At 43.8% G+C, this 122,470-nt stretch overlaps 2 protein-coding genes across 4 annotated transcripts; one reads left to right on the forward strand and one right to left on the reverse strand.

The window, feature by feature from the left end:
• Positions 1-31,609: 31,609 nt before the first annotated feature.
• On the forward strand, positions 31,610-91,134 carry LOC138764512 (KH homology domain-containing protein 4-like). Of its 2 annotated transcripts, none has more exons than XM_069940571.1 (14): positions 31,610-31,839; positions 44,713-44,935; positions 45,340-45,462; positions 60,067-60,146; positions 60,709-60,761; positions 61,564-61,718; positions 64,588-64,799; positions 66,824-66,884; positions 68,207-68,267; positions 76,901-77,088; positions 77,538-77,684; positions 79,239-79,348; positions 82,440-82,531; positions 83,250-88,375. In XM_069940571.1, the coding sequence occupies exons 1-14, from the start codon at positions 31,823-31,825 to the stop codon at positions 83,291-83,293; spliced, it is 1,566 nt and encodes a 521-aa protein (XP_069796672.1). In that variant the 5' UTR covers positions 31,610-31,822; the 3' UTR covers positions 83,294-88,375. The 2 variants fall into 2 exon arrangements, with proteins under 2 accessions (XP_069796672.1, XP_069796671.1); XM_069940570.1 differs by having other exon boundaries at positions 31,615-31,839; positions 88,285-91,134.
• Positions 89,593-121,492, reverse strand: pmf1 (polyamine modulated factor 1). Of its 2 annotated transcripts, XM_069940578.1 has the most exons (6): positions 121,216-121,492; positions 107,508-107,613; positions 105,651-105,751; positions 105,168-105,363; positions 96,920-97,029; positions 89,593-90,076 (listed from the first exon to the last, which is right to left on the reverse strand). In XM_069940578.1, exons 1-6 carry the CDS (start codon positions 121,395-121,397, stop codon positions 89,851-89,853), a joined length of 921 nt encoding a protein of 306 aa, XP_069796679.1. In that variant the 5' UTR covers positions 121,398-121,492; the 3' UTR covers positions 89,593-89,850. The 2 variants fall into 2 exon arrangements, with proteins under 2 accessions (XP_069796679.1, XP_069796680.1); XM_069940579.1 differs by lacking the exon at positions 96,920-97,029 and having other exon boundaries at positions 89,946-90,076; positions 121,216-121,477.
• Between the last annotated feature and the right edge of the window lie 978 nt (positions 121,493-122,470).

Below are 122,470 nucleotides of genomic sequence, written 5' to 3' on the forward strand. Positions count from 1 at the left end.
GAAAAGGAATATTCATATTATTCGGTAGACATAAAACATACTCAAGAATAGACCTATTCCTGTTATCAGTTCGCATGCAAGACAGAGTAAGAAAAACAGAATATAAAGCTAGAATATTATCGGACCACTCATTGACAATAGAGTTAGAGGACATCCCTCCAAGATGGAGATTAAACTCCATGCTACTTAAAAGGCAGGATTTTAGAGAATTCATTGAAAGACAAATTAAAATGTACTTTGAAATAAATACGGAATCAGTGAAAGATAAGTTTATACTATGGGACGCAATGAAAGCGTTCATCAGAGGGCAAATAATAAGCTATGTAACCAAGATGAAGAAGGATTACAACCAGGAAACAGAGCAGTTGGAAAGGGAAATAGTAAATATAGAAAAAGAATTAGCAATGAAGGAAGACACAACTAAAAGAAGAGAATTGGCAGATAAAAAAATAAAATATGAAACACTACAAACATATAAGGTGGAGAAGAACATAATGAAGACAAAACAGAAATATTCTGAACTAGGGGAAAAAACGCACAAAATTCTAGCATGGCAGCTTAAGACAGAACAAACTAAGAGAATGGTATTGGCATCAAAGAAAAAAGACAAGCAAATCACATATAATTCAACTGAGATTAATGAAAACTTTAGAGAATTCTACGAACAATTATACCAAACTGAAAACGAAGGGAAAGAAGACAAAATAGATAAATTTTTAACTAAAATTGAACTACCAAAATTACAAATAGAGGAACAAAATAAATTAACAGAACCATTTGAAATAGTAGAAATACAAGAGATAATAAAAAAACCTACCAAATAATAAAACACCAGGAGAGGATGGATTCCCAATAGAATTCTATAAAACATTTAAAGATTTATTAATTCCTCCCCTCCTGGAAGTAATCAACCAGACTGACAAAACACAAAGCTTACCAGATTCATGCAAAACAGCAATAATTATAGTAATACCAAAGACAGGGAAAGATCCACTTGCACCAGCGTCATATAGACCAATATCATTACTTAACACAGATTATAAGATAATAGCTAAACTATTAGCAAACAGATTAGCAGATTATGTACCTAAAATGGTAAATCTAGACCAAACTGGATTTATTAAAAAAAGACGCACAACAGACAATATTTGTAAATTTATTAACATAATTCATGCAGTAGAAGGGAGTAAAGTGCCAACAGTAGCAGTTGCTTTAGATGCAGAAAAGTCCTTTGACAGAGTAGAATGAAATTATTTATTCAAAGTATTGCAAAAATTAAGTTTACCAGAGAAGTATATTAATTGGATTAAAGCATTATATAAGGGGCCATTGGCGAAAGTGACAGTAAATGGATATATATCAAAGCAATTTAATTTAAGCAGATCAACAAGGCAGGGATGCCCACTATCACCCTTATTGTTCGTGTTAGCTATAGAACCACTAGCAGAATTGATAAGAACAGAAAATAAAATAAAAGGGCTAAAAATAAAAGACAAGGAATATAAAATCAGTTTATTTGCAGATGATGTTATAGTATAGTTAACAGAACCAGAATTATCAATAAAAGAATTACATAACAAATTGAAGGAATATGGAGAAGTGTCAGGTTACAAGATTAATGCAAATAAAAGTGAAGCAATGCCAATGAATAATGCGGATTTCTCAAAATTTAAGAAGGAATCACCATTCAGATGGCAAATGCAAGCAATAAGATACCTAGGTATACAAATAAATAAAAACCTCGGCCATCTATAAAAACTCAATTATTATCCACTATGAAAAAATTACAGGACGATTTAGAGCATTGGAAAGATTTACCATTAACACTAATAGGAAGGATAAACTGTATTAAAATGAACATTTTCCCAAGGATACAATACCTATTTCAGGCATTGCCAATACACTTGACAGAGAAATTCTTCAAGGAGTTAAAGAAAATAATAAGGAAATTTTTATGGAAAGGGGGGAAACCGAGGAGAGCACTAGATAAATTAACAGAATGGTATAAACAAGGAGGCTTACAACTGCCAAACTTTAAAAATTATTATAGAGCCTCACAATTAAGATTACAGAAAAGCCAGATTGGACTAGACTAGAACTAGATAAAATAGGGGAAAAGATACCTGAACACATATTATGCAAATTGGATGAAAAATTGGTACAACGTAGGAATTCTCCAGTATTACATCATTTGCTCAATATTTGGAAGAAGATTCATGTAGAAAGGAATAAAAAAAATTACCAATTACCAAAACTAATACTGACGCAAAATCAGCTAATCCCTTTTACAATAGATAACCTTTCCTTTAGAGAATGGGAGAAAAAAGGGATCAAAAGAATAGAAAATTGTTTTTCAGGAAATAAATTATTATCCTTTGAATAAATGAAGGATAAATATAATATAACTCAAGATACAGTGTTGGCATACTACCAATTGAGATCCTACTTGAAGGACAAATTGGGAAGCAGTCTGAGGTTACCAGAGGGAAGTAATTTTGAATATGTGATTACAGATACAATGATAATCAAAAAATTTATCACAAATATGTATATTAAACTGCAAGAAAAGGAGAATGAGGAAACAAATGGTAAAACTAAACAAAAATGGGAACAAGATTTAAACATAAAGATAAAGAAGAAAACATGGGAGAAGTTATGCTCTGGAACTATGAGAAATACAATAAACACGAGGTTACGTATGATACAATATAACTGGATACACAGGCTATATATTACACCTCAAAAGTTAAATAAATGGGATCCAACAGTATCTGACAGATATTTTCTTTGTTAAAAAGAAATGGGAACAACAATTCATGCAATCTGGACATGTGAGAAAGTGAAAAAATTTTGGGAAGATCTAAACCAGGTATTAAATAAAATTACAGAAAACAATATACCAAAAAACCCAGAGATCTTCCTCCTAAGTAACATAAAAAACAAAGAATTTGGACTTGATTTGGATGGTGCACAAAAAAGATTTGTTAGGATAGCTCTAGCTGTAGCAAAAAAATGTATTATGTCAACTTGGAAATTAGAAGATAACTTGAGAATACAACAATGGTATATAGAAATGAATAAATGTATTCCATTAGAAAAAATAACATATAATTTAAGAAATCATATTGAAATATTTGAACAAATATGGGAGCCATACATGAAACACAATAGGGAAAACCTACCGGGTACATCTACCACCTAAAATAACGAAATGAGAAGGAAATGAAAAGAATTGACTCAGTGGAATTTTTTGTTTATTTTTATTGAATGACAACATTGTTTGACTGCTTTAATATATCTTAGATTTTGTACTTTAAATGAATGGGGGGGGAGGTAGGGAGGGTGGGATGGGAGGAGGGAGGGTGGGAGAAAATGACACTGTATATATTTGAAAAGGAAAATTTGTATGGTGTGAAAAATATAAAATTTGGCCTCACCAATGCCTTGTACAATTTCATCATAACCTCCCTACTCTTGAATTAAATACTCCGATTTAGGAAGGCTAACATTCCAAATGCCTTCTTCACCACACCATCTACATGAGTATCAGCCTTGAGGGTAGTATTTACCATAACTACTAAATCCCTTTGTTGCTCTGCACTCCTCAATTGTCTACCATTCAATGTATATGACCTATTTAAATTTCCCTTTCCAAAATGTACCACCTCACATTTATCTGTATTAAATTCCATCAGCCATTTCTCAGCCCACACCTCTAGCCTTCCTAAATCACCTTTTAATCTACGGCAATCTTCCTCACTGTCTCCAACACCACCAATCTTTGTGTCATCCGCAAACTTGCTTATCCAATTCTCCACCCCAACTTCCAGATCGTTAATATATATAACAAACAATAGTGGACTGAGGACCGATCCCTGAGGAACTCCACTAGTCATCAGCCTTCAATTGGAAAAACAATTTTCTACCACTACTCTCTGACACCTCCCATCCAACCATTGCTGAATCCATTTCACTACCTCCTCATTTATATCTAATGCCTCCACCTTTTCTCCTAACCTCTTGTGGGGAACTTTGTCAAAAGCATTACTAAAGTCTAAATAGACAACATCCACAGCTTTCCCTTCATCAACCTTTTTTGTAACCCCCTATAAAAACTCAATCAGATTTGTCAAGCATGATCTACCCCTGACAAAACCATGCTGATTACTCCCTAGCAATCCCAGTACCTCCAAATATTTGTAAATACCATCCTTCAGAACACTTTCCATCAACTTGCCCACCACAGACGTCAGACTCACGGGCCTATAATTCCCAGGTTTATATTTAGACCCTTTCTTAAACAGCGGAACCACATGCGCCACACTCCAATGTTTGGCACTACCCCCGTGGCCAGTGACATCCTAAATATCTCTGTTAATGGCCCCACTATCTGTCCACTAGCCTCCCTGAGTGTCCTTGGGAATATTTTGTCCGGTCCCAGAGATTTATCCACCTTTATCTTTTTCAACACAGCCATCACTACCTCCTCAGCTTATATCCTTATATGCTTCATTACCTCCCCACTATTTTTCTTTACCTCAACTGGTTCAATATTTTTTTCCCTAGTGAATACCGAGGCAAAGAAATCATTCAAAATTTCCCCCATTTCCTCTTACTTCTCACTCAGCCTACCCTCGCTATCTACAAGGGGTCCAATTTTATCCCTCACTAATCTTTTACTTTTAATGTACTTATAGAAACCCTTTGGATTTATTTCTACTCTGTCTGCCAAAGCCGCTTCATGCCTTTTTTTGGCCTTTCTAATTTATTTCTTAAGATTCCTTTTACATTCCATGTAGTCCTCCTTCAAATTGTCAGCTCCCTGTACTTTTTTAAAAATTTTTTATTTTTCACACTATAAACCACATTGATCAAGATACAAGCATTTTTCTTTTCAAATATATACAGTGTCATTTTCTCCCCCCCCTTCCCATCCCACCCTCCCTACCTCCCCTCCCATTCATTTAAAGTTCAGAATATAAGATACATTAAAACCGTCAAACAATGTAGTCACTCAATAAAAATAAACAAGAAATTCCACTGAGTCAATTCTTTTCATTTCCTTCTCCTTCTGTCATTTTAGGTGGTAGATGTCCCCGGTAGGTTTTCTCTATTGTGTTTCATGTATGGCACCCATATTTGTTCAAATATTGTAATATTATTTCTTAAATTATATGTTATTTTTTCTAATGGAATACATTTATTCATTTCTATATACCATTGTTGTATTCTCAAGTTATCTTCTAATTTCCAGGCTGACATAATACATTTTTTTGCTACAGCTAGGGCTATCCTAACAAATCATTTTTGTGCACCATCCAAATCAAGTCCAAATTCTTTGTTTTTATGTTACTTAGGAGGAAGATCTCTGGGTTTTTTGGTATATTGCTTTTTGTGATTTTATTCAATATCTGGTTTAGATCTTCCCAAAATTTTTTCACTTTCTCACATGTCCAGATTGCATGAATTGTTGTTCCCATTTCCTTTTTACAGTGAAAACATCTGTCAGATACTTTTGGGTCCCATTTATTTAACTTTTGAGGTGTAATGTATAGCCTGTGTATCCAGTTATATTGTATCATACGTAACCTCGTGTTTATTGTATTTCTCATAGTTCCAGAGCATAACTTCTCCCATGTTTCCTTCTTTATCTTTATGTTTAAAACTTGTTTCCATTTTTGTTTAGTTTTACCATTTGTTTCCTCATTCTCCTTTTCTTGCAGTTTAATATACATATTTGTTACAAATTTTGTGATTATCATTGTGTCTGTAATCACATATTCAAAATTACTTCCCTCTGGTAACCTCAGACTGCTTCCCAATTTGTCCTTCAAGTAGGATCTCAATTGGTAGTATGCCAACACTGTATCTTGAGTTATATTATATTTATCCTTCATTTGTTCAAAGGATAATAATTTATTTCCCAAAAAGCAATTTTCTATTCTTTTGATCCCTTTTTTCTCCCATTCTCTAAAGGAAAGGTTATCTATTGTAAAAGGGATTAGCTGATTTTGCATCAGTATTAGTTTTGGTAATTGGTAATTTTTTTTATTCCTTTCTACATGAATCTTCTTCCAAATATTGAGCAAATGATGTAATACTGGAGAATTCCTACGTTGTACCAATTTTTCATCCAATTTGCATAATATGTGTTCAGGTATCTTTTCCCCTATTTTATTTAGTTCTAGTCTAGTCCAATCTGGCTTTTCCCTTGTTTGATAAAAATCTGATAGGTATCATAATTGTACGGCTCTATAATAATTTTCAAAGTTTGGCAGTTGTAAACCTCCTTGGTTATACCATTCTGTTAATTTATCTAGTGCTATCCTTGGTTTCCCCCCTTTCCATAAAAATTTCCTTATTATTTTCTTTAACTCCTTGAAGAATTTCTCTGTCAAGTGTGTTTGCAATGCCTGAAATAGATATTTTATCCTTGGGAAAATGTTCATTTTAATACAGTTTATCCTTCCTATTAGAGTTAGTGATAAGTCTTTCCAATGCTCTAAGTCGTCCTGTAATTTTTTCATAGTGGATAATAATTGAGTTTATATAGATGCCCGAAGTTTTTATTTATTTGTATACCTAGGTATCGTATTGCTTGCATTTGCCATCTGAATGGTGATTCTCTCTTAAATTTTGAGAAATCCACATTATTCATTGGCATTGCTTCACTTTTATTTGCGTTAATCTTGTATCACGACACTTCTCCATATTACCTCAATTTGTTATGTAATCCTTTTATTGATATTTCTGGTTCTGTTAAGTATACTATAACGTCATCTGCAAATAAACTGATTTTATATTCCTTGTCTTTTATTTTTATCCCTGCTATTTTTTTTCTGTTCTTATAAATTCTGCTAGTGGTTCTATAGCTAACGCGAACTATAAGGGCGATAGTGGGCATCCCTGCCTTGTTGATCTGCTTAAGTTAAATTGCTTTGATATATATCCATTTACTGTCACTTTCGCCAATGGCCCCTTATATAATGCTTTAATCCAATTAATATATTTCTCTGGTAAACTTAATTTTTTTAGTACTTTGAATAAATAATTCCATTCCACTCTGTCAAAGGCCTTCTCTGCGTCTAAAGCAACCGCTACTGTTGGAGCTTTATTTCCTTCTACTGCATTAATTAAGTTAATAAATTTACAAATATTGTCTGTTGTTTGTCTTTTTTTAATAAATCCAGTTTGGTCTAGATTTACTATTTTTGGTACATAGTCGACTAATCTGTTTGCTAATAGTTTAGCTATTATCTTATAATCTGTGTTAAGTAATGATATTGGTCTATATGACGCTGGTGCAAGTGGATCTTTCCCTGTCTTTGGTATTACTGTAATTATTGCTGTTTTGCATGAATCTGGTAAGCTTTGTGTTTTGTCAGTCTGGTTGATTACTTCCAGGAGGGGAGGAATTAATAAATCTTTAAATGTTTTATAGAATTCTATTGGGAATCCATCCTCTCCTGGTGTTTTATTATTTGGGATTTTTTTATTATCTCTTGTATTTCTACTATTTCAAATGGTTCTGTTAATTTATTTTGTTCCTCTATTTGTAATTTTGGTAGTTCAATTTTAGTTAAAAATTCATCTATTTTGTCTTCTTTCCCTTCGTTTTCAGTTTGGTATAATTGTTCGTAGAATTCTCTAAAGTTTTCATTAATCTCAGTTGGATTATATGTGATTTGTTTGTCTTTTTTCCTTGATGCCAATACCATTCTCTTAGTTTGTTCTGTCTTAAGCTGCCATGCTAGAATTTTGTGCGTTTTTTCCCCTAGTTCATAATATTTCTGTTTTGTCTTCATTATGTTCTTCTCCACCTGATATGTTTGTAGTGTTTCATATTTTATTTTTTTATCTGCCAATTCTCTTCTTTTAGTTGTATCTTCCTTCATTGCTAATTCTTTTTCTATATTTGCTATTTCCCTTTCCAACTGCTCTGTTTCCTGATTGTAGTTCTTCTTCATCTTGGTTACATAACTTATTATTTGCCCTCTGATGAACGCTTTCATTACGTCCCATAGTATTAACTTATCTTTCACTGATTCCGTATTTATTTCAAAGTACATTTTAATTTGTCTTTCAATGAATTCTCTAAAATCCTGCCTTTTAAGTAGCATGGAGTTTAATCTCCATCTTGGAGGGATGTCCTATAACTCTATTGTCAATGAGTGGTCCGATAATATTCTTGCTTTATATTCTGTTTTTCTTACTCTATCTTGCATACGAGCTGATAACAGGAATAGGTCTATTGTTGAGTATGTTTTATGTCTACCCGAATAATATGAATATTCCTTTTCCTTTGGGTGTTGTTTCCTCCATATATCCAAAAGTTGCATTTCTTGCATTAATTTAATTATAAATTTGGTTACTTTGTTCTTTCTGTTAATTTTTTTCCCAGTTTTATCCATGTTTCAATCCAAATTCAGGTTGAAATCCCCTCCTATTAGTATGTTTCCTTGCGTGTCAAAAAAATATCTTGCATAAATTTTTGATCTTCTTCGTTAGGTGAATATACATTGAGTAAATTCCAAAACTCCGAATATATCTGACATTTTATCGTTACATATCTCCCTGCTGGATCTATTATTTCCTCTTCTATTTTAATTGGTACATTTTTACTGATTAATATAGCTACTCCTCTAGCTTTTGAATTATATGACGCTGCTGTTACATGTCCTACCCAATCTCTCTTTAATTTCTTGTGCTCCGTTTCAGTTAAATGTGTTTCTTGCACAATGCTATATCAATTTTTTCTTTTTTCAGTAAATTTAGCAGTTTCTTCCTTTTGATTTGGTTATGTATTCTGTTAATATTTAAAGTCATATAGTTCAACGTAGCCATTTCATACTTTGTTTATCTTCCCTTTCCGTTTCTCCATCATCACGTTTCCTTCTTATCCATTTCTGTTTTCTTGTTTTGAACACTTTATAAGACAACATTTCTAAAACATCAAACATTTCCCTTATTCTCCTATCTAAAATTTCTTTAACCCCACTATCCCCTCCCCTTCCTGAGTTGCCCTTTATCCCTTGTCGGGCAACCACATCTCCCCTCTCCATTTTGATTTGCAAATTCACTCGCAAGCGTCAACTGATTTCACAGTGACCGTAACTCCTCCCCACCCAGCCCCCCCAGAAAAGATTTTAATTTTCATATATAACAAAGGTCACTCTCTTAATTCCCTCCTTACTTCCTCTCTTCCCTTTCTTTCCCTTATTAATTCTGATCTATACTCTATACATTTTCCTTTAAATATGGATACACTCATGTACACACATATATACATACACACACACATATATATATATATACACACATACATATAATTCGTGGTCATTTTTACTCTCGTTACATGTCTTCATCTCTCTGCCTGTTTTGTAGTTGTTCAGCAAATTTTCGTGCTTTCTTCGGATCTGAGAATAGTCTGTTTTGCTGCCCTGGAATAACTATTTTAAGTACCGCTGGGTACTTTTGCATAAATTTATGTCCTTTTTTCCATAGGATCGCTTTTGCTGTATTAAACTCCTTTCTCTTCTTCAGGAGTTCAAAACTTATATCTGGGTAGAAAAAATTTTTTTGACCTTTGTATTCCAGTGGCTTTTTGTCTTCTCTTATTTTCTTCATTGCTTTCTCCAATATATTTTCTCTTGTTGTATTTCTTAGGAATTTTACTAAAATATATCTTGGTTTTGTTGTGGCTGTGGTTTCGGGGCTAATGTTCTATGTGCCCTTTCTATTTCCATTTCTTCCTGTAATTCTGGTCTTCCTAGGACCCTGGGGATCCAATCTTTTATAAATTCTCTCATATTCTTGCCTTCTTCATCTTCCTTAAGGCCCACTATCTTAATATTGTTTCTTCTATTATAATTTTCCATTATATCTATCTTCTGAGCTAACAGCTCTTGTGTCTCTAACTTTTTTATTAGATTCTTCTAATTTCTCTTTTAAGTCCTCTACTTCCATTTCTATGGCTGTTTCTCGTTCTTCCACCTTGTCCACTCTTTTTCCTATATCTGACATGACCATCTCTAATCTATTTATTTTTTCTTCTGTACTTTTAATTTTTCTTTTTATTTTACTAAATTCTTGTGATTGCCATTCTGTTACTGATTCCATATATTCTTTAAAAAAAAATATATCCATTGTCTTGCCTTTCCCTTCTTTTTCCATTTCTCTATGTTCTTCTTCTTCTTCCTCTGGGTTAGTCATCTGTTGTTTCCTTGTTTTCTTTTTACTCTCTTCTTTCTTGTTCTCATTATTTTCTATGTTCTCTTCCTGTTGTTGTGCTGTGGCTGTCATTCTCAGCTGTGGAGATCGACTCCTCAGCTGGTCCCCCCTCCCGTCAGTGTTATTTTTGTCTTGTGCACTTTTGCTTGGCTCCGCGAGCCATTTTTGTAGTCCCGAGCTCGGGACTTCAACTGACCTTAGGGAGCGGGCTTCTCTCTCCGCGGCGGGCCTCCTCGGACAGGTAAGGCGTTCACCTTCTTCTTCCGCATTCCTTTCTTCTTCTCTTCCCGTTGCTTTCGACTTTTCTTTCTTCGCTGCCATTTTCTTCCCACCTTTATTTTCACTTTATTTTTATTTTTGTGTTTGTGCCTTTGCGTTTTCTGTGTTTTTTTAAAACTTTTCCGGAGAGGGCTGGAGTTCCCCGACCGGCCACTACTCCATCACGTGACTCCTCAGCTCCCTGTTCTTTATACCTCTTGTACACCTCCCTTTTTCTCCTAACCAAATTTCCAATATTCTTCGAAAACCAAGCCTCCCTATGACTTCCAGCCTTTCCTTTGATCCTCACTGGGACATAACTACTCTGTACCCTCAAAATTTCTTTTTTGAATATCCTCCATTTTTCATTTACACCCTCTCCTGAAAATATCCTGTCCCACTCAATACTCCTCAAATCACTTCTTATTCCTTTGAAATTTGCTCTTCTCGAATCCAGAACCTCAACTTTAGGCCCCTCCTTGCTCCTCCCTAAAACTACCTTAAAGCTAACAGAATTATGATCACTAGACCCAATTGGATCTCCAACATTAATGTCTGATACCTGACCTAGCTCGTTCTCAAACAGGAGATCCAGTCTCATACCTGACCTAGCTCGTTCCCTAACAGGAGATCCAGTATTACACTGTCCCGAGTTGGTTCTTCTACTAATTGATTCAGAAAACAATCTTGAACACATTTAACGAACTCTAGCCCATCCAGCCCTCTAACTGTATGGGTATCCCAATCAATGTGAGGGAAGTTAAAATTTCCCATGATCATTACCTTATGATTCTCACACATATACGTTATCTCTCTACACATTTGTTCCTCTAGTTTTCTTGACCCATTTGGTGGTCTGTAATACACCTCTATTAGCACCCTCATGTCTCTTTCACCCCTCAATTCCACCCAAACAGCCTCACTGGACGATCCCTCCAAACAATCTTTCCACCTCACGTCAGTAATGTCCTCCTTAACAAGCAGAGCACCTTTCCAACCCTCAGGGCTTACTAATTCTATATGCAGAATTTGCTAATTCTGTCTAAGGGTCTAAGGCTTACTAATTACATATGTGGAACTTGCTGACACTCTCTAAGGCTAGAAGACCCTTATCTTATTCAGACTAACTTATTTCCTACATTTCCTATTCATACTGGCTTTATTCATTACACATTTTCATATTAGTTTTACTCATCTCTCACAATCCTCACTTTTCTTTTAGCTACGCTTCGTGAATTCTCAATTGGAATGTATTACTTGTAAACTTGGTCTTGTGAGAGATGAATAAAACTAATATGAAAATATGAGAGATGAAGGAGATGAAGAAAGCTAGTATGGATATGTGTGTAATGAATAAAGCCAGTATGAATAGGATAAGGGTAGATAATAGAATGTAGGAAGTAAAGTTAGTCTGAATAAAAGAAGGGTCTTCTAGCGAGAGAGTCAGCAAAGTTCTGCATATGTAATTAATAAGCCTTAGACAGAATTATCAAGTTCTGCATATTAGAGTTAGTAAGCCCTGAGGGTTGGGAAGGTGCGAATAAGGACAATGACATAATGGGACACAGAGAGCCACAGATACCCCCTGGTCCTCCAAGTTCACAGAAACAGCACGTAGGCAGACAGAATTGCCTAATGCCAAACTTATCCAGGAGGCAGAAGGGGGGGGGGGGGGGGTTACCTCTACACTGAAATGAACTGTATAAAAGTTGGGTAAACTTTTGAAAATCTAGTGATTTTTGGATTACCTATGATAGATTTGACTTATTTATCTCTTCCTGCTTTTCTTACACTAATGGCTAGAAGATCTATACTATTAAATTGGAAAGAGGTAAATCCTCCCACTGTTTTCCAATGGTTTACCCAAACTATACTATGTTTAAATTTAGAGAAAATTAGAAACTCTGTCTATGAATCCCCTTCTAAGTTTGAGTTAACCTGGCGACCATTTATTCAATATTTTCATTTGTGGTGAGTTGATCTGGCTCTGTTTTCTTTCTATGATTATGTATGATAATTGGGCTGTAAGATGAGATCGGAGTGATCGGCGTGGTTTAGCTATATCTGTAGGTTTTTTTTTAAGTTTTTTTTAAAGTTTTTTTTAATTCAGATTTGTTTTTTCTTCTTTTTTGGGGTTTTATTTTTTCTCTTTTTTCATATATTGTTATTAATTATATCTTTTTTTTTAGAGATAGTTCACACCCTAAACTGATCAAAATTTTTTTTATGATATATTTTTATTCTGTAATATTATTGTTTAATATCTCTGTATTAATTCATTACTTACTATGTATTTTTTTATATCTCTTTGAACTGTATGTGTTTATAAATTAATAATAATAAAAAGATTGAAAAAGAAAGAAAAGTTGGGTGAGCCCCAGTATGTGTGTGTATTCCCAGGGTAAGGGGAAGCACCCAACTTTGCATTGTTGTATAATAAATGTTCTTTGTTCTCAATTTTTGTCTCGAGCAAATTCTGTGAAGGTACTTCTGTTTCTCACAGTCTTTTTCCCAACAAGCCAGTAAACGAACTGCAGTCTCAGCATCATCAGACAGAATTTTGGAAACATACATCCTTTGGGTTATAGTGATCTGACGAGGGGTCCGTTGAATTAAATACTGCACACAAGTCTTTAGGCAGGGGAGTACCAAAATGGCCAGAATAGCGAGTCCAGCTGCTATAAGGGCTGTGGGTATCAGACTCCAGTTACCAATAAAAAGTCTAGTCCATCCCACACCGGACCAAGGTTGCCCTGTCTGAACCTGGGCATGGGAAGATTTTCGAACTCCTGAAGAAGTGTCTTTAACCGCCTGACCGTTGTAAGCATTGTCATTAACTAGTCTTTCACAAATGCTGCCTTCAGCAGCCAACGAGTAATCGAGAGCCAGGCGGTTTTGTTGATCTGTGGCTCGTATCTGTCGTCTTTCTTCAACCCATAAATTCAGGGCCATCGCTGTCTGTTTGGTAATGATCTCCAAGGCTGCCTGGAGTCTGATTAAACGATTTAAATGCCAAGCAGCTGTGGTGTTCTGGAGCAGCTTACGTCGTTTACAACTGGAACTCCCCTTACAGTGGTGGTTCTTAACATTCCAAATGTCTGTGTGACCCAAAGGATGATTTACAGGAGACCAAGTTGGGGAGGGGTGTTTCTTGTCACTTAACCTGTGAGTTGCAGCTTGTCTGCGAACATTAGCATAAGTATCACTAAACTTGTGAGTTGCAGCCTGTCTGTGAACATTAGTATATGTATTCACTCTATCTCTGCTACATGTACAATCCTGACTAACATTCTGTCTGTCATTGTCCCACCATCTTCTTTGTGCTATCTCTTTAAAACTCCTCTTTTTAATACCTGTAGAGGCTGAAATACAAATCAAATCTACTCCCCTAGGGCCGTTCTGTTCCCCTGGTCCATGTTGGTGTGAGAGATGAAGTAAAACTAATATGAAAATATGTGTAATGAATAAAGCCAGTATGAATAGGATAAGGGTAGATAATAGAATGTAGGAAGTAAAGTTAGTTTGAATAAGATAAGGGTCTTCTAGCCTTAGAGAGAGTCAGCAAGTTCCGCATATGTAATTAGTAAGCCTTAGACAGAATTGGCAAGTTCAGCATTTAAGAACCCTGAGAGTTGGGAAGGTGTGAATAAGGACAAAGGCAGGTGAATAAGGACAATGACATGATGGGACACTAACAGGATACCCCCTGGTCCTCCAAGTTCACAGAAACAGCACGTAGGCAGACAGGATTGCCTAATGCCAAACTCATCCAGGAGGCAGAAGACTGTTAGGGGGGGAGGGTACCTCTACACTGAAATGAACTGTATAAGTTGGATGAGCCCCAGTCTGTGTGTGTATTCCCAGGGTAAGGGGAAAGCACCCAACTTTGCATTGTTGTATAATAAATGTTCTTTGTTCTCAATTTTTGTCTCGAGCAATTTCTGTGAAGGTACTTCTGTTTCTCACAAATGGGGGATCGTCCGGGATCCCATTCCCTCCACTGACAGAGTGCCCGATGACGAGGGTAGGTGCACCCTGGCTGATTCAGCTGGACTCAAGGACGATGGGTGACTGGTCAGTGGATGAAGCGAGTGATATCCGAGAAGAGGCATTGAGAACAAACGACGGGAGGACGTTAAGGAAGCGCGCTAGGAATAGCTACTGGATCCCGATAAGAGGAATTTTACTTACCTGTTAGTATGGGAGGTGTGAGTAGCAAGGGAAATAGTCCTAAGTAAGGACGGGACGATCAGTTGGTAATTTGTTTTATTCCTTTCTACATGAATCTTCCTCCAAATGTTGAGCAGATGACACAATACCGGTGAATTCCTACGTTGCACCAATTTTTCATCCCATTTATATAATATATGTTCAGGTATCTTCTCCCCTATTTTATCTAGTTCTAATCTGGTCCAATCTGGTTTTTCCCTTGTTTGATAAAAATCTGAAAGGTATCTTAATTTTGCGGCTCTATAATAATTCTTAAAGTTTGGTAGTTGTAAGCCTCCTTGTTTGTACCATTCTGTTAATTTATCTAGTGCTGTCCTTGGTTTCCCCCCTTTCCATAAGAATTTCCTTATTATTTTCTTTAACTCCTTGAAGAATTTCTCTGTTAGATGTATTGGTAATGACTGAAATAGGTATTGTATCCTTGGGAAAATGTTCATTTTAATACAGTTTATCCTTCCTATCAGTGTTAGTGGTAAATCTTTCCAATGCTCTAAGTCATCTTGTAATTTTTTCATTAATGGATGGTAATTGAGTTTATATAGATGGCCGAGGTTTTTATTTATTTGTATACCTAGGTATCGCATTGCTTGTGTTTGCCACCTAAATGGCGATTCTTTCTTAAATTTTGTGAAATCCGCATTATTCATTGGCATTGCTTCACTTTTATTTGCGTTGATCTTGTACCCAATACTTCTCCATATTCCTTGAATTTCCTATGTAATTCTTTTATTGATATTTCTGGTTCTGTTAAGTATATTATAACATCATCTGCAAATAGACTGATTTTGTATTCCTTCTCTTTTATTTTTATCCCTCTTATTTTATTTTCTGTTCTTATCAGTTCTGCTAGTGGTTCTATGGCTAACGCGAACAGTGAGGGAGATAGTGGACATCCCTGCCTTGTTGATCTGCTTAAGTAAATTGTTTTGATATATATCCATTTACTGTCACTTTCGCCAATGGCCCCTTATATAATGCTTTAATCCAATTAGTATGGAGGAGTCACGTGATGGAGTAGTGACCGGTCAGGGAATTCCAGCCCTCTCCGGAAAAGTTAAAAAAAACGCACAAAACACAAAGATACAAGAGTAAAAATTAAAACAAAATAAAAATAAAGGAGAGAAGAAAATGGCAGCGAAGAGAGAAAAGTCTAAAACAACAGAAAGAAGAGAAGAAGAAAGAACATCGGAAGAAGAAGGTGAAGGCCTTACCTGTCCAAGGAGGCCCGCCGCGGAGAGAGAAGCCCGCTCCCTCAGGTCAGTGGAAGTCCCGGGCTCAGGACTACAAAAATGGCTCGCAGAGCCGAGTAAAAGTGCGCAACCGTGCATGATAAAAAACACACTGACGGCAGGGGGGAACAGCTGCGGAGTCAATCTCCACAGCTGAGGTAGACACCTGCAACACAGCAGCAGGTGCAGAACATGGAAAATAACGACAACAAGAAAGAAGAGGGTAAAAAGAAAACAAGGAAACAACAGATGGTCAACCCAGAGGAAGAAGAAGAAGAAGAACAGAAAGAAATGGAAGAAGAAGAGAAAGGCAAGACAATGGATATATCTTTTTTTAAAGAATATATGGAATCAGTGAATGAATGGCAATTACAAGAATTTAATGAGATAAACAGAAGAATTAAGAATGCAGAAGAAAAAATGAATAAAATAGAAATGGTCATGTCAGAGATAGGAAAAAGAGTGGAAAATATGGAAGAATGAAAAATAATCGTAGAAATGGAAGTAGAGGACTTAAAAGAGAAATTAGAAGGATCTAATAAAAAAGTTAAAGAGGCACATGAGCTGTTAGCTCAGAAGATAGATATAATGGAAAACTATAATAGAAGAAATAATATAAAGATAGTGGGCCTTAAGGAAGATGAAGAAGGCAAGAATATGAGAGAATTTATAAAAGATTGGATCCCCAGGGTCCTAGGAAGACCAGAATTACAGGAAGAAATGGAAATAGAGAGGGCACATAGAACTTTAGCCACGAAACCACAACCGCAGAAAAAACTAAGATCCATTTTAGTAAAATTTTTAAGATATACAACAAGAGAAAATATATTGGAGAAAGCAATGAAGAAAATAAGAGAAGACAAAAAGCCACTGGAATACAAAGGTCAAAATTTTTTTTTCTATCCAGACGTAAGTTTTGAACTCTTGAAGAAGAGGAAGGAGTTCAATACAGCAAAAACGATCTTATGGAAAAAAGAATATAAATTTATGTTAAAGTACCCAGCGGTATTTAAAATAGTTATTCCAGGGCAACAAAACAGACTATTCTCGGATCCAGAGGAGGCAGGAAAATTTGCAGAACTACAAAACAAGCAGAGAGATGAAGACATGTAATGAGAGTAAAAATGACTACGAACTATATGCATGTGTGTTTATGGGTATGTGTGTGTGTATATATATATATATATATATGTATAGATGTATATGTATGTGTGTGTATACATGAATGTATCTGCATTTAGAGGAAAATATATAGAGTATAGATAAGAATTAATAGGGGAATGAAAGGGAATAGAGGGAATAAGGAGGGAATTAAAAGAGTGACCTTTGTTATATATGAAAATTGAAATCTTTTCCGGGGGTGGGGCTGGGTGGGGAGGAGTTACGGTCACTGATAAATCAGTTGACGCTTGCGAGTGAATTCACAAATCCAAATGGAGAGGGGAGATGTGATTGCCCGACAAGGGATAAAGGGCAACTCAGGAGGGGAAGGGGAGAATGGGGTTAAAGAAGTTTTAAATAGGAGAATAAGGAAAATGTTTGATGTTTTAGAAATGTTGTCTTATAAAGTGTTCAAAACAAGAAAGCAGAAATGGATAAGAAGGAAAGGTGATGATAGAGAAACGGAAAGGGAAGATAAACAAAGTATGAAATGGCTACGTTGAACTATATGACTTTAAATATTAACGGAATACAACCAAATCAAAAGGAAGAAACTGCTAAATTTACTGAAAAAAGAAAAAATTGATATAGCATTTGTGTAAGAATCACATTTAACTGAAATGGAGCACAAGAAATTAAAGAGAGATTGGGTAGGACATGTAACAGCAGCATTGTATAATTCAAAACCAAGAGGAGGAGTTATATTAATCAGTAAAAATGTACCAATTAAAATAGAAGAGAAAATAATAGATCCAGCAGGGAGATATGTAATGATAAAATGTCAGATATATTCGGAGTTTTGGAATCTACTCAATGTATATTCACCTAACGAAGAAGATCAAAAGTTTATGCAAGATATTTTTTTGAAGACAGTAGATACGCAAGGGAACATATTGATAGGAGGGGATTTCAACCTTAATTTGGATTCAAATATGGATAAAACTGGGAAAAAAATTAACAGAAAGAACAAAGTAACCAAATTTATAATTAAATCGATGCAAGAAATGCAACTTTTGGATATATGGAGGAAACAACACCCAAAGGAAAAGGAATATTCATATTATTCGGGTAGACATAAAACATACTCAAGAATAGACCTATTCCTGTTATCAGCTCGTATGCAAGATAGAGTAAGAAAAACAGAATATAAAGCTAGAATATTATCGGACCACTCACCCTTGATATTGACTAATAGAGTTAGAGGACATCCCTCCAATAATGTATAGATGGAGATTAAACTCCATGCTACTTAAAAGGCAGGATTTTAGAGAATTAATTGAAAGACAAATTAAAATGTACTTTGAAATAAATACGGAATCAGTGAAAGATAAGTTTATACTATGGGATGCAATGAAAGCGTTCATTAGAGGGCAAATAATAAATTATGTAACCAAGATGAAGAAGGACTACAATCAGGAAACAGAGCAGTTGGAAAGGGAAATAGTAAATATAGAAAAAGAATTAGCAATGATGGAAGACACAACTAAAAGAAGAGAATTGGCAGATAAAAAAATAAAATATGAAACACTACAAACATATAAGGTGGAGAAGAACATAATGAAGACAAAACAGAAATATTATGAACTAGGTGAAAAAACGCACAAAATCCTAGCATGGCAGCTTAAGACAGAACAAGCTAAGAAAATGGTATTGGCATCAAGGAAAAAAGACAAACAAATCACATATAATCCAACAGAGATCAATGAAAACTTTAGAGAATTCTATGAACAATTATACCAAACTGAAAACGAAGGAAAAGAAGGCAAAATAGACGAATTTTTAACTAAAACTAAAACTACCAAAATTACAAATAGAGGAACAAAATAAATTAACAGAACCATTTGAAATAGTAGAAATACAAGAGATAATAAAAAAATCCCAAATAATAAAACACCAGGAGAGGATGGATTCCCAATAGAATTCTATAAAACATTTAAAGATTTACTAATTCCTCCCCTCCTGGAAGTAATCAACCAGAATGACAAAACACAAAGCTTACCAGATTCATGCAAAACAGCAATAATTACAGTAATACCAAAGCAAGGGAAAGATCTACTCACATCATCGTCTTATATACTAATATCATTAGTATATTAGTATAATAGCTAAACTATTAGCAAACAGATTAGCAGATTATGTACCTAAAATGGTAAATCTAGACCAAACTGGATTTATTAAAAAAAGACGCACAACAGACAATATTTGTAAATTTATTAACTTAATTCAAGCAGTAGAAGGGAGTAAAGTGCCAACAGTAGCAGTTGCTTTAGACGCAGAAAAGGCCTTTGACAGAGTAGAATGGAATTATTTATTCAAAGTATTGCAAAAATTAAGTTTACCAGAGAAGTATATTAATTGGATTAAAGCATTATATAAGGGGCCATTGGCGAAAGTGACAGTAAATGGATATATATCAAAGCAATTTAATTTAAGCAGATCAACAAGGCAGGGATGCCCACTATCACCCTTATTGTTTGCGTTAGCTATAGAACCACTAGCAGAATTGATAAGAACAGAAAATAAAATAAAAGGGCTAAAAATAAAAGACAAGGAATATAAAATCAGTTTATTTGCAGATGATGTTATAGTATAGTTAACAGAACCAGAATTATCAATAAAAGAATTACATAAGAAATTGAAGGAATATGGAGAAGTGTCGGGTTACAAGATTAATGTAAATAAAAGTGAAGCAATGCCAATGAATAATGCGGATTTCTCAAAATTTAAGAAGGAATCACCATTCAGATGGCAAATGCAAGCAATAAGATACCTAGGTATACAAATAAATAAAAACCTCGGCCATCTATATAAACTCAATTATTATCCACTATGAAAAAAATTACAGGACGATTTAGAGCATTGGAAAGATTTACCATTAACACTAATAGGAAGGATAAACTGTATTAAAATGAACATTTTCCCAAGGATACAATACCTATTTCAAGCATTGCCAATACACTTGACAGAGAAATTCTTCAAGGAGTTAAAGAAAATAATAAGGAAATTTTTATGGAAAGGGGGGAAACCGAGGATAGCACTAGATAAATTAACAGAATGGTATAAACAAGGAGGCTTACAACTGCCAAACTTTAAAAATTATTATAGAGCCGCACAATTAAGATACCTATCAGATTTTTATCAAACAAGGGAAAAGCCAGATTGGACTAGATTAGAACTAGATAAAATAGGGGAGAAGATACCTGAACATATATTATATAAATGGGATAAAAAATTGGTATAACATAGGAGTTCTCCAGTATTACATCATCTGCTCAATATTTGGAAGAAGATTCATGTAGAAAGGAATAAAACAAATTACTAATTACCAAAACTAATACTGATGCAAAATCAGTTAATCCCTTTTACAATAGATAACCTTTCCTTTAGAGAATGGGAGAAAAAAGGGATCAAAAGAATAGAAAATTGTTTTTCAGGAAATAAATTACTATCCTTTGAACAAATGAAGGATAAATATAATATAACTCAAGATACAGTGTTGGCATACTACCAATTGAGATCCTACTTGAAGGACAAATTGGGAAGCAGTCTGAGGTTACCGGTGGGAAGTAATTTTGAATATGTGATTACAGATACAATGATAATCAAAAAATTTATAACAAATATGTATATTAAACTGCAAGAAAAGGAGAATGAGGAAACAAATGGTAAAACTAAACAAAAATGGGAACAAGATTTAAACATAAAGATAAAGAAGAAAACATGGGAGAAGTTATGCTCTGGAACTATGAGAAATACAATAAACACGAGGTTACGTATGATACAATATAACTGGATACACAGGCTATATATTACACCTCAAAAGTTAAATAAATGGGACCCAACAGTATCTGACAGATGTTTTCGTTGTAAAAATGAAATGGGAACAACAATTCATGCAATCTGGACATGTGAGAAAGTGGAAAAATTTTGGGAAGATCTAAACCAGATATTAAATAAAATTACAGAAAACAATATACCAAAAAACCCAGAGATCTTCCTCCTAAGTAACATAAAAAACAAAGAATTTGGACTTGGTTTGGATGGTGCACAAAAAAGATTTTTTATGATAGCTCTAGCCGTAGCAAAAAAATGTATTATGTCAACTTGGAAATTAGAAGATAACTTGAGAATACAACAATGGTATATAGAAATGAATAAATGTATGCCATTAAAAAAATAACATATAATTTAAGAAATAATATTGAAATATTTGAACAAATATGGGAGCCATAGATGAAACACAATAGAGAAAACCTACTGGGGACATCTACCACCTAAAAGAACGAAAGGAGAAGGAAATTAAAAGAATTGACTCAGTGGAATTTCTTGTTTATTTTTATTGAATGACAACATTGTTTGACTGGTTTAATATATCTTAGATTTTGTACTTTAAATGAATGGTGGGGGAGGTAGGGAGGGTGGGATGGGAGGAGGGAGGGTGGGAGAAAATGACACTGTATATATTTGAAAAGGAAAATGTATGTATCTTGGTCAATGTGGTTTATGGTGTGAAAAATAAAAAAATAAAAAAAAAAATCCAATTAATATATTTCTCTGGTAGGCTGAATTTTTGTAGTACTTTTAATAAATAATTCCATTCTACTCTGTCAAAGGCCTTCTCTGCGTCTAAAGCAACCGCTACTATTGGAGTTTTATTTCCTTCTACTGCATGAATTAAGTTAATAAATTTACAGATATTGTCTGTTCTTTGTCTTTTTTTAATAAATCCAGTTTGGTCTAGATTTACTATTTTTGGTACATAGTCGGCTAATCTGTTTGCTAATAGTTTAGCTATTATCTTATAATCTATGTTAAGTTGAGATATTGATCTATATGACGCTGGTGCAAGTGGATCTTTCCCTGTCTTTGGTATTACTGTAATTATTGCTGTTTTGCATGAATCTGGTATGCTTTGTGTTTTATCAATCTGATTGATTACTTCCAGGAGGGGAGGAATTAATAAGTCTTTAAATGTTTTATAGAATTCTACTGGGAATCCATCCTCTCCTGGTGTTTTATTGTTCGGTAGTTTTTTTAATATCTCCTGTAATTCTTCTCTTTCAAATGGTTTTATTAATTTATTTTGCTCCTCTGTTTGTAATTTTGGTAGTTCAATTTTAGTTAAAAATTCATCTATTTTGTCTTCTTTCCCTTCGTTTTCAGTTTGATATAGTTGCTCGTAGAATTCCCTGAAGTTTTCATTGATCTCCGTTGGATTATATGTAATTTGTTTGTCCTTTTTCCTTAATGCCAATACCATTCTTTTAGTTTGTTCTGTCTTAAGCTGCCATGCTAGAATTTTGTGCGTTTTTTCTCCTAGCTCATAATATTTCTGTTTTGTCTTCATTATGTTCTTCTCCACCTTATATGTTTGTAGTGTTTCATATTTTATTTTTTATCTGCCAATTCTCTTTTAGTTGTATCTTCCTTCATTGCCAATTGTTTTTGTATATTTGGTATTTCCCTTTCCAACTGTTCTGTTTCCCGATTTTAGTCCTTCTTCATCTTAGTTACGTAACTTACTATTTGCCCTCTGATGAACGCTTTATTTGCATCCCATAGTATAAACTTATCTTTCACTGATTCTGTATTTATTTCAAAGTACATTTTAATTTGTCTTTCAATGAATTCTCTAAAATCCTGCCTTTTAAGTAGCATGGAGTTTAATTTCCATCTATACATTCTTGGTGGGATGTCCTCTAACTCTATTGTCAATAACTGGGGTGAGTGATCCGATAATAGTCTAGCTTTATATTCTGTTTTCCTAACTCTCTCTTGCATGCGAGCTGATAACAGGAATAGGTCTATTCTTGAGTATGTTTTATGTCTACCCAAATAATATGAATATTCCTTTTCCTTTGGGTGTTGTTTCCTCCATATATCCAAAAGTTGCATTTCTTGCATCGATTTAATTATAAATTTGGTTACTTTGTTCTTTCTGTTAATTTTTTTCCCAGTTTTATCCATGTTTGAATCCAAATTAAGGTTGAAATCCCCTCCTATTAGTATGTTCCCTTGCGTGTCTGCTATCTTCAAAAAGATATCTTGCATAAAGTTTTGATCTTCTTCATTAGGTGAATATACATTGAGTAAATTCCAAAACTCCGAATATATCTGACATTTTATCATTACATATCTCCCTGCTGGATCTATTATTTCCTCTTCTATTTTGATTGGTACATTTTTATTGATTAATATAGCTACTCCTCTGGCTTTTGAATTATATGATGCTGCTGTTACATGTCCTATTCAATCTCTCTTTAATTTCTTGTGTTCCACTTCAGTTAGATGTGTTTTTTGTACGAATGCTATATCAATTTTTTTCTTTTTTTCAGTAAATTTAACAGTTTTTTCCTTTTGATTTGGTTATTTATTCCATTAATATTTAAAGTCATATAGTTCAACATAGTCATTTCATACTTTGTTTATCTTTCCTTTCTGTTTCCTCATCACCACCTTCCCTTCTTATCCATTTCTGCTTTCTTTTTTTGAACATATTTCTAAAACATCTAAAACATTTGACAACATTTCTAAAACATAAAATATTTCCACGATTCTCATATCTAAAATTCCTTTAACTCCAATAGTCCCTCCCCTTTCTGAGTTGCCCTTTGTCCCTTGTCGGGCAACCACATCTCCCCTCTCCATTTGGATTTGCGAATCCGCTCACAAGCATCAATTGATTGCGCAGTGACTTTTATTCTTCCCCACCCAGCACCCCCCAGAAAAGATTTTAATCTTCATATATAACAAAGGTCACTCTCTTAATTCCCTCCTTACTTCCTTTCTTCCCTTTCTTTCCCTTCTTATTTCTTACTTATACTCTATAATATATATATATATATATATAGTGTGTTGTCTTTTTTGTTCTTGTTACATTCAGTCTGTTTTGTAGCTGTTCTGCAAATTTTTGTGCTTCTTCCGGATCCGAGAATAGTTTGCTTTGCTGCCCCGGAATAACTATTTTAAGTACCGCTGTGTATTTTAACATAAATTTATAACCTTTTTTCCATAGGGTCGTTTTTGCTGCATTGAACTCCTTCCTCTTTTTCAGGAGTTCAAAACTTATATCTGGATAGAAAAAAATTTTTTGACCCTTGTATTCCAGTGGTTTTTTTGTCTTCTCTTATTTTTTTCATTGCCTTCTCCAATATATTTTCTCTTGTTGAATATCTTAGGAATTTTACTAGAATGGATCTTGATTTTTGTTGTGGTTTTGGTTTAGGGGCTAATGTTCTGTTTGCCCTTTCTATTTCCATTTTTTCCTGTAATTCTGGTCTTCCTAGGACCCTGGGGATCCATTCTTTTATAAATTCTCTCATATTCTTGCCTTCTTCATCTTCCTTAAGGCCCACTATCTTTATATTGTTTCTTCTATTATAATTTTCCATTATATCTATCTTCTGAGCTAACAGCTCTTGTGTCTCTTTAACTTTTTTATCAGATTCTTCTAATTTCTTTTTTAAGTCCTCTACTTCCATTTCTATGGATGTTTCTCGTTCTTCCACCCTGTCCACTCTTTTTCCTATATTTGTCATGATCATCTCTAATCTATTCACTTTTTCTTCTGTACTTTTTATTCTTCTTTTTATTTCACTGAATTCTTGTGACTGCCATTCTTTTACTGTTTCCATATATTCTTTAAAAAAAATCCATGTACTTGCCCTTCCCTTCATCTTCCATTTCTCTGTGTTCTTCCTCCTCTTCTTCTGAGTCCACTCCAGGATCTATATCCTTTACCTCTGTCTCTTCTGGTTTTCTTGTTGGGTTGTTTGTTTTATTTTGTTGGTTATTTTTGGTCTTCTTATTTTTGTTAAACGTGTCTTGATGTTGATCTTCTTCCTCTGGGTTGGTCATCTTTTGTTTCTTTGATTTCTTATTTTTATTCTCTTCCTTCTTGTTCTCGTTATTTTCTATGTTTTCCTGTTGAGAGCCTTGCTGTCGTGTTGTAGTTGTCTGTTTCAGCTGTGGAGATTTACTCCACAGCTGGTCCCCCCTCCCATCGGTGATGTTTTTGTCTTGCGCATCCGCGCACTTTTGTTTGGTTCCATGAGCCATTTTTGTAGTCCTGAGTTCTGAGTTCGGGGTTTCCACTGACCTCAGGGAGCGGGCTTCCCTCTCCATGGCGGGCCTCCTCGTACCGGTAAGGCCTTCACCTTCCTCTCCGACATCCTTTCTTCTTCTTTTCTTCCCGTTGTTTTTGGGTTTTTTTCTTCGCTGCCATTTTCTCCACACTTTCACTTTCACTTTGTTTTGGTTTTTATGTTTGTGCCTTTGTTTTTTCTCTATGTTTTTTTTACTTTTCTGGAGAGGGCTGGAGTTCCCCTACCGGCCACTACTCCATCATGTGACTCCTTCCACGACGTAAGCTGCTCCAGAACACCACAGTTTAATCAGACTCCAGGCAGCTTTGGAGATCATCACCGAACAGACAGCGATGGCCCTGAATTTATGGGCTGAAGAAAGACGACAGATACGAGCCACAGTTCAACAAAACCACCTGGCTCTCAATTACTCGTTGGCTGCTGAAGGCAGCGTTTGTGAAAGACTTGTTAATGACAATGCTCACAACGGTCAGGCGGTTAAAGACACTTCTTCAGGAGTTCGAAAATCTTCCCATGCCCAGCTTCAGACTTGGCAACCTTGGTCCGGTGTGGGATGGACTAGACTTTTTATTGGTAACTGGAGTCTGATATCCACAGCCCTTATAGCAGCTGGACTCGCTATTCTGGCCATTATGGTGCTCCCCTGCCTAAAGACTTGTGTGCAGTATTTAATTCAACGGACCCCTTGTCAGATCACTATAACCCAAAGGATGTATGTTTCCCAAATTCTGTCTGATGATGCTGAGACTGCAGTTCGTTTACTGACTCGCTGGGAAAAAGACCAAGTTTACAAGTAATACATTCCAGTTGAGAATTCACAAAGCGTAGCTAAAAGAAAAGTGAGGATTGTGAGAGATAAGTAAAACTAATATGAAAATATGAAAGATGAATAAAGCCAATATGAAAGGATAGATAATAGATAATAGAATGTAGGAAGTTAGTCTGAATAAGATAAGGGTCTTCTAGCCTTTTAGACAGAATTAGCAAGTTCTGCATACAAGAAGGTTGTAGCCCTAAGGGTCGGGAAGGTGTGAATAAGGACAAAGGCAGGTTTGTGAATAAGGACAATGACATGATGGGACACCGACAGGATTCCCCCTGGTCCTCCACCAAGTTCACAGAAACAGCACGTAATCAGACAGGATTGCCTAATGCCAAACTCATCCAGGAGGCAGAAGAATGTAAGGGGGAGGGTACTTCTATACTGAAATAAACTGTATAAAAGTTGGGTGAGCCCCAGTGTGTGTGTGTATTCCCAGGGTAAGGGGAAGCACCCAACTTTGCATTGTTGTATAATAAATGTTCTTTGTTCTCAATTTTTATCTCGAGCAAATTCTGTGAAGGTACTTCTGTTTCTCATATGCTCAAGGGAAAGGCTGTGGAAGTGAAAAATCCGGAGTTGGAATCCCAAAGTCAGCTGATTGCTGGACCCAGCACCAGCACGGCAACTCCAGCGGTGCTGCTGGCACCAGACTATATCGACTTTCATCATTCCTTTGGACCTGTCATTAGCATGGAGAGAGGGGCCGTACTTCATGGGCAACAGTCGGATCCCCATATCAACTCTGCCCTGGCTTGCACCTTGGAGAGGCTGCTCCAGCTTCGGTTTAGGCTCAGTACCCATGGTTGACCAGACCGTCGGAGGCCACTACTAGTATACTTAACGGAACCAGAAGGAGTTTATGAACAAGTAGACAATAAATATCCACGGATATCGTCCTGCTAGAAGGGTGAAGTAATCAAGCAGAATCAGAACATGGCACAAAATTCATTATGTTCTGGTGGCAAAAATTATTGGTGGCACTGTCGGGGCGGCTGTACAGCAGAGCTGCCACTATTGAGGTCCTGGGGAGAGCTCTCCATGGGGTCCAACCAGCCAGTCAGACAGCTGTCACCTCTGTCTGAAAATGGCCTGTTAAAGGTGGGTTATTTTAAAATCCTGTGATCGTGGGTTCGGTCCAAGATAGCAGCGCCTACGATCGGCAGCAGCCACAAGGGGTTGCAGACTCTGGGGAAGTGGTAAGGCAGGGGGTGGGGGGGGGGTGGGTCTGAGGCTGAAGAGACACACAGGCTGTGGACTGCTGGAGAAAGGCTCAAGGCTGCCTGAAGGAGGACCAGGTATCGGAACTGCGTTGCGAGGGGGCGCTGGAGACTTCCTAATTGTGTCAGAGGTGTGCATTTGGAGCTTGGTTTGTTGATGATTTGGACTGAAGGCCGCGGGAGCGCTGGAGGCAAATCCACAAACACTCAGTGACTCTGCGGGGACTTTCCTCTTTCTCTGACTGCAAGGGGCGCCGGGCAATTTCTGTTGATGGAGAATCTGTCTGCTTTACAATAGGAAATTTTGTGTAACATCACATTTTCTATTTTATTAAAAGAAACAAAAAATTGCTAAAAAATAAAATTTAAAAAATTAATTGGTACAAAATAAGAGAAAGTGAGGTCATGTCTGTGGTTCAGTGTCCGTTCAGGAATCTGATGGCGGAGGGGAAGAAGCCATTCTTGTGCCGCTGGGTGCTCATCTTCAGGCTCCTGCACCTCCTTCCTGATGAAAGCAGAGTGAAGAGGGCATGGACTGGGTGGTGGGGGTCCTTGAGGATAGAGGCTATTTTCTTGAGAATGTCCTCGATGGAGTGCTTTCCTGTCCGTACCAGACAGTGATGCAACCTGTCAGAGATATAGATAAAGTCAGTGGGCAAGGGTCAGGCAGATGTTGGTAAATGTGAGGTTATCCACTTTGTATAAGATCAGACTATTATTTAAATGGCAGGTGATTGCAGTGTCCTGCCGTACAGAAGGACTTGGGCATAAATTGCAAAAGGTTAGTTTGCAGGTGCAGCAGGTTGTCAGGAAGGCCAATGGAATGTTGGCTGTCATTGCTGGAGGGATTAAATTTAAGGTATGCTGCAAATGTACAAGGTCCTGGTGAGGCCCCATCTGGAGAACTGTGTGCAGTTCTGGCCTCCTGATTTGAGGAAGGATGGACTGACTTTGGAGGTGGTGTAGAGGAGGTTTACCAGGTTGATTCCAGAGATGAGGGGGGTTGTCCTATGAGGAAAGATTGAGTCATCTGGGACTGCACTCGCTGGAATTTAAATGATCTTATAGAAATGTATAAAATTATGAAAGGCATAGATAAGATTGAGGTAGGTAAGTTGTTTCCATTGGTGGGGGAGACCAGAACCAGGGGACATAGCCTCCAGATTCAGGGCAGTAGTGTTAGGACAGAGATAAGGAGGAACTGCTTTTCCCAGAGGGTGGGGAATCTGTGGAATTCGCTGCCCATTGAAGCAGTGGAGGCATCCTCAGTAAATATAGTTAAGGCAAGGTTGTATAGATTTTTACATAGTAGGGGAATTAAGGAATATGGGGAAAAGGCAGGTGGCTGGGGATGAGCCCATCATCAGATCAGCCAATGAATGGTGGAGCAGGATCAATGGGCCGAATGGCTGTCTACTGCTCTTATTTCTCATATTCTTGTGTAGAATGTGCTCCACAATCTGGCTGCCTTTGCAGCAGACATAAGCAAATCTTGTGCCATATTGGAGTTTTTAAAAATTACATGACAATAAAGGAATCTTGAATTAAATATCTATCTACTTGCTATAAGACCCCTATTCTATTATACTTGCTTAACTCTTCCTCACACTCCATTCTTACTCCACCCTTATTCAACCCATCATAATTCATTCCTATTTAGCACTTGCTTTACTTCCCTTATTCCATTATCCCTTCACCCCATCCTAATTCATTCCTATTTAGCAATTGATTAACTTCCCATATTCCCATATTAAAAAAAGTCTTCAGTGACATACCAAATCTCACCAAACTCCTCACTGCTGGTGAGCCTTCTTCGTTATTGCATCAACATGGGGGACCCAGGATGTTGAACCCCCCCCCCCAGGAATTTATGTTGTCTTTGGTGTAACAAGGGGAGGTTCAAGAGCCTGATAGCTTTCGAAAGACACTGTTCTTGAACCTAGATGAGCTGGTCTTCAGGCCAGTTGGTACTTTCTGCCTGAAGGTAGCAGTGGGAAGAGGCTGTGACCAGGGTGGTGGGGGTCCTTTGTAAAAACACAATGCTGGAGAAGTAGCAACAGCAATGATTTGTTACTAACATTTTGGGCTTTAGCCCTTCATCGAGGTATGGAAAAATGACTGCCCCAAAAGGTAAGTGGGGGGGGAGGTGAATAGGTGGATAAGGGAGGGAGGGCACAGCAGCAAGCAGAAGGAGGGGGTGGAGAACTGAGGGAAAGAAGATAAGGGGGAAGGGAAGGGAAGGAGAACAGAGAGCAGAAACCGGAGAAGTTGATGTTAATGCCATCTGGCTGGTGAGTGCCCAGATGGAAAATCTAGTATTGTTTATAGGTGGCTTTGATGGAACAGCACGAGGCCTTGGACAGACATATGAGCGTGAGGGTGGATAGCAGACACTGGGTGATCCCTATCACTGGTGCGGACGGAGCAAAGGTGCTCAACAAAGTGATCTCCCAGTCTGCGTCCAGTCTCTCCGATGTAGAAGGCAGTAGATCACTCCTGCTTATGCAGATGCCAAGTGTTGCTTCACTTGGAAGGGCTGTTTGGGTCCCCAGACTCTGGTGAGGGAATTGGTGTGGGCACTTGTGGCATTGCCTGTGGCCACAGGGGAAGGTGCTGGGGAGGGATGAGAGAGTCACGGAGGGAGTGGTACTGTGAGAAGCAGTGGTACCTTCACAGATTTCACTCGAGACAAAAATTGAGAACAAAGAACATTTATTTTATAACAGTGCAAAGTTGGGTGCTTCCCCTTACCCTGGGAATACTGGGGCTCACCCAACTTTTTGTACATTCTATTTCAGTACAGAGGTACCTCCCCCCTTAACATTCTTCTACCTCCTGGATTGATTTGGCATTAGGTAATTCTGCCTACGTGCAGTTTGTGTGCCTTTCTGTGTGTATACTTGTTTACCAGGAAGTGTCATGTCTTTGTTCTTATTCATAAATCTCAACTCCCAGGACTTGCTAAATCTATCTACTTGCTATAAGACCCCTATTCTATTATACTTGCTTAACCCTTCCTCACACTCCATTCTTACTCCACCCTTATTCAACCCATCATCTTCGCAGACGAAGATTTATGGAGGGGGTAAAAGTCCACGTCAGCTGCAGGCTCGTTTGTGGCTGACAAGTCCGATGCGGGACAGGCAGACACGGTTGCAGCGGCTGCAGGGGAAAATTGGTTGGTTGGGGTTGGGTGTTGGGTTTTTCCTCCTTTGCCTTTTGTCAGTGAGGTGGGCTCTGCGGTCTTCTTCAAAGGAGGTTGCTGCCCGCCAAACTGTGAGGCGCCAAGATGCACGGTTTGAGGCGATATCAGCCCACTGGCGGTGGTCAATGTGGCAGGCACCAAGAGATTTCTTTAGGCAGTCCTTGTACCTTTTCTTTGGTGTACCTCTGTCACGGTGGCCAGTGGAGAGCTCGCCATATAACACGATCTTGGGAAGGCGATGGTCCTCCATTCTGGAGACGTGACCCATCCAGCGCAGCTGGATCTTCAGCAGTGTGGACTCGATGCTGTCGACCTCTGCCATCTCAAGTACTTCGACGTTAGGGATGAAAGCGCTCCAATGGATGTTGAGGATGGAGCGGAGACAACGCTGGTGGAAGCGTTCTAGGAGCCGTAGGTGATGCCGGTAGAGGACCCATGATTCGGAGCCGAACAGGAGTGTGGATATGACAACGGCTCTGTATACGCTTATCTTTGTGAGGTTTTTCAGTTGGTTGTTTTTTCATACTCTTTTGTGTAGTCTTCCAAAGGCACTATTTGCCTTGGCGAGTCTGTTGTCTATCTCATTGTCGATCCTTGCATCTGATGAAATGGTGCAGCCGAGATAGGTAAACTGGTTGACCGTTTTGAGTTTTGTGTGCCCGATGGAGATGTGGGGGGGCAGCACTTGCTTGACTTCCCTTATTCCATTATCCCTTCACCCCATCCTAATTCATTCCTATTTAGCAATTGATTAACTTCCCATATTCCATCATCTCTCACAGTACCAATACCAATTCATAGGTGGAGAGGGGAAGATGTGTCTGGTGGCGGGACCCTGTTGTAAGTAGCAGAAATTCCGGAGGATAATGTGTTGGATACGGAGGTTGCTGGGGTGGTAGGTTAGGTCAGGGGAATCCGGTGTTTGTTGTGTCTGGGGGTAGAGGGGGTCAGGGCAGATGAACAGGAGATGAAGGAGATGCGGATGAGGCCTGAGTCCTTTATAATGGTGCCTCCCTTCCTGAGCCGTAGAGCACGTGTTTGACTGGCGGGTGGACGTGGGGGAGAGTCCAGGCTCCGCCTTTGGACGTCCGTGGACGGAGGGTGGGGGGGGGAAAGAGACCGGGCCCCACCCGAGGCCAGGGGGGAAAGAGTCCAGGCCCTGGCGTGGGCCACCCGGGGACGGCAGAGCCGGGCCAGTGGAGCGCGGGCAGCAGGGAGGCGCCGGTTCCTTGCGGAAGCGCCACTGTGCCGGTTCGGCCGAGATGCTGGCAGCGAAGGGGCGGACATGACGTCACGCACCACACGGAAGTGACGCGTTAGGGGAACCGCAGCGACGGGCGGATTGTTCTGGAAGAGGACGGAAAATGGCGGAGGCGGGAGGGTGAGATGGGGATGGGGTGGGTTATAGATGAACGGAGAGCGAGTGGGGAAGGGGAGATGGCAGTGGGTGGGGGATGGCGAGGGATCGGGGTGTGGGGGAGGGGCGGCGGAAGGGGACGAAGGGGAGGGGAAGAGAGAATGAGGTGTGGGGGAGGGGATGAGGGGAGGGGGAATGAGGGATGCGCAGATGAGGTGGGTGTGGGGGTGACTAGGTGGGGAGTTGGGGTGAGGGGGTGATTGGGTGGGTGTTGGGGGTAGGGATGACTGGGTGGGGGGTTGGGGTGTGGGGATGTCTGGGTGGGAGTTGGGGGTAGGGATGACTGGGTGGGGAGTTGGGGTGTGGGGGTGACTGGGTGGGAGTTTGGGGTAGGGATGACTGGGTTGGGGTGTGGGGATGTCTGGGTGGGAGTTGGGGGTAGGGATGACTGGGTGGGGAGTTGGGGTGTGGGGGTGATTGGGTGGGTGTTGGGGGTAGGGATGACTGGGTGGGGGGTTGGGGTGTGGGGATGTCTGGGTGGGAGTTGGGGGTAGGGATGACTGGGTGGGGAGTTGGGGTGTGGGGGTGACTGGGTGGGAGTTTGGGGTAGGGATGACTGGGTGGGGGGTTGGGGTGTGGGGATGTCTGGGTGGGAGTTGGGGGTAGGGATGACTGGGTGGGGAGTTGGGGTGTGGGGGTGACTGGGTGGGAGTTTGGGGTAGGGATGACTGGGTGGGGAGTTGGGGTGTGGGTGACTGGGTGGGAGTTGGGGGTAGGGATGACTGGGTGGGGGATTGGGGTGTGGGGATGTCTGGGTGGGAGTTGGGGGTAGGGATGACTGGGTGGGGAGTTGGGGTGTGGGGGTGACTGGGTGGGAGTTGGGGGTAGGGATGACTGGGTGGGGGGTTGGGGTGTGGGGATGTCTGGGTGGGAGTTGGGGGTAGAGATGACTGGGTGGGGAATTGGGGTGTGGGGGTGACTGGGTGGGAGTTGGGGGTAGGGATGACTGGGTGGGAGTTGGGGGTAGGGATGACTGGGTGGGAGTTGGGGGTAGGGATGACTGGGTGGGAGTTGGGGGTAGGGATGACTGGGTGGGAGTTGGGGTGTGGGGGTGACTGGGTGGGAGTTTGGGGTAGGGATGACTGGGTGGGGAGTTGGGGTGTGGGGGTGACTGGGTGGGAGTTGGGGGTAGGGATGACTGGGTGGGGGGTTGGGGTGTGGGGATGTCTGGGTGGGAGTTGGGGGTAGAGATGACTGGGTGGGGAGTTGGGGGTAGGGATGACTGGGTGGGAGTTGGGGGTAGGGATGACTGGGTGGGAGTTGGGGGTAGGGGTGACTGGGTGGGGTGTGGGGGTGACTGGGTGGGTTGTGGGGGTGACTGGGTGGGGTGTGGGGATGACTGGGTGGGGTGTGGGGATGACTGGGTGGGGAGTTGGGGTGTGGGGGTGACTGGGTGGGAGTTGGAGGTAGGGATGACTGGGTGGGGAGTTGGGGTGTGGGGGTGACTGGGTGGGAGTTGGGGGTAGGGATGACTGGGTGGGAGTTGGGGGTAGGGATGACTGGGTGGGAGTTGGGGGTAGGGATGACTGGGTGGGGAGTTGGGGTGTGGGGGTGACTGGGTGGGAGTTGGGGGTAGGGATGACTGGGTGGGAGTTGGGGGTAGGGATGACTGGGTGGGGAGTTGGGGTGTGGGGGTGACTGGGTGGGAGTTGGGGGTAGGGATGACTGGGTGGGGAGTTGGGGTGTGGGGGTGACTGGGTGAGAGTAGGGGTAGGGATGACTGGGTGGGAGATGGGGGTGGGAATGACTGGGTGGGAGTTGGGGGGAGGGATGACTGGGTGGGAGTTGGGGGTAGAGATGACTGGGTGGGAGTTGGGGGGTAGGGATGACTGGGTGGGAGTAGGGGTAGGGATGACTGGGTGGGAGATGGGGGTGGGGATGACTGGGTGGGAGTTGGGAGTAGGGATGACTGGATGGGAGTTGGGGGTAGAGATGACTGGGTGGGAGTTGGGGGGTAGGGATGACTGGGTGGGAGTTGGGGTGACTGGGTGGAAAGTTGGTTTCTGGAGGTGACTGGGTGGGGTGTGGGGGTGACTGGGTGGGGAGTTGGGTTGTGGGGGTGACTGGTTGGGGAGTTGGGTTGTGGAGGTGACTGGGTGGGGAGGGGGGATAAGGGTGACCTGATGGGGAGTTGGGGTGTGGGGGTGACTGGGTGGGGAGTTGGAAGTAGGGGTGACTGGGTGGGATGTGGGGGTGACTGGTTGGGGAGTTGGGGTGTGGGGGTGTCTGGGTGGGGAGGGGGGATAAGGGTGACCTGATGGGGAGTTGGGGTGTGGGGGTGACTGGGTGGGGAGTTGGAAGTAGGGGTGACTGGGTGGGGTGTGGGGGTGACTGGGTGGGGAGTTGGGGTGTGGGAGTTACTGGGTGGGGAATTGGGGTGTGGGGGTGACTGGGTGGGGAATTGGGGTGTGGGGGTGACTGGGTGGGGAATTGGGGTGTGGGGGTGACTGGGTGGGGAATTGGGGTGTGGGTGTAATGGTAGGGATGGAGTTGAGTGGTGGGGGTGACAGTGGTGAGGGTGAGGAGGTCCTGCAGGAAAATGTTTTGGAGGTTAGGTGCAAAAATTGAAGGACAGGACCTGCAGGGTTGCAATCTCAGGAGAGCTACCCCACACCACATGTTCAAGAGGATAGAAATAGGAAGTTAATACAGTTAAATATGCAGCTGAAGGGATGGTACAGGTGGGGGGGCTTCATGTTTCTGGACAATTGGGCTCTGTTCCAAGGAAGGTGGGACCTGTTCCAATGAGATGGTTTGCACCTGAACTGGAGGGGGACTAATATCCTTGCGGGTGGGTTTGCTAGTGCTGCTCTTGGGGGGGGGGGGGTAAATTCATTTGGCAGAGGGATGGGAAACCAGAGAATTAGAGGAGATAGTGAGGTGGCGGAGGATAGAAGTCATGTGAGAACTGTACTTATAGACAGAAATCAAAGTTTGTACATGATAGAAATGTTCTCAGATGTATTTATTTCAATGCAAGTATTGTCAGAAAGGCAGATGAGCTTAGGGTGTGGATTGGCATGTGGCATTACGACGTTATTGCTATTAGCGAGACTTGGTTGCAGGAGTGGCAGGACTGGCAACTCAATGTTCTGGTGTTCCATTATTTCAGACTTGCTAAAGGGGGAGGAATGGTATTGCTAGTCAGGGAAAATATCACAGCTCTGCTTGTACAGGACAGCCCAGAGGGCTTGTCTACATAGACCGTGTGGGTGGAGTTGAGGAACGGCAAATGTGTGACCACTGATAGGGTTGCATTATAGACCACCCAATAGTCTGAGGGAATTGGAGGAGCAAATCTGTAGAGAGAGAGCAGAACCATGTAAAAAAAACCCCAGTAAGTGGTGATAGTGGGAGATTTGAACTTGCCACAGGGCTGGATGACTTGGAGTTTGTCAAGTGTTCAGGAAAGTTTTCTAAATCAAAATATAGAGGTACCAACGAGGGAGGAGACAATATTGATCTCCTGTTAAGGAATCAGACAGATCAGGTGACAGAAGTACGTGTAGGTGAACATTTTGGGTCCAGTGATCATAATGTCATTAGTTTCAAGTTAATTATCGGTAAGGATAGGTCTGGTCCTCGAGTTGAGATTCTAAATTGGAGAAAGGCCAATTTTGTGGAAATGAGAAAGGATCTAGGAGGAGTGGATTGGGATAAGTTGTTTTCTGGCAAGGATGTGTTAAGTAAATGGAAGGCCTTCAAAGGCAAAATTTTGAAAGTGTAGAGTTTGCATGTTTCAGTCAGGATTAAAGGCAAAGTTAACAGGCATAAGGAACTCTGCTTTTCAAGGGATATTGGCAATCTAGTTAAGAAGAAGATGTGTTAAGCAGGTATAGGAACAAGGAGCAAATGTGGTACTAGAAGAGTATAGAAAAATGTAAGAAAATATTCAAGAAGGAAATCAGGAAGGCTGAAAGAAGACATGAGGTTGCTCTGGCAGATAATGTGAAAGTAAACCCAAAGGGTTTCTACAAGTATGTTAAGAGTAGAAGTCAAGTCATGTTTATTTGTCATTCATACCATAACATTGCAGTGTACAGTGAAAACGAGATAGCGTTTCTCTGGACCGTGGAGCTGGTTATTTTCATGGCTAAATTACATCAGAAACTTTTTAATAAATAACACATCACTTATAAATATCATGTTACATATGCTAACCCTTTATCCCCGGAGTTCAGAAGCCTCATGGCTTGGGGGAAAAACTGTTTCGCAAACTGGACATGAGAGCTCAAATGGATAGGAAGGAGATTAGATTGTGAGAGGAGTGTGTGGAGTAGTAAGAATAGTAAGGAGCAAAATTGGCCCCCTAGAGGATCAGAGCGATTAACTATGTGTGGAGCCTCACGTATAGGGGAGATCTTAAACAGTTTTTTTGCATCAGTATTTACTGAAGAATCTGGCAGAGTGCATAAGGAAGGAAGGGAAACAAGCAGTAGTAGCATGGAACATATAGAGATTAAAGAGGGGGAGGAGGTGCTTGCTGCCTTACAGCGAATAACGGTTGATAAATCCCCAGGGCCTGACATGATATTCCTTCGGACCTTGAGGAGACGAATGTAGAAATTGCAGGAGCCCTGGCAGAAATATTTAAGATGTCCTTAGTCATGGGTGAGGTACCAGAGGATTGGAGGGTAGCTCATGTTGTCCTGGTGTTTAAAAAAAAAAAGCTCCAAAAGTAAAGCAGGAAATTACAGGTGTCATCAGTAGGTAAATTAGTAGGTAAATTATTGGAGGGGGTTCTGAGAGATCAGATATACAAGTATTTGGATAGCCAAGGGCTGATTAAGGATAGTTAGCATGGTATTGTGCATGGTAGATCGTGTTTAACAAATCTTCTAGAGTTTTTTTGAGGAGGTAACCAAGAAAGTAGATGAAGAAAGGCTGTGGATATTGTCTTCATGGACTTTAGTAAGGTCTTTGACAAGGTCTCATGTGGGAGGTTAGTTCAGAAGGTTAAGACACTAGGTATCCATGGAGATGTTGTAAACTGGACATGAGTGGAGAGGAGTCACGTGATGGAGTAGTGGCCGGTCGGGAAAACCAGCCCTCTCCAAGAAAATAGGAAAAAAGTTAGGAAAAAGCAAAGCATAACAAAAATAAATTATAAGAAATAGAAGATAAAGATACAGAGAAGAGACAGAAGATGGCTTCCAAGAAGGAGAAAGTGAAAACAACTGGAAAAAAAGTAGAAAAGTCGCTGGAGAAGAAAGAAGAAGGCCTTATCTGCAAGAAGGAACAGGGCGCTGTGGTTTTGAGGAGCGCCCGACCCTCGAGGTCAGTGCCTGCCCTGCAGAGTCGCAACTCACCAGTCGGTGGACTACAAAAATGGCTCTCAGAGCCAAACAAAAGTGCGCAATCAAAGGAGGAAGAGGACACCAGCGGGAGGGGGGCTCAGCAGAGGAGTGGGCTGCCACAAAGCGAATAGCTGAGGGACACCCGACACCAGGGCGCTCAGCTGGAGGACGAGGAAGGCAGCAGAAGAGGGAGCAATGAAACAGATGTGGGAGATGGATGAAGGTCGACAAGAAGACCAACGTCAGGAAGCACAACAGATGAGCAGCCCAGGAGGGGAGGACCAGCAATAAGAGGCCCGACAAAGAGATACAAGCAGGTCATCAGGAAAAACAGAAGAGACACAAAGAGGAGAAGAAGACACAAACACAGACACTGAAGAAGAGGAAGAAGACCAAGATCTTCACAGAGAAATAGAAGGTAAAACTGATGGACAAAGAAATAAAAGGTAAAACTGATGAACAGAATATAGATAGTTTTTTTTTGAAGAACAAATGAGATCACTAAAAGAATGGTTACCATTTGAGTTTAATGCAATTAAAAGGAAAATGAAAAGAACAGAAGATAAAATGCAAAGGTTAGAACTGGTAATGGCAGAAATAGGAAAAAGAGTAGAGACTGTGGAAGAGCAGGAAATGGCTGTAGAAATGGAAGTAAATGGAAGAAAAAATGGAAGAAAGTGACAAAAAAATTAAAGAGACAAAAGTTGTTATCTCAGAAAATTGATATGTTGGAAAATTATAGTAGGCGAAACAACATAAAAATAGTGGGCCTGAAGGAGGGTGAAGAAGGCACAGACGTGAAGGAATTTATAAAAGGATGGATCCTGAAGGTCCTGGGAATGACAGAAATACAGGAAGAAATGGAAATAGAAAGGGCTCACAGAGCATTAGCACCGAAACCACAGGCACATCAAAAACCAAGATCCATCTTACTAAAATTTTTAAGATATGCGACAAGAGAAAACATACTAGAACGGGCAAGGAATAAAATTAGAGAAGATAATAAACTGGAATACAAGGGTCAAAAAATATTTTTTTACCCAGACATAAGTTTTGAACTTTTAAAGAGGAGGAAGGAGTTTAATACAGTGAAATTGATTTTTTGAAAAAAAGGTTACAAATTCATGTTGAGACATCCAGCCGTGCTCAGAATATTTATACCCCGGGAGAAAGCGCAAGAATTTGCAGAAAGTTTGCAGGACAGGAGAAGAGATGAAGAGATGTAACAAGAATGAAGAACGGCAATAAAGTATATATAAAGATGTAAAAACAATGTATATGTAAAGAACTAAAGAGGGAAAAGAGAAGGGAAGGAAGGGAGTAAGGGCGGGGGGGGGGGGAAGAAGAGAGAGAGAGAGAGCTTTATTATGTGTTTTTTAAAAAAAAGTGTTTTCTGAAGGGGGCTGGGTCGAGGGGGAATAACTGTCACTGCAAAATCAGTGAACAAGATCGCAATCCAAATGAAAAGGGGAGTTGTAGTTGCTCGGCAAGGGATATGGGGCAACTCAGAGAGGGGAGAACTTTTGGGGTTAAGGTATTAGTGGATGTGGGAACCACGGGGTACTTTATGTCTTAAATGTGTTGTCGGACATTAAGTGTAATAAGAGAAAACTGAGATGAAAATGGGGAAAAGGGGGATGGAGGTGGCGAAGAGGTGAAAAAGAGGTGTATGCAAGATATAAGATGGCCTTGTTGAACTCTATGACTATAAACATTAATGGAATACAGAACCAAATTAAAAGGAAGAGGCTACTAAATTTATTGAAGAAGGAAAAAATAGATATAGCATTTGTGCAGGAAACGCATCTAACTGAAGTAGAACATAAAAAACTAAAGAGAGACTGGGTAGGACATGTAACAGCAGCATCCTATAATTCAAAAGCTAGAGGTGTAGCCATATTAGTTAACAAAAATGTACCAATCAAAATAGAGGAGGAAATAATAGATCCGGCATGGAGGTATGTAATGATAAAGTGTCAGATATAATCAGAATTTTGGAATTTGCTCAATATATATGCGCCTAACGAGGATGATCGAAAGATATTTTTTTGAAGATTGCCGACACACAAGGAAATATATTGATAGGAGGGGATTTTAACCTTAATTTGGACCCAATGTTGGATAAAACTGGACAAAAGACAAGTAAAAATAATAAAGTAGCCAAATTTATGGTTAAATCAATGCAAGAAATGAAACTTATTGGAGGAGGCAGCACCCAAGAGAGAAGGAATTTTCATATTATTCGAGAAGGAACAAAACATACTCAAGGATTGATAACCATAACCATATAACTAATTTGTTTTTGTTGTCAGCCCATATTCAAGGGAGAGTTAGGAAAATTGAGTATAAAGCTAGACTACTATCAGATCATTCACCCCTATTATTAGCAATAGAACTGGAGGACATCCCACCAAGAACATATAGATGGAGGTTAAACTCCATGCTACTTAAAAGACAGGAATTTAGGGAGTTTATTGAACGCCAAATTAAAACATATTTTGAAATAAATAGGATCAGTGAAAGACAAATTTATATTATGGGATGCAACAAAAGTCTTCATTAGAGGGCAGATAATAAGTTATGTGACTAAGATGAAAAAGAATTACAATTGGGAAATAGAGCAGTTGGAAAGGGAGATAGTAAGTTCAGAAAAGGAATTAGTAAAAAGGGATGATATAACGAAAAGGAGAGAATTGGCGGACAAAAAATTAAGTACGAAACATTACAAATGTAGAAGGTGGAGAAGAACAATGAAAACAACGCAAAAGTATTATGGACTGGGAGAAAAAAAACACATAAAATATTAGCCTGGCAACTTAAAACAGAATAAGCTAAAAGAACGATACTGGTATCAAGGAAAAAGGAGAAACAAATCACATATAACCCAACAGAGATTAATGAAAATTTTAAGGAATTTTATGAACAATTGTATCAAACTGAGAACGAGGGGAAAGATGATAAAATAGAGGAATTTTTAGCTAAAATTGAACTACCGAAATTGCAAGAGGAACAAAACAAACTAATAACACCATTTGAAATAGAGGAAGTACAGGATATATTAAAAAAGCTGCTGAACAATAAAACACCAGGAGAGGATGGATTTCCAATAGAATTTTATTAAACATTTAAAGAGTTATTAATTCCTCCTCTCCTGGAAGTAATGAACCAGATAGAAGAAACACAAAACTTGCCAGATTCATGTAAGACAGCAATAAGTACAGTAATACCAAAGATGGGGAAGGATCCATTAACACCAGCATGATATAGATCAATATCTCTACTTAACTCAGACTATAAGATAATAGTGAAATTATTAGCAAACAGATTGTGTGCCTACAATAGTAAAACAAGATCAAACTGTATTTATTAAGAAAAGACGAACAGCAGACAATGTCTGTAAACTTATTAATCTAATCCACTCAGTTCAAGGAAATAAGAAACCAACAGTGGCTGTTGCTTTAGACGCAGAAAAAGCCTTTGACAGAGTAGAGTGGAACTACTTATTTAAAGTATTACAGAAGTTCAATCTACCAGAAAAATATATTAATTGGATTAAAGCATTGTATAATGGACCGTTGGTGAAGGTAGCAGTAAATGGATATGTATCGAGTCACTTTAAATTAAGTGGGTTAACTATTCAGAGATGTCCACTATCCCCCTCATTGTTTGCCTTAGCAATAGAACCTTTGGCAGAACTGTTAAGAATAGAAAATAAAATAAAAGGGATAAAAATAAAGGAGAAGGAGGATTTGCAGATGATACCTAACAGAACCAGAAGTATCAGTAAAAGAATTACATAAGAAATTGAAAGAATACGGATAAATATCGGGGTACAAGATCAACGCAAATAAAAGTGAAGTGATGCCATAAGTAACGCAGACTATACAGAATTTAAAAAGGAATAACCATTTAAATGGGAAGCACAAGCAATCTGATACCTAGGGATCAGGTTAGGTAATAACTTAAGCCACTTGTACAAACTAAATGATCAGCCACTAATAAAGAAATTGCAGGAAGACTTAGAACATTGGAAAGAATTACTGCTAACGTTGATTGGAAGTGTAAATTGCATTAAAATGAACGTGTTCCCAAGGATACAATACTTACTTCAAACTTTACCAATTCCTTTAACAGAAAAATTCTTTAATGAACTAAGGAGAATAATAAGGAAATTCTTGTAGAGAGGTAGGAAACATTAGATAAATTAGCAGAGAGGTATAATCAAGGTGGTTTGCAGTTACCAAATTTTAGAAATATTATTAGAGCCAGATAAAACTGGACAAAAGACAAATAAAAAGAATAAAGAAGCCAAATTTATGGTTAAATCAATGCAAGAAATGAAACTTATTGGAGGAGGCAGCACCTAAGAGAGAAGGAATTTTCATATTATTCGAGAAGGAACAAAACATACTCAAGGATTGATAACCATAATCATATAACTAATTTGTTTTTGTTGTCAGCCCATATTCAAGGGAGAGTTAGGAAAATTGAGTATAAAGCTAGACTACTATCAGATCATTCACCCCTATTATTAGCAATAGAACTGGAGGACATCCCACCAAGAACATATAGATGGAGGTTAAACTCCATGCTACTTAAAAGACAGAAAAGACAATTAAAGTATTTATCAGATTTTTACCAGTCAAGGGAAAAACCAGACTGGATTAAGATAGAACTCGATAAAATAGGGGAGAAGGTACCGGAACATATACTTTATAAGTGGGATGAAAAGCTGGTGCAATATAAAAACTCACCAGTACTGCATCATTTACTTAATACATGGAAGAAGATCCACTTAGAAAGGAAAAAAACGAATGATCAAATACCAAAATTACTATTGATGCAAAATCCGCTCATCCCTTTTACAATAGATAACCTTTCCTTTAGAAAATGGGAGAGAAAAGGAATCAAAAGAATAGAAAATTGTATTTTGGGAAATAATTTATTAACATTTAAACAGTTGAAGTACAAATATGGAATAACAATGTTTGCATATCATCAATTGAAAGCTTATTTAAAGGATAAATTGGGAAACAGCTTGAGATTACCTGAAGGAAGCAGCTTTGAAATGTGATTACAGACACAATGATAATTAAAAGATTTATAACCAACATGTACATTAAGCTGCAAGATAAGGAAAATGAAATAAACTATAAACCTAAAGGATCTAAACATAAAGATTAAAAAATGAAGTATGGGAAAAGTTATGTTCTGGAACTATGAAGAATACAATAAACACAAGGTTACGCATGATACAGTATAACTGGTTACACAGGGTATATATCACTCCTCAAAAATTAAAAAAATGTATTCAACATTATTGGATAGATGTTTTCGCTGTAAGAAGGAAATGGGAACAACATTACATGCAACTTGGGCATGTATGAACGTGAATACATTTTGGGAAGAATTTAATCAGATACTAAATAAAATTACAAAAAATAACATACCAAAAAAACCAGAGATATTTCTTTTAAGTAACAAGAAGTAGAGAATTAGGCCCCAAATTGGATAAAGTGCAAAAAAAATTTATTATGATAGCCTTAGCGATAGCAAAAAAGTGTATAATGTCAACTTGGAAAATGGAAGAGAGCCTGAGAATACAGCAATGGTACATGCAAATGAATAAATGTATTCCATTGGAAAAAATAACATATAATTTAAAAAATAAATTAAAAATAAATTTAAAAATTTGGGAACCATACATGCTCTCAGAGAGAGCTTGCCTACGAATTCCATCCCCTAAAGTGAGAATAAAAATGATAAGAAGACAAACAACTAGATTCAGTGTGTAATAAATAGATGATGCATTTTTCTTGTTTATTTTCCTTTGTGTGAAAATATTGTTTTGTGGGTTTTTTGTATATGTTGAATATTTATGGGTTTTGGAGGGGGTGGGTAGAAGGGAGGGAGGGCAAGGGGAATAAAAACGGAGAAAAGACCACTAAATTTAAAGAGATCGTTTGTACATATTTTGGTTGATATGGTTAACAGTGTGAAAAATAAAAAAATTATTAAAAAAATGAAATTGGCTGAGTGGGAAAAGACAGAGAGTGGCGGTGGGTGATGGCTTCTCTGATTGGAGGCCTGTGACCTCAGGGATCGGTGTTGGGACTATTGTTGTTTGTTGTCCATATCAATGATTTGGATGATAACGTGGGAAATTGGATCAGCAAGTTTGCAGATGACACAATGATTGGAAGTTTTGTGGACAGTGAAGAAGGCTTTCAAAACACAGAGGGATCTGGGCCAACTGGAAAAATGGCAGATGGAATTTAATGCAGTCAAGGGTGAGGTGTTACATTTTGGAACCACAAACCAAGGTAGGACATGCACAGTAAATGATTGGGCACTGAAGAGCAGGAGTAACAAAGGGATCTGGGAATACAGGTACATAATTCCCTGAAAGTGGTGTCACAGGTAGGCAGGGTTGTAAAGAAACATTTTTGGCATCTTGGCCTTCATAAATCAAAGTATTGAGTATAAGAGTTGGGATGTTATGGTGAGGTTGTTTTTGACACTGGTGAGGCCAAATTTGGAGTACGATGTGCATTTCTGGTCACCTAATTACTGGAAGGATATCAGTAAGATTGAAAGAGAGCAGAGAAGATTTACTAGGATGTGGCTGGATATTCAAGAGTTGAGTTACAAGGAAAGATTAAACAGGTTAGGACTTTATTCCTTGGAGCGTAGAAGAATGAGGGGAGATCTGATAGAGGTTTACAAAATTATGAGGGGTATGGACAGAGAAAATACGGATAGGCTCTTTCCACTGAGATTAAGAGATAAATATGAGAGGTCGTGGCTTTAGGGTGAAAGGGGAAAGGTTTAGGGGGAACATGAGGGGGAAACCTATTCATTCAGAGAGTGGTGGAAGTTTGGAATGAGTTGCCACCTGATGTAAATTTGAGCTCACACTTTCATTTTAAGAATAAATTGGATATGTAAATGGATGGGAGAAGTTTAGAGAATTATGGAATGGGTGCAGGTCATTGGGGCTAGCGGAATGATGTTTTGGCACAGACTAGAAGTGCTGAAGGGCCTGTTTTTTATGGTGGTGTGTTCTATGGTTCAATGGAGTGTGGGGTGGCGAGGGTATTGGTGAACGCGAAGGATGGGAGCCTGTGTGGCTGGGGTGGTGGGGCAGCAGGGGGAATTGGGTGAGGGTTTAAAGGCAGGTCATGGGTGGTGAGGAGGCAGAGTGCGTGGGTTCTGGGTGGACAGATGGAGAAGGGATGTGAGCCAATAAGGGGCTTCCTGGGAGAGTAGTTGTGTTGTTGCGCGGGGGGGGGGGGGGGGGGGGGGGGGGAGTTTGTCTGCTGGGGAGAGGGGATGTAGAGGGGTGTGGGGGAAGTGTGGAGGGGAGGTGGGGGTATGGGGGGGTGTAGAGCAGGGCTGGAACATGGGTAGATTGAGGACAGGGTGAAAAGTTGGGGAATTGTACAGCAGTAGTGGTTCATTTCCCCTTTACCTTTATTTCCCCCTCTACCCCCCCCCCCCCCCCCCCCCCCCCGGCTGTGGACCAACACATGCCCTGCAGACGTCGCAGAAAGTGGGACCAGCCAGGTCCCAGCACTAATGGCACACTGCCAGCACCGGTTTCCCTGGGTCCGGGGGCTGGGTCCCTGCCCTTCCAGGTCGGCTCGGGGACTGTGGCACCGGCCTCTGGGGCATTGGATGCAGCTGCCGCTGTGGCTGCCAAGATCAATGCCATGCTGATGGCCAAGGGCAAGCTGAAACCCAGCCAGAGTGTCCCTGAACAGGTACGTGAGATGGGGATGGGGTGGGTGGGTGTGGGAGGTTGGAGCGAAACCGAGAGTGCGGACTGTAGGTACAGCCCCTCACTGACTCCAACCCTTTGGGAGGGGAGATGTTCCCAAAACCAGACAACCTTGGAGTTGACAAGTGGGTGGACTTGCCCTTCAGCCCAAGTCTTCGATGCTGATCAGCAGATATTCTGGGCAGATCTTCACCCTTCCTGTCCAAATGTCTGAACATTGTACCTGCATCTGCAGCTCCCTCCAGCAGTGCGTTCCAGTTACAGACCTGTCTCTGAGTGAGAACATTGCCCCTCAGATCACCCTTTTGGTTGGGGATATGGTGGGGGAGTGGTGGGACTTTGCTGCCAACCGATGCTTCAGGGTCGGTAACGTTCTGTCCACCACAGGCTTCGATTCCCGGCAAGATGGCGGCCAAAAACAAAGATGACCTTGTGGTGGCCGAGGTGGAGATCAACGATGTGCCCATCAGCTGCCGGAACCTATTGACCCGTGGTCAGACCCAGGACGAGGTGGGTGTGCCCCCGCTGCTCTGTCCGTCCCCCATCTGTTCCCTTTGCCCTGTCCTTCCCCCCCACCCCCAACTGGCCCCCATTCCCCATCTGTCCTCCCGTTCGTCCCCTCCCTTGTACATCCCCCTCCCCCTTGTCAATCCCTGTCTCCCTCCTCCGACTGTCCCTGTTTCCCCCCTGTCTCTACCCCTTTCGGTCCCCTCCCTGTCCTGTCTATCCTGCTCCCCCGTCCATCCCCCTCCCCCTACTCCCGTCCCTCGCCATCACCCTGTCTGTCCCCTTCCGTGGCCCCCTGTCCACCTCCTTCCCGCTCTCCCCTATCAGTTCCACCTGTCCGCCCCTCTCCCCCTCCCCCTCCTACTATCCCCTGTCCGTTCCCCTTTCTTGCTCCCCCTTGCGACTGGCAGGAGGTGTGGTGGGTGAAGCAGTGCCCTGAGACTCCTGGCATGGATGTCCTCCTGGCCTCCCTTCAGCCCACTGCATTTCCCAAATTTCCACGAGAACATTTGTTTTGCACTTAGTCCAGCAAGGCATCCCATGCATAGTTCAGAAATGCAAGGTAATCTGAGAGAAGAGTTGGTACTGAGCAAAGGCTGCATAATTTCACTCGCATGGGGTTTATTCAAGAATCTGATAACAGCACGAACGAAGCAGTCCTTGAATCCGGCTGGTTTATTGTTGCAGATGTGCCACTACCTTTACTCTGTCTGCTGCAATAGCAGGGAGCTCCTAGTTGCCATCCATTTCAATTCCCCAACTCTGCCCATGGCATCGTACCCTGTCAAACCAAGACTACCTGCAAGTGGAGGAACGACACCTAATATTCTGTCTGGGCACCCCACATCGGACAGCATTTATATCGACGTATCCGATTTCAGTTAGGTCCCTCTCCTGTCTCTCTTTCCCCCAGCTTCCCAACCCCTTCCCTCTTCATTCAGAGAGCCAACAAGCTTCCCAACCCCTTCCCTCTTCATTCAGAGAGCCATCCAGCTTCCCAACCCCTTCCCTCTTCATTCAGAGAGCATCCAGCTTCCCAACCCCTTCCCTCTTCATTCAGAGAGCCATCCAGCTTCCCAACCCCTTCCCTCTTCATTCAGAGAGCCATCTAGCTTCCCAACCCCTTCCCACTTCATTCAGAGAGCCATCCCTTCCTCCCATCACATTAGCTTTTTTTCTCTTCTGCCCGCCCACCCATATCCACCTATGACCTCTTGTTTGTTGGCTGGTGCCCCTTCCTTCCCCCCAACCACTTTATTTAGGCATCTTCCTGCTTTCTGCTCATCTTGCTGAAGGGCCGAAAACAGTGGTTATAGAACATGATAGTGTACAGGTCCTTCAGCCCATGATGATCTGCCGATCTATATATTCCTACCAGGAATATATATGGCTGAATGGCACTGGTATCATGTATCTCAGTACTACCTGTTGCATGGTTGGATGGCCAGTGACTAAACTGGCTCCCCCACCAGGCTTGCCTGGTGCAGGAGGCGGTTAGACACCCTGCAGGATGAAAAACAAGACCTCTCAAAAGGGCGGACAAACCCTCTCATAGGGTCAACGGCCTTCTAGCAAACTCATGCTTTGATGCACGGAAAAGGCGTCTCTTACATTGAAGCTTGGTTTGGCCATTCACTGTAATAGAGCTTCCCCCCACCGCAGGCCGTCTTGGACTTCACCATGCTGCTGGATCTGTGAGGGGATGTTGAGAGGGTGGGGCTGGACCTCTGCAACCCCCTACTCACTTAAAATCTATTCACACACATGCTTTTCACACTGTTCCTTTCTGAGGAGTGGGGTGTCTTCACACCCAAGTTGTGTGGTGATGGACAAGTGGCGAAGCGGTAGGCTTGACCAGCTGGGAGCTGTAGTCACAAGTCTGCATGCAGGTAGCAGGGAGAGTGGTCGCACATGGATTACAGAGTGGAAATCCACTGGGGCAGCACCCTCTGCATTTGAGCAGCCCTGTTTAGGGAGGCATTGCTCACCCTACAATAAGGGAAGGGCCTAGAAAATGTGGCTCAAACAATGTCCGCTCACACCAACCTGGCCAGTCTGCTGCGGCTGGTGGGTCATCAGTGCTAGCGTTAAGAATCACAAGCAGAATCTGATTGTTGTCTCATGCAATATGCGAACTCTATTGGACAATGCTATTTCTGATCGCCCAGAGATGGACTGCACTTGTTGCTCGTGTGCTTACGGACTACAGAGTGGACATTGCAGCTCTCCAGGCGTCTCGATTCACTGGAGAGGGTGCGGTGTATGAAAAGAGAGCGTACACAATCTGGTCATGCAGGCCTGAAGAGGGAAAAAAGAGAATCTGGTGTGTGCTTGACTATCAAGAAATAACAACCCTGCCTATTGCTGTATATGACGGAATCCAGTCCTTGCGAATACCCCTGCAAGCAAAGCACCACTTCACCATAGTCCACTTTTATGCCCCAACTCTTGACAGTGAAGTCAAGGAGGAATTTTATAGTGAGCTGACAACCACTATCAGTAACGTGGCAACTTCCGATATGTTGCTGGGAGACTTTAATGCTCGGGTTGGCAAGTCCACTGTGTGGCCTAGTGTGATTGGACACCAAGGGATCGGCAACAGTATTGGTAACGGTCTATGGCTTCTCTCAATGTGCGCAGAATTCAAACGGTGCATTACATACACAGTATTTAGATTGCCAAACAAGCTCAAATGCACATGGATGCTTCCACGATCTAAAAGCTGACATCTCATTGACTGTGTCATCACTTGATAATGAGACATCTTGGATGTTCGTATCACCAGAGTTTTGCATATGGAGCTGAGTGCTGAACTGATCGGGTCTGTGTTTATCAATCAAACCTCCATGTCGACTTACTGCTGCCAAACCACCCAAAAAGCTGAACACTACCAAATTGAAGCACTGTGAGTGTGCTGATGCCCTAAAATCCTCCATGGAGCTGTGCTCTAAGCAGACTTATTAAGCACTGGAATGCTTTCAAAGAAATGGTCTACAGTGCTATTCAGGACACCTTGGGGAAAGTCAAGCATCAAGCATCAGGGCTAGTTTGATGAGAACAACTAATCTGCATAAGACCTTCCAAGAGCTAAGGCAGTTACCCACCAAACTCTTCTTTGACACCTAAACTCAGTTCCAAAAAACGTGCCTTTTTGAGTGCAAAATCAAATTTGCAGAGGCAGCTCAGAGCTATGAAAGACCAGTGGTGGGCGAACAAGGCCAAGGAGTTACAGGCCTTCACTGACTAATAACTCAAGAAGCTTCTTTGAAGCAATTAAGGTCGTATATGGTCCATCAAAGCAAGTTACCACAACTCCTGAGCAAAGACAATACATCCATCTTCACTAAGAAGTCAGAACTCATGAAAAGATGGCAAGAACAATTCTATGAGCTGTTGAATAGACCAGGAACCATCACCGATAAAGCACCGGGCAGAGCACTCCCTCAACCCATATTGTTTGAGCTAGAAGCTCCCCCTACTCTTTTTTTCAAACTTTATTTAAAGATTTTAAAAAACCTAACATACAATCCAATAATCAAAAATTGATTTTACAAGATAAATCCCAAACCCACCCTCCCACCCCTTCAGCCAACTCCCTTAAGGGGAGCCAAAAAATATAAATGATATATATAATAAAAATATATAAATGTTGAAAACAATTAAAAGTATATCTAAATACATATATTTCAAATACGGAGACCATTTGCTAACAAAAAGGGAATAATTATGTAAATTATAAGTAATTTTTTTCCATAACAATACAAGCTTTCAATTCATTTTGCCAACATAGTATATTAATCTCTATTATTTTTCCAAGTACTTGCAACACATTTATGTGCTACTGATAACACCAAACGTACAAAAGCAATTTGAATTTTATCAAAACCTAATCCCCTCAACGAAATCAAATACCCAATAAAAAAATCGTTGGATCTAATGGTAATGTAAAGTTATACAATTTTTCCAAAACTACTTTAATTCCTTGCCAAAATGGTTGAACTTTAACATAAGTCCAAACAGCATGTAAAAAAAGTTCCAAAACATGAATCAAATCTAAAACATAAATCTGAATTACTAAACCCATATTTTTTCAGTTTCTCCAGAGTCAAATATAATTGATGTAAAAAATTATAATTAACCATTCCATATCTTACATTCATCAATTTAATTACATTGTCTCACATATCCACCCAATCATCTTCAGGAAAAATAAAAACTAAATCACTCTCCATTTAAGTTTAGATTTTTCCCAGTCCGGTTTATCCATATTATCTTGTAACAAATTATCTTTCTTTGGCTTGGCTTCGCGGACGAAGATTTATGGAGGGGGTAAAAAGTCCACGTCAGCTGCAGGCTCGTTTGTGGCTGACCAGTCCGATGCGGGACAGGCAGACACGATTGCAGCGGTTGCAAGGGAAAATTGGTTGGTTGGGGTTGGGTGTTGGGTTTTTCCTCCTTTGCCTTTTGTCAGTGAGGTGGGCTCTGCGGTCTTCTTCAAAGGAGGCTGCTGCCCGCCAAACTGTGAGGCGCCAAGATGCACGGTTTGAGGCGTTATCAGCCCACTGGCGGTGGTCAATGTGGCAGGCACCAAGAGATTTCTTTAGGCAGTCCTTGTACCTTTTCTTTGGTGCACCTCTGTCACGGTGGCCAGTGGAGAGCTCGCCATATAATACGATCTTGGGAAGGCGATGGTCCTCCATTCTGGAGACGTGACCCATCCAGCGCAGCTGGATCTTCAGCAGCGTGGACTCGATGCTGTCGACCTCTGCCATCTCGAGTACCTCGACGTTAGGGGTGTGAGCGCTCCAATGGATGTTGAGGATGGAGCGGAGACAACGCTGGTGGAAGCGTTCTAGGAGCCGTAGGTGGTGCCGGTAGAGGACCCATGATTCGGAGCCGAACAGGAGTGTGGGTATGACAACGGCTCTGTATACGCTTATCTTTGTGAGGTTTTTCAGTTGGTTGTTTTTCCAGACTCTTTTGTGTAGTCTTCCAAAGGCGCTATTTGCCTTGGCGAGTCTGTTGTCTATCTCATTGTCGATCCTTGCATCTGATGAAATGGTGCAGCCGAGATAGGTAAACTGGTTGACCGTTTTGAGTTTTGTGTGCCCGATGGAGATGTGGGGGGGCTGGTAGTCATGGTGGGGAGCTGGCTGATGGAGGACCTCAGTTTTCTTCAGGCTGACTTCCAGGCCAAACATTTTGGCAGTTTCCGCAAAGCAGGAACAAATTATACATAACCGAAATATAACCCTTCTTTGGTACAAAGGAAATCAAAGACTCAAATCTCGACAAAGTGGGTAAATTAATCTCTCTACCATAATTATCTTTTACCAAAGCTCTAAGTTGGTAATGCACAAACAAATAATTTACAGATATATCAAATCTTTCTCTCCATTGATTAAAAGAAAGAAATTGTCCCTCTTCAAAACAATCCTGTATTGTCTTTATACCCTTAAAATCCCAACTCTTTAAATAATTATTAAACACTAAAAAAGGAATAAGCTGATTATTATACAATGGAGTTAAAATTGATAATTTATCTTTTGGTCCCAAAACCCTATTCTTTAAAATCCAGACCTTTAACAAATGTTTCAATACCGGCATATTATATTCCTGTAGCAAATTCAAATTCCAACGAAATATAAATTCATTTACTTTAACCTCAGAAATACACGCCATTTGCACCTTAGCCCAGCTAGAAGGATAATCTAAATCCATCAATCTGCTAATAACTAGGCCACTTCATAATAATTTTGAAAACGTGGTAACTGAAGTCCACCTAACGCATATTTCCACATACGTTTATACAATGCCATTCGAGCTAATTTACTTTTCCATTAAAAACTCCCGCACAACCTTATTTAAATCCTGAAAAAAAATTCTGAAAGTAAACAAGATATTTGGACTGAAATAAATATTGAATTCGGGGAAAATATTAATTTTAATACAATTGACCCTTCTTCCAATCAAAGTTAATGGAAGATCTTTCCACTTAATCAAATCTGCTTCAATCCGTTTTAATATAGGCACATAATTTAACTGATAATTAACATCTACAAACACACCTAAATATTTAATTTTATTTGTCCATTTTAATTTTGTAATAATTTTAAATTCTGCATAATATTCTATTCCAATTGGTAAAATTTTGCTTTTATTTCAATTAATTTTATATCCTGACAATTCTCCAAATTTCTACACTCTTGTGCTTCAACGACCGTCAAATATATCAATACATCATCTGCAAATAAATTAATCTTATATTCTTCATTCATAGCTTTCATCCCTCTAATTTCATCATTGGTTCAATAGCCAATGCAAATAAGACAGGTGGCAATGGGCAGCCCTGCCAAGTTGAATGAGTCAACCTAAACGGTAAAGAAATCTGACCATTTGTCACCACCCTAGCATTCGGGTTCGTATATAAAGCTTTAACCCAACCAATAAAAAAAGGGCCGAATTTAAACTTTTCAACACCTTAAATAAAAATTCCCACTCAACCCTATCAAAGGCCTTTTCTGCATCTAGTGCAACTACCATAAGATGGTTAGGCTGCTTTCGGTATGCATTGATCAAAATAATTAATTGAAGAATATTATCAGATGCATTTCTATTCTTAATAAAACCTGTTTGATCAGTATGTATCAACTTAGATAAGTACGTAGCAAGTCTATTAGCTAGTACCTTGGCTATAATTTACATTTAATAAAGAAATAGGTCTATATGAAGACACTTTTAATGGATCTATTTTTGGAATAACAGTTATTAAAGCATTTGAACGAGATTTCAGCAACTTCTGTTCTTCAGTAACTTGTTTTAACACATCTCCAAATACACTAGATAAATCATTAAAAAATTTATAAAATTCCACTGGAAATCCATCGTCCCTTGGGGACTTTCCATTTGGCATTTCCTGTATAGCTTCCTTAATTTCAAATTCCAATTCTTGGATATCTTTCTCATCTAATACTGGTAACCTCAATTTAGATTAATAAGATTCAATAGAACCATTATCCCACTTCCCCTCAGAAGTATATAATTTTTGATAAAATGAATAAAACTGGTCATTAATTTCCTGAGGCTTATAGGTAATTATTGAATTCTTTTTAACGGCATTAATAGTCCGAGATGCCCGTTCTGCTTTCATTTGCCAAGCAAGTACCTTATGAACTCTTTCTCCCAACTCATAATAACATTGTTTAGTTTGATTAATTAAACGCTCAAACTGATAAGTTTGTAAAGTATAATAATGTAATTTCAATTTCGCTAATGCGGCTTTTTTGTCTTCAGTCATATCCTTCTGAAAGTCTTTCTCTACTCAGCAATCTAATTTTCCAACATTAAACTTTCTGCCATAAATTGTTTCTTAACTTTTGTAGAATAACTAATAACCTGTCCCCTCAAATAAGCTTTTAATGTGTCCCATACTACAAAATGACTATCCACAGAATTAATATTCTCAAGTCAAAAATAAAGAGATATGCTCTTTAACAAAGTAACAAACTCTTTTTTTTTTCAATAACATTGCATTAAACCTCCATCAATATGACGAACGTACCACTTCTGAACTTTCACAAGAAAAAAATAATAATGAATGGTCAGATAGAATTCTACTTTTATATTCAACTTGCAATACTCTCCTGTAGGTGTGCTGATACCAAAAAAAATCAATCCTAGAAAACAAATCATGTCGTGATGAATAAAAAGAAAATCTTTCTCTGTAGGATTAACCTTTCTCCAAATATCTACCAGATTTAAATCTTCATCAACACTTTGATCTGTATTGGTGTCTTTGATTTCCTTATACTCTGCGGGTTTCTATCCAATAAAGGTTCTGAAACACAATTAAAATCTCCCCCAACTAAAATATTTTCATTAGCTTGAGTTAACAATAAAAAAAGCTTCTGAAATCACTCATCATCTACATTAGCTGCATAAAGATTAAGCAAAATCCACGATTCAGCAAAGATTTTACAATTCACCCGTAAATTCAAATGATAAATTTTTATGAATCAAAATCGCCACCCCTCTTGCCTTAGAATTAAAAGAAGAGAAAAACATATGTCCAACCCAATCTCTTTTCAATTTCAAATGGTCCGTTTTGGTCAAATGTGTTGTAAGAAGGCAATAACAATTTTCATTTTTTTAATATAAGCTAATACCCTCTTTCACTCAATTGGATTATTTAATCCCTGAACATTAAAAGTTGCAAAATTCAAAGTAGACATTTTTACTTATTACTAATATATTTACACTCTATAAAATAATGCTCCCCTTTATAATCCTTCAAAAGCACCAAAAAAACCAGAAAACCCACCCCTCAATAAACACAAAAATTAAAAATTAAAAAAAACCCAAAAATAAAAAACACCCAAAAGGTAGTAACACCCTAAAAATCTGGGTGTGGAAAACCCACTAGTGGTAGATGACAGTCAAAGCTTTCCGTGTCATCCATCCCCTAGCCAGATACATATTCATTATGTAATTAAAAACAATCAAATATAGTAAATATATTCAACCTAATGATTCCAAGTCATAGTATCCATTTGAAAGGCAATCCCTTCCAAAACAGTGAACACTTAGTCCAATCCAGATTCCATAGCCATTTTTTGAGGTCTACCTTCTATAAGTACAGGCTCCTCCTCCTGGGCAAATTCCAATAAGGTAATTTCCTCTTCACCTTCAGACACCATAGGTCCTTTGACTGTATGGCTGTGGGTCTGGACACCTGACACCGGCACCCCGGCCTTGTCGGTGGGCCGGTGCTCGAGCTCCCCCGCAGCCCATACTTTTTTCAAAAGGTCCCGGATCCGGGATGCTCCGCGCATGCCTGGCAGAACCACCGGACGAGCAGGGGTGTCCTCCGATGCTACACTGCGCGTCCCCGGGCCACCCAGCAATGTCGCGGGCTCATGGGCCCCTTTGTTAGTCGTGCACGCAGGTCAGCTACGACCGAAATCACCGAAGAGCTGGCATCATCTTGCAACTGCAGGATCGGCGCAGAAGTCAAACTTGAATGGGCAGGAATCCTCTGGGGTTTGGAGACTCCCAACAATGACTGCGTGGAATCAGCTTGCAGGAAGGCCTCAGATCGTCTATACTTTTATATGGTAATTTCTTCTGAAGTTGAGTTTTAGATTACTTCACATTAGTAGCCATGATTAATCACTGTTATTCAAAAAACTATAAATACTATTTTTATCCACTTTTATACTTTTTAAAGTCGGATATTTAATAATCCAGCTGGTGAAAGGTGGAACACACGTCTTTCTTCTACGCCATCTTGCCACCCCCCTCCCCCCGCTCTCCCTACTCTTCACGAGGTCATCAAAGCCATCTAACAGCTAAAACCAACAAAGCACCAGGGCCTGACAGTATTGCAGCCGATATCTACCAGAATGGTGGTTACACACTGACATCATGCCTGTGTCAGCTGTTCACCAAGTTGTGGGGAGCTGCAGAACTACTGCAAGACTTCAAAGACACGTCAATCATGACCATCTACAAGAACAAGGGAGACCAGAGAGATCGGAACCATTATCATGGTGCATCTCTTCTGTTGGTTGCACGAAGATCATCCTTATATGTTTGGTGTCCAACATCAATGACAACTGTTACGAGTCCAAAGGACCCCAAAACCCAGCAGCAATAGATATTCACCACGACAAATGGTTATTTAAACAAAAGTTATTTTTAATTAACTTTAAACTTGAAAATAGAATCCAACTTTAACTTTTCTCTACTAACTTAATAACCCACATTAACCCCCTTCTAATTCTAAATGATGTGGGTGTAAATTTAAGAAAAGTTCTTTGGTTCACAGTTCAATCTCACTTCTCCATCCAGTTTCTCTGGATGCAGGCAATCCTTATACTGTGCACAGAATTTAACATGTATAAAGTTCACCAGGCTTTGGTGCTCAAAAGGTACATGTTTACCGGTCAGGAAGGTTCTTGTAGGGTTTGCAGAGAGATTTTTTGTTCCAGGATTTCAACAACAGAGGTACCATGATTAGTCACCTCAATGTCTCGCTGATGAAACTTGCCTCATCAGGGTTCTCCAGATGATAACCTCTTCCTTTGTGTTCCACTTATTCCAAGAGAAACATCAGACAGATAGCACTTCCAGCCACTCTGGAGCTTTCTGTTTCCAACAAGCTTCTCCTGGCTTGCACTGTTTAGCTGCTTTCAGCGATACACACACTAGCTGAAAGAGCTTGTCTTCTCTCTCTCCAACTGCCAACTGCTAGAAAGCCCATGTGACTCTCTCACTTGTAAAAACCCTCACCTTCAGCAAATCACAGGAGTTCTTCTTGGTCAAACTGTTGTCTTAGGTAAACAAAACCCAGGAGTGACCTTTCTGTGAACACTTTGTAGAAAGGTCAGAAGCCTTGTAGTTATTCAGCCTGTCTCCAATTCAAAGAATTGTCTTCATTTCATGACATCATTTCAATTAGCACCTACTTGTGAAATATTTATAGCATTCTCCATAGCCTCTGCAATGTTACTGAATATGAATTTTACAGTATTTCAAATAAAATCTGTTTTAAAATGTGTGTATGTATGTAACCTACTCTAATCTTACCAAATTCTCCCAATATTTATCTCTTACACAACATCCTTCCAGAAAGCTAGTGTGGATATGATCTCACTGAAGCTGCTCCAAGAGACGTATTGAGCAGCAGAGAAGTGTCTGTCATATTTATTGACCTAACCAAAGCGTTTGACACTTGGTAGAGACAGCCTGTGGAAACTTACCAAATTTCGGTTACCCTCCACCCCACCGCTCCCACACTTAACCAACATCATCTGTCAGGTCTCATCAATATGTATGGTGAATTTTCAGACCCATTTTCAGTGTAAAACAGGATTGTGTTTTGGCTCCTACTCTGGACTATTCTTCACTGCTGCTCTTCAGGTTGCCACATCAGAGCTGAAGTTAGGGGTCTTCCAGCAGTGATGGCGGGCTCCTCAACCTCGCAAGGCTCAGAGCAAAAATAAAAGTCAGGGACATTGTGGTGCACAAGCTACAGTTTGTTGATGACTGTGCACTGGTTGCCCATTCTCGTAGACTTAAAGGAGATCAGCAGTCACTTTTGCCAGTGCTGCCAAAAGCTACAGATTGACAATCAGCCTGAAAAAGATGTAAGTCTTGTACCAACTGGCCCCTGACTCAAGCTACAAAGAACCAGCTGTCCTCAATGTTGCCAACAAGTTTTGCTACTTGGACAGCACAATAACATTCTCAGCTTCTCTAGATGTAGAGATTAAGTCAGAAAACAGAAAGGCCTGCTTTGCCTTTTTTCATCTGAGGGATTGGGTTAGTCACAGAACATCAGGTTGGCCACCAAGTGAAAGGTGTACAGGGCCGTTGTCATATCAGCCTTGCCATATGGATGTGAGACGTGGTGCCCATATCAGAGTCATTTAGGTCAGCTTGACCAACTACACCAGCGTCACCTACATTGTCTGATGAAGATCACCTGGTGAGACAAGGTGTCGTTTGGGTTCGTTGGGTCCCACAGGTTAAGAACTGGACCAAAGTTGAGGTACAAAGCACACATTTATTTCGGGGATGCAAACAGAGTCCTAGGCAAACCTATATACACACACACACACACAGTGTGCAAGGGGTAAATGTACACCAGATAACAAGGGAGGAACCGACAAGAGACGAGGAAATTACATGAACACACACATTCAACAGTCAGGATCAAGGTGATACTACGTGCCCCCACCCCTTGACTGGTACGGACTCAGCTCTTACTACTGAACCTCAGGACTCACCCCATCCTAGTGTGAAAGGTGCTACTTACATGCCATGAGGAGTCCAAAGAGGCAGAAGAAAGAGGCACATGGCCCTTTATAGTTCTGCAGGCAATACTGGGAGCCCAATCATTCGGGGCAGGCTGGGCTCCGTTGGTTGCTGTGGCCAATGGCTCGAAGCCAAGTGCAGCGACCAGGCGAAATGATTCACCTGGGCCAAATGGGTGAAGGTCAGGGCTGAGTCCGGGCAGGCTGTCTGGGCCAATCACAAGGTGATTTAGGTGGACCAATCGCAAGGCTCACTTTGATGGCTTGGGCTGAGTCTGACCTTGATTGGCAGGTAGTTTGTCCTCCGAACAGGAGCGCAGCAGCACCACCAGGTGATGGACTCTGCCTGTCCATTACACAAGGTCTCCAATACCAAGCCGGAATGCCAGCAATCTCAACCTTGGTGACGTGAGCTCAACTGCGCTGGGCAGAATGTGTTGTCAAAACGCCTGACGGGAGACTGGCCAAGGACATCTTGTACGGCCAACTGTCCAGTGTTTCCCAAAAACGACTAGTGACTACGGGACAAGGACGTTCTGCACAGGAGCCTCAAGAAGGCCGATATTACCCTATCGACACGGGAGGATCTGGCTAAAGATCGCTCACAGTGGAGAGATGCCTTCGGAAAAGACGTGGACACTGCTGAGAACCAGCTCAGAGGCAACAGAGGAAAGGCACAGGGAGCACCACAACAGAGCTTCTGCCCTTACTGTCCCTCCAGTATTTGGCAAGCAGAGCCTGTCGAGGATCAGCCTGTTCAGCCACTCCAGGATGCATGTATCAAACCCCACAAAATGGCTGAAAGGAGCTGTCATCACCCTACGGAATGGACGGCCAGAAATTCCTACAAAAACAATGAAGCCCAACCTCGTAATCCTTTATTTTTCTTTCATCCATGTGCCTGTCTGAGTCTCTTAAATGCCCCTATTGTTCTAGCCTCCACCACCATCCCCGACAATGCATTCCAGGCACCCATAACTCTCTGTATAAAAAAGAACTTTGCCTTAAACTTTTCTCCCTTCACGTTGTACCCATGTCCTCTGGTGATTGCTTCTCCTGCCCTATCCTTTCATAATCTTGTAGACCTCTGTCAAGTTTCTCAACCTTCTTCGCTCCAAAGAGAAAAGTCCCAGCTCCACTAACCTTGCCTAATAAGACATATTTTCCAATCCAGGGACCATCTTGGTAAGTTTCCTCCACACCCTCTCCTTAGCTTCCACATCCTTCCTACAATGAGGTGACCAGAACTGAAGAAGGTACTCTTTAATCTTTTCAAATATCTTTGTTACATAAAGAGTGCTACGTGACTTGCTGAGTATCTCCAGCACCTTTGTACGTTGAACTGCAATCACAGCGTCACCAGACTTTCTTGTTTAACTTGTTGCAGCTTCCCAGTAAATTAACAGATTAAATCTAAAAGCACCAGTTGTTATAGTTGCCTAGCAAAGCAGGTGGGATATCAGCGCTGATCTTGTGTGTCTGTGTGTGTGCACTTGTCTGTGCATGTGTGTGTCTGTGCGTGCATGTGCGAGTTGACAGCGTTAACTGGTGGTCTCGTGATCCTGCAAGGTTGAATTGAGAGAATTTACCAGCAGTTGCTCTGGACCCTTCTGTGTTGCAATGTCTCCTTAACCATTTGGACTCCGAACATTCCATCATTTTTAACATATCATTACACACACACAAACTCTCTCTCTCTCTCACACACGCACCCTCTCATGAGCTCATGCACCCTCTCATGAGCTCATGCACCCTTTCTCTCTCTCTCTCTCTCTCTCACACACACACACACAGACACACACACACACACACACACACACACACACACACACACACACACCCGACACGACCCTTGCTCAACTCCTGTGTATCCCGTCATGTTCCATGTTGCGAATTACTGGTATCATTACTTCATAAGAACCCTACCCATCGAGCATGACCCTCACTCATCTCTCGTTCTATTTATAAGCCCTTCCTAATAGCCATATATTGATACCCATCCTGTGTCACCTCGCTTTCAGTCAGCCCGGCGGTAGTTCAATGGCTGTTGTTGCTACCCATAATCCTCCACACAGCTGAAACTACAGTGCCAACGCAGGGGAACCAAGAAGGAGTACAGCAGTAAGGGGGGGCGGATGAGAGATGACAGCGCAACTTGGACAGGCGAAGGGAGAGTGATGGCACCGTAACTTGGACAGGCGAGGCGGTGGGAGGGAGAGATGGCAGCGCGACTCGGGCAGGCGAAAGGAGAGTGATGTCAGTGTAACTTGGGCAGTCGAGGCGGTGGGAGGGAGAGATGGCAGCGTGACTCGGGCAGGCGAAGGGAGAGTGACGACAGCGTGACTTGGACAGGCGAGGTGGTGGGAGGGAGAGATGGCATTGCGACTCGGGCAGGCGAGGGGTTAAAGGGACCAAAATTAAAATGATTCCAAAATCTGGAAGATTCTGAACAATGGCACGTGTCTAGTCCTGATGATCCTGGATAAAAGGTTAAGCGCCTGTACTATATACACACCCCAGACTATGACCATGGGTAAACTACAGTATGAACACCAGTGCGAACCAGCTGGTGGTTGGGTATAAAACCAGTCCCTGAAAACAGGTGCACAGGGTCCAAAGTGTTAAAGGACATCAGCTGTCCAGTTGTTCGTCCCCATGCACCTCATGGTCATGCTGGCTGATTGCTGCTACCTCCTGGTCCTGTTGGTTGGGTTCTGGGGCTGAGAGGGTTGGTGCTGGTATTCAGGGAAGGGAGGAAATGCTGACCTGTCGCTCTCTCCCTCCCTTGCAGGTGAGTCGCCTGTCGGGAGCTGCTGTGTCCACTCGTGGGAGGTTCATGACCCCAGAGGAGAAGGCGCAGGCCACCCCAGGGTACGTGTGGTGCAGTGTGACCCCTGTTTCTCTTGGATCCTCTCTGACCCAGGACTGTCCTAGAGACCCAAGCTCAGCAAGGTTTCAGGAGGCATCATTGTTTTGGCAGCCCCCCACCCCCCACCATTAGCAGAGGAAGGGGACGGGTCTGTCAGATGGGTGTTGGGGATGTGGGGTGTTGAGGGAACAGGACTGTCAGACAGGTGACGGGGTGGGGTGGTGGGTAATGAGGGGATAGGACTGTCTGACGGGCTTTGGGAGGTGGGGGGTTGAGGGGACGGGACTGTCAGATGGCTGTCGGGAGGGTGGGGGCAGGACTGTCAGAGGGACATGCCATTTCTAGTCGAGGTGTCACCTCAGAGCTTGGTGACCCAATCTGGGGGTGTTGAGGGCTGCCTTAAGTTGGATCGAGGTTGGGGTGGATGGGTGAGGAGGGAGGGAGATGGCCAGTGCAGGATTGGTTGTGAGGGTGGGTGGTGTTGGGGGTAGATGCCCTAAGCAGCATCGTAGGGAACTGGCCTTTGTGCCGGTAGCTCAGTGTACTGTTTGCTCCCTTCCCCAGCGACCGAGCCCTTTGCCTCCACATTCAAGGCCAGACACGAGATGTCGTGGACAGTGAGTACCTGGTCCTCCAAGGTCCTGAGGTGGGGGGGGTCCTGAAGGGTGTTAGGGCTTGGGGGAGTAGTGAGGGGGTAAGTGGGGATGGTGAAGTGGGGAGGAAGGGCTGGGGGTTGGGTTTGGTGAGGGGCGGGCGTAGGGTGAGGGTGTTAAGGGATGGGGGTGTGGGGCCGTGGGGGGTGGGATTGGTGAGGTTGAGGAGTGGGGTCTGTGAAGTGGGATGTTTTTTGAGGTGGGAGAACTAGTGGGGGTGATGAGTAGGTGGCGTTGAGGGGTTGGGGTGAGGGTTGAGGATGTGGTGGGGGTGAGGGCGGGAGGGTGTTGGGGTGAGGGGTGGTGAGGGTTGGGGATATGGAGGGGGTAAGGGTGGGATAGTGAGGGGTAGGGGTGGGGAAGATTGGGGATGTGGAGGGGGTGAGGGGTGGGTGGTGGTGGTGAGGGGTAGGGGTTGGTGAGGATTGGGGATGTGGACGGTGAGGGTGGGGTGGTGGTGGTGAGGGGTGGAGAGGGTTGAGTATGGGGGTGAGGGGTTGGTGCTGGGCTGGAGGATGAAGAAAGCGGCCCTGATGCAGTGTGTGTGGCTCCGCTGATACTGTCCTCCTACAGTAACTGGGCTGGGAGAACAACCCTGGCTTCTAGTTGTGGCCGAGTGTTCACTGCGCAGCCTGACAGCCCCGCACCAGATACCAGCAGGTCTTCACTGCTGCCTCCCGCTGCGGGTGGATGACTGGGGGGTACCTGGACTCTTGCATGGGGATCTTGGTTGTTTGTACATCGGGTGTCCCTACTCGTACCCCAGAGGCTGTCAACAGGATCAAAGAGATCATCGCCAATGGAGTCGTCAAGGTGCCGCAGTCTTCTGCCTCGACGTTCAGTGATGCCATGGTGACCGTGTACCATCATCCAGCTCCTGCCGCACAGCCGCCTCCCGCTGCAAGCAAGTCACAAGCTGGGGTGAGTACCAGCGCTCGCCACCAGGACCGCGGCAGGAGCTTCATCCTGTGAGGCGCGGTCGGAGTTCGTGGCTGTGTACCTCCCACGGGAATGTGGGGTGGAACACTGGTGTGGGGGGGCTTGACATTGTCTGGGTCCTAGAGGGTCGGGGGTGTTCCTGGGGGTGGTAGTGTCTTGTATCCTGTGCGATTTGGGGAAGGGGGTGATGTGTTTGATGGGAGAGAGACCGGTGGATTTGATGGCAAAAGTCACGCCTCTAATCCTAAAAGGGAGGCATCTGGAGTGAAATGGATCCATCAGGCAGATACAGCATGGATTCAGTAAAGGCAGGATACAATGAGTAGTAGGTAGAGGGGAACAGGTAGACGTTGTTTACCTGGATTTTGAGAAGGTGTTCGATAAGGTGCTACATTAAAGACATACAGAAGATAAAGATGGATGGAGTTGGGAGGTGATGTACTAGATGGACAGAGGATTGGTTAACTAATGGAAAGCAGAGAGTTAGGGTACAGGGGTGTTTCTGATTGGCAATCAGTGGTGAGCGAAGTGCTGCAAGGTTCGGTGCTGGGCTCACAACTGTTCATAATGTACATAAACAATATGGAGCTCGGCTTTCTCTGCTTCCTTTCGAGCTTTCTTTTCTCGAAACATGCCCACTCGTCAGGCATGCTGTGGTTTTCTGAGGCTATTTTCTCCAGCGCTACTGGAGCCGGCCTCAGACAGCCCGCTGTGCTGCCTGCCAAAGGGCAGCCGCTTGCCCTTCCATTCCACCATTTGGCCCACTGCCAAATAATAGGAGCCCTGTTGCTTGGCTGCTGGCTGTGGCACATGAATGCACTGATGGGCAGCGACACAGGGAAAGACTTTTGCATTGGTTTGTGGGCCAGATAAGTTTGGATCTGGGCTGCCGGCCATAGGTTGCTCACCCCTGGTGTCGTGTCATCAACTTTACTGATGATACTGAGTGGAAAAGCAAATTGTTAAGGGATATAGAGGGATATAGATAGGCTAAGTGAGTGGGCAAGGGTCTGGCAGATGGAGGACAATGTTGGTAAATGTGAGGTTATCCATCTTGGAAGGAAAAATGGAAGATTATAATATTTAAATGGCAGGTGACTGCAACAGCTGCCGTGCTGAGGAACTTGGGAGGGCTTGTGCATGAATCGCAAAACTCCTTTGCAGGTGCTGCAGGCTGTTAGGAAGGCAACTGGAATGTTGGCCTTCATTGCTGGAGAAATAGAATTTAGGAGCAGGGAGGTTATGCTGTAACTGTACAAGGCACTGGAGAGGCCTCATCTGGAGAACTGAGGCAGTTCTGGTCTCATTGGAGGAAGGATTGACTCGCTTTGGAGGCAGTGCAAAGGACAGAGATGAAGGGGTTGGGCTATGAGGAGATATTGAGTCATCTGGGACTGTACTCGCTGGAATTTAGAAGATTGACGGGATCTTATAGAAACATAAAATTATGAAAGGTATAGATAAGATGGAGGTAGGTAAGTTGTTTTGATTGGTGGGGGAGACCAGAACGAGGGAAAACAGCCTCAAGATTCAGGGTAGTAGATTTAGAATGGCGATGAGGAGGAACTGCTTTTCCCAGAGGGGGGTGAATCTGTGGATTTCGCTGCCCATTGAAGCAGTGGAGGCGACTTCAGTAAATATACTTAAGACAAAGTTGGATAAATTTTTACATTGTCGGGGAATTAAGGGATATGGGGAAAAGGCTGGTAGGTAGAGATGAACCCATCACAACAAGATTTCAAGATAAAGGAACAGGTCTGTTCCATGACTATGCACTAAGCCAAACTAAACTCACCCCTTGTTCCAATTACCAGCCTTTTTCCCATATCCTTTGATACCCTTACTAATGAAATACCTATCGATTTTCTGTTTAAATACCCCCAGTGATCTGGCCTCCACTGCTTTATACGGCAATGAGTTCCACAGATCCAGGATCCTCTGACTCTAGAAGTTCTTCCTCCTCTCTGTTTTGATTGGATAACTAATTTTAAGACTATGACCCCTTGTCCTCGACTCACCCATCAAGGGAAACATCCACATTCACTCTGTCAAAACCTTTCAATATTCAAAATGTCTCTATGAGATTCCCCCTCACTCTCCTATACTCCCAACGAGTACAACCCAAGAACTGCCAAAATGGTGGGGTGGGGTGGGGACAGGGGGAGGAGCACGGGCCCACAGGGAGGAGGTAATAGGTGGATAAGGGAGGGAGGGCACACAAACAAAAGGGGGAGGGGGGAATAGCTCTGTTAATGGGGAGGGAAGGGGTTGGAAAGCTGGAGGAAAGGTGACAGAGTGTTGGGAAAGAGCGGGTGAATGGGGAGTAGGCAAGCACAAACTGGAGAAGATAATGTTAATGCCATACAGTTGGAGAGTGGTCTTGGTTTGGCAGTGTATGAGGTCACAGACAGACATTGTCAGCGTGGGAGTGGGGCACAGAATTGAAATGATTCTATCATCTAGGGGCTACAAGAGGTGGTTAGCATCAAGCATCGCAAAAATTCCTCCAAAATCAGCCAGGGAAGGGAGGAGGAGGTTGTGCAGAGATGGAATAGGCCCTTCGGCCCAATCCCTCTGTGCCTGCCGAGGTGGTTTGTCCCAGTTGTCTGCATTTGCTCCATGTCCTTTGATCCATTCAATCTGCGATTGGCCCAGTGTCCCTGGGTGTTGCAATTGTTCCTGCTGAGACAACTTCCACTGGCAGCTCCTCCTGGATATGGAAAGGGTTTTCCCTTCATGTGGAGGGGAGGGGGCACAATTTCTGGGAGGGGTTTTGTTTGGCAGCTGCCCTACACTGTTGTGCTTGCCCTGGTGGTCCGTGTGTGACCAGCCCTTTTGTCTTGTTCTGCAGATGCACTATGTACAAGATAAGGTGTTTGTGGGCCTCGAGCAAACCACGCCGGCCTTCAACATCAAGGAGAAGGTGGAGGGTCCAGGGGGCTCATACTTGCAGCACATTCAGGCTGAGACTGGTGCCAAGGTTTTTCTCCGCGGCAAGGGCTCGGGTTGCCTGGAGCCGGCCTCTGGGAGAGAGGCCTTTGAGCCCATGTACATCTATATCAGGTACAGAGCACAGTCCCAGCTGACACCTCGCAGTACCGAGTCAGGTCCGCCAGAGATCCCATTTCTGACCCCCCACTCTGCACTTCCCTTGCCCCTTCCCCTCCCCTACACACTCTTGGCAGCTCATTGATTATCCCATCAGAATGACGAGGGGTCCACGGAGGTCACAGGGTGGAGAGCCGGGGTCCCTGGGACCAGAGATGGCACCCCTCCCTGCTGCACTGTCCCAGCCTGGTGTTCGTGTTCCAGCTGATTAGTCTGCATTTGCTTGCGGAATCTCGGCCCACTGCATAATGCTGACCGGTGGCCCCATCTCCCAGCAGTTGGCCTGGTGCCCTCCAGGCCCAGGTGATTCGTGCTCGCGCTGGTGACTCTTACTTCTGGCGGTATTGCCAATACCACAATCCTCCACCACTCCCACCCCCCGACCCCATCCTGGATCTATTCACCCCTGATGATGAAGTGGTGTCTACTTGCCCTCGGCATGGTCAAGCTCGAACACTCAGGCCTGTATGAGCTACCAGGATGGGCCTGCGATTCCCCATGCACTGCTGCTGTCCACCAGTGCAAGGTAGATGTCCCCGAATGACTAGGGTGGTCTGTGAAGCCCTGCACTGGTAGGTGCTTGGTTGCATGCTACGAGGTCTGTGTGAAGGACTCCACACACCCCTCACGTAAACTGTTCTCCCTTCTGGCATCTGGTAGGTGGTACCATAGCACTCAAGCCCTTGCGTCCAAATTGGGCAACATTTTTTCCCCCAAGCTGTCAGGCTTCTGAATTCTCAGAACATGTGGATAATGTACCACTGTGAACATCTTAATATTTCAATGAGTTTAACTTCTATTCTAACATATTTATGTAAATGTGCTCCGAGGTCCTGGAGAAATGCTAACTTGTCTTTACCAAGCGAGCATGGTATGAACATTAAATAAAGGTGACTTGACTTGCTCTGGATCTGACCCTGGATTGACGCGAGCTTACCCATCTGGTGGAGTCACTGAGCTGGGAGTGGTTGCAGCTTGTAGCTTTTTAAATTTCAAGATTCTTTTATTGTCATGTAATAAAACAGATGTGATATTAGAAAATTTCCTTTAGTCTACTGTAAGGCAGATAATGGTTCACCGTCAGCACAAATTGCCCAGCACCCCTTACAGTCACAGAAAGAGAAGAAAAGGAAAGTCCCTCCAGAGTCTGAGTGTCCATGGACTGGACTCCAGCACTCCTGCAGCCGCTGTAGCCACACAACGTTTAGTCGAAATCATCACCAACCTGATCTCCAGATCCAGACCTCCGACATGATTAGGAACCCTTCAGCGCCCTCTCGCATCCTGGTCCAATTCCTGGTTCCCCTACAGCCATTCTCCAGCAGCCTGGTGCAAATCCCTTGACCGCAGTCTACAGCTTGCGTGGGTTCCTCACCTCACCATCTGAGCGCTGCCTGTGTGTTTCTCCAGCATCAGAACCCCTCGCTGGTCCGCTGCTGTAGTCACCATCCCGTGAGTCATCTCTGCTTCTCCTTCTCCCCATTTTCTGGTGCCCTGTGCCAGACCCCTCCACTTCTCCAGAGTCTGCAACTGATCATAGGCACACTGCCATCATGGGGCCAGTCGCTGCCTTCATGGATCTTTTAACAGGCTGTTTAAAGTGGAACTGGGTGGTTGGACCCTGTGAGAGAGTGCTGTGTCTCTGCTCCTTGCTCTTCCAGGGTCCACACCAGTGGCAGTGCTGCCATTACAGCAGCTCTGGAATGCCACCATTTTATTTTTGCTGTTATTGAATGTTTAATGTTAGACATAATTTCCGCTGTCCAGATACACCAACCCCGCCCGCCTATGGGTTGTGGAAGGATACCCACATGGACATGAGATGTACAAATTCCTTGCAGGATTCGAGCGTGGATCGTTGGCGCTGTAATTCTGTGCCCTCTTCTCTTGTGCATGTAAGGATTGTGGGTGGGGGCTGGCATGGGGTCCAGGGCTGTTCCTGCCTCTCGCAGCACTTACATGTTTGCCCTTCCCCTCAGCCACCCCAAGCCAGAGGGTCTGTCTGCTGCGAGGAAACTCTGTGAAAGCCTGCTGCAGACGGTGAGTACTGCCTCTGTCGTAGCGTCCCAGAGCTGGTTAATCTTCCCCTCAACCCCTGGCCACAGGCAACCACGCGGTGAATCTACAGGCAGAAACATCGGGAATTTCCGTGTGTTCGGGGTGGGTGCGGTGAGGTGGGGAGGAGTAAAGCTTCTGCCTCAGCTTGGACTTGTTGACCACAGAGAGAGGACCCTCAGGACTGAATGTTTAGAATCATAATCTATTGTCATGAACATGTCACAAAATTTGTTGTTTCACAGTGCAAATATTGCTATAAATTACATTTAAAAATAAATAAATTGGTGTAAAATAAGAAAAAGTCAGGAAGCGCCTGTAGTTCATCGTCCATTCAGAAATCTGATGGCAGAGAGAAGAAGCTGTTCTTGTGCCGCTGAGTGCTCGTGTTTAGGCTCCTGTACCCCCTTCCTGATGGTAGCAGAATGAAGAGGGCATGATCTAGGTGATGAAGATCCTTGAGGATAGAGGCCGTTGTCTTAAGACACGACCTCTTGTAGATGTCCTTGATGGAGTGAAGACCATGATGGTGCTGGCTGAGTTAGCAATTCTCTGTAGTTTTCCTGTCCTGAACATTGTCTTGTCCAAATCAGGCAGTGATGCAACCTGGCAGAATGCTCTCTGCAGTCCACCTGTAGAAATTTGCAAGTCTTTGGTGATGAACCAAATCTCCTCAAATTCCTCACAAAGAATAGCCGCTGGCGAGCCTTCTTTGTGATTGCATTGACATGGAGGGCCCAGGACAGATCCTCAGAGATGTTGACACCCAGGAACTTGAAGTTCTTGACACTCGGCATTACTGACCCCTTGATTAGGACTGGTTCGTGTTCTCTTGATTTCCCTTTCCTGAAGTCTCAATCAGCTCACAGCAGGTTGTCTGTTGCTTCTAATCTGTAGTCTCCTGTGTCCATCCGTCCAGTTTGTCTGTGGGGCCCTAGGTTTGGGAATTACCCCAGCATGCTCTCTGTGTCTGAACTGAGCTCTCCACAACACAAGAGGTGGTTTAGCCCATTGGGTATCTGTTGACCTTCAATCCCATCCAACCCCCAACTTCTTTCTGTGTGACTTGTTCTCTCATCGGCTCTGTCCCACCGACATGTGGGGGATGGTTTACAGCCATTTGGACTATGGGAGGGAAGGGAGGGAGCAGGGAACCCACCTGGTTGTGCAGACACTACACTGCCACTGCCGAGGTCAGTGGAGCATCAGGAGCACTGCTGCCTGTTATATCACCAGCATGGTGGGTGAGGGTTGTGTGTGTGTGCATGCACTACAAGTGATGGCCTTTCCTTCCTGCCTCTGCCCAGGTTCATAACGAACATTCCAGGTTCCTGACTCAGATGAATTCTTCAGCCATGCCGCCTCAAGGTAACCCTTGTGAAATGTCTCTGGGATTTCAGATTAGATACCAGAGGATACCACTGGGCAATTGAATTCAACAGATGAAAGGCAATCGAGGTCAGGTGACCCAAACACCACTATGGAAGTGAGGGACTGCATAGTGGAGTGGTCATCAAGGGAGTGGTCATTGTTGGAGTGTCTGAGTCAGTGGAAAGGCTTTGGCTCACGGGGCTTTGGGGTGAAGGCTGAGGTGGTGGTGCTGGAGTTGAAGTAGGAAAGGGCCATCCTATTCGAGGAACAAACAGGATTCAGCAGGTAGGCACAGGTCAGGCCAGGTTTTAGATATCATATTTTTTTTCCTCTCGTCATAGACAGTGGGAATGGCAGCCAAGGCTCCTCTTGCAGAATGTGGGTCATCAGTAAAGCCAGCATTATCCCTAATGACCTCATCTGTGAGAAGTTCATCCAGCTGCAGCTCCTGACAAACCGAGTTACTCCATATCATTCAGGAGGGGGTAATAGACAAGAGTTACAGGGACACTATCACACACACCTAGGAGGCCGGAGGAGGGTAGATGGGAGACAGTCAGGAGACGGAAAGAGAACAGGCAGGCAGTGCGGGGCTCCCCTGTGGTCCTCCCCCTCAATAACGTATACCAGTTTGGATACTGTTGGGGGAGACAACCTACCAGGGAAGGGAGAAGAGATGAGCTGTAGTGATAGAGGATTCCATAGTTGGGGGGGAGATGAGGTTCTGTGGAGAAGATTGAGTATCCCAGATGCTTTGTTGTCTCCCTGGTGCCAGTGTCTAAGATATCTCAGATCGCGTTTACGTTATTCTCAGGAGGGAGGGTGAGCAGCCAGATGTCATGATCCATGTAGTGACCAGTTACGTGGGCTGGAAAGGTAAGGATGTCCTGCAAGGAGAGTTCAGGGATATAGGCACCAAGTTAGAGGACAGGTCCTCCAGGGTTATGATCTCAGGATTGATGCCCGTGCCACGTGCTAGTGAGGTTAGAAATAGGAGGATAATGCAGCTTAACACGTGGATAAAGACACGGTGCAGGAGGGAGGGTTTTAGGTTTCCAGATCAATGGGCTCTCTTCCAGGGAAGGTGAGACCTGTTTCGTCAGAATGGTTTTCATCTGAACTGAAAGTGGACTAATATCCTTTTGTGAAGATTTGCTTGTGCTGCTCTGGGGGCAGTTTAAACTAAATTTGCAGGGGAATTGGAACCAGAGTGCTAGAAGAGAGGAAGAGAGAAAGGATGATGTGAAAACTGGAGGTATCTTTAGAAGTCAACAGGTTGCATGTGCTGGAAATGTTCTTTGGCGCATCTATTTCGTTGCAAGGAAGACAGATGAGCTTAAAAGAGTGTGGATTGGCACGTGGAATTGTGACATTGTGGTCATTAGTGAAACTTGGTTGCAAGAAGGCAGGGCTGGCAGCTCAGTGTTCCAGGCTTCCGTTGCTTACATGCGATAGAAGGGGTGTGATGAATGAGGAAAGAGAGGTAGTGCCCAGGCAGGACAGTCTGCAGAGTTCGTCTACTGAGGCTAGATGGGTGGAAATTAGGAACGGGAAAGATATGACCTCAGTCATGGGGTTGTATTAAATAGAATTGGAGGAGCAAATCTGTAGAGATAACAGACACCTGCAAGTTTTGATAGGAGATTTCAGTTTTTCACATATTGACTGGGACTCCCAGACTGAAAGGGCTGGATGCTTGGAGTTTGTCAAATGTTTTCAGGAAAGTTTTCTAAATCAATATCTTTTCTTTCTTTGGCTTGGCTTCGCGGACGAAGATTTATGGAGGGGGTAAAAAGTCCACGTCAGCTGCAGGCTCGTTTGTGGCTGACCAGTCCGATGCGGGACAGGCAGACACGATTGCAGCGGTTGCAAGGGAAAATTGGTTGGTTGGGGTTGGGTGTTGGGTTTTTCCTCCTTTGCCTTTTGTCAGTGAGGTGGGCTCTGCGGTCTTCTTCAAAGGAGGCTGCTGCCCGCCAAACTGTGAGGCGCCAAGATGCACGGTTTGAGGCGTTATCAGCCCACTGGCGGTGGTCAATGTGGCAGGCACCAAGAGATTTCTTTAGGCAGTCCTTGTACCTTTTCTTTGGTGCACCTCTGTCACGGTGGCCAGTGGAGAGCTCGCCATATAATACGATCTTGGGAAGGCGATGGTCCTCCATTCTGGAGACGTGACCCATCCAGCGCAGCTGGATCTTCAGCAGCGTGGACTCGATGCTGTCGACCTCTGCCATCTCGAGTACCTCGACGTTAGGGGTGTGAGCGCTCCAATGGATGTTGAGGATGGAGCGGAGACAACGCTGGTGGAAGCGTTCTAGGAGCCGTAGGTGGTGCCGGTAGAGGACCCATGATTCGGAGCCGAACAGGAGTGTGGGTATGACAACGGCTCTGTATACGCTTATCTTTGTGAGGTTTTTCAGTTGGTTGTTTTTCCAGACTCTTTTGTGTAGTCTTCCAAAGGCGCTATTTGCCTTGGCGAGTCTGTTGTCTATCTCATTGTCGATCCTTGCATCTGATGAAATGGTGCAGCCGAGATAGGTAAACTGGTTGACCGTTTTGAGTTTTGTGTGCCCGATGGAGATGTGGGGGGGCTGGTAGTCATGGTGGGGAGCTGGCTGATGGAGGACCTCAGTTTTCTTCAGGCTGACTTCCAGGCCAAACATTTTGGCAGTTTCCGCAAAGCAGGACGTCAAGCGCTGAAGAGCTGGCTCTGAATGGGCAACTAAAGCGGCATCATCTGCAAAGAGTAGTTCACGGACAAGTTTCTCTTGTGTCTTGGTGTGAGCTTGCAGGCGCCTCAGATTGAAGAGACTGCCATCCGTGCAAAGGACTCTACATCACCTTTGTTGACCTCACCAAAGCCTTCGACACCGTGAGCAGGAAAGGGCTTTGGCAAATGCTAGAGCGCATCGGATGTCCCCCAAAGTTCCTCAACATGATTATCCAACTGCACGAAAACCAACAAGGTCGGGTCAGATACAGCAATGAGCTCTCTGAACCCTTCTCCATTAACAATGGCGTGAAGCAAGGCTGTGTTCTCGCACCAACCCTCTTTTCAATCTTCTTCAGCATGATGCTGAACCAAGCCATGAAAGACCCCAACAATGAAGACGCTGTTTACAACCGGTACCGCACGGATGGCAGTCTCTAAATCAATATATAGAGGTACCAACTGGAGTGAGTACAATACTGGATCTCCTATTAGGGAACGAGTCAGGATAGGTAACAAAGGTATGTGTAGGGGAATATTTTGGGTCCAGTGATCATAATGCCATTAATTAATTATGGAGGAAAGGTCAGGGCCTCAGGATGAGATGCTAAATTGGAGAAAGGCCAATTTTGAGGAAATCCAAAAGGATCTAGAATGCGCAATTTGGGAGAAGTTGTTTTCGGGCAAGGATGTGGCGAGTTAAGTGGGAGACCTTCAAAGGTGAAATTTTGAGAGGTTAGAGCAGGGGTGTCAAACTCAAATTCACGGAGGGCCAAAATTAAAAACTTGGACTAAGTCGAGGGCTGAACTAAATATTTATTGAAAATTTTCAACAACATCTGCATGTTTTCTCTTCTTTCAACATATGTAATGTTAAACTTTTTCTTATTAAAATAAATTTTTAAAAAATATTCAATAAATAATATTTCTCTATAGAGGATTTGTCAAATGTTGCTAGTGTGCTGTCGAATAGTAAAATCTGAGGGCTATTGAGAATGTGGGAGAATAACATGATTACTGAAACAATCAAATGGGTGACTGATTATGGGCATGAACTCTAGCAGGGTTATTTGCCATGCCCTTTTTCCATTGGTACAGATATCCTTTGATTTACACACTTTTCAAGTTTTATGCCTAATGAGCTTGTATCCAGGTGCAGGACCATTTTTAACCAGGAATATATTTATCACTGTGACATGAAACTATTGGAAGATCGTTTTATCCTGAGATTAAAGTTCATAATACTTACTCAGGCCTGTGTGCGGGAGGGCAGGTTTGCGGGCGATCGGGTTGGACAACGACAGTGCGGGGGCATCGGCTCTCGCTGCAGGGCGGCATCTCGGTGGATCAGCGCTCCCGTCACCGTGAGTCGCGGGTCAGCCTGCGGCAGGGAGGGGGAGTGGGCAACGGTACTGGCGAGGTCAGGCCCGAGGCCTCCGGTTCCGGGCGCTGGGAAGCGGCCTTGGCTTCGCCTGACACCGGCCAGGACCCAAAACCAGAGTCCACGGTGAGACCCTGCAACGTAAACAGAGGAGGTGGGGGCGATTAGCGGGCTAACGCCAATGCATTCTGGGATTTATAGTATTAGCTGTGCATGCGCTATACTGGCGCGGCGGCCAGCGGGCCACCTCTAATACATTTTTGAAACGATCTTGCGGGCCGGCCAGAGTTTGACATGTGTGGGTTAGAGTTTGTATGTTCCTGTTAGGATTAAAGGCAAAGTTCATCAGGCATAGGGAACCTTGGTTTTTGAGGGATATTGGGGATCTGGTTTGGAAGAAGACAAAGTGTAGAACAGGTGTAAGCAACAAGGAGCAAATGAGGTACTTGAGTATAAAAATTGCAAGAAAAATCTCAAGAAAGAAATCAGGAAGGTTAAAAGAAGACACGAGGTTCCTTTCCAGACAATGTGGAGGAAATCCTCAGGGTTTCTATAGGTATATAAAGAGGAAAAAGATAGTAAGGGACAAAATTGATCCCCTCGAAGATCAGAGTGGTCAGCTTTGTATGGAGCCAAAAGAGATGGGGGAGATATTAAATGTTTCTTTTTCATCAATATTCACCCAGGAAAAGGGCATAGAGTCATGGGCTCATGGAACCGATACAGATTAAAGAGGAGGAGGTGCCTGCTATCTTAAAGCAAATAGGGGTGAATAAATTCCCAGGGCTTGACAAGATATTCCCATGGACCTTGAGGGAGGCCTAATGTAGAAACAGCAGGGGCCTTGACAGAAATATTTAAAATGTCCTTAGCCACAGGTGTGATGCTGGAAGATTGGAGAGTAGCTTATTCTGTTCTATTTAAAAATGCTTCAAAATAACCATGGAAATTAGAGGCCTGTGAGCCTGACTTCTCTCGTAGGTACATTATTGGAAGGTGTTCTAGAAGATCATATATACGTATTTGGATAGCCATGGATTGATTAGGGATAGTCAACATGGCTTTGTGCCTAGTAGGTCATGTTTAACTGATCTTCTAGAGTTTTGAGGAGGTTACCAGGAAAGTTGACAAAGGAAAGACTGTGGATGTTGTCTACATGGACTTTAGTAAGGCCTTTGACAAGGTCCCACTTGGGAGGTTAGTCAGGAAGGTTCAGATGCTCAGTATTCATAGTGAAGTAGTGAACTGGATTCGACAATGGCTGGACGAGAGAAGCCAGAGAGTAGTGGTGGATGATTACTTCTCAGACTGGAGGCCTGTGACTAGTGGTATGCCTCAGGGATTGGTGCTGACACCATTGATGTTTATCATCTACATCAATGATCTGGGTGATAATGTGGTAAATTGGATCAGTAAGTTTGCAGATGACACTAAGATTGGAGGCGTTGTGGACAGCGAGGAAGGTTTTCAAAGCTTGCTGAGGAATCTGGACCAGCTGGAAAAATGGGCTACAAAATGGTAGATGCAATTTAATGCAGACAAGTGTGAGGTGTTGCATTTTAGAAGGACAAACCAAGAAAGGACATACACGGTAGATGGTCGGGCTCTGAGAACTGTGGTAGGACAGGAATAAAGATATATAATTCCCTGAAAGTGGTGTCACAGGTTGATAGGGTTGTAAAGGGAACTTTGGCATATTGGCCTTCATAAATCAAAGTGTTGAGTACAGGAGTTGGGATGTTATGGTAAAGTTGTATAAAATATTGGGGAGGCCAAATCTGGAGTATTTTTAAAAATTTTTCACACTGTGAACCATATCAATCAAAATACATACAAACATTTCCCTCTTAAATATACACAGTCCCACCCCCCTCCAAACCCATAAACATTTACAATACAATAAAAACATTAAACAATGTCATCACACAATGAAAATAAACAAGAAAATTGTCTCGTCTACTTTTACAAAACAGTTTTTTCTTCTTATCATTTTATGGGGTAAATCTGGAGTATTTTGTGCAATTTTGGTCACCTAACTACAGGAAAGATATCAATAAGGTAGAAAGAGTGGAGAGAAAATTTACTAGAATGTTGCCCTGACTTCAGGGACTGAGTTACAGGGAAAGGTTAAACAGGTTAGGACTTTATTCCCTGGAGCAGACATTTGATTTAAAGTTATGAAGGGGATAGGTTGGCTTTTTGCACAGAGGGTAGGTGAGATACAAACCAGAGGACATGGGTTAAAGGTGAGAAGAGGGATGTTTAGGGAAAATATGAGGGGGAACTTCTTCACACAGAGAGCGGTGGGAGTGTGGAACGAGCTGCCAGCTGAAGTGGTGAATGTGGGCTCAATTTTAAGAAGAATTTGGACAGGTTCATGGATGGGAGGGGTATTGAGGGATATGGACTGGGTGTAGATCAGTGGGACTAGGCAAAATAAAAATGGTTCAGCACATTCTAGAAGGACCGAAGGGGCCTGTTTCTGTGCTGTAACATTCTATGGAGATTGTCAAAGTGGGGCACAGTGGGTTGACAGAGGAGGAGAACTCAAATGGAACACTACAGCACAGATACACCTTTCAGCCCGTCTCGTCTGCCCAGTCCAGATTCCTCCATATCCCTTCCATACATGTACCTGTCTCTTAAATATTCGCCTTTTCAGCCAGCAGCTCCCACCACTCCCTGTTTGAAGAAATTCCCTGAATCTTCCACCTAAACATCTCACTTTTCACCCTTAACCCATGTCCTCCAATCTCAGTGGAAAAAGTCTGCTTGAATTCACCCTACTTACACCCCTCATAATTTTGGATCTCATAGAACATTACAGTGCAGTAAATGTAGGGCACTGAGGAGTGCGGTAGAACAGAGGGATCTGGGAATACTGATACATGGTTCCCTGACAGTGGTATCAAAGAGGCATAAATCAAAGTATTGTGTATAGAAGTTGGTGAAGTGTGCAGGTTTGGTCATCGAACTACAGGAAAGATATTAATAATATAGAAAGAGTGCAGAGAAGATTTACTAGGATGAGTTACAGGGAAAGGTTAAACAGGTTTGGACTTTATACCCTGGAGCGTAGAAGAATGAGGGGAGATTTGATAGATGTATTTAAAATAATGAGGGGAGGATAGAAAGAGTAAATGTAAGTTGGCTTTTCCACTGAGGGTAGATGAGATACAAACCAGAGGACATGGGTTAAGAGTGAAAGGGGGAAAGTTTAGGGGGAACATTAAGGGGAAATTCTTCACGGAGAGTGGAACGAGCTGCCATCTGAAGTGGTGAATTTTAACATTTAAGAAGAATTTGGATAGGTACATGGACTGGGTGCAGATCAGTGGGAATAGGCAGTAAAATAGTTTGGCACAGACTGAAAGGGCCTTGTTTTGTCCTTACAAAATGCAACACCTCACATTTGTCTGCAAAATGGCAGATAGAATTTAATTCCATCTGCTATTTTTCCAGTTGGTCCAGATCCCTCCTGCAAGCTTTGAAAACCTTCCTTGCTGTTCGCAACATTTAGTGTCATCTGCAAACTTGCTGATCCAATTTACCACATTATCATCAAGATTGTTGATATAGAATGCAAACAACAATGGTCTCAGCACCAATCCTTGAGGCACACTATTAGGCACAGGCCGCCAGTCGGAGAAACAGCACCCACTACTACTCTCTTGACGTCTCCCGTTAGTTTAGTAATGAGGAGAGGGCGGTGGAAAGCATCCTGAGGATATGAGGGTTGAGAGCTAGTTTCACTAGGTGTTTGCATCTACTGCTGGAGTCCTGGGAATGGGATTCTCCCTCCCCCCACCCCGAGAGCTGTGGGGTGATGAGAACAGCCAGGAAGCTGCGGGAGTGGGGGGGGGGGGGGGGGGGCAACTGGTCTGGGATGGGTCTGGAGGATACTGAGACGAGGCTGATGTGGGGGCTGTTGGGATAGGGTGGAGCTGGAACAAGGCAGGTCTTGGGGGAGTGTGGATCTCTAGGTGAGATGGGACAGGACTGAGGGTAGTTTGGGTCTCTGGGTGGGACAGGGCAGGACAGGGGGGGGTGTGGTTCTCTGGGTGGGATGGGGCAGGACGGGCGTGGATCTCTGGGTGGGATGGGGTGGGAGTGAGGGGTTGATCTTTGATGGGATTGGGGTGGTGTGGATCTCTGCATGGGGGAGGTGGAAGAAGGGGTATGGATCTCTGGGTGGGACTGGGCGGTGTGGATCTCTGGGATGGGGCAGAACTAGGGGGGTGTGGGTCTGAGTGGGGCATAACAACTGGGGGGTGTGGGTCTCTGAGTGGGACATAACAGGACTGAGGGGTGTGGGTCTTTAGGTAGGATGGGGCAGGTCTGGGGGTGGTGTGGATCTCTAGGTGGGATGGCAGATTTGGGGATGTGGGATGTAATGGGATTGTGGGGGGGGCATGGGTCTCTGGTTGGGATGGGGCAGGTCTGGTGATGTGGGTCTCTGAGTGGGATGGGGATGGGGATGTGGATCTCTGGGTGGGCCAGGAAGGCAGAGCATCTCTCACATCCCCTGTTGTCATGTTGCAGGGTACCAGCAAGTCCCAGGTGGAGTTCCCCACCAGCCCTTCTACCCAGGCCAGGGTTACCCACCCAGCTACGCCGTCAACCTTGGCCCAGTTGCACCCTCTCCTGGCGCCTACCCAAGGCCGTGTGGCCCCACCACAGCTCCTTTCCCTGTGCCTGGAGCTGTGCAGCCGCTGGGACTTCCTGAGCAGGTAGGTGCACAGAGTGGGGAGGTGTGGTGGGAAGCATGTGGTGTGGTGGGGAGGGGAGCAGGTTGGGAGGCATTTGGGTTGGGAGGGAAGGGATAGCAGGAAGGAGTGGTGCGAGGCAAGGGGGGTGGTGAGGGGGGCGGCAGGGAGGGGAGTGGAGTGGTGGGAAGGGGAGGTGGTGGTGGGAAGGGGGTAGTGGCGAAGGGAGGAGATGGCAGGATGTGGTGTGGGGCACTGGGGGGGGATGAGAGATGGCGGGGAGGGGGTGGTGGGAAGGGGAGAGTTGCAGCAGGGATGGGGGCAGGGAGTGGCAGGGGGAAGGGACTCATGGCAGGGAGGGACGGGGCAGCAGGGAGAGGAGTGGTATGGCGTGGTGGGAAGCGGGGTGTGGGGGTGTGTGGTTGCTGGGATCCCACAGTAATCCCCCTGTTCCATGCCCTATGTTCCTCTAGAAGCCAACAGTTGGCACCTTCGCCCCCCCGTTGCCCACAACTGTTGCTGGTTATGCAGTAAGACCCGGCCCTCTGCCCCCACCCCAAGGGCACAAGCGGCGGTTCACAGAGGAGAGCGAGGAGGAGCTGGCCCTGCTGGGATACCAGGTGGGAGATGCGCCCTCACCTACTGCAGGATTGTGGCGAGGAGGCAGGCAGCGTGCGCTCCCAAAATGCGCCCCCAAAGTCCATCCTGCCCTGAGCACTCCCCCTCCGCCCCCCAGGATTCCCACTCCACCCCACACTGTACCATCACATACTCCCGGGGTTAGACACAAATTGAAGCTCCCTCTCACCATCCCATCACACACTCCTGGGGTTGGACACAGAATGAAGCTCCCTCGCACCATCCCATCACACACTCCTGGGGTCGGACACAGAGTAAAGCTCCCTCCGCACCGTCCCATCACACACTCTTGGGGTCAAGCACAGACTGAAGCTCCCTCTTCACTGTCCCATCAGACACTCCCGGGATCAGACATTGAGTGAAGCTCCCTCCGCACCGTCCCATCCTACACTTCCAGGGTTAGATGACGTGAAGCTCCCTTCGTACTGTTCTGTCCCACATTAGGTCCGTAAGACAGGGGCAGAAATAGGCCATTCAGCCCATTGAGTCTACTCCATGATATCCATTTTCCCATTCATCCCTCTCTGCCTGGTCTTCTCCCCATAACCTTTGATCTGGCTCATCAAGAACCTATCAATCTCTGTCTTAAATACACCCAATGACACCCAATCCAAATCTGTGTGTGGCAACAGATTTACCACCCTCTGACTGAAGATATTCTTCCGCATCTCTGTTCTAAGCGGACGCCCTTCAATGCTGAAGTTGTGGCCTCTTGTCCTAGTCTCTCCCACTGTGGGAAACCACCTTTCTACATCTACTCTGTCCATGCCTTTCAACATTTAAAATGTCTCAATGAGATCCCTCTCATTCCCCTAAATTCCAACGAGTGCAGGCCAAGAGCTGTCAAACGTTCCTCATTTGATAACCCTTTCATTCTGGGAATCATCCAAGTGAACCTCCACTGAACCCTCTCCAACGTCATTATGTCTTTTAAACAAGGATTCCAGAATTGCTCACGCGTGAGGTATCACCAGTGCCCTAGAAAGCCTCGACATCACATCTCTGCTCTTAAATTCTGTTCCTCTTGAAATGAATGCCAGCATTGCATTGCATTGCCAGGGCCTCTGGGAGCCTGGGCAACCGTGGAAATTTAAGTGGATGGTTTGGTCTAGGATTAGTGGCCTCAAACCCCTGTGTCTGACCAATGGCCAGTTGCTGCTACATTGATTTTGCCATCACCAGCCAAGGCCCTGTGCAGTGGAGCCACTGTTGAGGGCCCTGCTCACTCCCAGATTTCCGGGCAAGGAGTGAGTGCTAGTTTTACTGGCAAACTTGGAGCACTTGTCCCAGCCTCGTGATTTGTTGCAGCCTCTTCTGCCTTAAGGAACTAGTTGCGCCAGAACACAGGGCAGGGGACACCATCCCTGCCAACAGCCCGCACCTCTAGGTTCTTTACTTCCACTATCCTGAGAGCAGATTTGAGGGCGCCCCTTTTTGTAGCCCAGGGTATGTTCACGTCTGCAACCTAGCAACAGGGTGTTGCAGTAGGAAGCATTGTTACTACTGCTAATGCCGCTGCTTTTTTCTGCTCATAGCATGGACCCATTCATATGACTAATTTAGGTACAGGGTCCTCTCAGACTGGGAGAAGTGGAGCTGGTGTGATCCTCGCTGACTCCTGCGGCCGAGAGGATGTGGCAGACAGGTAGGTACATTGCTTCCAACCGTGTTTGTTTGTTCCCTCGGGCAGAGAGGTCCCGTCAAACGGGAAAGGAAGCGGACATAACAATGGCGCCTGAAGCTCGCAGTGGGAATGTGAAGAGACAGGGAAGGGAGGGGTAAAAATGCAACGCTGGAGAAACTCGGCTGGTCAAACAGCAAACAGTGGACTTTATGTAGCAAAGATACACAACCAACGTTTCGGGCTTGAGCCCTTCAAGGTATGACTAAATGTGGGCAGATGCCCGAACAAAATGGTGGGGGGGGGGGGAGCACGGACAGGAGGTAATAGGTGGATAAGAGAGGAAGGGCCCACCAGCAAACGGGGAGGGAGGATGGTTCTGTGAGTGGAGAGGGAAGGGGGTGAGAGCTGGAGGAAAGGGATGGGGAAGAGAGAGAACAGGGTGTGGTCTAGCAGAAACCAGAGAAGTCTATCTAGTTAGAGAGTTCCCAGAAGGAATATGAGGTGTTGTTCCTCCAATTTATGGGTGGCTTTGGTTTTGTAGTGCATGAGGCCATGGACAGACACGTTGGCCCAGGAGTGGGGTGCAGAATGAAGTGGTTGGTCCCTGTGTTACGGGTCCAGAGGACCTCAAAACCCAGCAGCAATAGATATTCACCAAGACAAATGATTACTTAAATAAAAATTGCTTTTAATTATCTTTAAACATGAAAATAGAATCAAAGTTTAACTTAACCCCCTTCTAATTCTGTGCACACGTATGTGTAATGAGTAAGTTTAGAAAAGTTCTTTGATTCACAGTCCAATCTCACTTCTTACTCCTCCAAGTTCACTGGTTGCAGGCAATTCTTATACTGTGCACAAAATTTAACATATATGAATTTCACCAAGCTTTGGTGCTTGAAATGTAAATAATTGCCGCTCAGGAAGGTTTTCAGAGAGAGATTTGTTGCTCGCTGGACACAAACTGATCTTTTCTAATCAGCCACGCCACAGGGCCTGTAACCTGTCTTGCCGAAGAAACTTACCCCATCAGGGTTTTCCAGATGATAACCTTTTTCTTTCAGGTCACCACAGAGTTCCTTTCTGTTTCTCTTATTTCAAGTGAAACATTAGGCAGCCAGTCCTCTCCTCTTGCATGGACCACAAGGGCTTTGACCAGGCTGAACTCACAACCTATCTTCAAAAGGGTTTTTTTTCCACAAGCTTGCCAGCTTGTCCTTTTCCAGTCCCAGCTGCTGCTGCTGAACTGGAGAACTGAATTCTCTCTCTGCTTGCAAAACCACATGACCCTCTTAGAACAGCCAAATGCCCTCAGACAGCGGCTCCCAACCTAATCCTCTGAGTTCTTTCATCTGTTGCTTTTTAAAACAATCCATTAGTGAAGGCCCTTGGGCACTCCCCAAAGCTTTTGTAAAGGCACTTGGAGCCAGCTTGAGCAGAGCTCCAGTATTTTAAATGCGATCTGTTTTGACGTGTTTGTATGTGACCTACACTAAAAAAACCTGCTACACTTTATCTCCCAAAAGCATATCTATATAAAATGCAGACAGAGCGAAAATGCTTAGTGAGACAATCTCCCAGTCTGTGCCCAGTCTCTATGATGTAGAGAAGGTCACAGCGGGACACCAGATGCAGTAAATCACTGATATACCAATGTTGCTTCACCTGGAAGTGCTGTTTGGGGCCCAGAATGGTAGTGAGGGAGGAGGTGTGGGCGCAAGTGGAAGCAGCAGAATTTGGGTTTCACGTGGCATTCAATGAATCTTCCACTGTCTGCAAATTTGGACATTGTCCAAGTGGGTTTCCTCCTACCTTCCAGCGACTGACCAGGGTAACACGAATTTAATCAATCAGTGCCAGCAGGGCCTGTTACCATGTGTCTAAAAGTAAAATCTGTGCACAAGCTGGTTTGCAACGGTCCGGTCCTGCGTTGTAGTTCCCTAAGTGAGCCTATCCTCGTCTCTTAGAAGATTGGAGAGGCAGAGTGGTCTGTCGGTGGGGAGATGAGGTGGGGGGGCCTGTGGCCTTTGTCTCAAGAATGTTGGAGGGGCAGTCTGGTGGTCTCTGTGGACTGCTGTGAGGAGTGGCCTCTGTCACTGTGCACAGGGATATGGTGAACAGTCCAGACCTGTGTGGATTGAAATATTTACAGAAATTTAAATTTCCACATACAGCATGGTGCAGGCCCTTCCAGCCCAAGTCCGTGCTGCCCAGATACTCCAATTATCCTACAACCCCGAACATTTGGGAGGGTTGGAGGAAATTGGAGGAAACCCACGCTGATACGAGGAGAACCTACCAACTTCTTACAGACTGCATAGGATTTGAAGCCTGGCCACTGGCACTGTAACAGCATTGTTCAGACCATGTAGAGAGATGGGTGGCCGCATGGACAGGCTGGGGTTCCAGCTTTGTATCTGCCAGAGCTCTCTGCAGGCCTTGAGGTGCCTGCTCTGGGTGTGTGGTACCTGGAACATCAGCTGAGGGTTGTCATTCCTCATACGATAAGGTGGTTTTTGGTGGTCAGCCCATGTTCTCCCTGCAGGGCAGCGGGAGGTAGCGTACAGTTCATGATCCTGCTCCATCCCCTCCTGGAAACTGCACTGTCCCAAGCCATTTCACCTTCCCCCCACTCCCCCAACCACCTCTCCAATTGGGCTGGATCCAGACTGATCCTAAGGCCTGTGTGGAACCAGTAGCTTGGGTCTTCAGGTAGAGGGCAAAGCTTCACATCAAACAAGAAATCCAAAATAGAAAATGCCTGTGGCACTGGTGGCATTGTCTATTGTCACATATACTGAGATATTCAAATGGTGCAGGGGCATTGTCTTTATCCAGGAGAAGGCCTGGAAGCATCAGGAAGGGTGTGTGATGGAAGGGATGGGGCAATGGCTGATTTAGAAGGGGCTGAGCATGCAGAGAGGGGGGCTGCAGGTGAGGGAGGGGAGGAGGGCTGTGTGAGCAGGAGATGAGGTTGTCGGAGGGGAGGGGACTGTAGGAGGGGAGGGAGGCTGTGTGATGACATATCTGTTTTGCAGCTTTGAGTGGAGCAGTTCCGACTTGCGCACTTTCTCCTGGATCGCTACTGATCTCTGTCCCATGTTCCTCCCAGGCAACTGATGTCTCCCCTGATGCAGCTCCTGGATAAAGGATTAGTGCAGTCGGAGGAATGCATGCCGATGTATGGGCCCGCAGCTTCTCTGGGTGAGTGAGCCCCTGAGCATTGCCCCACACACAACCCTGCTCCCGATGGGATGGTGAATCAGCCAGGGTTTCTGCTTCCTGTCACTGCCCAGTGGCCCTGGGTTTAGAAAGAAGGGAAATCAGCCAGGGTCCCTGCTCCCTGTCATTACTCAGTGACCCCAGGGTTGGGGGGGGGGCAGAATCAGCCAGGGTCCCTGCTCCCCATCACTGCCCAGTGACCCCAGGGTTAGAGAGAGGGGGCATCAGCCAAGGTCCCTGCTCCCTGTCATTGCTCAGTGACCCTGGGGTTAGAAAGAGGAGAGGTATTCGGGGAGGCAGATGATACAATGGTAGGTGGAGGAACAGGTCATAATGAGGAAACAAGGAGGCTGCCGAAGGACATAGACAGATTAGGAGAACGGGCAAATTAAACAGTAATGGTTACTTGAAAAAGTTCTTTAAAAAGTTAATACCCTACTGCATGACAAATTCTACCCCTTCCCTTCCAAAGTTATTGGTTCGATACATTCACTACTTTAAAAAAATGCATAAATCATGATCTAATTGATCTTATAAATTACGAAAAAAAAATAGATAAAAGGACTCAATAAGCTTAAAATTTAAAGATCTGTTACATAGGATGAGCATCTGATATTTTTCCCGAAGTTGAACATGCCATCGTGCCATAAAGAGAAAGGGAAGATCTTAAATGAGTTTTTTTGCTTTGGTTTTAACTCAGGAAACAGGCAGAGAGTCGTGGGAAGTAAGGAGAGCGAGCAGTGAGGTCGTGGACCCTATTCAGATTAAAGAGGAGGAGGTCCTTGCTGTCTTAAACCAAACAAAGGTGGATAAATCCCAAGGGCCTGACCACATATTCCCTCAGACCTTGAGGGAAGTGAATGTAAAAAGTGCAGTGGCTCTGGCGGAAATATTTAAAATGTCCTTAGCCTCAGTGAGGTGCTGGAGTGGAGGACTGGACAGTCGTTCCCGTTCCATTATTTAAAAAAAGATCCAAAAGTAACCCTGGCAATTACAGGCCTGTGAGCCTGACATCAGTAGTAGGTAAATTATTGGAAGGTATTCAAAGAGATTAGATATACAGTATTTAGACAGCCTGGGACTTGGTTTAGGGTTGATCAACGTGGATTTGTATGTGGTAGGTTGTGTTGATCCAATCATAATTTTTTAAAGAGGTTACCAGGAAAGTTGATGAAGGAAAGGCTGTGGATGTTGTCTACATGGACTTCAGCAAGGCCTTTAACAAGGAACCTTCCACATGGAAGGTTAGTCAGGAAGGTCCAGATGCTCGGTATTCATGGTGAAGTGATAAACTGGATTCAACATTAGGTACGTGGGAGAAGCCAGAGAGTAGTGGTGGATGATTGCTTCTCAGACTGGAGGCTTATGACTAGTGATGTGCCTCAGGAATCAGTGCTGGGACCATTGTTGTTTGTCATCTACAGAACACTATACCTTCGGACCTCGATGTTATGCCGACCCATATATTCCTTTAAAGAAAGTACTAAACCCTCCCTACCCCATAACCTTCTATTTTTCTTCCATCCATGTGCTTGTTTAGAAGACTCTAAACCCCTAATGTTCCAGCCACCACCACCACACTTAAACTCCATCTATCATCTTTCTGCCCACTCTTATAACTGGCCTATATCCCACTGCAAGCTTTGAAAACATTCCTCACTGTCCACACCACCACCAATCTTCATATCATCTGCATATTTACAAATCCTATCATCCAGATCATATGACAAACAGCAGTGGACTCAGTACTGATTCCTGAGGCACTCCACTAGTTACTGGTCTCCAATTTGACAAAGGATTTTCCACCACTACTCTCTGGCATCTCCCATCCAACCAATGTTGAATCCATTTCACTACCTCAACATTACTACCCAATGATTGAACCTTCGCAACTAACCTCTTATGTGGAACCTTGTCAAAGGCCTTACTAAACATCCACTGCATTCCCTTCATCAACCTTCTTTGTAACCTCCTAGAAAATTCTATAAGATTTATTAAACATGATCTACCATGCCCAAAACCATGTTGACTACTGCTAATCAGTCCCTGTCTATCCAAATAATTGTATATTCCATCTCTAAGAACACTCGCCATTAATTTACCTACCACCACCATCAGACTCACAGACCCGGTTCACTTTTAGAGCCTTTTTTAAACAGTGGAACAACATAAACTACCCTCCAATTTTCCGGCACCTCCCCCATGGCTAATGACATTTTAAATATTTCTGTTAGAGCCCCCACTATTTCTACACTAACTTCCCTCAAGGTCCTAGGGAATATCCTGTTATATGACCTGGTGAATTATCCACCTTTATTCTCTTTAAAATAGCCAGTATGACCCCCTCATCAATCTGTACATTTTCTATGACCTCACTACCAGATTTCCTGACTCATTATTCCTTCCCTTAGTGAATATTGAAGTAAAAAAATTTAAAATTTCCCCCATCTCCTCTGCACCCTCTCTGTAGATTTCACACCCTTACTATAATGAGGTGACTAGAACTTAACACAATGCTCCAAGTGTGGTCTCACCAGAGATTTGTCGGGCTGCAACATCACCTCTCCTGAACTCAATCACCCAACTAATGAAGCCCAGCATCCCAAAGGAATTCTTAACTATCCTAACAACCTGTTCTGCGAACTTGAGGGATGTATGGATTTGAACCCCAAGGTCCCTCTGTTCATCCACACTCAAGTAACTGACCATTAACCCCATGCTCAGCCTCTGGTTTGTCCTTCCAAAATGCATCACCTCCACTTATCTAGTTTGAACACCATCTGCCACTTTTCCACCCAGCTCTGCATCCTGTCTATATTCTGTTGTAACCAACAACCATCAGTTCTATCCACAACTCCTCCAACCTTTGTCTCATCTGCAAACTTAATGACCCATCTTTCCGCCTCTTCATCCAGGTCATTTAGTAAAAATCAAGGAGCAGGGGTCCCAGAACAGATCCTTGCGGTACTCCATTAGTCACCGATATCCAGGCAGAATATTTTCCTTCCACTACTACTCTCTGGTTTCTACAGGCAAGCCAATCTTTTATCCACACAGTCAAGGTTCCATGGATTCCATACCTCAAGACTTTCTGAATGAGTCTCTCATGGGGGACCTTTATTAAATGCCTTACTAAAATCCATGCAGTCCATATCTACCTTCTCAAAAAACTCAATTAGGCTTGTGAGGAATGACCTTCCCTTCACAAAGCCATGTTAACTATCCTTGAGTAGACTGGTCTTCTCCAAATGTTCATAGACCCTGACCTTAAGAATCCTCTCCACTAGTTTGCACACCACTGATGTAAGACTCACCGGTCTATAATTCCCAGGATTCTCCTTTTTAAAAAAGGGGCTTACATTTGCCATTCTCCAAATTCCGACACATCCCTGCGACATAAAAGGTCATAGCTTCTGCCCCAGCTATCTCTTCTCTCACTTCCCACAGGTTATATCACTTCCAGCACTAGGGACTTAGCAATCTTAATTTTTTAAGAAGATCCAATACTTCCTGAATCTCAACATTATCCAGCAAAAAGAAACCTGTTCTATTCCAACTTCACCCTGATCAAGGTCCTTTTCTCATGTGAATACTGTAGCAAAGTATTCAGTTTGGAGCTCCCCAATCTCCTCCGCCTCCAGGCACATGTTGCCTCCTTTATCCTTTAGCAGCCCCACCTTCATTCTCGTCATCCTTCTGTTCTTCACCATATGCACAGAACACCTTGGGATTCTCCTTAATCTAGATCAGTGGTTTTTAAACTGCCCCCGTCAACTCAAATTCCATGTTAAGTAATCCCTATGCCATGTGATTAGTAATGGATTGCTTAAGGTGCTATGTGAGTGGGAAGAAAAAGTTTGAAAACCACTATTTTAATAGTCCCTGATTGACTCATTATGTGCACCATTTCATAACTCAAAAGGAAATGGGCCAATGACAATTTTTCTCCAGCAAAGTATTTCAGTAACAGTTTGGTCCCTTCCCTTCCCACTCACATACCACCTTAAGCAATCCTTTACTAATTACAGACCCCCGGTGACATAGGGATTGCTTAAGGTAAAATGTGAGCAGGGAACAGTTCGAAAACCACTGATCTAGATCATAAAGTGGTAAATTGGATCAGCAAGTTGGCAGATGACGCAAAGAAGGCTTTCAAAGCTTGCAGAGAGATCTGGGCTGCAAAATGACAGATGGAGTTTAATGTAGACCAATGTGAGGTGCTGTACTCGGAAGGACATACATGGTAAATGGTCGGGCACTGAGGAATGCGGTCGATCAGAGGGATCTGGGAATGCAGATACATCATTCCCTGAAAGTGGCATCACAGGGATAGGGTTGTAAGAGCTTTGGGCATATTGGCCTTCATAAATCAAAATATTTAGTGTAAGAGTTGGGATGTTATGTTGTATGAGACATTGGTGAGGCCAAATCTGGAGCATTGTGTGGAGTTTTGGTCACCCAACTACAAGAAAGATATCAGTAAGATAGAAAGATTTACTAGGATGTTGCCTGGACTTCAGGAGCTGAGTTACAGGGAAAGGTTAAGCAGGTTAGGACTTTTTTCCCTGGAGCATAGAAGAATGAAGGGAGATTTGATCGAGGTATTTAAAATTATGAGGGGGATAGAAAGAAAATTGGAGCTGGGGTTTTTCCACTGAGATATGAACCAGGACGTCTGTTAAGGGGAAAAGTTTAGGAGGCAGTGAATGTGTGCTCAATTTTGTTCAACATTTAAGAAGAATATGGATGGCAGGGCTATGGACTGGGTGTAGGTAAGTGGGACAAGGCAGAATAATAGTTTGGTAGGGACACTCATGGCCTGTTTCAGTGCTGTAAAGTTCTATGGTTCTATAAGAGCAGGGATGTGATGTTGAGGCTTTATAAGGCCCTGGTGGGACCTCCAGTGGAGTATTGTGAGCAGTTTAGGGCTCCTCGTTTAAGATAGGCTGTGCTGATGTTGGGGAGAGTTCAGAAGAGGTTCACAGGATCATTCTGGGAATGAGAGGGATATCACATGAGGAGTTTTGATGGATTTTGGCCTGTACTCGTTGGAATTTAGGAGAATGAGGGGGATTTCAATGTTACATGTTGAAAAGCATAGACAAAATAGATGTAGAAAGGTTGTTTTCCATGGTGGGAGAGCTTAGGCAAGAAGGCATAACTTCAGGATTAAAAAGTGTTCGCTTAGAACAGAGATGTGGAGAAATTTATTCAGCCTGAGGGCGATGAATCGGGAATTTGTTGCCACAGGTGGTTGTGGAGGGCAGGTCATTGGGTGCATTTAAGGCTGAGATTGAAAGGTTCTTGATTAGCCAGGGCATCAAAGATTATGGGGAGAAAGCTGTGCCGTGGAAAAATGCATTAGCTTGTTTAAATGGTGGGGAAGACTCGATTGGCTGAATAGCCTCTGCCTGCTCCTGTCTTTTGGTCTTATTGATGTTTGGAGCAACAGATATAGGAGAGTTATTGAAGTCCATTCTAACACAGCCTTTCTGTTTGTTTGTCTCTCTCTTTCTCTATCTTCCCTTCCCCCCTCCCCACCACCCCCCCCCCCATCCCGATGCTGCCTCTGCCGATCTGCCCATGTCTCCGGATTGCCCTGTGCCTTGTTCCCCGTGATGGTAAACCACCCCCCTCCTCAATAACAAACTGGTTTTTCTCTCCTGAGCTGTTTTTATGCCTGCTGTGGCGTGTTGTGTGCGTGCGTGCGTGCCTGTGTCTCTGCCTCTCTCTAGGTGGCCCCGAGCACCCCGCGGCCAAGGTGAGGCGAGGGTACGAGGGGGAGATCCGGCCTGCCTATGGCAGGGAGCCAGCGGTAGAGGAGGACCAACTCGCTGGGAGGCGGCCCGGCGCGGCACAAAGCTGGAGCGCTGGCTGTTGCTACACCCTGCCTGCCCAGCGCCCCCAGCAGCAGATGCCTTTCTGGATGGCACCCTAGCCAGGCGAGCTGGGTAGGGGCCCCTCCCCTCCCACTGAAACCATCACGGACCGGTGAAGCAGGGGGCCTCTGGTGTCCCCAAGGAACGAGAGGTGTGGGGGAGGGATGGCAAGTTTCCAAAAAGATTTATTGTCAAAGTTGCAAGTTTTGCTCATTTTTTTAAAGCAATGCTGGTTCTGTCAGTGTCTGTGGGGCAGGTGGGCCAGAGGATGGGTGGGGGTCCTCTCTTCCCAGTTACCACACCCTGGGGCAGGGGTTGGAGCAGTGGGGTTCTGTGTGGTCTCCTGCCTTCGAGGGTCCTGCTGCAGACGAGCACTGAGCTGTGCCAGAAATCTCCATATTCCGGACAGTTCCACCACATCCTTGTCAGCCCTTGTGCAGTGGAAGATGGGGACGCTGGGGTGGATCGGATGCTCGCTAGCTCGGCAAGCCCATGCTCTCCCTAGGTTGTGTGGGAGGACAAACTGACATGTTTGATGCTGCCCTTGCCTGTGCATGGGGCCTGTGTGACGAGGACTTTTCTGCACGTTGTAAATAAACGCAGATGAAACTCGTTTCCTCTCTCTTCCCCTCCGGTCCTACTTGTCCAGACATGGTGTCTCAACAGAAGTCAGGGAGCAAGGTCAGAGGCTCTGTCTGGGTGGCTGGAAACCACTGTGTTTGGGGCCAGGAGTTTGAGCCCACCCGTCTTCCTCAATCTCTGTAGACCAGCAGTTCCCTCCCACAGGGTCGGACAGAGCACCAACCTTGGTTGCTAGCACCGACAGCACTCCATCCCACTGATTTTCCAACTGGTCTTTTTGGAGCAAAGACTGGAGGGGGTGCAGGTAGGACCAGGGCTCCTGGCATGGGGGCAGTGTGGGTGTTGGTGCAGACTCATGTTGGGGGTAGCCCCACCAGAAGTGGGGTGAGCCTTGATATGGTGTCTTTCCCATGTCACCGGTGTGAACCTGGTTAATGTTGCAGGGAGAGGCCCCACTCACTGGAACATGTATCATGTCCACGACGAGAATCCAGGCACCAACTTGCTCAGCTCACAGGGTGCGATGCAGGGCTTCGCCACACGAAATGTGTGGACCCACAACACAAAAGCACACTGCATCGGTGTGGGTCAACTTGTGGATTTTATTAGATAAAAGGCATGAATACAGAACAGATCTGGCAGGCACAGTGAAGCTCCCTCCACACCATCTCATCACACACTCCCAGGGTCAGACACAGAGTGAAACTCACTCCATGTTGTCCAGTCACACACTCCCAAGGTCAGACACAGAGCGAAACTCACTCATAGAGTGAAACTCCCTCTGTACTGTCCCATCACACACTCCCAGGGTCAGACACAGCGAAACTCCCTCCGTGCCGTTCAGTCACACAATCCTGGGGTCAGACACAGAGTGAAGCTCCCTCCGCACTGAAGTTGCACCCAAACTCTTGTTTGGGTGCAGAGAAAGGCATTTGAAAAGTGCAGTAAGCCAGAGCAGTCTCCTCCCTGCCAGGTGCCAGTGGGATGGGGGACTCCGGGCTGATTGTATCTTGCATCGGCCTCACTGCAGGCTCTGCTTGAACTGCCGACAGATGCGGTGACGATGCTGGGAAACAAACAAGTGTTAGGATCAGTAACAGGAGTACCTGTCTCCCTCACTAGGCATAAGAGCACAGTATGTCCTCCCCTCCCCCCATCCTTGCCAACAGGTTCCTTATACCCCAGGGCCCCAATAGTCCCCAGCAATTGCACACATCCCCAGGAAAAACAGCAACACTCTGTTTTCCCATGTCCCTGTCCCCAGGATGTACCCTGTTTAGAAATGGCAGGAGATTGTGAACAGACACACTAACCCCAGCATCTCCCGGTACGGTGTCCCAGGAGAGGGCAGAGACTGGGATCTGGAGCCGAGGACTCGCCAAGCAGTGAGGGTTGGGTCGCCCAGTCTGCTGGAGGAACTCAGTAGCACAGGCAGAATCCGTGGGAGAGAAAGAACTGTCACTTGGTGCCACACAACCTCCACATTCCATCACTGCTGTCAGACTTGCAAAACCTGGTCGTTTTGGTGTGCCTGTGACACTTAAGAATGGGTTGATGCTTGGATGGCACGAAAAAGAATGTTTCCCTATTGTGAAACAGTAAAGTCTTGCGGGCGCAGTGATTGTAGTGCAATACATAAACGTGCTGGCTTGCAGCGTTGATGTGAAACAAAGAGATATAAGCGAGGATTTGGGCCTGAGCCCTTTGTTGAGGTATGAGTAAAAATCTGTCTCAATACAAAGGCTGGGGGAGGAGGGGTAGGGGATCCAGGCCAGAGGGCAGAAGAGACAAAAAGTTGAGGTGATCAGGGGAGTGGCTAGCTCCTTATGGAGAGGGTGGGGAGCTGGAGGAAAGAGACTCAGGGTGAGGGTTTAATGGGAACTGGAGACTGTCTAGTTGGAGGGCATCCAGACCGAATATTAGGTGGTGTTCCTCCAATTTGTGGAGGCTGTGGACAGACATGTCAGTGTGGGAATGGGATGTGCAATGAAACCACGAAGAGCTCAGGCCCAAAACGTTGGTTATAAGCCTTTGGACACTGCGTGACCTGCTGAGTTTCTCCAGCACTCATGTATTATACTTTCACCACTGTATTTGGTTCATGTAATAAACTGGTCATCCAAACTCCTGGGAGCTCTCAGTGTTCTGTGGCAGGATGTCAGGACTGGAGCAGCAAGCATTACAAACCACCACCCCCCCCCCCCCCCCCCCAACACACACGAGTGCAGACACATTTGACGGCGAACAGGTTTGAGGGCAAGTCGCCATGGGAACTGTTAGACTGCTGCAACACAGCTCAGCATGGTGCAAGGAATCAAGGGGGAAGGACGACACGTGACCCAAGTATGCGCAGGCAGCGGGGGCTTGTGGTCGGGGAACAGGTTGGAGTGAGGAAATGGAAGTGTTGTAATCAGACGGAGCTGGTGAGGACGCATATGAGGACACATCCTTATGGAAGAATGTTCTGGGATTGGAGGCAGTCCAGAGGACTCACTGACCGGCCCAGTTCTTGGGATGAATGAAGAAATTCGATTCACGTTCTTTGGAAACGTCAACAGGACAGGCCCTTTGGTCCACAGTGTTGTGCTGACCCATGTAAACCTATCCTTCCCCACATGACACCCAGACCCTATTTTTCCTTCCTCCATCTGCCTGCCTCAGTGACTTTTAAATGCCCTTAATATTCCAGTCTCCACCACCACTCCCAGCAAGGCATTCCAGGCCCCCACAACTCTTGTGTAAAAGAAATTATCCCAAAACTTCTCTCCCTTCACTTTCTACACATCCTCTGGTGTTTGCTACTCCTGCCCTAGGAAAATGCCACCTATGTCTCTCATAATCTTGTAGGCTCCTATTGTCTCCTTTTTCTCCACTCCGAAGAGATAAGTCCCAGCTCTGCTAACCTTACTTCATAAGACTTAATTTCAATTGAGGAAACATCCTGGCTTCTCCACAGCTTCGTATAATGAGGTGACCAGAAATGAACCCAATACTCAAAAGTGGTCTCACCAGAGATTTCTTGAGTTGCAACACAACCTCTCTACTCCTGAACTCAATCCCCAGCATCCAATCAGCCTTCTTAATGATCCTACCAACCTGAGCAGTGACCTTTTATTGAATATTTTATTTTTCCAAGACTCAAAATCCAAAACAACAATTCAATCTTCTCAACAATGATACATTCAGAACCCCTTCCCCTCACCCATCTCCCTTCCCTCCCATTCTCTAATAGGAAAAGATGTAAATTAAACAAAGAACCAAAAATCTATAGTCAGATCCTTAATGGAACTGCAGTGGCCCACTAACCGGGACATGACCTGGTACACAAGATTGCCAACTAATGCGGCGACCCCACAGGGGCCAACCACCTTTGTCCCAGGTGACAACCTGGACGGCGGGAGATGAACAACAGCACGAACGTCGACCAATCAGAGGCTGGTGCTGCTGTGATGTCACTCCTGTCATCAGCAGCAGGAAATAATATAAGCACAGCTGCCAGTGCATTAAATCAATCTTTGTTTTCGACTCCTTGTGGGTGTATGTTCTTTCCACACTTTGTGGTAGCGCGCGCACTAAATTAGTGACCCCAGCAGGTCCAACCGGCTGTTGGACCCTAAGATGATGGACCAAGCGGCTCTTCACGTGGTTGTGTTGAAGCTGCCAATGTTCTGGGTGTCGCAGCCACACGTATATTTCAAATAGGCCGAGGCCCAGTGAGCTCGCTCGACCAGGACACGGCAGTAACAGTGGATGACTTCCTGTGGCAGCCTCTGGCACACGGCAAATACAATTGCCTCCATATAACCACTTACAGCACAGAACAGGCCAGTTTGGCCCTACTAGTCCAAGCCGTAACAAATTCCCACCCTCCTAGTCGCACTGACCAGCACCCGGTCCATACCCCTCTAGTCCCCTCCTATCCATATAACTATCCAGTCTTTCCTTAAATGTAACCAATGATCCCACCTCCACCACGTCTGCCGGAAGCTCATTCCACATCCCCACCACTCTTTGCGTAAAGAAATTTCCCCTCATGTTCCTCTTATAATTTTGTCCCTTCAATCTTAAACCATGTCCTCTAGTTTGAATCTCCCCCACTCTTAATTGAAAAACCCTATCCACATTTACTCTGTCTGTCCCTTTTAAAATCTTAAACACCTCTATCAAGTCCCCCCTCAATCTTTTACGCTCCAGAGAAAAAAGCCCCAGTCTGCACAACCTTTCCCTGTAACTCAAACCTTGAAATCCTGTCAACATTCTCGTGAACCTTCTCTGCACTCTCTCTATTTTGTTTATATCTTTCCTATAATTTGGTGACCAAAACTGTACACAGTACTCCAAATTTGGCCTCACCAATGTCTTGTACAATTTCATCATAACCTCCCTACTCTTGAATTCAATACTCCGATTTAAGGCCAACATTCCAAATGCCTTCTTCACCACACCATCTACCTGAGTATCAGCCTTGAGGATACTATTTACCACAACTCCTAAATCCCTTTGTTGCTCTGCACATCTCAATAGCCTATCATTTAATGCATATGACCTATTTAGATTTGCCTTTCCAAAATGTAACACCTCATACTTATCTGTATTAAATTCCATCAGCCATATCTCAGCCCACACCTCCAGCCTTCCTAAATCACCTTTTAATCTACGGTAATCTTCCTCACTGTCCACAACACCACCAATCTTTGTAACATCCGCAAACTTGCTTATCCAATTCTCGACCCCTACTTCCAGATCGTTAATATATATAACAATAGTGGACCCAGGACCGATCCCTGAGGAACTCCACTAGTCACTGGCCTCCAATTGGACAAACAATTTTCTACCACTGCTCTCTGACACCTCCCATCCAACCATTGCTGAATCCATTTCACTACCTCCTTATTTATATCTAATGCCTCCACCTTTTTTCCTAACCTCCTGTGGGGAACTTTGTCAAAAGCTTTACTAAAGTCCAAATAGACAACATCCACAGCTTTCCCTTCATCAACCTTTTTTGTAACCCCCTGGAAAAACTCAATCAGGTTTGTCAAGCATGATCTACCATGCTGATTACTCCCTATCAATCCTTGTACCTCCAAAAATTTGTAAATAGCACCCTCAGAACACTTTCCATCAACTTACCCACCACAGACGTCAGACTCATGGGCCTATAATTCCCAGGTTTACATTTGGACCCCTTCTTAAACAGCGGAACCACATGCACCACCCTCCAATCCTTTGGCACTACCCCCGTGGCCAGTGACATCCTAAATATCTCTGTTAATGGCCCCACTATCTGTCCACAAGTCTCCCTGAGTGTCCTTGGGAATATTTTGTCCAGTCCCAGAGATTTATCCACCTTTATATCTTTTTCAACACAGCCATCACTACCTTCTCGGTTATCCTTATATGCCTCATGACCTTCCCACTATTTTTCTTTACTTCAACTGGTTCAAAATCCCTAGTGAATACCGAGGCAAAAAAATCATTCAAAATTTCCCCCATTTCCTCTGACTTCTCACTCAGCCTACCCTCGCTATCTACAAGGGATCCAATTTTATCCCTCACTAATCTTTTACTTTTAATGTACCTATAGAAACCCTTTGGATTTATTTTTACTCTGTCTGCCAAAGCCTCTTCGTGCCTTTTTTTGGCCTTTCTAATTTCTTTCTTAAGATTCCTTCTACATTCCTTGTAGTCCTCCTTCAAATTCTCAGCTTCTTGCTCTTTATACCTCTTGTACACCTCCCTTTTTCTCCTAACCAAATTTCCAATATTCGTCGAAAACCAAGCCTCCCTATGACTTCCAGCCTTTCCTTTGATCCTCACTAGGACATATCTACTCTACCCTCAAAATTTCTTTTTTGAATATCCTCCATTTTTCATTTACATCCTTACCTGAAAATATCCTGTCCCACTCAATACTCCCAAATCCCCTCTTATTCCTTCAAAATTTGCTCTTCTCCAATCCAGAACCTCAACTTTAGGCCTCTCCTTGCTCTTCCCTAAAACTACCCTAAAACTAACAGAGTTATGATCACTAGATCCAATTTGTTCTCCAACATTAATGTCCGATACCTGAACTAGTTCGTTCCCTAACAGGAGATCCAGTATTACACGTCCCGAGTCGGTTCTTCTACTAATTGATTTAGAAAACAATCTTGAACACATTTAACGAACTCTAACCCATCCAGCCCTCTAATTATATGGGTACCCCAATCAATGTGAGGGAAGTTAAAATCTCCCATGATCACTACCTTATTATTCTCACACATATACGTTATCTCCCTACAAATTTGTTCCTCTAATTTTCTTGGCCCATTTGGTGGTCTGTAATACACTCCTATTAGCACCTTCATGCCTCCTTTATACCTCAATTCCACCCAAACAGCCTCACTGGACGATCCCTCCAGACCATCCTGCCACCTCATGGCAGTAATGTCCTCCTTAACAAGCAGAGCAACTCCTCCCCCTTTTTTACCCCCTGATCTATCACATCTAAAACAAATTTATCCTGGAATATTAAGTTGCCAGTCCTGCCCTTCCTGTAGCCAGGTCTCACTAATTGGCACAATATCATGACCCCAAGTATCTGTCCATGCTCTAAGCTCATCTACCTTGTTCACTATGCTTCTTGCATTAAAATATATGCATTTCAGAGAATGACCCTCACATATATTCTCTTTTCTACCTTTTACCCTAATCTCCATCCTACCTTTGTTATCGTTATTATTCCTATCTAGGTGATTTATAGGTGCCTCAAGGAGCTATTATCTAATGGTGCGAGTGCCGATTGTTGCTTATGGATGGTTTACAGGACAAGGATCCATCCACCCTCATGATTGAGATGCTCAGCTTTGCTGAATTTCCTGGAGCAGCTACCTGCTGATATCCAACTCTTGCTCGCTGACGAGGACGTCAGCAAACGCAGGAAAGTCATAGCCCAGGCAGACATGCTTTGGAGTGTGAAGAGGGAACATGGTGCCTCGGTACAGCAGATCGCTAGGCCACACTCATAGCCGACAACAAGGATAAACAAATTAGGAGGCAAATGGACCCCTCCAACCCAAAAAAACTTACTATCACCAATGATGGGATGTGGGGGACCATCAATGCCGCCCACCCTATTTATTTCAGGGAAATGCCATGGCCAACCATCCTTAATGGTTGTGGCAGTTGGCCAACACAATAGCCTCCTCATGTCACTGTCAGGAAGGTGCTTTCTCATTGACACCGGTGTTGAAATGTCTTCTTCCCCCATCGGCCTAAACACCCAGAACGGCAAACTGGGCTCAGGAGTGAGGGCAGCAAACACCACCATACAAAAGTTTGGCACCCGCACCTTGCCCCTCCTCTTTGGTAGCAACTGGTTCACATGGACATTCACGATTGGAGCTGTAGCATTACTGCTCCTGGGAGCAGACTTCCTGTGAGCCCTCTGCCTGCTGGTACACCTTAAAGAGTGGCACTTGGTGCACGCTAGGACTTTTCAAACATTGCTCCGGGGAAGCCAAGTTACCTGCCCCCCACCTCGACTCCATTACTCTATACGACAATGCATTTACATGGATCCTGGTGGAATTCCCTTCAATTGTGATGCCAGCTTTCATCTATTGAACCGAAGCAGTTAATGCACCAAATTTTGACAAAGCCCCTCCCCAACCCCCCACGAAGTTCACCCATCTGCAATCACACAGGGCACCCATCTAAGGCAACTGAGCACCAGATGCAGGAACTATAAACCCTGCTAAGTGCCAGTTCGGGTTGGAAACAATGGACTTCCTGGGACATTGAATCAACAGGCCCCACACAGTGAAGGGGTTGCATGAATTTGCCGGTATGATTATCTTTTATCACCAATTCATACTGCCATGCGCCCCCTTTTCACACTCATGGCTGAGAAAGGTAAAGACATTACCTGGGACAATGAGGCCTTGAAGGCATTCCAGGAGGCCAAAGACGCAGTGACCAGCGGCACCCTTCTGCTACACCCCAGGCCAAAGGTGACATCTGCTTCACAGTAGACACCTGCAGCACAGCAGTAGGAGGCGCACTGGAGCAATTCATTGAAAGGCAAAGGCAGCCCCTGGCCTTCTTTAGCAGACACGTCTGGCCACCCGAACTCAAATACAGTACCTTTGACCAGGAGCTATTGGTGTTGAACCTGGCAGTCAGGCATTTCAGATATTTCTTGGAAGGTAGACAAGTCAGGGTCTTCACAGTCTACAACCATTAACCTTGCCATCCATAAAGTGTTAGACCTATGGTCGGCCAGGCAGCAGTGACACCTCTCATATGTGTTTGAATTCACCAGACGTCCAAACATTTGCAGGTAAGACCACCGTGGTGGCCGACACACTGTCTTGCCCCGCGATTGAATCCATCCAAACTCTGTCCCAGGGAATAGTCTATTCAGCTCTAGCCAGGGCACAGCAAGAAGACCCTGAAATCCCGGCATACAGGACTGCAGTTTCCTGGCTCAGACTGGAGGATGTCGTCATCGTTTCTGGCAACCAGATGCTCCTCTGCTACATCTCCATTGGCAAACCCCAACCCATCGTGCCAACAGCATGGAGACAGCAGGTTTTCTATGCAATGCACAACTTGGGGCACCAAGCCATCAGACTTCTGTCAAAATGGTGGTCAGTAGGTTCGTCTGGTATGACCTCCGGAAACAGGTCAGTCAGTGGGCCAAGACCTGTACACTCTGCTAGACGTTCAAAGTGCAGACGCACGTCAAGGCACCACCCCCCCGACCCCGGACTCTTGAGCCAGTGTGACATTGGTTTAGCCACGAGCATATTGACATTGTAGGGCATCTGCTGGTCTCCTGTGGGGCAAGATATCTCCTCACCACATGGAGGCTGGAAGCAGTCCCACTGGCCGACACAACCACCGATACCTGCACCAGGGTACTGATTAACACCTGGATGTTGAGGTTCAGAGTCCCAACCACCCTCAGCCCAATGGGTTGGTGGAGCAGTTTCACAGGCATTTAAAGGTGGCCTTGATGACTCAGCTCAAGGGGATGAACAGGACAGATGAGTTAACCTGGGTCCTCCAGGGGATCTGCACCACGCCGAAAGAAGATTTCAACGCTGAGATGGTGTACAACGTGCCTTTGGTGATACTAGGGGAGATCTTGGCTGCTACCAAGGATCCAGAGGACACAATCGCCTCATTGACTAAGTTGAGGGAAAGACTGGGTACTCGAGCCCCTCTGCAGCCTCCCTAGCATGGCCAGGCTAAGTCCTATGTCCCTAAAAATTTAGAGACCTGTGAGCACTTTTTCGTTTGGAGGGGGGCACACCAGACATTTCTGCAATCGCTGTACAAGGGGCCATATAAGGTAGGCACAATGGGTCGACGTGTGTTGTATATTGTTTGTAAGGAAGACTTTCACCAATGACCACCTCAAACCAGAACATCTGCACATTAGCCAACCAGTCTTCACTCAGCCCCCGTGATGCAGAGATAGGCCACCGAAAGTGGCAAACAGCGCGCCAATTGCCGATTCGGGGGGGGGGGGGGGGGTTGTGTAGTGGCCTGCTAACTGGGATGCAACTCGGTGCACAAGATGGCCAATGTCCACAGAGACTGCACAGACCCTGTGGGGGTCAATGACCTTTGTCCCAAGTGACCACCCACATGGTGGGAAACGAGCAACAGCGGGAATGCCGACCAATCTCTGGCCAGCAGCGGGGAGAAAATATAAGCAGAGGTGCCAGTGCAAGAAATCAGTCGAATTCGACCTCTCGGGTGTGTGTCATTCTTTACACACCTCGTGGTAGCGCACACGCTACAGAACTAAATATAAACCCAAAGTAACATGAAATGAAAAAGATACAAAACAAGAGCATGTTGCCTGAGCCCTGACATTTATCTGTCATTTCACTATTAGTACTGATATTAACCTTTCTTTTATTTGGAAGATATCTGCATATCTATGTGCTGTAGATATGTTGGCCACACCCTCACGAACTTGTCATGTTTCCTCCTCAAATTGTATGTGATTTTCTCCAGGGGAATAGAACTGTATCTCCAAATTCCATGGTGTTGTAGCGATCGTGCTACACAAGCTTGGAGAAGAATGACATGCACAACAAATCCTTGGAAAACAACTGGTTTATTGCTCTGGCTGTTGGGCTTATATGGCCCCCAGCGCTGATGTCAGGGCCCCATGTCATCAGAGATCACCGGGCGTCACCCCCAAGTCCACGAGGACACCAGCCATTTTGAGGGCCAGTCCGCATCTTCGCGCACGGGCCGCTACATGCCACCCCCCCCCCCCCACCCGGATCTGGTAATCGGGCCATTGTCTGTTGCCTTGTGTTGCAGGGAAGGGGTGGAGACCAGCTCATTACAGACTAGATATGCCGGCTTTAACTGGTTGATGGTAAAGGTCTCCTCCTTACCGCTGATGTCAAGGGCAAAGGTGGACCGTTGTCCCTGATAACCCTGTTGGGCCCCTTGTAGGTCATTGTAGGGATGGCCGGTGTGCGCCCCTTCTCACAAATACGTACTGACAAGTCCCTGGGGATGTTGTGCTTGGGCTAGCTGCTTGGTGGTGACACAGGGTCTTTTGAGCGTTTATCGTGGGCTAGATCTCCCCAGGAATGATTAAGGGCGTGCCATAGACCATCTCTGCCGCCGAGGCGTTGAAGTTCTCCTTCAGTGTACCGAGGCACCAGTTCATCCACTCAGTTGGGACCCTTGAGCTAGGCCATCAAAGCTGCCTTGAGGTGCTTTGAAAGCGCTCCACCAACACATTGGTCTGAGGGTGATATGCCGTGGTGTGGTGGAGCTGTATCCCCAGGAAGTTAGCCAGCGCTGCCCAGAACTCAGGGGTGAATTGTGCCCCCGTCTGAGGTTAGGTGCTCTGGGACCCTGAATCAGGACACCCATGCATCACTGAGTGCTCTGGTACAGGTTTCTGTGGTGGTATCAGCCAGCAGGGCCTCCTCAGGCCACCTCATGGTCAACCATGGTTAAATAGTATCTCATCCCATGGGAAACTGGTAATGGTCCCACTATGTCAATATGTACATGGCTGAACCTGCGTCACAATAATTCAAAAGTCTGTGTTGGCGATCTCAGGTGAACCTGCACTTTGGAGGACTGGCAGTTCATGCAGTTTCCTGGCAACTGCCAAAGCGACTTTCACAAACTGAATTTGGTATTTGGACAGTTCAAAACACACATCCATGATGTTCCCCAGAAGGTACAATTTCCGATCCTGTGGAAAATCCACCTTTGTAATCAACTTCTCTTTTTTCAGAATGTCCCACAGGTCCTCCCAGAAGGATCTCACCTTTACACAGGCAGGTTGAATGGATAAAGGTTCCAATCTCGACACCACACCTAAAGCATTTTTCTGAATTAGATTTATGTAATTTTGAGGTGTGAGATACAATTGATGCAGGAAATTGTACTGCACCAACCTGTTCCTGCCATCAATACCAGCTGTCATACTGCATGCTGTCCCGACACAGATCCGACCAACATCGCTCGTGGATAGTTGTGCCCACCTGTGTAAACCCAGCTTCGGACCCTCACTTTGGAATGTGAAATACATCATAGAAATAAATTTACCGCACATTCCCCTTTCGAATTAGAATCTCGATGTCACTACACCCGGGCAGGGTCCCAAATTATCCCTTAAGAAAGATCTTAATGGAAGATAGCAGAAGATTTTATTCGACAAATCATACTTATTCCTCAGTTGTTCCAATGACACGAGTCCTTTTTAATACCTTTTAATCCAATTATCTGCCCCTTAAATAAGCCTTTAATGTGTCCCATAATAGGAAACTATTGGTTGTAGAGGGACAGTTCATCTCACAGAACAAATCTAAGCTCTAATGAGGATACAAAATTCTGTTTTTTCCAACAGCAATGAGTTAAAGCGGCATCTATACGCCGCGGCCTGCTTATCGGCATTAGAAGAGTCATGGGTGAATGGTTAGCCAGTAACCGAGCCGCGTACTATCCCACCCTCGAATTGGGCAGATGCCAAATATAAATAAATTTGTAGTGTAGGAATCGTGTTGTCTCAAGTAAAAGAAGTAATCCCCCTATCTTGGATTCTGCCTTCTCCAGACGTCTATTAAATTTAGCTCTTTCATAAAGGCCAGGGTAGACCTAGCTGCCCTTGGCCCTTGTTACTTTCCTCGCTGACTTGTCCATGACCGGATCAAGACAAAAGTTAAAATCTCCTCCAATCAAAACATTTTCACATCCCTCTGTTACCTTTAGAAATGTATCATCGAAATTTGGAGCAAAGACAAGTGTCCATGGATCATAGTATATTTGACAGCGGATCCTCACAATCTCCCAGCCGGGTCAGCAACCACACTTCAGACCACCACTGAAACATTTTTCCCTATGAGGACAGCCACAGGAGAGCATCACAACCTGGCCCACCCACCCGTGTTCTTCATTTATGAGGTGGGTCTCCTGTAGAAATGCAATAACTAGCTGCATATTTTTATAGGTGTGCCAATACTTTTTAATCGCTCCGTTTATCCCATTTATGTTGAAACTTACAAAATTGCGCTCCAAATAAAACCTAAACCAACTAAAAAAAAACTAAACCAACAAATCTGACAAAAAAAAACCCAGAAACATCCCCTGGTGCCCCCCCTTCTCCTCTTCCTCCTTGCCCTCCCTTTCCTTTCCGAGCACCCAATCCCACACAACTGGCACCAATTTATTATGGAGTGTGCTTACTGCACCCATCTACCTTTTACTCAGAGCTCTCCGTATTCTTTATTTATCTTTGACATTTATGTTTAGGCCAATACAACAATAAAACATTCCCCTCTATGTTCTTATCATTTGCAGTATATACAACCCATTATCTTAATTTCTTTCCCATTAATATTTACATTTAATCCTGCGAGGGCGGCAGGATTTTAACCTAATTCATTGCCTCTCTAGCATCCACAAAGAATTCCTGGACTTGTTATTTTTAAGGTTGCAGGGTGAAGGAGGGTGAACTCTATCCCTTTTGCTTTAGATTTTTAAAAACTGGATCAAAATCCTTCCTGCGCCTGAATAGTGTCACACTAATATCCGGAGAATGGGACTTTATTCATTGGAACGTAGACGACTGAGAGGGGACTTGATAGAGGTATTTAAAATTATGAAAGGAATAGATAGACTAGACATAAACAGACTCTTTTCCCAAGGGCAGGGGAGGTTGGAACAAGAAGCCATGAGTTAAGGGTAAGGTGGTAACACTTTTGGAGAAATATTAGAGGTGGTTTTTTTCACTCAGCGAGTGGTGGCAGAATGGAATGATCTTCTGAATGAGATAGTTGCGTCAGGGTCCCTTCTGTCATTTAAGAGAAGGTTGGATGTGTACATGGAGGTAAGGGGGTTGGAGGGTTATTGGCGGAGAGCGGGAGGTTTGAGCTAGTGGAGTTCTAGTGAACCGGTGCAGACTCGAAAGGCCGACATGGCCTGTTTCCACTCCGTAAATGGTTATTATGGTTATGGTTAAAAGAGGATCATTTCCCCCTCGTATTCAGCTGGCCCCTCCTCTCCTTTGCTCCCCTTGCTGCTGCCCATAAAATTTGCTCCCTGACCTGGTAGCAAAGGAGCTTGACCCAGGACAGAGTGGGGTCTTTGATCTGGGTTTGGGCAGGGGCAAGAGACCAGTGGACTCTTTCTATTTCCAAATTATCCCCAATTTGGTCTCTCCCTGTATTTCTGGTATAAATTTTTTAAAGAATCCCACTGGGTCTCTCCCCTCTGCACCCTTCATTCCCACTATCTTCATATTATTTCTCCTGCTATAATTATCTAAAGAATCAATTTTTTCCCATATTTTCCCTCTCTTATCCACACATTCATCCTTTCTAATCTCTCTTCCACCCTATCTAGTCTCTCATCACTGTTACCCTTTCAGTCACATTACTTAACATTTCTTTAATTTCAATCTCACCCACCACCAATGTTTTTAATATTATTTTGCATTTTTTGAATAACTTCCATAATGTCCCTGGTGGTGGGCATCAATCTCTCGATCTCCTTCCCCCAGCCCCCTTGTCTCTCAGTCCTTGTTCTCTGCTTCTTTTCTTTCCCTCTTTCTGCCTCTTCCTGATCACTGTCAGAAGTTGTTGGGCTGATGCTGCCCGCACCTCCTGACCTCTCCTCTCTCCACCGGGTCCCCATGCCTCCAGGGTCACATTGTTCCCATCGCCCGCCAGGTCCGGCGACTCTTCCTTCCGACACTGCCTCAACTTTTCCATTTCCTCATTTCCACGGGCCCCAATCACTCCTGCTGTCCTCTGTAATCCACACGCCAACATTCCCGTCACCTCAGTCACGACCTTCACCACACAGGTGAATGAACCTTTTCGGGGCCCTCTTCTCTGGCGCTCCACTGTCACTGCCGTTCTAGTAGGCCCAGGATCAGCCTCTCCATCTCCACCACGTGGTGAGTCCTTTCCTCCTTCTTTTGGTGTTTTTGTTCTTTTTTCCATCTTCTCGCTTTTTCTTCTGTTTGTTTTTCTGGTTGTTTTCTTACTTTCGGGAATCTTCTTTTATCTGTCTTTTATTCTCTTTTCCTCGGGGAGCTCTTGGATCACTTTACAAGCCCCTCACTCACTGCTGTTTTTTCCTCCCCCTGCGTGATGACCTTGAGAAATGTACGGATTTGAAACCCAAATCCCTCCGTTGTTCCATACTCTTAAGCATCTGACCATTAACAGCCTTCTGGTTTGACCTTCCAAAATGCATCACCTCACACTTATCTGGACTGAACTCCAGCTGGGCTTTTCCTTTTGTAACCTACGATAACCTTCAGCTTCATCCACAACTCCTCTAACCTTCGTATTATCTGCAAACTTACTGGCCCATCCTTCCGCCTCTTCATCCAGGTCATTAATAACAGATCCTTGTGGAACTCCACTAGTCATTGACCTCCAAGCAGAATACTCTCCATCCACTATTCCTCTTTGCTTTCTACATGCAAGCCAATTTTTAATCCACACAGCCAAGGTTCCATGGATCTCATACCTCTTGACTTTCTGAACGAGTCTCTCATGGACGACCTTATCAAATACCTTACTAAAATCTACGTAGACCACATCTACTGCCTTACCCTCATCAATTTCTTTTGTTACCGTCTCAAAAAACTCAATTGAACTCATGAGGCATGACCTTACCTTCACAAAGCCATGCTGACTATCCTGAGAAGACTGTACTTCTTTAAGAATTCTCTCCATTAGGTTACACACTTAAGACTCACTGGTTTATAATTCCCAGGATTTTATTACCTTTTTTAAACAAAGGGCCACATTTTCCATGTGGCATCCCACATAGCCAAAGAGGGCTCAAAGATCATAGCTATCCCATAGCAACCTGGGGTATATTGCATCTGGCTCTGGGAACTTACCAATGTTTTTAAGAAGATCCAACACTTTCTCTTCCTTAATATCAACATCGTACAACACACAACCTGTTCTACTCCAACCTCACGCTGATCAAGGTCTTTTTCTCTTGTGAATACTGAAGCAAAATATTCATTTAGGACCTCCCAACCTCCTCCACCTCCAAGCACATCCTTCATCCTTGTCATCCTAGTTCTTTACATACGCATAGGACGCCTTGGGATTCTCCTTAATCCTACTTGCCAAAGCCTTCTTGTACCCCTTCTAGCTCTCCTACGTCTTTTTAAGCTCTTTCTTGACTACTACACAATTCTCATGAGCCTTCCTGTTTCCTACTTCCTTCTTCTTGACTTGGCTGCCTCACCTATTTTGTCAATCATGGTTCCCTTTTCCCTGTCTCAGTGGGACAAATCTATCCTGAACCCAGTGCAAGTAGACCCTAAACATTCTCCATACTATATCTGAGATTTAGTTTGCCACTTTCACTCGGGGGAAAAAGTGCTGGCAGTCCACCCTATCTTTTTTCCAGGCTCAAGATCTTCATGGGATAGGGCAGGGAGGACATGGCCATATTCCCATTCGTCTCGAGCAATTGAACATGATGATAAGATCAGGGTGGTCATTTTAAGGTTTACCTGGCAGAGACCATCAGGAATTCTCAAGCGCAGATCTAAGAGGATAGCAAGGTAGGGGGTGCTCCACAACGTGTTGAAGGGATGCTGTGACCACCCATGGCCACATTTCCCCCCCACCGCGAGGACCACTGACCTGCCAAACATGGCTCTGATCGTTCTGCAGCTGCTCCAGTGTTTGGATGTGTTTCCTGCCCTGCAGCACATCCTGGGCTAGTGCTGCATTCTCTGCCTCCGCCTTCTTCAGCTTCAGCTGCAGGTACTCACGTTGCTGCAGGTAGCATGGCACCAGGTGGGGCCGCAGGTCCTTGGCAGGGCTGCCCGTGGGTCGCCTGTGGGAAGTTGAATGCAGCAATGGTCACCATGACATCCAGGCAGCAATCCAGGCACTGGCACTGGCTGCCTACCCACACACACTGGGCAGCAACGAAGAGCAAGGACCCTGACTGATTCCCTCTCTCTCTAACCCTGGGATCACTCTACAGTGACAGGGAGCAGGGACCCTGGCTGATTCCTCCCTCCCTAACCCTGGGATCACTCTGCAGTGACCCTAGCTGATTCCAATTACCTCTCTTCTACCCCCCTCGGCCCCTCTGCGTCTCTTGCACTTCCCACTCACCATGCTGGCACTGTTCGGGCTTCAGATTCTCTCTCCAGCTGATCAAGTTTAGGAAGAGCTCTTTCAAAGAGTCCGTCTTCGGAAATCTGTCTGATCCCTTCCTGTGGAGGGGAAAGGTGCAAGTCAGGGTCAGGACTGTGAGTCATTGGTTACAGAGACCCTGAAATTATCCCATTCTGTCCCTCCCATTCTCCAACATCACACAAACACTGGTCAAATGGCCAAAAGTGCTCACTGCACTTCAAGGGGTACTGTGAGGTGGGAGAGGAAATGGGGGTGGGGGGGGGGGGTGGTGGGGAAAGAAAATCGATTTATCAGAACAATTCCAGGGAAAAGACTTTCAGGTGAAATAGCAGTCATTCCCCTTGGAGAAGGTGCAACGAGTTTGATGGCAAATGGATGAGATCCAGGATTAGAATAGTTCTCCAACAGGGCAAATCATAAACATGCTGGACTGGAGAAACTCAGCAGGTCACACAGCATCCAGAGGAAGTAATGAGTTACCATTGTTTCAGGCCTAGGACCTTCATCAGGAATACGGAAAAACAGGCAGTCTCCTAAATAAAAAAGGTGGGGGGGGGGGGAGGAGCTCATATAACCATTACAGTACAGAAACAGGCCAACTTGGCCTTTCTAGTCCATGCCGAACACTTTCTCCCACTTAACCTCACTGACCTACACTCAACCCAACCAACAGATAAGGGGTAACAGGTGAGAGGGCAGAAAAGAAAGAAATGAGAAGGGAAGGGGTGGAGGAAAAGAGACAAAAAGAGACTGCGGAGGGGGCAAATGAAAACTAGAGAAGTTGATCCTAATGCCATCTGGTTGGAAATGCTCAGATTGGAGATGAGGTGTTGTTCCTCCAATTTGTGGGTGGTTTCAGTCTGGCAGCGTATGAGACAGACACATCAGCAAGGGAATGGGACGGGGAATTGAAATGGGAGGCCACTGGGAGATCCGCGCTATTGCAGGGAACAGAGCCGAGGTGCTCAACACAGCAATCTCCCAGTCTACGTCCAGTCTCTCCAATGTAGAGGTGACCCCAACGGGAGCACCGGATGTAGAAGATGACTCCTGCAGATTCACAAGTGAAATGATGCTGCACTTGGAAGGACTGTTTGGCGCCCCGAATGCTGGTGAAGGAGGAGGTGTGGGCACCAGTGTGGCATTTCCTGCAGTCTCAGGGGCAGGTACTAAGGGGGTTAAAGAAACTGCCACAGTTGTGGTTATGTGGAGGGAAAAAGTAAAAACACAATGTTGAAGAATAGCGGTCAATAGCAAGTCAAACAGTGGATTTATGATGGGGTTGTGTCATGGCAAACCCATCGTAAGTCGAAAAAGAACACCGCACCTACCATTTTGTATAATTAAATGTTGAATACAATTATCCCACACTGAAAAACCATTAATGTACACAGCTGAAAGCACACTGGGCATGAAGAATGTTTGAAGCATTGAACTAAAATGCCCAGCATCGTGAGAGAGCAGCATGTTGCGTGGGAACAAATTGGAACCATTGTAACTTTGAAAAATCATGTCAGACCCGCATAAGTAGGGGAGCATCTGTATAGATAAATATAAAGATACGTAGGGTTGAGTCCTTCATCAAGGTAAGTGGATGGAACTGGCTTGGTGCTCGAGGGAGGTACCTTGACCACATAGTGGGTAGAGCCACTGCCTGGGTTCAATCCCCACCTCCAGAGCTGGGAAAGGAAGTGATCACGCACGATGCTCTACTGAAGGGATGGTGACAGCAGCCTGACCTTCCAGAGAAGGGGGTGAGGGAGTGGGAAAAGGGTGTGTGACTGGTAGATTAAAGATTCTATCCTCATCGTTAACGAGGATAATGGTTCTCACCCTGATGGAGGTCTGGAGCTGAAAGACAAGCTGCTTGTGGACGCTGTGTGTGAACTGCGGCAGAATCTCATGAACAGGCTTATAACACTCAGCAAATCTCTTGAAGCTGCAGGGAGAGAGAAGGTGGATACAAGTTTATTGTCACACAAGGACGAGGTGCACATACACCATTCTTCTTACTTGCTGCAGACACCCAGGTTTATAAGGTGCACCAAATACCACAGTATAAATGTGCCAACAGGAAAAGAGATAAATGTTAAAAGATTTGACAGGCTGTTGCCAGGACGTGAAGGACTGAACTACAGGGATTGGTTAAACAGGTTTTAATTTTTATTTTAATATAGACAAACAGCACCGTAACAGGCCCTTCCGGCCCATGAGTCTGTGCCGCCCCAATACACTAATTAACCTACAAACACCAAACAGTGGGAGGAAACCAGTGCACCCTGAGGAAACTCATGCAGACATACAGGGGAGGACGTATAAACTCCTGACAGAAGCTCCGGATTCGAATCCGGGTTGCTGGCATTGTAATAGTATGGTGTTAATCACTCCACTAACTTTTATTCCCCAGAATGTAGCACAATGCAGGGAGATTTGAGGCAGGAATATAAAATTGAGGTGTAGAGACTAAATACAAGCATTTTCCACTGAAGTTGGAAATCTTTCCCTGTAACTCAACCCCTGCACATGAGGGCGAACTTTTTCCCCCACACAGAGTGGTGGGAGTATGGAACAAGCTGCCAGCTGAGGTGGTAAATGCGGGCTCAATTTTCACATTTAAGAAAAATTTGGACAGGTATATGGATACGAGGGGTATAGAAGGCTATGAACTGGGAGCAGGTCAATCTCTTTTTAATTTTTGATGTGTTTTTTCAGTTAAGTGTCCCTCTTGTAAAAAAGCATTATCAACTTTCATTTTTTTTAAAATGCCAAAACTTTTTTCCTATTAATTTTATTATTAAGCCCATTTATATTAAAACTTACAAAATTTAATACCTTAAGAAATGGCAGTTAAAAAGATCATTCTTAAAATTAGGAAGATGTAATCCTCCCATTTCATACTTACGTGTTCATTTTTCTAGAGGAATTCCCTTACATGTTTATTTAGATTCTTAAAACTTTTTTGAGGTAATGGTATTGGCAAAGTTTGAAAAATATTCATCTTAATGCAATTCACCTTGGAGCATGAACAAAAAGGTTGAGAACCCCTGGTGTACTTTGTCAAAAAACACTGGGTGATGATTCAATGGAACCAAGCTTTCTCACTCGACATCTGGAGAGAGCTCATCCGGAATTCAAAGACAAAGATCTTGACTTTTTCAAGCGTAAAGAAGCAGTGTTCAAGAAATAACGACTGGATCCAAGTGGTAGGTTTTTCCAACAAACCAGTACAGCAGTGAAGGCATCTTATGAAGTTTCACTTATGATTGGCAAACAAAAGAAAGCTCATACCATTGGGGAAGACCTTGTTCTTCCAGCGGCAAAAGAAATGGTACTTTGTGTCCTTGGAGATGAATCTGTAAAAAGGCTTAACTCTATCTCCCTGTCTAACAATACAGTTCAACGACGAATAGAAGAAATGTCAGCGTGTTATCACTGGTGGTCAAGATGTAAAAGGGAATGCTTTTAACAGTCGGTTATATGAACTACTGTGTGAAGATAGTTCAACAGGAAGGACCTTGCACGAAAAAACAGATGGATCATGCAATGCATAAATGTCACATGAGGAGCTACTTCCATGACACAACCTCTAAAACCAGACCTTCATCCTAACATAGCTGGTGCCCCATCAGTTGGCAGCGCCTCAGATTTTCCCACTTCAAACCATGTTGCTTGAAAAATGAATCTACTATTTGAAAGATATCATCTCCTTTAGTTGTTGCTTCTAGTCCTGCATTCATCAAGAACTCTTCCTTAATTTCCTACATACCGAGCAAATATTAGTGACTGAGCACAATTTGTCACATCTGTGGACTCATCAAGTTGAATTTCAGCAAGTGATTAGTGAGATTTCTATGTCTGAAAATGGGTTTGCACATGACATTGTGCAATTTGACTGCAGATTACACCTTTTATTGTACAGTAGTGGTTATTCTCTCAGACCCAATGTACCCCCTGAAAAGTGCAAATGTACCACTAGGGGTACATGTACCCCAGGGTGGGAACCCCTGCTCTACACCTTGTCTAGTTTTTTGGCCATGTCCTGGGCTCTCTTGTCCACTGCCTGGAACAGTCTCTCCTCCATGAACCCAAGGCCTCCAACACTGTGCAAGGAGGGCTCCTTTGCCTATCTTTTCCATTATTGGCATTGCTGCCTTTGTCGCAATCGCATCGCCGTCGGCACCCGCTCCCGTCGCTAGCGCTCGCCATGCCTCCTGACCCAACAACAGATCCCCTCAAGCCCACTGCTTCCCGAATTGACTCAGTCCCCACGCTTCCCGGTCGTTCTGCTCCCACTGGCTGCAATGTTCACATTGTGCTCAACGCGAAAGCACCCGACCTGGAGGTCTCGCTATAGGTGGGGTGGCTCTGAGCACCCCCCACATTCCAAGCCGCTCCATGGGGCTCCTGCCATCTATTTGCTGGTCAGGATAGCGTTACTTCCCCCCACCCCCCTCGATAAGTCTTATTTCAACCTCAGGGCTCCTGCAGGCAGGCTGCATATTGTCCTCCATAGTGGGCCTCCAGGCAGCTATGCCATTTCCCCCACCAAGAGACACGTCAGGTTGATCTCCTGGCGTCGGCGCTGATTCCTTGCTGCTCCTCCTGATGAACCTTCTACACCATTAGTGAGTATTTTGGATCTGGGAGCGCCAGGATTTTGCCTCCTCTCTCGCTCCTCACATCATGTGACCTCCAATTGAATATCTTTTTTGACACTGATTTCACTTTTATCCCAATTTATTTTATACCTTGAACATGTTTCCATATTCATACAATTTTCCCAAAGAATTCTTGGGTTCCGTCCAATAAATTAGTACATCATCTGCAAACAAACTGATTTTATGCTCTTCTTGACCAACCCCAAATCCTTTTATTTCCAAATTGTTTCTGGGGATAAGGGACATCCTTGTCCACCAGATCTTGTTAATTGAAATGGTCCATTGGTCACTACTTTAGGTTTAGGTTCATTATAATAATGCCTTAATCCAGTTCATAATAGTTTGTTCAAATCCAAATTTATTCAATAACTTAAATAGAAAATCCCAATCCAATCTATCAAATGCTTTTTCCGCATCTAGTTTCACTGGCACACTTAAATCTCTTTTGTTGTGCTAATGCATAATACTAGTTTAGTTACATTATCATGATAATTTCTTTTGCACAAAACCTGTCTGATCCATATTTATTAAATTAGGCAGAAATTTAGTAATTCTATTCACCAAAATCTTAGCCACAATTTTATAATCTACATTTAGCAATGATACAGGTCTAAAAGATGGAAGTTTTCAAAGGATCTCTATCTTTTTTTGGAATTACAGTAATTATTACTGTTTTAAATTATTCTGGAAGTGTATGGGTTATTGATGCCTGATCTAATATTTCCATAAAGATAGGAATTAATAAATCTTTAAATTCTTTATAGAATTCAGACAGAAAACCATCTTCTCCCAGGGATTTATTACTTTGTAGTGGTCATTGCTCTCCTTACTTCCAACTGTGTTATTGAAGTACTCAATTCCATCTCTTCCTGTCTTAATCTTGGAAAATTTATTTGAGATAATTATCTATTTTATTGTCATCTTTTAAAGATTCTGAACTATATAAATTTAGAATAAAACTATTAAAAGAATCATTTATTTCTTGAGGTTTATAACTAATATTAGAATTATTTTTAATTGTGCTAATCGTTCTTGAAACTTCTTGTTTTTAATTGCCATGAAAGAACTTTGTGATTGTTTACCTAATTCATAACTTTGCTTATTTCCAATAATTGTTTTCTTTGTTCGATAAGTTTGCAGTGTTATATTGAAGTTTTTTATTCATCAAATGTCTTTGTTTCTCTTCATAACTCTTTTTCTAAAATTGTAATATTTTTCCAACTTATCTATTTCATATATTCCTTTTTAATCTTGGAAGTAAAACATAATTTGACCTCTTAAATATACTTTCAATGCATCCCACATTATAAATTTAACACTTACAGAATTCAAATTTGTTTCAGAAAATATTTGAATACGTCCTCTAATAAAATCACAGAAATCAGTTCTCTAGCATTAGCACGGAACTGTATTGCAATTACTTGGAAAGTTGATGTAGAAGTAAATATAAATCATTGGCACAATGAATTGATATCTTGTATTTATATGGAAAAAAAATCACTTACAATTTGCATAACTATTCTTTTTTTGTTCAAATATAGTCACCTTATTTGGAATGTATGGGTTGAGAAATATCTTAAGATATTATATAGTCTATGTTTGTAGCTGGTTAATATATGGTTTTTTTATGCTCCCCTTGCGGGGCATGCTGAGGGTGGGAGGGAGGGTGGGGTGAGTTTGTATTGTTTTTAATTAATTTGAAAATCTTTATAAATAAAGTTTTAAAAAAAGAAATCAGCTCTCTTTAACAGAGGTATATTCAATCTCTGTCTATATACTGATTTCTCTATCAGGCATTACAATTGTCATTAAGAAAGGTGAATGACTTAATTGAGTTTTTTGAGGAGGTAACAAAAGAAATTGATGAGGGTAGGGTGGTAGATGTGGTTGATATAGATTTTTGTAAGGCAATTGACAAGGTCCCCTATGAGAGACTCGTTCAGAAAATCATGAGGCATGGAATCCATGGAGCCTTGGGTGTATAGATTAAAAATTGGCTTGCATTTAGAAAGCAGAGAGTAGTATTCTGCCTGGAGGTCAGTGACTAGTGGAGTTCTGCAGGGATCTGTTCTGGGACCCCTGCTCTTTGAGATCTTTAGTTATGACCTGAATGAAGAAGCAGAAGGATGGGTTAGTAAGTTTGCAGATGATCAGAAGGTTGAAGGAGTTGTGGATGGTGCTGAAGTTTACTAAAGGATAGAGACAGGATTCAGTAAAGTGGAGGATGGAGTTCAGTCCGGATGTTTGTGGAGGTGATGCATTTTGGAAGGACAAACCAGAAGGTTGCATACAAGGTTAATGGTCTCTTACTTAAGAGTGTGGTGGAACAGAGGGACCTTGGGATCCAAATCTGTACATCTCTCAAAGTCGCTGCGCAGGTTGATAGGATAGTTAAGACTAATGAAATGCTGAACTTCACAAAAGGGGGATTGAGTTTGAGTCAAGAGGTCATGTTGCAAATCCTCAAATTTCTGGTGAGACCACACTTGCAGTAGGGTGTTCAGTTCTGATCACCTCATCACAAGGAGAATGTTAAAGCTAATGGAGAGGGTGCAGAGGAGATTCACCAGGATGTTGCCTGGATTGGAAAATAAGACCTATGAGATAAGATTAGCAGAGCTAGGACTTTTCTCTTTAGAGCATAGAAGGATGAAAGGTGACAATAAAGGTCTACTAGATTCCAAAAGGTACAGAAAGGGTGGACAGCCAGTGCCTTTTTCCCAGGGCAGGAATAGCAAACACCAGAGAACATCTCTACAAAGTGAAGGGAGGAAAGTTTAGGGGAGATATCAAGGGTAAGGTTTTTTTGTTTTTTTTTACACAGAGAGTGGTGGATGCCTGGAATGCATTGGCAGGAGTGGTGGTGGAGAAGGCTGGAATAGGGACATTTAAGAGACTCTTATCAGGCACATGATGGAAGAAAAATAGAGGTTTATGAGTTAGGGATGTACTTTTTTTTAAAGGAATATATGGGTCGGCACAACATCGAGGGCTGAAGGGCCTGTACTGTGTTGTATGGTATCAAATATCAACCTCCAATTTCCAGTAACCCTCCCTCTCCCAGTTCTGTTATTTTTTTCTTTCTCCTTTCCATAACCCAGCTTCCTTCCTCCAGTTTCCCACCCATTCCCCTATCACAGAGCACCTCATTGGGGAATCTGGCACCCCTGAAGGGCTCAGACCCCAAACCATTGACTACTGTTTGCTTTCTATGCATGCTGTGTGACTTGCTGAGTTCCTCCAGTTTCCCTCCCATTCCTCTATCACAGAGCACCTCATTGGGGAATCTGGCACCCCTGAAGGGCTCAGGCCCAAACCATCGACTACTGTTCATATTCCACTTAAATATAAACTGGTGTACATCAACTTCAGAAATACAAGCCATTTCCACCTTCACCCAACTCGGGGGTTGGTCAATATCCATCAATCTACTGACAAATTTCAACTGAGCAGCTTCATAATAATTTTGAAAATGAGGTAATTGAAGTCCACCTAATGCATATTTCCATGCAAGTTTATGCAAAGCTACTCGTGCTAATTTTCCCTTCCATAAAAATTCCCACACCACTCTGTTCAAATCCTGAAAAAAGCCCTTCGAAAGTAAACATGGTATCGACTGAAATAGATATTGGATTTGAGGGAAAATATTCATTTTAATACAATTTACTCAACCAATTAACGTTAACGGAAGATCTTTCCATTTAATCAAATCCATTTTAATCCTTTTTAATAAAGGAACATAATTTAATATTAAGACTGATAATCTGCATTTACTATTATTCCTAGATATTTAATTCTATCTGACCATTTTAATTTTATAATATTTTTATATTCTGAATAATCTCCTTCCCCAAATGGCAGTATTTCACTCTTATCCCAGTTTACCTTATATCCAGATATCTCCCCAAATTTCAACAAACAATCTTGTAAATATTTCAAAGACTGCTCTGGGTCTCTCAAATACATCAACACATCATCCGCAAATAAATTAATCTTATATTCATCATCCGCAATTCGCATCCCTTTAATCTTATCATTCTGTTGTATTGTCTGAGCTAACGGTTCAATAGCTAATGCAAACAAGGCAAGTGATAATGGACAACCATGCCAAGTCGATCGCGTTAATTTAAATGGTAAAGAAGTTTGATCATTTGTCACCACCCTAACAATTGGATTTTTATATAAAGCCTTAACCCAACCAATAAAATAAGGGCCAAAATTAAACTTCTCTAACACCTTAAATAAAAAATTCCATTCAGTTCTATCAAAAGTTTTTTCTACATCCAGTGCAACCACTGGATTGGGTTGCTGTCTCAATGCATTGACCAGAATTATCAATCTAAGGATATTGTCAGACGCATTTCTATTCTTAATAAAACCTGATCTCTATCTATCAACTGAGGTAAATATTTAGCAAGTCTATTCGCTAATACTTTCGCTATAATTTTATAATCTACATTTAATAAAGAAATAGTTCTATATGAAGAGACTTTCAACAGATCCCTGTCTTTCTTTGGAATCACAGTAATTATAGCACTCGAACAAGATTCTGGTAACAACTGATCTTCAGTTATTTGCTGCAATACATCTCCAAATATAGAAGATAAATCTTCATAAAATACTTTATAAAATTCAGCTGAAAATCCATCATCCCCTGGCAACTTTCCATTCAGCATCTCCTGTATAGCTTCTTTAATCTCAAAATCTGTAAATGGAGCTTCCAATTCTTAACCTCCTCCTCCCCTAAAACAGGTAATTTTAATTTGGATAAATAAGATTCAATAAAACCAATGTCCTGCTTTCCCTCAGAAGTATATAATTTTTGATAAAATGAATAAAACTGATCATTAATTTCCTGGTTTATAGGTAACTGTAGAATTATTTTTAACAGCATTAATAATTCGCGATGTCTCTTGCGTTTTTAATTGCCATGCTAATACCTTATGAGCTCTCTCACCCAGATCATAATAACGTTGCTTAGATCAATGAATTAAATGCTCATACTGGTAAGTTTGTAATGTATTATAATGTAATTTCAACTTCGTTAAAGCAGTTTTTTTATCCTCTGTAACATCTTTCTGAAATTCCTTTTCCAACTCAGTGATTTGTTTCTCCAATGTTAAGCTTTCTGCCACATATTGTTTTTTAACTTTTGTAGTGTAACTAATAATTTGCCCACGCAAATATGCTTTCAAAGCGTCCCACAGTACAAAATTACTGAATTAATATTCTCAGCCAAGAATAAAGTAATCTGTTGCTTAACAAAAAAAATAAACTCTGGTTTCCTCAGTAACATTGTGTTAAACCTCCATCTATGAGACAAGTGCACCACTTCTGGACTTGCACAGGAGAAAAACGACATAGAATGATCCGATATAACCTGACTTTTATATTCAGCCTGTAGTACTCTACCGTGCAAATGTGCCGATACCCAAAAAAAATCTATTCTAGAAAATGAATCATGTCTAGATGAATGAAAAGAAAAATCTTTCTCTGTAGGATTTATTCTCCTCCAAATATCCACCAAATTCAAATCTTTCATCAGAGCTCCTATTTGTATGGCCGTCTTTTCGGAGATCTATCCAATAAAGGATTCAAAATACAGTTAAAGTCTCCCCCTATCAAAATATTTTCATTGGCCTGATTTAACAGTAAAAAAGCCTCTGACATGAACCGTTCATCATCTATATTAGGTGCGTAAATATTTAACAAGGTCCATGATTCAGCAAAAATTTTACAATTCACCCTCCCAGCATTTCCTTCAAATAATTCCAATTCAAACGGTAATTTCTTATGAATTAAAATCGGTACACTTCTTGCCTTAGAATTAAAAGAAGAAGAAAACACATGACCAACCCAATTTTTTCAGTCAAATGCGTTTCTTGCAAAAAAGCAATATCAACTTTCATTTTTTTTATGTAAGCCAATACCCGTTTATGCTTAATTGAATTATTCAATCCCTGGACATTAAAAATAGCCAAGTTCAAATTAGACATTTTGTTAATTTAATAATATATTTCACACTACTATAAAATATTGCCCCCCTTTCTAATTCCCTTAATATTCTAAACCCTCCCCATATAAAAAATTCCAAAAAGTAAAAAAAAAGAAAAAATATACTACCCCCCAACAAACTACTAGAAAGTAGTAACTCCCTAAAAATCTGGATGTGGTAAAACCCACTAGTGGTAAATGACTATAAGGTCACAGTGTCATCCACCCCCCCCCCCAGTAAGACTTTCACAAAGTACTTAATCAAATATATTCAACTCAATGATTCCAGTCCCAATGATTGCTTCAGGTCCTCAATATCAAGAAGACTTTGCGTCAATTCAACTTTCTTTCCATGTCTCCCATTCTTCCCATTTCCATGACTCTTTACCCTCCTTTTTGGTGAAAATGATGACGATCGTCCATTTCCTTGTAAATCTGGCAATGAATTGGCAAAAATTAATGCATCATGATCATTTTCAAAGAATTGAGATTGAAAGTTCCCATAAAAAACTTTCAATACAGTCGGGTAACGAAAAGCAAATTTATAACCCTCTCGCCACAATACATCTTTAGCTGAATTAAATTCTCAGCGTCTTCTAATAATTTCTTGACTCAGATCAGCATAGAAAAACACTCTGTTATTTTGAACCAACATTGGAGTCTGATTTTGCCGCGCCTTCTGCACTGCAACTCGTAATATCATTTCTCTGTCCTGATATTTGAAACAACAAATCAAAACTCCTCGTGGTAGTTGACCTGGAAACGGTTTTTTCCTCAATGCTCTATGTACCCGGTCTAGTTCCAAACCATCCGGAAAAAATTCATTGCCCAGTACCTCAGGAATCCATTTCTTAAAAAATTTTACCGGATCTGAACCTTCCATATCTTCCAGAAGACGTACTATTTTTACATTATTTCTTCAACCTTGATTCTCTAATGAGTCAATCTTCTTCAGTAATTCTTTCTTCTGAATCCCCCAATCCACAAAAGAATCCTCCACTTTTTCTCTATTATGATCCACTTGGTTATAACATTCAAAAAAATTTTTCTTCAATTTTTTACAATTATCCTGTACAGTGTCCACTGTTTTTTCTTCTTCTTTCTTTGGCTTGGCTTCGCGGACGAAGATTTATGGAGGGGGTAAAAAGTCCACGTCAGCTGCAGGCTCGTTTGTGGCTGACAAGTCCGATGCGGGACAGGCAGACACGATTGCAGCGGTTGCAAGGGAAAATTGGTTGGTTGGGGTTGGGTGTTGGGTTTTTCCTCCTTTGCCTTTTGTCAGTGAGGTGGGCTCTGCGGTCTTCTTCAAAGGAGGTTGCTGCCCGCCAAACTGTGAGGCGCCAAGATGCACGGTTTGAGGCGTTATCAGCCCACTGGCGGTGGTCAATGTGGCAGGCACCAAGAGATTTCTTTAGGCAGTCCTTGTACCTTTTCTTTGGTGCACCTCTGTCACGGTGGCCAGTGGAGAGCTCGCCATATAACACGATCTTGGGAAGGCGATGGTCCTCCATTCTGGAGACGTGACCCATCCAGCGCAGCTGGATCTTCAGCAGCATGGACTCGATGCTGTCGACCTCTGCCATCTCGAGTACTTCGACGTTAGGGTTGTAAGCGCTCCAATGGATGTTGAGGATGGAGCGGAGACAACGCTGGTGGAAGCGTTCTAGGAGCCGTAGGTGGTGCCGGTAGAGGACCCATGATTCGGAGCCGAACAGGAGTGTGGGTATGAGCCACAATGATTTACACAGGCAGGAGGTAATAGGTGGATAAGGGAGGGAAGGCACAGTATACGCTTATCTTTGTTTTTATACATCTACTAACATCACTTTTAACTACAGTTATATCTTTCTTCATAGAAGTCATCTCTTCACACATACTGTTCATTTTAGTTTTCACTTCCATGAATCCTTGATTTATCTGAGTAGACACCTGCATTGACATGTTTTCCATTTGATGAGCAATCCCTTCCAATATTGTAAACACAGAATCCAGTCCAGGTTCCATCACTTCCCCTTGAGGCCTACCCTTCTTTGGTTCCAGTCCCCATATATTCTTCCTGTGTTGGTTCCAATAGCGCTGGGCTCTCTTCCTCTTCTGACACGATTCCTCTTCCAGTGTTACTGCGGGTCTGGATACCCGTCGACAGCGTGCCCACCTCGTCAGCACGCCACCTTTCGGGCTCCCCCACAGCCCACACCTTCTCTAATAATTCCCGAACTCATGACGCGCATGCCCGGAAGAGTCACCGACGCACAGGAACATCCTCCGACACTACACTGAGCGCCCCTACACCACCAGGCACAACTGCGGGCTCACGCGTCTGTCCCCGCTCGGCCGATCCGCCCGTGTGTCTGTGCTCACGGGGGCGCGAGTCAGGACCGGCCGAGCTCATCACAGAACCGGCGCCATCTTGCGGATACACGATCAGCGCCGGTGTAATACTCAGCTGAACAGGGGTCCTTTGAGGCTTGGGAGCTCCAGTCGATGACTCTGAGGGTTCAACTTGGTAGGTAGGCCTCAATTCTTCAACACTTTTATGGGGTAATTTCTTTTGTAACTGAGTTTTCGATTTCTTCACATTTGTAGCCATTTCAATCCTCCACTATTCCAAAGTCTGTAAATACTATTTTTAACCACTTTTACAAATTTTAAAATCGGGTATTTATAAGTCTAATTGGGGGAAGGTGGAACTACATGTCTTCCCTCTATGCCATCTTGCCACGCCCCGCTGACTACCAGCTATCTGCGAATATTTACAATTCCAGACCACCTGTAAATTGGGAGAAGCAACACCTAATATTCCGACTGGACACTCTCCAACCAGAAGGCCTTAACATCCCGTTTCTGCTAGCCTATTCTCCTTCCCCCCTCTCTTCTCCTTCCCTCTGCCTTCTTTCCTCCAGCTGTCCACCCCCTTCCCTCTCCATTCACAGACCCCTATCCCCCTGTTTTCTCTTGTGCCTTCCCTCCCTTATCCACCTATTACCTCCTGCCTGTGTAAATCATTGTGGCTGATATGCCCATGGACTCACTTACCCTACTGTTCCTCATAACCCTCAATTTCCTAAGAACCATAGAACACGACAGAACAGAAAACAGGCCCTTCAAGTCTGGGCTAAACTACTTTTCTGCCTCTTCCCACTGATCTGCATCCACTCCACTGCCCTCCATACCTCTCACATCCACGCACCTGTCTCAATTTTTTTTTAAGATGTGAAAATTGAGCCAGCATTCACTTCAGCTGGCAGCTCATTCCACACTCCATCACTCTCTATGTGAAGAACTTCCCCCTAAACTTTTCCCCTTTCACCCTTAACCCATGTCCTCTGGTTTGTGTCTCACCTACCCTCAGTGGAAAAGCCTATTGACATTTACTTTATCTATCCCCCTCATAATTTTAAATACCTCTATCAAATCTCCCCACAATCTTCTACGTTCCAGGAAATAGTCCTAACCTGTTTAACCTTTCTTGAAATTCAATTCCTCAAGTCTTGTCAACATCCTAGTAAATCTTCTCTGCATTCTTTCATTCTTATTGATATCCTTTCTTAGTCTTCAAAAATTTGTCTGTGCCTTAAGTATATTTACTGAGGTCACCTTCACTGCTTCCGTAGGCACAGAATTCCACAGATTCACCACCCTCTGGGAGAAGCAGTTCTTCCTCATCTCTATCCTCTCAGTATCTTGTGGATTTCTATAAAGTCACCTTCCATCCTTCTTCACTCCAAAGAGAAAAGTCCCTGCTAACCATGCCTCATAAGACATATTTCCCAATCCAGGTAACATCTTAGTAAATCTCCTCTGCACCCCCTCCAAAATCCTTCCTATAATGAGGTGACCAGAAGAGAACTCAATACTTTGTGCTGTCTCTCCAGATATTTGTAGAGCTGCACCACGGCCTCTCCACTCTCTAACTCAATCCCTTGACTAACGAAGCCCAACGTCCCATCAGCCTTCTGAATGGTCCTATCAAACTGTGCGAGATTATGGATTTGGATCCCGAGGTCCCTTTGTTCCTCCACACTGTTAAGTATCCGACCATTAACACTACCAAAATACATCACCTCACACTTATCTGGATTGAACTCCATCTGCCCCTTTTCCGCCAAACTCTGCATCCTTCTGTAACCTTCGACAATCTTTAGCTCCATCCACAGCTCCTCCAACCTTAGTACCATCTGCAAACTTACTGACCCATCCTTCCGCCTCTTCATCCAAGTCAATTAGAAAAATTAGAAAACCCCCTCATCTCCCACATCCTAAAGGATCGCTGGATTAATGGGTGTTAATTACCGAAGGAGGGAAAGTGTCCCGCAATGAGGCAGAAGGTTCTATTATAGGCCTCACTCCCTCCCCCTTACTCATCCTCTGCTCAACCCCTCCCCTCACCACTCCCTCCCCCTCCCAATTCTCCTTCCCTCACCGATCCTCCCCACCCCTTCCCCTCCCTCCCCATCCTAACTCGTCCCTGCCCCTCCCCACCCCCTCCCGCCCCTCACTCCCTCCCCCACCCCTACCCAATTCTCCATCCTCCCCCACCCCACCTATATCCCCGCCCCTCCCCCACCCCACCTATATCCCTGCCCCTCCCCCACCCCACCTATATCCCCGCCCCTCCCCCACCCCACCTATATCCCCGCCCCTCCCCCACCTATATCCCCGCCCCTCCCCCACCCCATTCTCCTCTCCTCACCGATCCTCTCCACCCCTTTCCCTCCTTCCCCATCCTAACTCGTCCCTGCCCCTCCCCACCCAATTCTCCGATCCTCCCACACCCCACCCCCTCCCACCTACATCCCCGCCCCTACCCCTCCCACCCCCCCTCCCCATTCTCCTCCCCTCGACGATCCTCCCCTCCCCCTCCCTAACTCGCCCCCTCCCTCCCTCACCTGGCCCCTTTCAGCAGCTTCTCCACCGCTTGTTCCATCGTCACCGAGAATAAATTGAGGCGTTTCGAGCCCTCGGACTCGTCAACCGGCCCCGGGGCCTCTCCAGCTCTGGCCTCGCCCGCTGGGGCCTCCGTCTCTCCTGCCGCTTCCTCAGCGTTCGGCTCCGCAGCCGCCGACTCCATTTTCCCGCTGAAACCCTGCGCCCGCCTTCATATCACCTCCGGCCACAGCTGATTGGCCGGCGTGAAGAAGCCCAACGTGTGATTAGCCGGTTGACCTATCGATCAATCCAAGGCCGCCTTACCCTCCGCCTCCGACAGCCCCCAAGCCTCCTGTCGGGTGATTGGACCGGGTGCCTGTCACTCACAGCAGCGGCCAGCCCACTGCAGGGAGAGCCCTTGTTTGGCACAGAGAGGTGGGGGGTGTGGATCAAGCTGAATGTGGGCTCAATTTTAACATTTAAGAAAAATTTGGGCAGGTACATGGATGGAAGGGGTAATAGACTGGGTGCAGGTCAGTAAGACTAGGCAGAAAAATGGTACAGCACAGACTAGTAGGGCTGAAAGGTCCGTGTGGAAAGACACAGACTTTGGAGTGAATTTTAACAGAATCCAGAGACGTTGACGTTAATGCCATCCGGATGGAGAATATTAAATCCAAGATTCAATTTATTGTCACATAATAAAAAGAGCATCACATTACACAAAATTGCCCTTTGCTGTAAGGCAGAAATTGCCTGAAGCCCCTATACAGTCAGCTGTAGCTTCTCCATTTTACGAGTGGTCTTGGTGGGACAGTGCATATCGAATGGGTGGACACAGGGAGGTCCCTTGTCCCTGAGACAGACAGAGCCAAGGTGTTCAGCAAACCAATCACTAAGTCTGTGCCCAGTCTCTCTGCTGTCGAGGAGGCTGCATTGAGAGGCAAATAACCTCGACAGATTCACAAGTGAGGTTTTACTTTTCTTGGGGCCCCGAATTATGGTAAGGAAGGAGGTGTGTGCTCAAGTGTGATCCCCAGTGTGGCGATGGATGGGAATGGATGAGTGTGTAAGGGAGTGATCTCAATGGAAATTGGAGAGAGGTTGGGGGTGGGGGTGGGGAGATGTGTCTGATAGTGGCCTCCTGTTGTAGCTGGCAAAACTAGTGAAGGATATGTTGGATGTGGTGGCTGGTGCGAGGGGGAACCTTATCCTTGTTACATCTCAGGAGAAGACGCCAGGGAAGAAGTGCAGGAAATAGAGATGCGGATGACG

This window comes from Narcine bancroftii, chromosome 5 (genome assembly GCF_036971445.1).
Source record: "Narcine bancroftii isolate sNarBan1 chromosome 5, sNarBan1.hap1, whole genome shotgun sequence".
NCBI lineage: Eukaryota > Metazoa > Chordata > Chondrichthyes > Torpediniformes > Narcinidae > Narcine > Narcine bancroftii.

Coding starts and splice junctions, on each gene's coding strand:
- LOC138764512 (XM_069940570.1), top strand. Junction 60,762..61,563: donor GACACGAGATGTCGTGGACA/GTGAGTACCTGG, acceptor CTCGTACCCCAG/AGGCTGTCAACAGGATCAAA. Junction 77,089..77,537: donor CGCTGGGACTTCCTGAGCAG/GTAGGTGCACAG, acceptor ATGTTCCTCTAG/AAGCCAACAGTTGGCACCTT.
- pmf1 (XM_069940578.1), bottom strand. CDS start 121,397: ATGGAGTCGGCGGCTGCGGAGCCGAACGCTGAGGAAGCGGCAGGAGAG. Junction 107,614..121,215: donor AAGCTGCTGAAAGGGGCCAG/GTGAGGGAGGGA, acceptor CTCTCCCTGCAG/CTTCAAGAGATTTGCTGAGT. Junction 105,364..105,650: donor GCCCGAACAGTGCCAGCATG/GTGAGTGGGAAG, acceptor AACTTCCCACAG/GCGACCCACGGGCAGCCCTG.